The following is a 144,179-nucleotide window of genomic DNA, read 5'->3' on the forward strand; positions in this document are numbered from 1 at the left end:
ATAAGTTAAATTTGGAATCAATGATGTTAAGTTCCGTCAGCGATTCCTAATTTAACTTCTAAAGGACACAATAGGTTATTTAGGAAAAGGTTCGACACTTGTACAAAATTTTTGTATAGTGGATCTGGTACGCCCTTCCTAGGACTAACCAACAATTGGTATCAGAGCTAGGGTTTGCCTCTGTGTGTTTAGAATTCAAATAGGTTATGCACATGTTATACATAATTTAGGCAGGATAATAGTAGGATGTGCTAACTCTTTGGTTGCAGACTCCAACTATTATGGCTTATAGATGTTGTGTGTGATTGGATCCTTGGACATGTCAAGGGCAATATTTTGTGTGTGCATGTGTAACGACCACCCTTCTTACTACTACTACACTCTGAGGATGACCGTTACTTAACTACTAACTCTACTTAACCGGTATGATTAAAAATCACATGGAAACCCTACCGAAAAATTTCGGCAGAGTCTCCCTTGTACCGGTGAGCATAAACCAAGATACAAGCATAGTATACATCAGCCACAGGCGGCTGGAATATTTATCAAACACCCACGGAGTTAAATAAGTATCAAACACACAAATATCTACTTACTAAACTAAACTCATCCTACATGAAATCTAAACAGAATAATCTCAAATGACATGAACTTAAAATACAACTCAAATGTTTACAATAACTAAAATGCGGAAACTAAAATTAAAACTTCTTTCCCAGTCCCAAGGCTTCCATAGTCCTGGCATCACACATCCTTCGAACACCTCCTTGTCGCCTTCCTTTCTATATCTTTTTCTTTCCTTTATCTGCAGTAAGAGGAAGTGCAATCTATAAGAAAAATTTACTTAGTAAGTGCTATCTAACTCACAAAATCACGAATGTGCATGTATACGAAAAGAACTAGAAACTATATGCTCTAAAAAGAAATAAAGCATAAACATAACTGCTCATGTCAAACTAATAGCAAAGAAAAACTAAAGAATCTACTCATGTAATTCTAATAGATAATCATGCTGCTCATCTAATAGGTAAACATGAAAACTACTCATCCACTAGATAAACATGGTAGAATAAAGAACTAAACTTACTGATTTTTAGAACTATATGAACCTTATTTCATTTGTTCTAAACTTAATCTTTAATACTTTATGTTTATGTAAAACTCGTTTTACTTGTTCAAAAACTTATACTTATAATACTTCAAAATAATAATCAACTTCTTCGTGGGCCCAGGCATAGTACCATCTTATGTGCGTTCCCTAATAGGTTGGGGTAGCGAGCCACCAATCCTAAAAGAGCAGACCTCGGTCTACCAGGGCCAAAACCTCATAATTGTACACCTGGATTTGTTTAACGACAACCTCAGAAGTCAGGTACTAGCCTCTTCTTAAAAGTAAAATACTTATAATCTTAATTACTTCTTCTTTAAATGCCTTGGCATTTTAATAGGCACCTTGTGTGCCAAAAATCCCTAAAGTCTTGACTTTGGGATCTACTTAAGGCCTTGGCCTTTTCTTTCTTTTCTTTATCTTTCTTATACTTTTCTTTATCTTTCTTATACTTTTCTTAAACCCAAAATACTATTAGGGTATCTTTCGTATGAATCTATGAATGAAACTAACTATGTATCACATAATCATGCATAGAATACAAAAAAAAATCTACACATACAATACTTATCAAAAAAATCTGCACTAATGCTTAACAGAAATCTGCATACTAGCTTAATAAAAATATGCATACTAAAAATTTTGCATATTCAAGCTTATTTAAAATCTGCTCACTACACTAACTAACTTCTGCACTTGAAAGCCTAATAAAATTCTGCACTTGTAAACTTAATGAAATCTGCATTCTAAACTTCATAAAATCTGCACTACAATTAGTGGATCCCAATTAGAAAAGTCTACATCAGAAATCTATCCGAATTTCCAATACAAAGTCTGAAGAAAACAATTCACAGACTCGATTAATCATCTTCTTCCTCCCTTTGTGGTTCACGGCAGCGGAAACAACCAAAGCACAAATCCAAACACAAACCTCCAAAGAAAACTCACCGTCTACCAAATCCTTCTATAAAAATGATGTAAATCTTGTATAGGAATATGATGGACTTAAAGCTATGCATACCAGAAGCAATAAATTCATATTAAAATAAAACCTGGGTCATGCTTAAAGAATTCAAAAATCTGTATTGCTTCTACAGGTTGTTCATGTTATCCCAATAGCAAATAAATCTAGAAATCTGCTCGTGCACATTTAATAGCAAGGAAACTAGAAATAAAGGAATCAAATGCTTAAGGAAATCTAAGTTTCTGCACTACTACTGAAAGGAACTAAAACATGAATAATCATCTTGTTATGTGCCATGGCTGTAATGGAAAAACACGGAAAAGTACCTCTGTTTCAATCCACAGCAAAAATGGAAGAAAAGAAAACAGAAAAGTGCCTCTACTTTAATCTACGGCAAGGAAGGAAAACCACAATACCACCAACCTCCTGTTCAATGCTACGGTAGGGAAAACAAAGAGACCAAATTTGCTACTTATAGCCATTCCAACCTAAAACCTACTGAAGCTTAAAAACTATGTGAGACTTATGCAAAACCTGTACTTTCATTGAGTAATATAGAGATCTTCAAGCTTACTACAGCAGGGATGCAAGGGAAAAAGCAAACACCCGAAGCTACACTTCCTCCAGCAACCCTATTCTGCATAGCATAATCCGAATCCCAAAAAGGAAACTAGATTCTTAGCAAACCACAACTTTTCTACAGCATGTTTTGAAAACCCAAAAAAAACCGATATCTAAATCCTTGGACAAACCCAAAATTCCTCACGGCAGAAATGACAAATTCACCATCTTAACAGCTTAAATCCGAACATTCATCCTCTACTTCATGGAGTTCATATCAATATATAGGATGTACTTGCTCAACTATATAATCATCCTCTTTCTCGTTCTTTCTTTGAACCTCACGGCAACAAGCCCTAAACGAAAATCCACATAGGAAAATTCGAAAACAAGGAAGACACGAGAACCCGGAGCTACTCTACTGCAGGTGAGGAAGCACTTACTTCGATTCCTTGGACTCACATCGGAGAAGAAGCTTCTAGGGCTTCGGCAACACTCCAAATCCGGTGATTCCTCGCGTCTACACGCTCTCCTCGCCGAGGGGAGCTCGGATCTGTGAAGAACCCGCGGAGAAGGGTGCTCGCCGGCCACCGGAGTTGAGCCCTAGCTCGGCTGCGTGCGACGTTTTCCGCCTGCACAGATTTGTCGCGCGCGTGAGGGAGAAGAGGAAAGGGGAAAAGCTAGGTCACAGGGAAATAATCAAGCCCTAAGTTCTCCTCTTATAACCTTAATATTCTGTTAACTGCTTTAAATAAATTTCCTACCTTTTCTAAGTAGAACCGACGGCTGGAGCACTTGGTCAGTCGCGGCTTGGCTCATGGTTAGAGTCGCGGGTTCAAATCCCGGCTGCAATTAATTTTTCTCCCTATTATTTCTTGTTATTAACTTCTACTACTTAAAAAAAATTCTCCCTTTATTTGATTACGTAACAACTGCTAGCCCAGTTGGTTAGTTGGGTTTTTCTCGGGTCAGGGGTTGCTGGTACAAGCCTCAGCTTGGATATTTTTTGTCGAAACTGTTAGTTAGAGCCCTAGAGCCAATCATTTGATGATTGTATGGACTCATGTATATCATATTCTTGTATATATATTAAGGCATTTGGTTTTTGGTTATTATGCTTATTTGTATTAGTGTCAGATAAAATAAGTATAGTAACGTCCTTGAGTTGAAGGTTCTTACCTATATCAATCGATTGGTTGAATCGATAGTGAGATGATATAGGGAACACTACTCTAAATCATTCCTAGTCGAGTATTAACATTCAGGGATGATGTCAATACAATAAGACTAGCATGTAGGTCAGCTCAATGACTTGATCTCACAAGTCATGGATATAGAGATATCAAGCTGACACATGGGTATGCATTAGAGAATGTATACTGAATGACCCGCTATGAGAAAGTATCATGCATCGTTATATGAGTGTCATATACTTTCTCATGTGGCTATTAGTATGACTATTAGTCCTTTGACCTAAAGTCACCATGGATCCCTACATAAGGAGTTATGTATTTTGGTTTCGTCAAACGTCACCCGTAACTGGGTGGACTATAAAGGCGATTACTGGGTATGTAACAAATTATGCAGAGCGATGTGAGTGATGTAGATGGGATCTATCCCTCCCATATGACGGGAGCGACATCAAGATTCTTGATAGAGTTAGACCACGAAGTGCATGGCCATGCCCAAATGAGTCAACATTAGATGTTGAGCTCATTTGATCGAGTGAGTCTACTTGGAGTTCAAGATTTAGATTGATTAGAGGATGACACGGTCTATGCCTCACATTGATCAATCTAGATGTCTAGGATAGAAGGACAATGTCACATATTGTGAGGAGTCACAATTACTAGTCACAAGGTGATGTTGGATCTCAACATTCTTGTAACTTGGGTAGTAATGATGTGTTGCTAGATACCGCTCATTACTTATGCTCCTAAATGAGTTTAGGGGCATTGCCAACGTTACAAGAACCTATAGGGTCACACACTAAGGACAATTAGATGGAGATTTGGTTCATACGATGAACCAAGACGATTAGATTCATTTGATGAATCAAATTGGATTAAGAGTAATCCAAATTGGGCTAATTGAGTTAGACTCAAGTTGATTCATGTATTTAATGAGTCTAATTTAGATTATGACTCATTTGATCAATTTAATTTAATGAATTAGATTCATTATATTAAGTTGGCTTGAATCAAATGGTTAGATTAGATCAACCATGAGAGAGATTGAGTCAAGTTTGACTTGACTAGAGAGGAAGAGGAAGAGTCTAGTTTGACTTGACTCTTTGCCACATCATGAGTGAGGTGGCAAGATGTGGACCAATAGTGTTATTCCTCATCATCTTGCTTTGCCACCTCATGGAGGTTACAAGCGTCCATTGCATTTAATGTGGGTTGGCCACATTAAATGAGTGGAGGTTACTCATTTGCCATATCATTGTGAGGTGGCAAGATGTGGACCAATGGTAATGGTCCACATCTTCATGATGTGCCACATCATAGGAGTTACACAACACCTCTTAATGGCTTCACATTAATTGTGATTAATGTGGAATGGGAGTTACACTCCATGGAGTGGCCGGCCACACAAAAGTGGTGAATGAAATTTGATTTTCATTCAAGGCATTACTTCTTCTTCTTCTTCCTCAAGAGAGCTCTCTCCCTCTCCTCCTCTTGCCGTGACCAGACAAGGTGCTAGCACACCTTTTGTGTGTTTTCTCCATCTACGTGTTCGTGTGGATACTTCTAGAGGAGTATCTATTTTGATACTCTAGAGATCTGGCAATTCCTTGGACGAGCAGGAACGCGAAAGGGCACGCTTCGAAGGTATAACTCTCATCTAGTGTAGATCTAGAGTCTTTGAAACTCGTACTCGTATTTTCATTCAGTTTTTATTTGCACGGATCTACGGCTTTGGGTGATTCGGGGTTTCCGCGACGCGAAAAGCGGTTTTCACGGCCCGAAAATCCCAACAGTGGTATCAGAGCCACGTGCAAGGCTTGTACGAGTTTAATTTTTGGTTTTATGAAAACTAAACCTTCTGTGATTTTCTGTAAAAATTTAGTTTTTTTATGTTTTTATGGGTAATTTTTCCGTAGAAGCGAAGCACAAGTATCTCGGCACTTGTAGGCTTCGGCTACCGGGAAGTTTTTCCTTAAACGGCTTCGTTTTGCCCCAAATCCGTTTGGGACAGCGGGCTTGGGTGCCATTAGATCGTAAAGGAGCAACTCACGATGGTTAGATCGTGGGTAGGGGTACTGCCCCTAACCCCGCAAGGGGATTTGCTCCGCGATTGCACCCACAATCGCTAAAAACGAACCCGCCGGGAAGATTTTTTCGAAACGGCAATGTCTTGGCCCAAATCGTTTTGGGACAGCGGGTTTAGGCGCTATTGGATCGCAAAGGAACCCTCGCGATGGTTAGATCGCGGGTAGGGGTGCTGCCCCTGGCCCCGCAAGGGGATCCGTTCCGCGATTGCGCCCTAAACCGCTAAACGGGTCCGCCGGGAAATTTTACTCGTAAAAATTGTAAAAATTAATTTTAAAATTATAGAAAATTATGAAAATATATAATTTTGAATTATATATTAATTTTGTGATAGTCATGGCCCAAAAACCCAATATGATTGGATCGTGTTGTATGTTTTTATTTTTCCGCGACCTGCGCGTCGTGCCTTTCTCATATATTCTGGTTGTAAATTAGATTTAGACTCGAATGTAACTCGAGTTTCAAATTGTAATGTACAAATTGGAGCGGTGGAGGGTCCACACGAGACGGAGTTCCGAGGCGGGCACGAGCAACACAAGGTGGTCAAAGGGAGGAGCTTGGAGAAGCTGTTGACCCTAGGTTGACCATTCGATCTTCTCATTGGCTTGAGAAGATCGTAGTAGGGCTATGACTAAATCACAAATAGATTAATTAGTTAATTGCTTATGTATATGATGCATGTTTAATAAGTAATTAATTAATTAGTGCCTTACGATTAGATTAGATCTAAGTCGTGCACATGATGCACCCTTGCGATTAGATTAGATCTAAGTCATGCACAAGATGCATCCTTTTCGATTAGATTAGATCTCAATCGAACCAACTCTAAATGCCTAACCGTGCCGTGATACCTATCACTACCTCGATCACATGTATTGTTGAATCTGCTAAAGCAGAGCAATACATATTATCTTGGTAGGGTACGGAGGGACAATCTTGGTCCCGCCTATCAACGCATGGGTGAATACAAACTCAATTAGATTGAGTATTCCTAGTTACTCGGTTAGATCGAGTCAACTATAGGCATTCTTCCAATAGTTGGAATGGTAGGACAAAATCACGTTTATATTAACTCTTCGGCGTATTAGCCAAAGCTAACTCGAGTTTTAATATAAATATGGATCTTGATCCTATAAACAAGAGTTGCATAGAGATGTAATTGGTAATCGTTACCTACCGATCATACTAAGCCTTGGGCGTATTAGCCAAAGCTAACTCAAGTATTAGTATGATGTGGATCTTGTCCCACAAGAATTATAGTATTCAGTGGGAGCATCATTTAGTTAAAGGCCTAATTAAATGATTTTAAAAGAATATGATATTTATTTCTGCAAATTTTCTGTTGTAGATAACCATGACGTTGAATACGAACTCTTTCTCCCTGCGTTCTGTCCTTAAGAAGGACAAGCTCAATGGAGCAAATTTCCTGGACTGGTACAGGAACCTGAGAATTGTTCTCACTCAGGAACGTAAACTGTACGTTCTGGAGCAGCCCATTCCGGAGGCTCCTCTTGCCACTGCCACGCGAGCAGACCGAGATGCTTACAAGAAGCATCAAGATGACGCATTAGATGTGTCCTGTCTTATGCTCGCGACCATGAACTCTGAGCTTCAGAAGCAACATGAGTTGATGGGCGCTTACGATATGGTTGAACATCTTTGTCACCTATATCAAGGACAAGCAAGGAACTGCAAGAGGAACTCCAAAGAATACCTGGAAGATCTTAAGAAGAAGAGAAATAAGATTTCTACTTCAGGTATACATGTTATAGAAGTCAACCTCTCTATTTCTTCATCCTGGGTATTAGATATCGGATGTGCTTCGCACATTTGTACTAATGTACAAGCGCTGAGGAATAGCAGGGCATTGACGAAGGGTGAGATAGACCTACGAGTAGGCAATGGAGCACGAGTTGCTGCTATTGCTGTAGGAGCTTATCATCTATCTCTTCCCTCTGGGCTTGTACTATAATTAAATGATTGTTGTTATGTGCCTGCCTTGACTAAGAACATTATATCAGTTTCTTGTTTGGACAAGAAAGGATTCTCGTTTATAATAAAGAACAAATGTTGTTCTGTCTATTTAAACGATATGTTCTATTGTAGTGCACCTCTGATGAACGGACTCTATATTCTAGACCTTGAGAGCTCTATCTATAACGTTAATACCAAGAGGTTCAAATCGAACGATATGAACCACACCTATCTCTGGCACTGTCGCTTAGGTCATATAAATGACAAGCGCTTATCCCAGCTCCATAAGGATGGTTTGCTGGACTCATTTGATTTTGAATCATATGAGATATGCGAGTCATGCCTACGAGGCAAGATGACCAAGACTCCCTTTAGTGGGCACAGCGAGAGATCTGTTAGGACTCATACATAGTGATGTATGTGGCCCTTTCAATGTCATTGCTAGAGGCGGTTATAGATACTTCATCACATTTATTGATGACTTCGGTAGATATGGTTATGTGTACTTGATGACACATAAGTCCGAATCCTTTGAAAAGTTCAAAGAATTCAAGAATGAAGCATAAACCGACTTGGCAAGAGTATTAAAATACTTTGATCAGATCGAGGTGGTGAATACTTAAGCCATGAGTTTCGTGACTATTTAGCTGAGTGTGGGATTCTATCCCAACTCACTCCTCCTGGAACACCACAGTGGAATGGAGTATCCGAAAGGAGGAATCGTACCCTATTAGATATGGTACGATCTATGATGAGTCACACAGATCTTCCGACATACCTTTGGGGCTATGCTCTAGACACGGCAGCTTTCATTCTCAACCGAGTTCCATCCAAGGCCGTGATAAAGACACCATATAGGATATGGACTGGGAGAGATGCCCAAGTGTCTTTCATGAGGATTTGGGGCTGCGAGGCTTACGTACGACGTCAAGTCTCAGACAAATTAGGATCCAAATCCGACAAGTGCTATTTCATCGGATATCCCAAGGAAACTAAGGGATATTACTTCTACATTCCCAGTCAGCACAAGGTAGTTGTGGCAAAGACTGGGGTCTTTCTAGAAAGGGACTTTGTTTCTAGAAAGACTAGTAGGAGCGCGTTCGATCTTGAAGAAGTTCAAGATGCGAACAATAGCACTGATGCCTCGATGGAAATTAAACTGGAACCACAAAGTGTTGTGGATGATGTTGTTCCACAAGGAGTTGAGGAACAACAACCGGTTCAAGTAGACATACCTCTTCGCAAGTCTGATAGGGTACGTCGTCAGCCTGAGAGATACTCATTTCTCTTGTCTGACCATGATGACATTGTGCTCATAGAGGATGAGCCCACCACCTATCAAGAAGCTGTGATGAGACCAGATTCCGAGAAATGGCTAGAGGCCATGAGATCCGAAATGGAATTCATGTACACCAACCAAGTATGGACTTTGGTTGATCCACCTAAAGGGGTAAAACCCATTGGGTGTAAGTGGGTCTTTAAGAGAAAGACTGACATGGATGGACTTATCTATAAGGGTCGCTTGGTAGCTAAAGGTTTCAAGCAAATTCATGGTATTGACTATGATGAAACGTTTTCTCCAGTAGCGATGTTTAAGTCCATTCGGATCATGCTTGCTATTGCAGCCTACCATGATTATGAGATATGGCAGATGGATGTTAAAACCACGTTTCTGAATGGAAACCTACTCGAGGATGTGTACATGACACAACCTGAGGGTTTTGTAGATCCACAGCATACTAGCAGAGTATGCAAGCTGCATAGGTCCATTTATGGACTAAAGCAAGCTTCTCGGAGCTGGAATCTTCGATTCGATAATGCGATCAAACAGTTTGGTTTCATCAAGAACGAAGATGAGCCTTGTGTCTACAGGAAGGTTGTAGAAAACACAGTTGTCTTCCTCATATTGTATGTGGATGACATTCTACTCATTGGGAAGGACATCCCTATGCTTCAGTCTGTCAAGACCTGGCTAGGGAGTTGCTTCTCAATGAAGGACTTAGGTGAGGCATCCCGCATTCTAGGGATTCAGATCAATAGAGATAGATCTAAGAGATTGCTTGGCCTAAGTCAGAGTACATACATTGACAAGGTACTCCTTCGGTTTGCCATGCAGAACTCTAAGAAGGGATTTCTGCCGATGTCACATGGCATGAGTCTTTCGAAGACTCAAGGTCCCTCTTCTAGAGAGGAGAGAGACCGCATGGATCAGATCCCTTATGCCTCAGCCATAGGATCAATCATGAACGCCATGATATGTACTCGACCTGATGTCTCGTGTGCTTTGAGCATGACGAGCAGATACCAGTCAGATCCAGGTGAAAGTCACTGGATAGCGGTCAAGAATATTCTTAAGTACTTAAGAAGGACTAAAGAATATTTCTTGATATATGGAGGCAATGATGAGCTAACTGTAAAGGGTTACAGTGATGCCAGCTTCCAGACCGATCAGGATGATTACCGATCGCAGTCAGGGTTCGTGTTTTGCTTAAATGGTGGTGCTGTGAGCTGGAAGAGTTCGAAGCAAGACACAGTAGCTGATTCTACAACAAAGGCCGAGTATATTGCTGCATCAGAGGCAGCAAAGGAGGCAGTTTGGATCCGCAAGTTCATCACTGAACTTGGGGTGGTTCCTAGCATCGATGACCCAGTTGAGCTCTATTGTGACAACAATAGAGCTATAGCACAGGCGAAGGAACCTCGCTCACACTAGCGGACCAAGCACATACTACGGCGCTTCCATCTCATTCGAGAGATTATCGATAGAGGAGATGTGAAGATTTGCAGAGTACCTACAGAGGCTAACATCGCAGATCCCTTGACCAAAGCTTTGGCACAGAGGAAGCATGATGGTCACACTAGGTCATTAGGCCTTAGAGCCTATACTGATTGGCACTAGTGCTAGTGGGAGGTTGTTAGTTAGAGCCCTAGAGCCAATCATTTGATGATTGTATGGACTCATGTATATCATATTCTTGTATATATATTAAGGCATTTGGTTTTTGGTTATTATGCTTATTTGTATTAGTGCCAGATAAAATAAGTATAGTAACGTCCTTGAGTAGAAGGTTCTTACCTATATCAATCGATTGGTTGAATCGATAGTGAGATGATATAGGGAACACTACTCTAAATCATTCCTATTCGAGTATTAACATTCAGGGATGATGTTAATATAATAAGACTAGCATGTAGGTCAGCTCGATGACTTGATCTCACAAGTCATGGATATAGAGATATCAAGCTGACACATGGGTATGCATTAGAGAATGTATACTGAATGATCCGCCATGAGAAAGTATCATGCATCGTTATATAAGTGTCATATACTTTCTCATGTGGCTATTAGTATGACTATTAGTCCTTTGACCTGAAGTCACCATGGATCCCTACATAAGGAGTTATGTACTTTGGTTTCGTCAAACGTCACCCGCAATAGGGTGGACTATAAAGGCGATTACTGGGTATGTAACAAATTATGCAGAGGGATGTGAGTGATGTAGATGAGATCTATCCCTCCCATATGGCGGGAGCGACATCAATATTCTTCATAGAGTTAGACCACGAAGTGCATGGCCATGCCCAAATGAGTCAACATTAGATGTTGAGCTCATTTGATCGAGTGAGTCTACATAGAGTTCAAGATATAGATTGATTAGAGGATGACACGGTCTATGCCTCACATTGATCAATCTAGATGTCTAGGATAGAAGGACAATGCCACATATTGTGAGTCACAATTACTAGTCACAAGGTGATGTTGGATCTCAACATTCTTGTAACTTGGGTAGTAATGATGTGTTGCTAGATACCGCTCATTACTTATGCTCCTAAATGAGTTTAGGGGCATTGCCAACGTTACAAGAACCTACAGGGTCACACACTAAGGACAATTTGATGGAGATTTGGTTCATACGATGAACCAAGACGATTAGATTCATTTGATGAATCAAATTGGATTAAGAGTAATCCAAATTGGGCTAATTGAGTTAGACTCAAGTTGATTCATGTATTTAATGAGTCTAATTTAGATTATGACTCATTAGATCAATTTAATTTAATGAATTAGATTCATTATATTAAGTTGGCTTGAATCAAATGGTTAGATTAGATCAACCATGAGAGAGATTGAGTCAAGTTTGACTTGACTAGAGAGGAAGAGGAAGAGTCTAGTTTGACTTGACTCTTTGCCACATCATGAGTGAGGTGGCAAGATGTGGACCAATAGTGTTGTTCCACATCATCTTGCTTTGCCACCTCATGGAGGTTACAAGCCTCCATTGCATTTAATGTGGGTTGGCCACATTAAATGAGTGGAGGTTACTCATTTGCCACATCATTGTGAGGTGGCAAGATGTGGACCAATGGTAATGGTCCACATCTTCATGATGTGCCACATCATAGGAGTTACACAACACCTCTTAATGGCTTCACATTAATTGTGATTAATGTGGAATGGGAGTTACACTCCATGGAGTGGCCGGCCACACAAAAGTGGTGAATGAAATTTGATTTTCATTCAAGGCATTACTTTTTCTTCTTCTTCCTCAAGAGAGCTCTCTCCCTCTCCTCCTCTTGCCATGACCACACAAGGTGCTAGCACACCTTTTGTGTGTTTTCTCCATCTATGTGTTTGTGTGGATACTTCTAGAGGAGTATCTATTTTGATACTCTAGAGATCCGGCAATTCCTTGGACGAGCGGGAACGCGAAAGGGCACGCTTCGAAGGTATAACTCTCATCTAGTGTAGATCTAGAGTCTTTGAAACTCGTACTCGTATTTTCGTTCAGTTTTTCTTTGCACGGATCTACGACTTTGGGTGATTCGGGGTTTCCGCGATGCGAAAAGCGGTTTTCGCGGCCCGAAAATCCCAACAGAAACTTCTTTCGTTTAGTAAAAATACCAAACGACCTCCAAAAATTGCATAAAAATATTCTATAAATTCCTTAAAATCTCTAGAATTTTTCTAAAACATTTCTAGATTTTAATAAGGTCTTTTAGGACTCCAAATCAAGAAATTTGGGGTGTTACAGCATGATTGCATGTAACTAATACAGCAGGAGCTGTATTAGCCCTAGGATTTTAGAATTTTATTTTCGATCTAGATTACATGTACATTCCCTCGTGGAATATAGGATCGATATATGTAAAATTCTATTTTTATCGCGGATCAGATTCTTGCAAGGCATGGTACCTTTGGAGCACTAGAGGCGCAGCGGAAAAAGAAACAAGATGGATGCGACGACTCGACCCAATGGCGGTGGCTAAAAATGACAGCAGCTAGGGTTGGAGCACATGGAGGGCAGTAATAGAAAAAGGCCATAATAGTTGGAAAATAATTTCTATATTTATTGCTTTTATTTACTGTGATGTGTGTGTATGCATGTGATGTATGCTAGGATAGTTTAAAATTCCTCACTTTAAATAACTAAGTGGGAGTGGGATTTATTTTAATAAATTCCACGGTCTCCATTACTGATTTGTAAGTGATGTAAACAAACTTGCGCGTTGGCTCTGAGTCCCTTCCTCCATATCGGATGAGTTTGTTTGCGGATCACTAGATCAAACTTTCATTTTGGATGACTATAGGAAATTAGTTAAGAGCGCGTGATCTTCCCCATCGGAAGGGCACAATCTTATTAATAGACTTAGTATCAAATGTGTGGTATACACTTAGGCATGTCTAATAGTATCCTCCCCATCGGAGTCACTGCTATTATTTGTGTGACCGAAGAAAACCAACTATTAATTTATCATAAAGATAGGTTGACAAGATAATAAAATTAAAACCCCCTCTTACAAATGTTGAGATTTTGTATACGTCCACAGTATCGTGGCATTTAAAATGCATGGTGTATGAGGTAATTTTATTTGTCAGTCTGACAAGGAAATAAAATTAATGGAAAAAACCCCTCTAACAAATATTTGGTTTTGTATACGTCCACACTATCGTGGCATACAAAATTTACGGTGTTTGAGGTAATTTTATTTGTCATAAAGACTTATTGATAAGATAATTAATGGGTAAAACCCTCCTCTTACAAATGTTTGAATTTGTATATGTCCACACTATCGTGGCATGCAAAATTCACAGTGTTTGAGGTGTTGGTGAATTTAAATGATATTGTTTTAAGAAATCAATATTATTTCAAATTCAAAGTTTTTGACCAAATATTTGATAGACCAACTATTAATTTTATTTGTCATAAAATTAGGATGATGAGATAATAAAATTAATGGATAAAATCTCCTCTTTGATTTTGTATACGTCCACACTATCGTGGCATACAAAATTCATGGGGATTTTAAGGAGTTGGTCTTAACCAAATACTTTTGTGATTCTTAGGATTTAAAATATTTGTCAATCCCCTAGTTGTTATACTATAGAATAGACTTAGTAATCCCAATTGTATTGATTGGAATAAGACTTGGACATTAAGGTAGAGTGTCCTCTTAGAACTGAGAACAATAAGTGTGTTTTTCATTAGTTGTTACATGTTTAGTGGTGATTGTTGGAGGATCTTGCGGCCGGCTTAAAGGGGGGTTGGATAGACGGCGCCCCCAAATCCTTGCTTCCTATGATGTTAGCGCAGCGGAATACAAACAAACACAAATAGAAAGCTAAACACTAAATACAAGAATGGAAATGCAAACCGCTAACACGTTCGTTTACGTGGTTCGGAGATAACTTGCTCCTACTCCACGGCGTGTCCGTAAGGTGGACGATCCCTCAATCCGTCAGTGGATTAGTCCCCGGCAAACTCCGGCTAGCTCAACCTCCTTGTGGGTGGAGAAACCTCACCACAACACTCACCAACAACACTTGGACACAAGGGAACCTTGAGCACTTTGGTGACTACTAATTAGGCTTTAACCAAGTCTAATTTCGTCGCCTTGGCCGGCCATACCAAGCTCCTTCTTATAGAGCTTGGAACAAATCAGAACCTGATTTGCCCGTTACCAGTCAACTGGTCCTTGCACCAGTCGACTGATGCCAGCCCAACGGCTATCTCAACGGCTCTCTGCTACAGTGCATCAGTCGACTGGTCCATACACCAGTCGACTGCTACAGTACGCTACAGTAACTTCTACAGTGCGCTACAGTAGCTGCAACAATGCCGCTACAGTAAAACCCTAAAACTAGGATTTTACTCCGAGTACAATCTCTCATGCACTCGTACCCTCACGACTCACTTGACTCTTCTTTTGCAGCCTTGACCTCTTGCCTTCAAGCTTACTTCCTTTGGCTCTCGTCCCTCGGATGCATCCAAGCCCGCGGCTCGTCCCCAATGCCATCCTTCGCGTATGCCTCGAAGTCGCTTCCCTCGGCTCTTGTCCTTGCTGCCTTGTCCACGGTCCCTCGGATGCTCCATCCTTCACCGGACCCGAAGCCGTCAACCTAAGTCGCATGTGTCACCTGCAGTCCTGCACAACTCAAGTACACATATCAAATAACGAGGGTAAACCTAACTTAAACCCTTTGCCCAAACACCAAAACACATGGTCCCGCGGACCATTGGGATTGCTCCTACAGTGATATCTACCGATACCTGGTGTGTAGATACGGGAACTACTGATCATGTCTGCAATTCATTGTAGGGGCTCCAGGAAACCCGATAACTATATGAAGGGAAAATCACCGACCACATGAGCACTGCTACAAAACTAGTAGTTGTTGTAGTGGGAGAAGTTTATTCTCTTTAAGGAATAAAATATGCATTTTTAGAAATTGTCTTTACGTACTAAGTTTAGAAAGGACCTGATTTCATTTTCTAAACTATTAGAGAATAGATATTCTCTCTATTTAGATAACAAACTTGTTATCAAGAAAAATAGGGAAATTATCTGTTCTGGTACATTGGTTGACAATTTATAAATCCAATAACTCCCATGATGCAATAAATGGAAATTAATAATACATCTTCTAACTTTAAGAGAAAGTAACCTTCGGAAATGAACCAATTATATCTTTGGCATCTAAGGCTAGGTTATATTAACTTGAGTAGGTTTCATTGATAGCTGATGAACTTTTGGGTTCATTGGAAATGGAAATCTTTCCAACCTGCGATTCTTAATTGGAAGGGAAAATAACCAAGAAGCTTTTAAAGTCTAAGGGGTAAGGAGCCAAAGATATGTTGGAATTAGTTCATTCTGATTTATGTGGTCCTATGTCTATCCAGACAAGAGGTAGGTTCGATGATTTCGTCTATTTTATAGACAACTATTCGAGATATAGATACATTTAGTTGATGCGCCGCAAGACTAAGTGCTTTGATTAGTTCAAAGAGTACAAGGCTGATGCGGAGAAACGTCAAAGTAAAAGTATCAAGTCACTATGGTAAAATCATAGTGGCGAGTACCTCTTGGGATAATTTAGGAGTCACTTATCAGAAGTAGGGATTCAATCCCAACTAACTACACCTGGTACACCCCAACAGAATGGTGTAGTAGAAAGAAGGTGTGAGGCTCTTATGGAATAATTAGATCGATGATGAGTTATTCAGAAAATTACCAAATTCATTTTAAGGATATACTCTGGAAATGGAAGTAAACGTAGTACCTTCTAAGTCAGAACTCTCTACTCATATAGAATTGCAGAATAGGCGTAAGCCAAATCTGAAGCATATTCAGATTTGGGGAAAGCCAGCACATGTGCTGAAGAGAGAAACTGAGAAGTTGGACAGGAGTTCACTTGTTTATGGGTTATCCTAGAGGAACGAAGAGGAGGTTTATAGTCCTAAAAATAGAAGGTCATTGTTAGCACCAATGCCCAGTTTTTAGAAGAAGATTATGAACCACAAGCCCATAAGAAGATTTGTTCTTAAAGAAAGGACACGTCTAATCTAGCACCAATTGTACAAGATGTGATACCACAAGAAAACTGCAACATGTGTCATAAAAGATGCACAATTACAGACAATGCCTCGTCGTAGTGGGAGGGTTATTAGGCAACCTAAAAAGATTCATGTTTTGGGAAAGTCTTTGGACTTGATCTCTGGTAAACATGAACCTAATTCCCGGACATATGACAAAGTGCTCCAAGATAAAGATGCGGCATCTTTGCAAAGAGCATCTTGTGTGCAAGCTCAATCAGTCTATGGACTAAAGCAAAGCTTCAAGGTCTTGAACATCTGGTTTAATTAAGTAATCCAGACCAATGGATTTATTTGATAACCAGATGAGTCTTGTGTATATAAGAAGTGTGATGGAAACGTGGTGGTATTTCTTGTACTATACGTAGATAACATTTTTGATAGTTGGAAACAATATCAAAGTTTTATCGGAAGTAAGGGTATGGTTGTCCAAACAAATTTGATATAAAGGACTTAAGAGAATGTGCACATATTCATGGGATCTAGGGATCGCAAGAAAAGGATGTTGTGCCTATCTCAAGCTTCATATATAGACGTAATCCTTGCTCATTTTAGTATGCAAAACTCCAAGAAAGGTTCTTACCTTTTTAGGCATGAAGTAGCTTTATCTAAAGTGATGTCTCTGAAGACATCAAAGGTGATAGAGGACATGAAGGCAGTTCCTTATTCTCCAGCTGTAGGAAGCTTAATGTATGCAATGCTTTGTACGAGACTGGATATCTGATTTGCCCAGGGCATAGTTAGCAGATATAGAAGTAACTCAGGAACGGGACACTAGGCTGCAGTAAAGCATATATTAAAAGTACCTTAGTGGGACTAGAGATTATATACTAGTTTACAAGGTAGATAATTTGATCCCTGTGGGTTACATGGTTTTTGACTTCCAATCAGATAGGGACAATAGTAAGTCGACCTTGGGTTTTTGTGTTTACTTTAGGAAGTAAAGCCATAACTATGGAGGAGTGTTAAGCATATGTGTTTTTCGGACGCCACCATAGTGTTGGGATCGACGGTCGCGGCTAGAGAGGGGGGGTGTGAATAGCCGACCACAAATTCGCATTTCTTTCTACAAATCAAGTTAGCGCAGCGGAAAAATAACAACAGAAACGTAAATGGAGAAATCAAACCTCAAGCACAGCGATGTAACGAGGTTCGGAGATGAAACTCCTACTCCTCGGCGTGTCCGTAAGGTGGACGAAGCCTATCAATCCGTCGGTGGATGAGACCCCGGAAAATCAGCTAATATGAACTCCTTCTGGGTGGAGAAACCTCCCCACAATAACTCTTGCAACAGCAAGATAGAAGTACACAAAATACAAAGAAGCACAAGACAATATGAATGTAAAACAAACAAGCTTGCCTTCTCGTCTAGAGTCCGTTGATGAAGCAGCAGCTTCACGGATGCCAGCAGCAGGGAAGCTCACGCGAAGCTTCAAGACGTGTGAGCTCAGCAAAGCTCGCAGAAGGAACCAGGAAGAACTTGCAGAAGCAAGATGTAAGTCCTGTAGAGTCGCTCGTCTCTTTATATAGCTGAACCTGCAAACCTGTGAAGGCAGAAGAAGACACAGAAGACCAAGATCTAGCCGTTGTCACTCACAACGGCTAGGCCTGGACAGATCAGGCTCCAACCTGATTGGTCCACACTGTCCCTGATCGGTCTTGGGGACCGATCAGGCTAAGCTTGGACCGATCAGGCTATGTCCTGATCGGTACAGGAGGAGTCTGATCGGTCCCTGGACCGATCAGCCTTTCTCCTTCTTCTCTTCTGTTTGCTTCCTGATCGGTCTCCAGACCGATCAGATAATCCACAGAAGCATTCTGTTTGGTTACCGATCGATCACCAGACCAATCAGCCGAGCTACCGAGCTACCGAGCCCTCTCTGACCTTGCCCGGAGAACGAGCTGCCGAGCCCTCTCCGACTTCGTCCGGTCCAGAGAATGAGCTACCGAGCTACCGGGCTACGAGCTACCAAGCTACTGAGCCCTCTCTGACCTAGTCCGGAGAACGAGCTGCCGAGCCCTCTCCGACTTCGTCCGGTCCAGAGAACGAGCTACCGAGCCCTCTCCGACTTTGTCCGGTCCAGAGAACGAGCTACCGAGCCCTCTCTGACCACAATCCGGAGAACGAGCTACCAAGCCCTCTCCGACTTCCACATGCCAAGCTTCCATACTTGGACTTCTCCGTGCCAAGTCCCTGCTTGGACTTTTCCGTGCCAAGTCTCCATACTTGGACTTTTCCCGTGCCAAGCTCCCTGCTTGGACTTCTCGAAATAGATCAACTCAAGTCGGGTCAACCAGGTCAACCTTGACCTAGGGTTGCACCCACAACCTCCCAAGATTTCCAATATTCTTGTCAAACATCAAGATACAACTCTTCTATTCTCGTCAAACATCAGAATAGAACTTTTCTATTCTCGTCAAACATCAAAATACAACTCGAGTCAGGTCAACTCGAGTCAGGTCAACCAGGTCAACCTTGACCTAAGGTTGCACCAACAATCTCCCCCTTTTTGATGTTTGACAAAACCCATAATCAAATTAGGTTAAACCGATAACCTAACTTAGGTTTTCCAATGTTCTTCCTTGAACATTCTTTGGACATTCTCCCATTCTCCCCCTTTTTGACACACATCAAAAAGAGTGAATCAAGGTCAAGAGTTTCTTCCTAATGAAAGTCCCATACCTTTCATTGAAACTCTTAATTTCCCCCTTGATACTAAGGTCAACAATTAACTTAGTGATAATCCTATATCACTCAAGTCTTTAGGAGTAAAAACTCCCCCTAAAGGTCAACTCCCCCTTGACCAATAGGTAAAACTCCCCCTAAAGGTCAACTCCCCCTTGACCATTGCACCAACAATGTCTTGAAGAGTTTCAAACCTTTAGAAATCTAAACCACCAACTTCCATAGCTGAAATTTCAGTCAACAGTCGAAAAATCAGCATTTGGCACGCTCTGATCGGTCACCAGACCGATCCACACTCTCCTGGATCGGTCCTAGTGACCGATCCACACTTTCCTGGACCGATCAGAATCCTCTCTGATCGGTCCACAAGTCTAATATCAGAATTTCTGATTTTCCTCCCGAAATTCAGAAACTCCTAGAAAGTTCCAGAAAATTTCAAAAATTGTAAAACTTTGAGGATACATTCCTCATAACATATACTATCAAGAAAAAATAGTTTTCTATGAAAATAACTTCCATTTTCAAATCTTGATACAAAGTTCAAAAGATTTTGAAATAACTCAAAGTTAATCAATCTTTGTATCAACTTACTCAATGATGAATGCTATCACTAGAAAAGCTTCATCAAGGTTTTTCAAATCAACTTTGAAATGATTTTAAACCATTTAATTTAGGATCACAATCTTAGGGCTAAATGTACATGACTTGTACACAAACTTTCCCTATGATCCTCAATTTCAAATTAGGCTCATCTAGGTACAAGAACTATGCACCGTGATCATAACTCATGATCCTAATATCTCACACACATCTAAGGTGTATCAAATACATCCAAGTCAATTTTGATGTGAGATATGGGTTTAGGTCATCTTAGGCTAAGTTCTCATGCATTTTCTAAACAACAATTTGATCTCCATATCAAATTGTATTTTTGTCCTTAAATCAAATTAATTGATTTTAAATGCAAAAGATGATGACATGGCATATAATGATATCATAAGTAAAAGCATGTGTCAATGTCATGATGTCATGGCATAAAGTATGACACTTAAATAAAGCATGACATTTAACTAACCTAAGCATTATCATGACATTTCAAATAATAATAAATTAAACATGATGTCATGACATGGCATATGGAAAACAATATATGACAAATAACATATAAAGGTATAGAAAATACCTAATTCTAGCTTTAGTTGCCATTTTTGATAATTTTGATCATTTTGCGATAAATTCTATATTCCTAAGTGTAATAGATCTAAAATCATATACTAAAGATTTTTAGATCACTATGTGCCAATTAGATTGACTCTAGCAAACTCCTCAAATGTGATTGACACATCCTAATCACCTTAGGAATAACTTTTCATTTCATTTTCAAGGCTTGATTACACCTTGAAAATTCCTAACGTGCCACCTTTTGCCATGATTAGGGTAACTACCTATTCAAGTAAGGTTGGCACACCCTAAACCATCTAGCGTGATGAAATCACGCTCCTAGGAACCCAGAACCTATTTGAGCTCATTGGGTTCACTAAATATTCACTAGGGATGACTTCCCTAGCAACCCTCCTAATGACCCTCCTAGGCTTTAAAGCCTTGGTCATTTGGGACTCATCAAGATCAACTCTAGGGGTGACTCCCCTTGTGACCTTGGTGATGGTCTTTCTAGCCCTAGGTCTTGTTCCATAATCAAATGGAACATTATGATAAGTGGGCTTTGATTTTTGACCCTTAGACTCTTGAGTTGACTTCTCTAAATTCTTAAGGGTCTCTTCTAAAGTGTCAAGTCTTGACCTCAAGACTTGATTTTCCTTTTCTAATACCTCAAGTTTTAATTTGTCATTTTTCTTTGAGGTATACCTAGGCATATGTCTAGTTGTTTTGGGATTCCTACCTGGGTTTTCCTTAACCTTAGATGAGTTAATTCTAGGGTTGGTTTTTCTAGTATTGTCCTTATCTAGGCTAACATGTTTGGCACCTAAGCACGTGTATCGGTTACTATAGTTATGATGCTTATTATTATTGACAATAGCAATAAGGCTACTAGCATGCATCCTACTAGAATTGCAAGAATGTGCCTTAGAGATTACCTTAAGGTTTGCCTTAGCTCCCCCTATAGACGTGCTCGGTCTCTTGTCCTTGTGAGATTGCCACCCCCTCGGACATTGGCTCCTATAGTGTCCCCTTTGCTTGCATTGGAAGCACATCACGTGCTCCTTACCCTTGTGTATTGGGACTCCGACTTTCTTGACCTTTGGTGCCGGTGGAGTCTTCCTAATCCTCCTTGGACATTTACTCTTGTAATGCCCAAATTCCCTACACTCAAAGCACATTATATGTAATTTACAAGAAATTAAATTGCTTGAGTTACCTAGGGTTGAGGATGGTTGTATGCTTTCTTCTTCATCCCTTCCGGAAGTAGAGACTTCTTCTTCTTGCTCTAATCTTGAAGAAGAACTTTCCTCCTCTTCTTCCTTAGATGTTGAGTAGCCCTCAACTTCTAATTCCTTACCTCCATGAAGTGAGCTACTTGGCTCACTTGACTCCTCTTCATGACTTGAATTGGAGCTCTCCTCATGCATCTTAGCCAAGTTGTTCCACAACGCCTTGGCATCGTTGTATCCACCTATCTTATGCAAGACATCATTAGGTAATGAAAATTCAAAGATTTTCGTTACTGTTAGGATTGTTAGGATCGTTCGTACTCGGCTAGAGAGGGGGGGTGTGAATAGCCGACCCCAAATCGTCGTTTCTTTCTACAAAACGTGTTAGCGCAGCGGAAAATACAAAGAAACGAAAGAGAAGAAAACCAAACCTTAACACAAGGATGTAACGAGGTTCGGAGATTAGGGCTCCTACTCCTCGGCGTGTCCGTAAGGTGGACGAGTCCAGTCAATCTGTCAGTGGATGAGTCCCCGGAGAACCGGCTAATACAATATACTCCTTGTGGGTGGAGAAACCTCGCCACAAACGTTTGTAACAGCAAACAAAGAGTACAAGAACAGTAAGAAAAGCAATACAATATGAATACAATAGCACTCTACCAATTGCTTGCTTTCTTGTCGACTGGAGGTGAAGCAGCAACTTCACAACCCAAACGCAGCAGCTGGTCGACGACTGGAAGCTCACGCGAAGCTTCGGAGGCGAGCTCAATCAAAGCTCAGTTGAAGCAGAAGCTTCAGCAGCAGAAGAACAGAAGTTCTAGAAGAGAAGAAGAAGAAGTTGTCACGCCCCAGAGGAGTCCCTGTCCGAGAAAATTTCGGCAGCATCTCCCCTGTACGGTGGACAATCTGAAACTTTTCTACATCTCACAAATACCTCAGCCACAGGCGGCTGGAATAATAACAACAAAATAAAACATCACCACGCAGTTATATATATATTCAGCCTCTGGCTGTCACAACCACGCAATATATAACAGTAAACAAAATAATAATACTCTGACTCGAAATCCACCCTACTCCACTACACTCGTAAAGCTCAAAACCGACGAACTCACCTCTTCTGCCGTCCAGGCAGGCATATAGTAGAATAAAATCCAAATCATACCAAAGGTCCATCAAACGGAAGGATTCCATACAATATCCATATGAAAAATCCAAAACAAAACAAAGTCTGATAGAGAAAAGCTAAAAATAAAATACCAACTCAAAACCAGCAGAGGACTAGCACTACGTGCTGTGGGGACTAGCGACTGGAACGCCCTCCTGACAGCATCAACCTGAAAATAACAACAATGGAGGCGGGGTGAGTCCAACACTCAGCAGGTACAATTGATATGCAAAGTAAAGAAATAACACCTAACACTAATCATGCGTACAGTCTCCTGATATAAGAAAGATAAAAATATGCATCTGAAGTGAACAGGAGAGAAACTGTACTAACCAGGACCTGAGTATAAGGACAAACAGTCCGAGTGGTATAGGAATCCTGTATGCATGTCAAACATAGGTATCCAAACAATATGCAGCATATAAATGCAGCAAACACAATCACAAACAATAAATGCATCATGCATATGATGCCAATGTCATGGTCACCCCTGACACCAGTCAGCCAACTCACAACAAAAGTGGGACCAAGTGGGTAGGGCTGTGACAACCGTGCACTCAGCAACACTACTCCTGATGAGTGATCGAGTGGACGGGATGCTGTCGGAGTACATACGTACTCCTACCCCAAATCATAAATGGGGGAGCGCCATGCTCTCATCTCCCGGTACGCTATGACGGGGAGGAATCTCTAACGTGCTACATGCTGCGTCACACTACCCCTGAGCGGATCAACGGAGCACCGGAAGAGTCAAACTGACGTGCTACCACGCTGTATCTCGCTACCCATGAGCGTCACAACGGAGCACCGAGCAGTGATGAAACTGGCAATGTGCTCGACAATAATAGAGCAATCTATCGCACAGCATGTGATCATGCAAATGGTGCATGTCACTAAACATGGTAATATACTAATCCAACCTCTGGACATATAACAATGGGCACCATAGTGAATAAATCATATCAAGGTATATTGATCAAATAAGGTATCAAACCTAGGTCCTGACATGGTAAAACATGGTTATATCACTACCCATGAGCATGATAGATCGGTACAAGATCAATACGAAATGAAATCAAACAATCAATCAAACAGGTAACATGTGTTGGGCAGTGATTAACCGAAACAAATAGGAAACACAATTAATGCAACATATTATTTTCATTACTAAGCATATCAAAGACAATAAGTCAAAAGTACCCGCCTCCAATAAAGTGGTCAAATCCGGTAATCAAGATACTCGTCGAGATACCGTCCCGAATCAAAGTCCTGTGTCGAACATATAGATATATTTTATTTAGCTACAATTCAAATGAATTTAAATAGCTTAATAAAATCCACGAACTAAATCAGGGAAAACCCTAATTAACATAACCAATTGCCTACCCAAAATTAAATCTAACCATGGACTAAGGTTAATGGTCTTAACCCTAATCGTTCCATTAGATTCATTTAAAACCAACTCAATCTACAACAAGAATCCGCCATCAATGTATCATCCTATAACCAAATTAGGTATGTATCAATTCATACATAAAACATATTTTCACCTCAAATCACAGCTGGAGAAGATTCGCTGTTGCAGCACAGTAGACGAAGTTGCTGCCAATAATCCTATCCGGAGCGAGGTGGAACCGTTGCCTAGCAAGTCAGCCCTTTCAAATCAGCACCTAGACAAATCAAACGTCTAATTCACAGTGTGTACATGCTCAACCATGCAAGACCAAATCAAAGCTCACCTTGGGGGTCTGATCACCTTACTCATTGTCTGCACTTCACAGCAACCCGAGACTGCGATCCAGCGCTGGAAGGGCAGTGTAGCACAAAGGGAAACAGTGGCACAGAGAAGAAGAAGTCGGCGTCGGCACCACTTCAAGAAGTAGGCAGTGGCTAGGGCTGAGGAATGCAAAGCTGTGGCCACGGGAGAGAGATGGTGGCCGTGGGTTTCCGGCTAGGGCACGCGGCTGGACGAGGGCAGAGGGTGTCGGAGGAGAGGAAATCAGCGTCAGGGCACGCTACACTGTGGTGGTCGATGTTGGGGCACCAGAGGTGAGGCGCTGCTCCGTGCATCGCCGGCGACAGTGGCGTCGGGTCGGAGTGGCGGCGACGTTGCTAGGGATCGGGTCCGGCGCTCGCTGTGGTGGCGGGAGAGGATGCTAGGGCGCAGCCTCGGCAGGAGGAAGCTCGGCTAGGGCACGGAATGGCCGGCGGAGACTGCGGTAGTCGGCGGTCAGGCGGCGCCGGGTGGCTAGGGCACAGAATGAGTGAGGAAGAAGAGGAAGTGGGTGGCGGCGAGGAAGAAAGGCTCGGCTTCACCGAGAAGAGGAGAAGATAAAGAGAAGAACCGCCGTGGCCGGCGGTTAGGGCACCGAAGGAGAAGGCACGCGGCGGCGTCGGGGAGAAGAAGGAAGGGTGCGGGGACGGCTCGGGTTCGGCGACAAAAGCAAAGGAAAAAGAAATAAGAAAATAAAAGGAAAAGAATATATGTATAAAATCTTTTCCTCGCTTAAATCGAGTAGCCTAAACAGGCTTTTCCGGGCCCCGTTCTTGTCCCCGTTAACTCGTCCATACGAGCTCCGAAAAATTCCCGAAAAATTTCCAAAAATTCTGGAAAATTCCCTTATTCAAATTCGCCTATTTCCGGTATTTTACAGAAGTTGTGCAGAAGCAGCCCTCGACCCCTTTATACCTGCGAAGAAGATAGCGAAGAAACTAGCCGTTGCGTCGCAACGGCTAGAACCCTGATCGATCTGCAGACCGATCAGGGAAGAGATGGATCGTCACTGATCGGTCTGTGGACCGATCAGGCTCTGTCCTGATCGGTCCCCAGACCGATCCCAGCTCTCACAGAGAATCGCACTCGTCTCCTGATCGGTCGTGGAGACCGATCAGGCATACACCTGATCGGTCCCTGGACCGATCAGGAGCTTCTTTCTTCACTTCTGATCGTCGCCTGATCGGTCTGTGGACCGATCAGGAACTCCACAGTATGCTACTGAGTGGAATCTGATAGGTCACCAGACCGATCAGGAAACACTGAGTATCACTGGATCGGTCTGCAGACTAATCCAACTCCTAGGTTTAGAGTGTCCTCTCTAACCTAGTTCGGAGAACGAGCTACCGAGCCCTCTCCGACTCCATATGCCAAGCTTCACTCACTTGGACTTCTCAACACCAGATGTCCGATCACCCTTGATCTATCTGGATTTTTCCTTGCCTGGCTTCACTCACCAGGATTTCCACACTGCCTAACATCCCAGTTAGGACTTTCTCACTGCCTGGCTTCACTCACCAGGACTTTCCAACTGCCTAACATCCCAGTTAGGACTTTCCCACTGCCTGGCTTCACTCACCAGGACTTTCCACACTGCCTAACATCCCAGTTAGGACTTTCCCACTGCCTGGTTTCACTCACCAGGACTTTCCACCTGCCTAACATCCCAGTTAGGACTTTCCCACTGCCTGGTTTCACTCATCAGGACTTTCCACCTGTCTAACATCCCAGTTAGGACTTTCCCTCGTGCCAAGCTCCCTGCTTGGACTTCTCCGTGCCAAGTCTCCATACTTGGACTTTTCCAATGCCAAGTCTCCATACTTGGATTTTTCCCGTGCCAAGTCTCCACACTTGGACTTTTCCCGTGCCAAGTCTCCATACTTGGACTTTTCGCGTGCCAAGCTATCTGCTTGGACTTTCCTCGTGCCAAGTCTCCGTACTTGGACTTTTCCAGTGCCAAGTCTCCATACTTGGACTTTTCGCGTGCCAAGCTCCCTGCTTAGACTTTTCCAGTGCCAAGTCTCCATACTTGGACTTTTCAGGTCAACCAGGTCAACCTTGACCTAGGGTTGCACCAATAATCTCCCAACCATCTATTCTTGTCTCACATCAAGAATAGAACTCTTTCACGAGTGTCAAACATCAACATGCAACTCAACTAGGTCAACCTTGTCCTAAGGTTGCACCGACAATCTTCCCAAGTCAAACATCAAAATACAACTCGAGTCAAGTCACCTCGAGTCGGGTCAACCAGGTCAACCTTGACCTAAGGTTGCACCAACAATCTCCCCCTTTTTGATGTTTGACAAAACCCATAATCAAATTAGGTTAACCCGATAACCTAACTTAGGTTTTCCAACCATCTTCCAATGTCCAATGTTCTTTCCTTGAACATTCTCTGGACATTCTCCCCTTAGGCCAATGTCCAATGTTCTTTCCTTGAACATTCTCTTGACATTCTCCCCTTAGGTTAACCCGATAACCTAACTTGGGTTCTCCAATATTTCTCCCCCTTTTTGACACACATCAAAAAGAATTCCAATGTTCTTCCTCGAACATTCCTTGACATTCTTCCCCTAGCTTAGGTTAACCCGATAACCTAACTTGGGTTCTCCAATAATTCTCCAATGAACACTCTCCCCTTTTTGACACACATCAAAAAGAAAAAGGAGGGTATCAAGGTCAAGAGTTTCTTCCTAATGAAAGTCCCATACCTTTCATAGGAACTCTTAATTTCCCCCTTGATACTAAACTCAACAATCAACTTAGTGATAATCCCATATCACTAATCCTCAAAAGTCTTAAGGAGTAAAAACTCCCCCTAAAAGTCAACTCCCCTTGACAATTAGGTAAAAACTCCCCCTAAAGGTCAACTCCCCCTTGACCATTGCACCAACAATGTCTTGGAGAGTTCCAAACCTTTAGAAACCCGAAACTCAACTCCCACAGCTGAAATTTCATACCACAGTCGAAATTCAGCAAATTCAGCACGCCTGATCGGTCACCGGATCGATCAGAACCCCTCTGGATCGGTCCCCAGACCGATCCAGCCTTCCCTGGATCGGTCCAGTGACCGATCCAACCTTGGACAGACTCGAGTTCTGATTTCCTTTTCCCGAAATTCAGAAACTCACAGCAAATTCCAGAAAATTCCAAAAATCGTAAAATTTTGAGGATACATTCCTCATACCATATACTATCATGGAAAAATAGTTTTCTATGAAAATAGATTCCATTTTTCAATCTTGATACAAAGTTCAAAAGACTTTGAAATAGTTCAAAGTTAAGTCAACTTTGTATCACAATGTTCAATGATGAATGCAATCACTAAGATGACTTCATCAAGGTTTTCCAAATCAATTTCAAAATGATTTTAAACCTTTTAATTTAGGACCATAATCTTAGGGCTAAATGTACATGACTTGTACACAAGTTTTCCCTATGATCCTCCATTTCTTGAATTAGGGTCATCTAGGTACAAGGACTATGCACCTTGATCCTAACTCATGATCCTAATATCTCACACACATCTAAGGTGTATCAAACCACATTCAAGTCAATTTGATGTGAGATATGGATTAAGGTCAACTTAGGCTAAGTTCTCATGCATTTTCTAAACACCAATTTGATCTCAATATCAAATTATATGTTTGTCCTTAAATCAATTTCATTGATTATTAATGCAAGAGATGATGACATGGCATGAAATAATATCATAAATAAAAGCATGTGACAATGTCATGATGTCATGGCATAAAGTATGAAACTTAAACTAAAGCATGACATATAATTAACCTAAGCATGATCATGACATTTCAAATGATAATAAGTTAAACATGATGTCATGGCATGTGAGGGCAAACAATCATGGCAAGATTTAGCATAAATAAATATACCTAGATTACCTATCTAAGTATCCTTAACCACTTGGCTAACTTCAAATTTAATCCTAGATTGCCCCAAAATGCCAAAATCCTAATTTTGACACTTCTTGAACTCTAGATTAATTCATGCCACTTAAAGATCAAATTTATCCTCAAAACTTGGCATGTTTCATTTTTCCTCGAGAGTTCTCTAGATTTTTTTTCCAAATTGTGCCAATTGAGATTAAAAATGAAATTTCCAATCTTTTAGGCACATTTAACTCTTCAAAGGAGTAAATGATAATTCCATTTCATTTTCAAAAGTTCTCAAAACCTTGAAAATGCTCCTTAAGTGTCAATTTCCTCAAAGTTGGGTTAACTACCCTTCTAATCGGAGTTGACACTCTCTAACCCATCTATGGGGTAGAGAAGATGCTCCTAGGAACCCAATACCTATTAGAGCTCATTGGGTTCACTAAATATTCACTAGGGATAACTTCCCTAGCAACCCTCCTAATGACCCTCTTAGGCTTTAAAGCCTTGGTCATTTGGGTCTCATCAAGGTCAACTATAGGGGTGACTCCCCTTGTGACCTTGGTAATGGTCTTCCTAGCCCTAGGTTTTGTTCCATAATCGAATGAAACATTATGATAAGTGGGCTTGACCAATTGGGACTTAGGTTTGTGACCCAAACCTTTCTTGTCCTTGGACTTGGGTTTTTGACCCCTAGACCCTAGAGTCAAATCCTTAAGAGCCTTTTCTAGAGAGTCAAGTCTTGACCTCAAGACTTGATTTTCTTTCTCTAATACCTCAAGTTTTGATTTATCATTTTTCTTTGAGGTATTCCTAGGCATGTGTCTAGATGATTTGGGATTTCTATCTAGATTTTCCTTAGCCTTAGATGAGTTAATTCTAGGGTTAGCATTTCTAGAATTGTTCTTATCTAGGCTAATATGCTTGGCTCCTAAGCACATGTATCGATTTCTAGTGTTAACATGCTTATCATTATTGACAATGGCAATAAGACTACTAGCATGCATCCTACTAGAATTGCAAGAATGAGCTTTAAATGTTACCTTAGGGTTTGCCTTAGCTCCCCCTTTACATGTGTTTGGCCTCTTGTCCTTGTGAGGTTGCCTCCCCCTTAGACATTGACTCCTATAGTGTCCCTGTTGCTTGCATTGGAAGCACACCACGTGCTTCTTGCTCTTGCATGTCGGGACTCCGGCTTCCTTGACCTTTGGTGGCGGTGGTGTCTTTCTAACCCTCTTTGGACACTTACTCTTGTAGTGCCCAAACTTCCTACACTCAAAACACATTATGTGTAACTTGCTTGAAATCACAGTGTTTGAGTTACCTAGGGTTGTGGATGTAGATGAGCTTTCTTCTTCATCCCTTCCGGAGGTAGATGCCTCTTCTTGCTCCGATCTTGAACAAGAGCTCTCCTCCTCTTCTTCCTTGGATGTTGAGTAGCCCTCAACTCCCAATTCGCTTCCTCCATGATGTGAGCTACTTGGCTCACTAGGCTCCTTTTCATGGAATTTTGCCAAATTGTTCCACAATTCCTTGGAGTTGTTGTACCTATCTATCTTGCACAAAACATTATTAGGTAAAGCAAATTCAATAATTTTTGTTACCTCGTCATTGATTTCGGATTGTCGGATTTGCTCTTTCGTCCACTCCTTCTTCTTGATAGGTTTTCCTTCCTCATCCATCGGAGGGGAAAACCCTTCTTGTACACAAAACCAATTTAACATATTAGTCCTAAGAAAATACATCATCCTTACCTTCCAATATGTGAAGTTGTCGTGAGACTCGTAGAAGGGTTGAATCGTGACATCTTCTCCATAGAGATCCATCTCTAGCCCGTGCTCCCCCGGGTGTTGATCCGTCGAAGAGCGGCCTCGCTCTGATACCACTTGTTAGGATTGTTAGGACCGTTCGTACTCGGCTAGAGAGGGGGGGTGTGAATAGCCGACCCCAAATCGTCGTTTCTTTCTACAAAACGTGTTAGCGCAGCGGAAAATACAAAGAAACGAAAGAGAAGAAAACCAAACCTTAACACAAGGATGTAACGAGGTTCGGAGATTAGGGCTCCTACTCCTTGGCGTGTCCGTAAGGTGGACGAGTCCAGTCAATCCGTCGGTGGATGAGTCCCCGGAGAACCGGCTAATACAATATACTCCTTGTGGGTGGAGAAACCTCGCCACAAACGTTTAAAACAGCAAACAAAGAGTACAAGAACAGTAAGAAAAGCAATACAATATGAATACAATAGCACTCTACCAATTGCTTGCTTTCTTGTCGACTGGAGGTGAAGCAGCAACTTCACAACCCAAACGCAGTAGGTGACGATGGAAGCTCACGCGAAGCTTGAGGCGAGCTCAATCAAAGCTCAGTTGAAGCAGAAGCTATGAAAACAGTTCTAGAAGAAGAAGAAGAAGTTGTGCAGCAGCAGCCCTCGACCCCTTTATACTGCGAAGAAGCAACAGAAACTGGCCGCGCGGCTAGAACCCCGATCGATCAGGACCGATCGGGAAGAGATGGATCGTCATCGATCGATCCGTGGACCGATCAGCTCTGTCCTAATCGGTCCCTGACCGATCCCAGCTCTCCGGCTCTCACAGAATCGACTCGTCTCTGATCGGTCGTGGAGACCGATCAGATACACCTGATCGGTCCCTGGACCGATCAGAGCTTCCTCTGATCGTCGGTCTGTCGACCGATCAGGAACTCCACAATATGCTATCGAGTGGAATCTGATCGGTCACCGATCGATACACAAACGTATCGTTGGATCGATCTGCAGACCGATCCAACTCCTAGGTTTAAAGTGTCCTCTCTAACCTAGTTCGGAGAACGAGCTACCGAGCCCTCTCCAACTCCATATGCCAAGCTTCACTCACTTGGACTTCTCAACACCAGATGTCCGATCACCCTTGATCTATCTAGATTTTCCCTTGCCTGGCTTCACTCACCAGGATTTCCACACTGCCTAACATCCCAGTTAGGACTTTCTCACTGCCTGGCTTCACTCACCAGGACTTTCCAACTGCCTAACATCCCAGTTAGGAATTTCCCACTGCCTGGCTTCACTCACCAAGACTTTCCACACTGCCTAACATCCCAGTTAGGACTTTCCCACTGCCTGGTTTCACTCACCAGGACTTTCCACCTGCCTAACATCCCAGTTAGGACTTTCCCACTGCCTGGTTTCACTCATCAGGACTTTCCACCTGCCTAACATCCCAGTTAGGACTTTCCCACTGCCTGGTTTCACTCACCAGGACTTTCCACCTGCCTAACATCCCAGTTAGGACTTTCCCACTGCCTGGTTTCACTCATCAGGACTTTCCACCTGCCTAACATCCCAGTTAGGACTTTCCCTCGTGCCAAGCTCCCTGCTTGGACTTCTCCATGCCAAGTCTCCATACTTGGACTTTTCCAATGCCAAGTCTCCATACTTGGATTTTTCCCGTGCCAAGTCTCCACACTTGGACTTTTCCCGTGCCAAGTCTCCATACTTGGACTTTCCGCGTGCCAAGCTATCTGCTTGGACTTTCCTCGTGCCAAGTCTCCGTATTTGGACTTTTCCAGTGCCAAGTCTCCATACTTGGACTTTTCGCGTGCCAAGCTCCCTGCTTGGACTTTTCCAGTGCCAAGTCTCCATACTTGGACTTTTCAGGTCAACCAGGTCAACCTTGACCTAGGGTTGCACCAATAATCTCTCAACCATCTATTCTTGTCTCACATCAAGAATAGAACTCTTTCACGAGTGTCAAACATCAACATGCAACTCAACTAGGTCAACCTTGTCCTAAGGTTGCACCGACAATCTTCCCAAGTCAAACATCAAAATACAACTCGAGTCAAGTCACCTCGAGTCGGGTCAACCAGGTCAACCTTGACCTAAGGTTGCACCAACAGTTACCTCGTCGTTGATCATGGATCGGTGGATTTGTTCCTTTGTCCACTTCTTCTTCTCAAGAGGTTCTCATTCTTTATCCACCGGAGGAATAAAACCTACTTGTACACAATTCCAATTTACTAGGTTAGTCATAAGAAAATACTTAATTCTTACCTTCCAATACGCGAAGTCGTCGCGATCGTAGAAAGGTTGAATCGTGATGTCTTCTCCAAGTCGATCCATTCTCTAGCTTGTGCTCCCCCGGGTGTTAATCCGTCGAAGAGCAACCTTGCTCTGATACCACTTGTTGGGATCGACGGTCGCGGCTAGAGAGGGGGGGTGTGAATAGCCGACCACAAATTCGCGTTTCTTTCTACAAATCAAGTTAGCGCAGCGGAAAAGTAACAACAGAAACGTAAATGGAGAAATCAAACCTCAAGCACAGCGATGTAACGAGGTTCGGAGATGAAACTCCTACTCCTCGGCGTGTCTGTAAGGTGGACGAAGCCTATCAATCCGTCGGTGGATGAGACCCCGAAAAACCGACTAATATGAACTCCTTCTGGGTGGAGAAACCTCGCCACAATAACTCTTGCAACAGCAAGATAGAAGTACACAAAATACAAAGAAGCACAAGACAATATAAATGTAAAACAAACAAACTTGCCTTCTCGTCTGGAGTCCGTTGATGAAGCAGCAGCTTCACGGATGCCAGCAGCAGGGAAGCTCACGCGAAGCTTCAAGACGTATGAGCTCAGCAAAACTCGCAGAAGGAACCAGGAAGAACTTGCAGAAGCAAGATGTAAGTCCTGTAGAGTTGCTCGTCTCTTTATATAGCTGAACCTGCAAACCTGTGAAGGCAGAAGAAGACACAGAAGACCGAGATCTAGCCGTTTTCACTCACAACGGCTAGGCCTAGACCGATCAGGCTCCAACCTGATCGGTCCATACTGTCCCTGATTGGTCTTGGGGACCGATCAGGCTAAGCCTGGACCGATCAGGCTATGTCCTGATCGGTCCAAGAGGAGTCTGATCGGTCCCTGGACCGATCAGCCTTTCTCCTTCTTCTCTTCTGTTTGCTTCCTGATCGGTCTCCAGACCGATCAGATAATCCACAGAAGCATTCTGTTTGGTTACTGATCGGTCACCAGACCGATCAGCCGAGCTACCGAGCTACCGAGCCCTCTCTTACCTAGTCCGGAGAACGAGCTGCCAAGCCCTCTCCGACTTCGTCCGGTCCAGAGAATGAGCTACCGAGCTACGAGCTACCGAGCTACTGAGCCCTCTCTGACCTAGTCCGGAGAACGAGCTGCCGAGCCCTCTCCGACTTCGTCCGGTCCAGAGAACGAGCTACCGAGCCCTCTCCGACTTCGTTCGGCCCAGAGAACGAGCTACCGAACCCTCTCTGACCACAATCCGGAGAACGAGCTACCAAGCCCTCTCCGACTTCCACATGCCAAGCTTCCATACTTAGACTTCTCCGTGCCAAGTCCCTGCTTGGACTTTTCCGTGCCAAGTCTCCATACTTGGACTTTTCCCGTGCCAAGCTCCCTGCTTGGACTTCTCGAAATAGATCAACTCAATTGGGGTCAACCAGGTCAACCTTGACCAAGGGTTGCACCCACAACCTCCCAAGATTTCCAATATTCTTGTCAAACATCAAAATACAACTCTTCTATTCTCGTCAAACATCAGAATAGAACTTTTCTATTCTCGTCAAACATCAAAATACAACTCAAGTCAGGTCAACTCGAGTCAGGTCAACCAGGTCAACCTTGACCTAAGGTTGCACCAACACATAGAAGCTGAGTTTGTGGCAGCCTCTGAAGTAGCCACAGAAGTTATATGGCTCAGAAACTTCATGATGGACTTAGACATGATTTTTGGTTTGACCAAAATTATTACAATTTATTGTAATAATAGTGGTGCAGTAGCAAACTCGAAGAAACCATAAGTCCATAAGGCAAGTAAACACAATAGAGCGCAAGTACCACCCAATACGAGAAATTGTATAACGAGGAGAAGTTGTTGCCGCCTAGATTGCATCAAGTGATAACCTGGAAGAGCTTTTCACTAAGGCCCTTAAGGCAAGAGATTTTGATGGGCATGGTGAAGGTTTGGGAATCAGATGTATGGCAGCATAGTCTTTTAATATAAGTGAGAGATTGTTAGAGTGTATACTAAAAGCCTAGCTTTTGTATAAATATTTATTTAGAAATAAAAGAATCACATTGGTTAATATCTACATTTATTTGTTAAATGTAATTGTTCAATTAATTTATATAATAGATAACATGGTGTGTGGTGACACACACAGAAGATCATGTTGTCAGTTCTTTATAAATTATAAACAGTTGCTCGCGACTAAGATGGAAAGGAATAAACCATTGAAATAGTCGCAGTGTAATTAGGTATTAGTTTATCTTGACTGATAAATTACACTAGTACACTCTAAGTGTATTGAGTAGGACCAATTAAGGTAAGTTCTTTTTATACTGACTTAATAAAAGAACAAGTCCTTAGTTATTATGAAAGTGTGTGCTCTTAATCCTAATATAATAACAAGCACATATATTTAGTATTTATTTCTTTGACTTATCAAAGGGTGAGATTTAGCTCGATAAATCAACAAGCCCGATAAGTTGGGAAATGATATTACTTATAGTGTGTCTTATTGATTATAGAGGGAAACTGTGTCCTAGTTATCTAGGTTGAGAATGTCCCCAAGAGGAGCTCATAAGGATTGTCATGTTAAACCCTGTAGGTGGACTTAGTCCGACATGATAATGAGGTTGAGTGGTACCACTCTTGGACTAAGATATTAATTAAAGTGAATTGTCAGTAACTCAATTAATTAGTGGACATTTGAAATCTTAAACATAGGAAGACTAACACACTCATAATAAGAAGAAGCCCAAAATGTAATTTGGGATTGGTGTAGTAGTTCAATAATAATCTTTAGTGGTATGAATTATTATTGATGAAATAAAGTTGAGTGTTCGAGGTGAACACGGGAAGCTTAATTTCATCGGGAGACCAAAACCAATTCCTCCTCTCGGTCCCTATCGTAGCCTCTTGTATATAGAGATTTATACCCACCACATACCCACCTTCTTACCCACGTTTTGGTAGCCGGCCAAGCTAGCTTGGAACCCAAGCTAGGGCCGGCTAAGACCCAAAGAATGAGCCAAGATTAGTGGTCGGCCCTAGCTTGGAGTCCAAGCTAGGTGTGGCCGGCCACATATAATATAACAGGGATTTTATTTAAATCTTTTCTTATGTGGATAACATGGTTTTAAAAGAGAGTTTAAAATTTAAATCTTTTCTTTTATGGCATTCTACAAAAGATTAAGAAAAGATTTGAAATCTTTTCTTATTTGTAGATTGAAAGGTGGATTTTAATTTTAAGGAAACTTTCCTTTTTTATCCATGTTCATGATTTAAAAGAAAGTTTAAAATTTAAATCTTTCCTTTTATAACTTTCTACAAAGGATTAAGAAAAGATTTGAAATCTTTCCTTATTTGTAGATTAAAAGGTAGATTTTAATTTTAAGAAAACTTTCCTTTTTTAACCATGTTCATGATTTAAAAGAGAGTTTAAAAATTAAATATTTCTTTTATAAAGCTTCTACAAAAGATTATGAAAAGATTTGATATCTTTCCTTATTTGTAGATTGAAAGAGATTTTAATTTATAGAGATAAATTTTTTTTATCCACATGTTTAAAAGAAAGATTTTAATTTATAAAAATTCCTTTTTATAAACTACCATGAAGGGAAAAATTATTGGAGAAATTTTTTATAAAATTCTGGAAACAAATTTGGAAGTTTTAATTTTTGTGTGAATTAAAATTTCCTTGATTTGGAGATTAAAGTGGCCGACCATGTTGTTTAGAGAAAAAAAATTGATTTTATCAATTAATTATTTATTTTTCATGGTAAAGGAATTAAGGAAATTTTTATTAAAATTTCCTTTTTTGCCAAGACCAAGGATTATAAAAGAGGGGGTAGAGGTGCCTTCATGAGAACATCTCTATTCTATTTTCTCCTCTCTTTTCCTCCTTGGTGTGGCCAGCCCTAGGGTCTCTTCTCCTTCTCTTTTCTTCCTCCTTTGTGGCCGACGGCATCAACATAAGGGAAATCCATGGTGGCCGGTTCTAGCTAAGAGAAGATGGAGAGAAAGGAGGTTTTGTTTCTAGCATCCCTTGGAGCTTGGTGGTGGTGGTCGTACCTCTACTTCTCTTGGAGAATTATGGTGGCCGAATATAACTTGGAGAAGAAGGAGCTTGGTGGTTCTCATCTCGGTAGATCGTTGCCCACACAACGTCCGGGATAAGAAGAGGAATACGGTAGAAGATCAAGAGGTCGTTGCATACAAAGGAAGGTATAATTAGTAATTAATTTCCGCATCATACTAGTTGTATTTCTTTTGTATGAATTCCAAACACAAGAGGTATTAGATCTAGTTTTCGAATTTGTTTTCGAGTTTGTATTTTTTTTTTTACTTTGTCGAATTTGTGATTCGATTGTTCTTTTTGGTTAACCTAGAGTTATTTAAGGAAATTAAATATTAGCTTTCCTTAAAAGGCTTTGTCTAGGCGGTGGTGGTTGCTCCCATATCTAAGAAGGCCATGTGCCTCTCCAAGTAGTCCTGGAAGCCAATTTTGGAAATTAAAATTTAATGGAATTAATAACATAGGTGGATTTGGATCAATAGTGTTAAGTTCCGCTTGTGATCCAAATCTAAACCATCAAGAACATATAAGTTAAATTTGGAATCAATGATGTTAAGTTCCGTCAGCGATTCCTAATTTAACTTCTAAAGAACACAATAGGTTATTTAGGAAAAGGTTCGACACTTGTACAAAATTTTTGTATAGTGGAACTGGTACGCCCTTCCTAGGACTAACCAACAATAAGAAGCTGTGTAGCAGCCACAAAAAAGGAGTTCGATGAAATATAGAATAAAGATATACAAAAAAGAACCAACCTCAACAAAAAAGCAGAATAAATAGGATTGGTAAGTAATACAACTCCCATTCCCCCTAATAGAAGAACTGACCATAGATCGAACCTATCCCATTTTTACAGTACGATGGTTGGTTGTTCACTTACTAGCTGTACCTACTGTTTCTTTTTTGGGATCAATATCAGCAATGCAGTTCATCCAAGATAAACCTAATTCGAATTATAGAGCTATGACAGAATCAAATCTGAATGAACAAAATGTTGAATTGAATCGTACTAGTCTATACTGGGGTTTATTACTCATTTTTGTACTTGCTGTTTTATTTTCCAATTATTTCTTCAATTGAGAGAAAGAGAATAGTAGGAATTCTCTTATCCCATTCGAAAAGATACCATCTTCATAATTATCAATGGTTGTTTTTGTCTATATCATGACCATTTGAAAAAATATGGAGGAAAGTAGGGGAAATGGCCAATACTACTGGAAGGATTCCTCTTTGGTTGGTGGGTACTGTAACTGGTATTCCCATGATCGGTTTAATAGGTGTTTTCTTTTACAGTTCATATTCTGGGTTGGGTTCATCTCTCTAGTAATCGTATGAACCAAATTGTAGACATGAAAGAGTAAGAACTCAGCGGGACCTTACCACTCTAATCAGACAGACAAAGGAGGATAAGGTCCCACAGAGTTCTTACTCTTATAAGATATAGGAATATAAGAAGACTTTGATCTATTCCATAACATACAAATTTGGAAACATACAAATTCAAATTGGAAAGTTATATAGTCAACATAATAAAAATATTATATTTGTTTTGTAGAAAAAAATGACAAAATGGATCTTTTGCTCTGATGTTTTAAATATTACTCTATTCTTTTGTTTCTTAATAATGTTTTTGAAGAATTGAAGCCATTGATTGATTCATAGTCTCTATCCTTCCTCTAATTAATTCTTATGATACGAAGCAAGAAGAAAAGAGTAATCTCTGGATACTACAATATTCTATGGATTTATATGCATGAGATATCCTCAAATTCTTTCTTTCTAATTCTATAGTAAACTACTAATTCTATAGTAAACTACTAATGTAACTTACTCTATAATATAATTTGAAATTTAAATTTGTTTGAATAATTTCTCTAAGTTATAAGTTTAAGTTAATAGAAGTTCTATTTGTTCAATCAATTATTTCCCTATAATCTTTTCTCTCTTTTTGTTTATCCACAACTTCCTATCAATCTAAACAAAAGAGTTCCGGTTTGCCATCCTTCCCTTGTATTCTCTTCATTTGTATATCTATTACAAATAATAGGATACAAGTAATGAATTCCAGGCATCCCACAAAATGAAAAAAAGTATAAACGAAGCAACAAAAAGGGTTTGGAGATTCTTTGTTGATCCATATATATATATGGATCAACAAAAATTTGGCACCTTTTACCAACTTGATGTTAAGAAATCCCCACACCTAGAAATTCATTTCGTATAATTGAACCTTTTCAAACTGTTTCTTTTTAAGAACCAAAAAAAACTTGTGCCAAAATAACAAATGCAAAAAAGAATAAAAGACCTTGGACCTGTAATGGGTCTTGAAGCACTACTTCTGCATCTCCCTGACTAAAGTCTCCCACATTGGGATTGCTTGTTAATGGTTGATCAAGCTGGATGGATTCACCCTCTGAAACAAGAAGTTCTGGTCCTGGAGGTACAATATCAACTACGTGATGTCCATCCGATTGATCAACAACGGTTATTTCATAACCACCCTTTTCTTTACATACTATTCTACTTACTATGTAACGACCCGACCCCTCGACCCCTTGGGTGGCCCAACTGGCGACCCCTTATGTCGTCGACCGACAACCCTCGGCCGTACCGTTACTCACTAGGACTTCCCACCCCCGGCCAATGGATTTTTGCCGCGCTCACTTGGCTACTAGGATTCATAAACTCTAGTACTTAGCCTGGAGGTCTAGAGTTCGAATCCTGGGGAAGGCAAAATCCACTGGCTAGGGGTGGGAAGTCCTAGTGAGTAATGGCACGGCCGAGGGTCGTCGGTCGACGACATAAGGGGTCGCCAGTTGGGCCGCCCAAGGGACCGCCAAGGGGTCGCCAAATGGGCCGCCAGTTGGGCCGCCCAAGGGGCCGAGGGGCTGGGTCGTTACAATAAAAAGGTGTCTTTTTATTGTAATGACTCGGCCACTTGGCCCCTTGGGCGGCCCAACTGGTGGCCCATTTGGCGGTCCCTTGGGCGGCCCAACTGGTGGCCCCTTATGTCATCTACCGATGACCCTCGGCCGTGTCATTACTCACTAGGTCTTCCCACCCCTAGCCAGTGGATTTTGGCCTTCCCTAGGATTCGAACTCTAGACCTCCAGGATAAGTACTAGAGTTTATGAATCCTGGTAGCCAAGTGAGCGCCAATAAATTTGTCACGCCCCAGGTAGTCCCTGCCCGAATAAAAATTTCGACAACATCTCCCCTGTACGGGTGACAATCTGAAACTTTATGTATTGCCCTCAGGGCCATATATACCTCGGCCAACACGGCCAGAACAATTACAATAATAAAAATGTAACAACCAAGCATCCACGCAGCTTAATAGTGAACTAAAACAAAGATAAGTAAAACATCTCAAAACATCCTAATCAACTACACCCATAAAGCACAAAACCGATATCCTACTCCATTACACCCATAAAACACAAATCACAACGAACTTACCTCTTCTGCCATCCAGGCAGGCATGTAGCAAAAACACATCCAAATAAAACACATCAATAATAAAGCAAAACCATATAGTGTCCAGGTGTCAAAAGTAGAACAAGTCTAAAGGTACAAGAAGAAACCAAAAGGCAAACTATATCCTTGATATGCAGGGGATTGACAACTGGAACTCTCCGGATAGTCTCAACCTGAAATATAATAATAACCACGGGATGAGTCAACTCCTCAGCGGGTAATATCGACATGCATAGTAAGAAAATAACAACTAGCAGTAATCATACATACAGTCTCTTGATTTAAGAAATATAAAAATGCAACTGAATAAACAAGAGAAAAATTGTACTAACCAGGACCTGAGTTTAAATATAACAAGGTTGTCAAACTGAGAGTGTCATAAATCCTGTATGCATGTCAATCATATGCATCCATCCAAATGCAACAAATAAATGCAGCAAACACAAGCAATAAATGCATTATGCATATGATGCCAATGACATGTCCTGGTCACCCCTGACGCCAGTCATCCATCTCACACACGATGGTGAGACCGAGTGGGTAGGGCTGTGACAACCGTGCACTCTGCCATCACTGCTCATGATGAGTGACCGAGTGGAAGGGATGCTGTTGGAGTACACCTATCCTCCTACCTCAAATCATAAGTGGGGGAGCTCAATGCTCTCATCTCTCTGAGACAATCCAGAAGAGGGATCCCTGCCGGCTACCACGTTGCGTCACACTACTCATGAGCGGATCAACAGAGCCAAACAGAGCAAACTGTCTGTCGACTACCACGCTGCGTCTCCAAACCAGCAGAACCTAATAGAGCAAAACTGTCTCCCGGCTACCACACTGAGTCACCGAACTAGCGGAGCCTAACAGCAGAACTGTCACACACCTGCTTGACATACCACTAACCCATGAGTGGTGGTGTGTGCAGATCTATGTAACTGGCGATGTGCTCAACAATAATGGAGCCGACTATCACACAGCATACAATCATGCGAGATGGTGCATGACACTAAGCATAAAAAATATCCTGAATCCATCCATATATATAATGTGTACCCTAGAATAAATTGACCTAATCAATAGTCTAGGTACATAGGTCAGATAAGGTATCAAAACCTAGGTCCTGAACATAATAAAATATGATTGTGTCACTACCCCTATAAGTATGTATAATCAGGTAGGTACTAACATGAAGTGCATAACAAATAAACAAAACAAGCATGTAACAGATCGAGTAGTGACCAACCGAAGCAGATAAGAATCATAATCATTGCTATTTGTTAAAAATACTACTATGCATATCAAATGACATAAAGTCAAAGTACCCGCCTCCAATAGAATAGATCGTATCCGGTCCAAATCTGACTTCGAGATACTCGTCTCGCGTCAAAGTCCTGTGTCACCAACATAAATATATTTTATTTAGCTACAATTCTTATAAATAGCTAAATAAAACATCTAACCCTAAATTAGGGTAAAACCCTAATCATACCATTAGATTAATTCTAAACCTAATCCATTTACACATAAACAACTTAAACTAAAATAATCGAATCAAACAACACTCGTGTGCATATAAATCACCGTGATACCTCCAACAATGTATACCGAACTCGTGTGCATATATCATCGTAGGTAAAATCAACAATACCCCTCAAACAACACTCACATGACAAATATACACATATGCCAAGAGTATAATCAACATATACTTCCAATAAGGCATACTAAAACCCAGGTGCATTCACAAATCACACATAATCAACAAGATACCTCGGATACCACACCAAACACATATGTACATATCACAACACCGATGTAGTCGACAAGATACTTCCAACATGACATTCACACCCATGTGCACATACTACGACATAGATTTAAATCGATAAGATACCTCCAATATGTCAATCAGGCACGTACAGCTAACTAAATAGCTATAATCCACAAGGAACCTACAATAACCATATCTAGATGGGAATACCCACACTATCCAAAAATGAACTATCCATCATAGAACTCCTTCAACTCATAACAATCATATGTACACTTCATAGATATGCATAATCAGCATATTTAATCCAATCTACCACACAAACCCTATGCCACCTTCTAAGTTATCCTATTTGGTACATACAGTCAAAAATTAAAGTACTCATGAAATAGGATACACCGATCCTCAATCGACTGACCAAATCGTCAATAGTATATGGCTAATTCAATCCTTTCCCACGTCAGTACAAGTCATGTACCCAATATACTCAAGATATCCAACTAAACACGAATCACCCAAAGATCAGTATTTTTTATAAAATAGCGTAAGTCGATCCCCTACTGATCGGACCAACCAAAACAATGAATCAGTAATCAACTATCCAAATCTAACCAGTGTCCGCTAATCCTCGGCAATCACTATGGTATATCCATCCACGACTACCCAAGTCGGCAAACGCAGATCAGTCTTCTACTGACCGATCTAACAAAAGTAAACTAATTATCTGCTGATAAAATTAACTAAAATAACATGGTATTCTACGGCTAAGTCAACATGAATATGTAGATACTATCCGCTACATAACTAATAATAGCAGAGGCTGGTATGCGCCTCCATCTTCTACTAGTAGTAATAGAAGCTAAAACTACTAGTGGTATGATATGCAAAGTCTCCTGAGACCGTAATCCTTAATCTCTATCTGAGTCGACCATGATCAGTGGTTTACCTAATACATGACATATATGCTATAACATCTAACTAGGTACTAATAAGGAATGCTAATACATGTCATAAACTATAATAGTCATCAGTTCATATACTAATCAAAAATGTAGAATAACAATATACCACATACCTCCTATAGCTTGGAGATGTCCTGTTGCTGCCAGGTCCCAAAATCCAAAAAGTCACATCAAGAAGACTAAAACACGAAATCCGAAACACGAGAAATAAAACTCGTAAACCGAGCTCTGATACCAAATAAATTGGTATCAGATAAATCTCAAAAATCCAGAACACATAGCAAGTATCGTACTCCTGCTCTGATACCACTTAATTTGTCACGCCCCGAGGGAGTCTCAGTCCGAAGAAATTTCGGCAGCATCTCCGCTGTATGGGTGACAATCTGAGGCAAATCTACATACAAAATATACATCAGCTACAAGCGGCTGGAATATACACACAACCACGCAGTTTATATCATCAGCCCACTCGGCTGGAACAAAATAAACAACCATGCAGTTATATATATATTTAACAGCCTACTCAGCTGTACTAAAACAAAAAAAAAACACAGCGAAAAAGGACAACACATACAACTCAAAACTAAAATGCTAGCCGGCTAGGCTTACACAACACAACAATATAACATCTCCAGAAACAAAATCGGAATACAACACTAATTACACCAATTATAAATACTGAAGTAAAAAAATACACAAAAACGTAGACATGTCTTCGGATGTGATGTGGGGACCGGCAACCAGAATACTCCAAGCGTCTCCATAAACAATCTAGTACCTGAAAAGATAGTGTCCACGGGGTGAGTTCAACAACTCAGCAGATACCTAGTTGACATGTATAGTAAACTATAACAAATAGTAATAACTATGGAGTACAGTCTCCTAATCAAAAGAAGGTAATGCATAATAGAAAAGGGCTGAAGGGTACTGTACTCACCAGGGCCACCTATCAGAGTAATCAGGTCGTCAGACCGGAAGTGTCATAAATCCTGTATGCATGTCAAACATATGCATCCATCCAAATGCAGCATATAAGTGCAGCAAACACAAGTAGTAAATGCATAAATGCATATGATGTCAATGATGCGTCCTGGTCACCCCTGACGCCAGTCAGTCATCTCACACACAATGGTGAGACCGAGTGGGTAGGGCTGTGACAACCGTGCACTCTACCGTCACTATACCTGATGAGTGACTGAGTGGACGGGATGCTGTCGGAGTACTCCTGTCCTATGACCCCAAATCATAAATGGGGGAGCTCAATGCTCTCATCTCCCGGTACACGATGACGGGGAGGTATCTCTACCGGCTACCACGCTGAGTCACCTGACCAACGGAATCAAACAGAGTCCACCGTCTGCCGGCTACTACGCTGCTACACTAATTGCCAGCGGAGCCAAACAGAGCGGAACTGTCTGCCGGCTACCCAGCCGAGTCCTCAGACCAATGGAGCCAAACAGCAGAACCGCCACACACCTGTCTGATATACCACTAACCCATGAGTGGTGGTGTGTGCAGTACATGTAACTGGCGATGTGCTCAACCATAGTGGAGCCGACAATCGCGTAGCATGCAATCATGATGCATGACACTAAGCATGGAAATAAGCTGATCAGCATAACCATATCCATATACATAAAATGAGTATCATAATATCGATGGTCAAATACGAAGATCTAAAGTACACAGGTCAGATAGGATATCAAAAACCTAGGTCCTGAACATAACAAGCATGGTATGTCACTACTTCTCTGAGCATATGTATATATAATCATGTGGGTACTAGCATAAAATGCATATCAGGTGAGCAAAACAAGCATGTTACAGGTATCCAAAAGTGACATACCAAAACAATGACGAACATAATTATTACTAAAAGCTATGATCTACTAGACATATCAACAAGACATATCAAAAAGATAAGTCAAGGTACCCGCCTCAAATAGCAGGTTCAATCCAGTCAAGTCCAACGTCGAGATGCTCGTCTCGCGTCAAAGTCCTGTAGTACATGATATCCAGATTTAGCTAATTACATATAAATAAATTAGCTAAATCAAATCCTCATGAAGTTAACATAAATCCATATCCAATTATAAATCCTAATTGGATCATCTAACTCCTCAATCGACTTTAACTAATCCATACGAATCAGAACTTGCAATTAACATAATCCATCACAACAACTTAATCTAAACCAATTCATAAGAACTCACCCAAAATCCAGGATGGTCGCTGGTGGCTCAGGGTCAAAGGGTTTCCCTGCCCAAAACAGAATGACTGATGCTGTGATCGCCAATTAACAATGCTGGCCAACTAAAACAGGGTAAAAGGATGCTGCCCTCCACATCAAATGTTCCCTAACTCAACACATTACATTTAAATTCCAATTTTCTCATGATAATCATATCCAGTTAATGATACCATTCAAATCCATCAACAAACTACAAATCTGATCTCTAGCTTACCTTATTATGGTTGCTCCCTGTTAACACACGGCAAGGAAATGCAGCCGTTGGACAAGAATAGAAGCTTCTCAACAAAGACTTCTTCACTCTTCCTCTCCAATCTCATGCCCTTGATCCACAGCCAGGAAGAAAAACAAGCACAGCAGAGAAAACACAACAAAGAAGAAGATCAGAGGAGGAAATCACTGATCCACTGCAAAGTTCATGGCTGCTGGACCCGGGTGGCTGAAATGAATGGCTGTTGAATCCCAAAATCACCACAACACTTAATTCTCCTGGCTCAACTTGACCTAAACTACAACAAAAAAGGAATCCAAAATCTGATTAGAAGAACCAGCAAAGGAAAAACCAACCCGACACTTCCCTCCTAGTCCAGAACCGGATCCTCACCTCTATGTCCTGAGCCCCAATCGGCGCCGACGATCTAGGGCACACTGAGGGCGGCTGGATGGTTGCGTCAAGTAGTCGGCGTTGGCACAGAGGAAATCGGCGGCACTGCTCTAGGACACAGCCACAAGGGGAAAGGAAATAGTAGGGTCCTCGGCTGGCGTTGGCTCGAGTGTCGCCGGCACTGTCCCGTGCGGCGACATCGCTGTCGGGTGGAGGAGGCGCGGCCAAGACGATGGCTAGGGCACAGATGGCGTCGGGCAGAAGAGAGGGATCTGGCGGCTCTTGCTCAAACGCTGGCGAGGAGGAAGAGAGGGGAAGAAGAAGCTTGGCCGGCGTTCGATCGGAGAGAAAGAGGTAACCACCGGAACCAGGAGGTTAGGGCACGGGTGAATTCGGCGATGGAGAAGAATGGCACGCGGGGAAAATACAAAACACAGGGAAAAGAAATAAAGAAAAGGGAAATAGGAAAAGATTAAGAAAATAAAACTTTTCCTCATTCAGTGGGGTAACCTAATCCGGCCTTTTCGGGACCCACCTTTATCCCCGTAAACTCGTCCAAACGAGCTCCGAAAAATTCCCGAAAAACGTCCAAAAATTCCGAAAAATTCCCTTATTCATATTCACCTATTTCCGGTATTTTACAATGGCATGTCCTATCATAAATCATAAAGAGCATCATGCTATATCATATCATAAATCATCATGTCACCTAAATCATAAGAGCATAGCAAGCCATATCATAAATCATATAGAACATCATGCTATCTCATATCATAAATCATCATGTCACATAAATCATAAGAGCATAGCAAGTCATATCATAAATCATATCATGCAAGATATCTTTTAAAACATGTGGCATGTCATATGCAAGATGTCTTAAAACATATCATATAGTACTTGAACATAATATCATCATGAGGGCCCGGCTTGTACCACATACATACATAAATGTGCGCAATCCCTAGGACAGGGTAGCTAGCCCCGAACCTACTAGGGATCTAGGTCCATACTACGACCGTCGACCTAGGGGCGTACTAAGGAGCCCATCTCTTTACTAGACCCGTTCATAGTCCGTCGGCCTAGGGGCACTTATGGAGCCCACCCTTGGTACAAGCCATACAAAGTAAAATAGCATATCATGGTTCATGTCATAACATAGCATATCATATCTTATCATATCATGAAGAGTGCTCTTAGTCCCCAAGGGAAGCAACTCTTAGGCCTTTACTTATCATATCATAAAGAGTGCTCTTAGTCCCAACAAAAATGGAAGCAACTCTTAGGCCTTTGCTTATCATATCATAAAGCATGCATAATTGGGCACATAGCACAACATAAGAGACATTATTATGCATGGATCATAAGCATACATAAATGGCATTTTATTTGTCATATCATAAAAGCATGCATACTTGGGCACATAACACATCATAAGAGACATTATCATGCATGGTTCATAGGTATACCTAAATGAACACATCATCCATCATAGAAAAGACATAATCATACATGAAATCATTAAATAACATCTCTTAATTCATAACATAGCATGTGAGGCACATCTAGGCTCCTAAACCCATTATGGCCGAAAGTTCAAGAGTATGAACTTAAATTCTAAATAACATACAAGCATAAGAATCTCATGTTGACTTCATATCGTATCATAAGGAAGGTCATAAGCATGTTAATTCAAATTTTTAAGCCTTCCTAGGTCTCTAATTCTTTCATGGCCGAAACCTTCATGAAGAGGAACCAAACTCTAAGCAAACATACAAGCATACATATCTAGCTAAAATTCATATCATATCATAAGGTGATACATAAGCATGCTAGGTTAAATTTTTAGCCTCCTTGAACCCTAAAACTTGTTCATGGCCGAAACCTTCATGAGGAGGAAACCAAGCTCTAAGCAACATGCAAGCATAAATATCTAGCTAGGAATTCATATCATTTCATAAGGAGATACATGAGCATGCTAGGTTAAATTTTTAGCTTCCTTGAACCCTAAAACTTGTTTATGGCCGAAACCTTCATGAAGAGGAAACCAATCTCTACGCAACATGCAAGCATAAATATCTAGCTAGGAATTCATATCATATCATAAGGAGATACATGAGCATGCTAGGTTAAATTATTAGCTTCCTTGAACCCTAAAACTTGTTTATGGCCGAAACCTTCATGAAGAGGAAACCAAGCTCTAAGCAACATGCAAGCATAAATATCTAGCTAGGAATTCATATCATTTCATAAGGAGATACATGAGCATGCTAGGTTAAATTTTTAGCTTCCTTGAACCCTAAAACTTGTTCATGGCCGAAACCTTCATGAAGAGAAAAATAACCACTAAACAATATACAAACATGAATATCAAGCTAACTCCATATCATGTCATAAATGAAATCATGAGCATACTAGATTTAGTTTAAAGCTTCTTTAGACACTAACTTCTCCATGGCCTAGATTTAGTTTAAACCCTAAGGGACCATGTGTCTAGATTTCAAGCAACATCAAAACATGATAACCCTAAGTTTGCTTTATCTCATGTCTTAAAGAGAGTCATGAACATGTTAACCTAAGTTTTAAGCTCTCCTAGGTCTTTTATTCACATTATGGCCGAAACCCTATAGTGTAATACCACTAGGTTCCAACACATACAAGCATGCAAACACTTAAAATCTTTCATACCATTTCATAAAGAAGATCATGAGCATGATAACCTAAACTTTAATCTCTCCTAATCCATTTATTCATGTCTTGGCCGAACACTTTAGGAGCATGAGATTAACATACAAGCATAAGAATACCAAACAAATCTCCTATCATAGCATACATATCATGGGGACATAGTGATCATGGTTGGTTTAGGTCTTAAGCTTTCCTAGGTCTTTCATCTATACTTGGCCGAAAGTTCAAAATCATAGATCTAGGTTTTTAAGTAAGCATTCAACATAAGAACATTAACTAGTTTCCTATACTAGGGTGCTTATCATAAGAACATAAAGAACATGCTTATCTAGGTCTTGAACTTCCCTAACCTTTTTATTCTTGTCTTGGCCGAAAAACCATAGGAGCATGGAGTTAAGTTTCAAACATTTTAATCTTGTGGAAAACATAAGCAACTTGTACCACAGGTGAGGGGATACTTACATCCTTTCGCTTGTTGTTCCTAAAGAAAAGTGGTACCCTTGTGAGGAAGAAGAAGGAGCTTCTCTTTCTAGTCCTCCCTTTTGTTTTCTTTTTCTTGTAAGGAGTAAACCTTGAGACTCCTTCTTAGGAATTAGTTTTCTTAGAGAGAAAACCTTAGCTTGGATTTTAGGAATGAGGGAGAGAAAGATCTATGTCTCGGTGGAGAAGGGAGAAGGAGAAAGGAGGAGGAGGAAGAAGGAGGAAGAATGAACAATCTTTTCTTTCTCTATTCTTCTCTCAATCCTATTTATTCATCATGAGAATGAATTATGTCTGTTGGTTGCTACTCGGAAAATCTAATGGTTCCACTGTACAAAAATTTTGTACAAAGGTCTTGACCTTTTCCTTGCTACCATGTATTCTTTTAAATTAAACTTGGATCGCCTACGGAACTTAACACGTTTGATTCTAAGTTTAATTTATTTGTTCTTTTAGGTTTAGACTTGGATCTCCTGCGGAACTTAACACGTTCGATCCAAATCACCTAGGTTATTAATTCCATTAAATATTAATTTTCAAAATTGGCTTCCAGGACTGCTTGGCGAGGCACATGGCCTTCTTGGATATGGGAACAACCACCACCGCCTAGACAAAGCCTTTTAAGGAAATCTAATATTTAATTTCCTTAAATAACTTTAGGTCAACCAAAAAGAATAATCAAATCACAAGGAAAAGAAAAATAAAAGAACACAACATCGAAGACTAATTCGAAATACTAGAATCGCATGCCTCTTGTATTTGGTATTTTTACAAAGAAATAAAACTAGTATGATGCGGAGATTAAATACTAGTATACCTTTTCTTTTGCAAACAAAAATCTCTAGGTCTTCTGCCGTATTCCTCTTCTAATCCCAGACGTTGTGTGGGCAATGATCTTCCGTGACTAGAACCACCAAGGCACCTTCTTCTTCCTTCCTTCATGTTTCGGCCAAGCCTATCTTCTATAGGATGAAGAACTTTTTTCACCAACCAAGCTCCAAGGGATGTAAGCTTTCTCTCCTTCTTCCTCAAGCTAGATCCGACCACCTCCTCCAAGCTCCAAGAGATAAAGGATTTTGGCAACACAAGAGGAAGAGAGAAAAGGAGAAGGGCCGACCACACCAAGGAAGAAAAGAGGGAGAAAATAAAATAGAGATCTTCACCATGAAGCCTCCTCTACCCCCTCTTTTATAATCCTTGGTCTTGGCAAATAAGAAAATTTATATAAAAACTTCCTTAATTCTTTTGCCATGAAAAGGAAAATTTATTTAATTAAAAATAATTTTCTCTTCTCCAATTTATTTGGCTGGCCACTCTTCTCCCCAAAACAAGGAAAGTTTTAATTAATTAAAATTTCCTAATTTGTCTCCAGAAATTTATAAAAAAAAAATTTCTCCAATAATTTTTATCCCTTCATGATTGGTTAATAAAAAGGAAATAAATTAAAATCTTTCTTTTAAACACGTGGATAAAAAGAAAGTTATCTCTAAAAATTAAAATCTCTTTTAATCTACAAATAAGGAAAGATATCAAAACTTTTCTTAATCTTTTGTAGAAACTTATAAAAGAGAATATTTAATTTTTTAAACTCTCTTTTAAATCATGAACATGGTTAAAAAAGAAAGTTTTCTTAAAATTTAAAATCCACCTTTTAATCAACAAATAAGGAAAGATTTCAAATTTTAAACTCTCTTTTAAGCATGTAGATGATTTACAAATAAAGAAAGTTTTTACCAAAAATTAAAACCATCCTTTTAATCTACAAATAAGGAAAGAGATTAATCTCTTCTCTTAATCTTTTGTAGAAAGCTATAAAAGGAAATTTTTAATTTTTAAACTCTCTTTTTAAAACCTTGATATCCACATAAGAAATAATTTAAAATTAAAATTCCTTTTTAATATTCTAGTGGTCAGCCACCTAAGCTTGGGACCCAAGCTTTGGCCGGCCACCAACTTGGCTCATCCACTTGGTCTTGGCCGGCCCTAGCTTGGGTTCCAAGCTAGCTTGGCCGGCCCCATTGGATGGGTAAGAAGGTGGGTATGTGGTGGGTATAAATCTCTATATACAAGAGGCTACGTAGGGACCGAGAGGAGGAATTGGTTTTGGTCTTCCAATGAAATTAAGCATCCTGTGTTCGCCCCGAACACACAACTTAATTTCATCAATAATAATGCATTCCACTAAAGAACTATTATTGAACTACCGCACCAATCCCAAATTACATTTTGGGCTCCTTCTTATTATGAGTGTGTTAGTCTCCCTGTGTTTAAGATAACAAATGTCCACTAATTAAGTAAGTTACTGACAACTCACTTAATTAATATCTAGCTCCAAGAGTAGTACCACTCAACTTCATCGTCATGTCAAACTAAGTCCACCTGCAGGGTTTTAACATGACAATCCTTATGAGATCCTCTTGGGGACATTCTCAACCTAGATTACTAGGACACAGTTTCCTTCTATAATCAACAACACACACTATAAGTGATATCATTTCTCAACTTATCGGGCTTATTAATTTATCGAACTAAATCTCACCCATTTATAAATTAAAGAAATAAATATCAAATATATGTGCTTGTTATTATATTAGGATTAAGAGCACACACTTTCATAATAACTGAGGTCTTTGTTCCTTTATAATGTCAGTATAAAAAGAAACGACCTCTAATGGTCCTACTCAATACACTCTAAGTGTACTAGTGTAATTATATAGTTAAGATAAACTAATACCTAATTACACTACGACCTTCCAATGGTTTGTTCCTTTCCATCTTGGTCATGAGCTACTGTTTATAATTTATAAGGTACTGATAACATGATCCTCTGTGTGTGACACCACACACCATGTTATCTACAATATAAATTAATTGAACAACTACATTTATCATAAATGTAAACACTTGACCAATGTGATTCTTATTTCTAGATAAATATTTATACCAAAAGCATAGAATTTTAGTATACATCCTAACAATCTCCCACTTATACTAAAAGACTAAGCTGCTATATCTGCTGCCATACATCTGATTCCCAACCCTTCAACATGCCCATCAAAAGCTCTTGCCTTAAGGGCCTTAGTGAAAAGATCTATAGGTCATCATCTGATGCAATCTAGGTAGCAACAACTTCTCCTCGTTTATACGATTTCTCGTATTGGGTAGTACTTGCGCTCTATTGTGTTTACTTGCCTTATAGACTCATGATTTCTTCGAGTTTGCTACTGCACCACTATTATTACAATAAATTGTAATAATCTTTGGACAAACCAGAAATCATATCTAAGTCTATCTTGAGGTTATTGAGTCATTCAGCTTTTATGACTACCTTAGAGGTTTGCCATATACTCAGCTTCTATGGTGGAGTCCAGAAAAATACCTATGCTTATCACTCTTCCATAGTTATGACTTTACCTCCTAAAGTAAACACAAAACCCCGAGGTTGACTTACTATTGTCCCTATCCAACTGGAAGTCAAAATCTGTGCAACCCACAGGGACCAAATTAACTGCCTTGTAAGCTAGCATATAATCTCTAGTGCCTCTAAGGTACTTCAATATATGCTTTACTGCAGTCCAATGTCCTTGTTCAGGGTTACTTTGATATCTGCTAACTATGCCCTTGGTAAAATAGATTTCTAATCTCGTGCATAGCATACATTAGGCTTCCGACAATCGAAGCATAAAGAACTGCCTTCATTTCCTCTATCTCCTTTGATGTCTACGGAGACATTTATTTAGATAAAGTTACTCCATGCTAAAAAAGTAAGAAACCTTTCTTGGAGTTTTGCATGCCTAAAACGAGCAAGGATTTTTTCGATATATGAAGCTTGGGATAAGTAAAATATTCTTTTCTTGCGATCCCTTATTACTTTGATCCCAAGAATATATACATTCTCCCAAGTCCTTCATATCGAATTGTTTGAACAACCATACCCTTACTTCTAACAACATTTTGATATTGTTTCCAACTACCAAAAAATGTTATCTACGTATAGTACAAGAAATACCACCACGTTTCTATCACACTTTTTGTATACACAAGACTTATCCGGTTACTAAATAATTCCATAGGTCTGGATTATTTTGATAAACCAGATGTTCCAAGACCTTGAAGCTTTGCCTCAGTCCATAGACTAATTGAGCTTGCACACAAGATGCTCTTTGCCCTTTGCAATGAACTCTTCTGGTTACTTTATATGGATGCTTTCTTCAAGACTTCCATTACGGAATGCTGTCTTGACATCCACTTGCCAAATAGATTAAAGAATCCAGATAGACTTAAGCATAGCTACTAGTGAAAAATTTTCCTTTTTCATCAAGCCTTGCTGTAACGCCCGAAAATTCTCAAACTTGCATTATAAATATTCTATGATTTTTCTGGAATTTTTAGATATTTTTCCGGAATTTTCCGAGTAGCTGAAGTAGCAAAAATAATTAGAAAAATAAAAAGGCTTCAGCGGGAATCGAACCCGGGACCTCTCGGGTCCGCTAAACCTTTAGTTAGCCTTAGTAACCGGTGAACCCAGCAGGGCCGTGCTGAAAGAGAAGGGAAACATTTATATTTATATTAGAGTTGGGTTCAATAATCCACTTAATATAAATTAAGAACTTAAGTTGGGTTTGGTTTAATTTGGTTCGGCAGCCCTCTCCTCACAAAACCTCACGCCACTTTCTTTCTCCAAACCCTCACGCCGAAACCCCTCTCTTCTCTTCCTCCTTCTCTCGGCGCCACACCAAGAAGACCTAGGGTTCTGTCCCTAGGGCCCCAAGGACACTTTCCGGCGACGATTTCAGCACAAGGACGTTCCCCTCCGCGAGTAGAGCACGTGGACGCGAGCGAATCGTCGAGAAGTCGTCTCCACCGGAATTTCTAGCGATTAGATTTGTAAGAAATTTAGCGTAAGAGGTAAGAAACCCCTCACCTGCAGTATAATAGCTCCGTTTGTTATTTTCGCATTAGTTTAGCGATATGCAGATTTTTATCGGCACATAGCGTGAAATTGACCCTCCTCGCAGGTTTAGGGATTTAGTGAGCACTCCTAGATGGGCCGGACACGTAATCCCTCTTCAGTGGGGGTTTCTAGACGTTGTCGGGTGCCTAGAAGTGGTCTCCCTAATAGAGAGGAGAGTTGGGGCACACTAAGTGTTCGATAAAATAGCTAGTTAAGTAAAAATGCAAATTAGGCATTTTAATAGCTCAGTTAAATGCATTAGTAGCATTTAAATCAGTATATTAGTTTAGTTTCAGCTTACATGGGACTACGGTCCAATGGGTGGGCTCCCACAGTCGCCTCTAGGTTTAGATAACCTAGCTCTAGGTTCAGATAACCTAGAAACAGCAAAATAAGCAATTAGTAGCTATATTCAGTATTTTATTTTCAGTGGCACTGTACTGGATTAGATATCCATTGGGCTGGGCTCCCATAGTCGGTCCCTAGGTTTAGATAACCTAGTAGCTCTACTAAATTCGGGACTTGCAACCCCGGGTCTAGTTAGAGATGCGCGCATAGCAAGTACAGTTGTCGGGCCCAAACAGCAGCATGATTATTATTTTCACTTATTATGATATTAGCTTTCAAACTCTTAATCTAATTCAGTGATTATAGTTTAAGATCAGTTTTAGCTTAGTTCAGTTTCAGTTTAGTATCATGCTCCAGCTTAGTTTTTCCCTGTGAATATGCATGATAACTTTATGTGCAGTTGTTATACATGTTTATATGTTCAGCTTTAGATATGCTACGATTGTATGCTTATATGTCATGCCATGCTTAGTTTATTCAGCATGTGTTTTAAACAGCATGATTTAAAATCATATTTGCATCGTTGCATGTTTTTGTGAGGTAGATGGTTTCTTACTAAGCTTTTTAGCTTACAGATACTACTTTTCTTATACTGTAGATAAAGGTAAAGGAAAAGTGGACCAGTAGCGGAGGCTGGAGGTCAATGCAGATCAAGATGTGTGTGGAAGGAACTGGAATAAAAGATCCTCAGGGATTTAGCAAGCTTAAATAGTAGAAGTCTTAGAAATTCTTCTTTTATGCAATTTTGGACCTTAGAGTGTTTAAATCATGGTAGATTTGTTTAGTTTGTTAGCAATCATGTTAGAATGCTGGCTAATAGCTGTTAGAATATATTTCCATTGTTTTTAGAATGTTTTGTAATTGGTTTAGAATTGTTATAGGCGATTTTGGCACGAACAAGTGCTGAAATCAGAGTTCCCAGGCGAAATCAGAACCCTGATCGGTCTCCAGACCGATCAGGGCCTGGCTGTGCCACTGGATCGGTCAGCCGACCGATCCAGACAGATACAGTATGCTACTGTATCCTCCTGGATCGGTCAGCCGACTGATCCAGTGGCGAACAGAGACATGGGTGGTGTTCCTAGATCGGTCGGTAGACCGATCCAGCTGCGCCCATCGCAGCGACGCACGGCCACACCTGGATCGGTCTGCCAACCGATCCAGTTGGGAACAGAAACTTCCCCAGCTTCGATCGATCTGTAGATCGATCGGCAGGCCGGTAGGTAGTTAAGGGAAGTTAGTTTCTAGTCCCTAGCTCAGTTGGGATGTTCAGTTTCCCCTCCTTAGCATATGTACACCAGCAAAGAAGGTCTTTAGACCTTTCTTATCAGTTGTATCCGTCATTAGTAGAGTAAAATTTTAATTAGCCCAGCTTTCCGTACAGTATAGCATAGCATAACTGTAGCGATCGACCTTACAGCCTAGTACCCAGAAGGTGGGTCGTTACACTTGCTGTGAAAATTTCCACCTTCCTGTCTATCCATCTTTTCCTATTGTAGACCTATTTTTACCCAATGGCTTTTACACCATCTGGTGGTTCTATAAGCTTCCAAATTTTATTAGAATTCATATATTCTAATTCTGTATTCATTGCTCTTTGCCAAGATGCTGCATCTTTATCTTGGAGTGCTTCATCATATGTTCGGGATCAGACTCATGTTCATTTGGGATCAAGTCCAAAAACTCTCCCAAAATATGAATCTTTTAGGTTTGCTTGACAACCCTCCCACTACGATGAGCCACTGTCTGTGTATCATTTATGATACGTGTTTCAGTTTCTTGTGATATTTCATCTTGTACAGTTGGTACTAGATTAGACATGTCCTTTATAATTTCTTTAAGAACAAATTTACTTATGGGCTTGTGGTTTATTACATAGTCCTTTTCTAAAAATCGATCATTGATTCTAACAATGACCTTCTGATTTTTAAGACTATAAACCTACTTTCGTTTCTTTAGGATAACTCACAAACAAGTGAACTCCTGCCCAACTTATCAGTGTCTCTCATGTGCTAGACCACCCAAATCCGAATATGCTTCAGACTAGACTTACGCCTATTCTGCAATTCTATGGGAGTAGAGAGTTCTGACTTTATAAGGTATTATGTTCACTTCTGTTTCTAGTGTATATCCTTAAAACGAATTTGGTAATTAATTAATCATCAATCTACTTATTTCCATAAGAGTCCTATACCTTCTTTATACTACACCATTCTGTTGGGGTGTACTCGGTACAGTTAGTTGGGATTGAGTCCCGATTTCTGATAAGTGACTCCTAAATTATCCCAAGAGATACTTGCCACTACGATCTTACCATAGTGACTTGATACTTTTACTTTAACATTTCTCCTCATCAGCCTTGTACTCTTTGAACTAATCAAAGCACTTAGTCTTGCGGCACATCAAGTAAATGTATTTGTATCTTGAATAGTTGTCTATAAAATAGACGAAATATTCGATACTAACTATTGTCATAGGATCACACGAATCAGAATGAACCTATTCCAATGTATCTTTGGCTCCATACCCCTTATACTTAAAAGCTTCTCGGTTATTTTTCCTTCCATGTAAGACTCGCAGGTTGGAAAGATTTCCACTACCAATGAACCCAAAAGTTCATCAGCTACCAATGAATCCTACTCAAGTTAATAAAACCTAGCCTTAGATGCCAAAGATATAATTGGTTCATTTCCGAAGGTTGCTTTCTCTTAAAGTTAGAAGATGTGTTACTAATTTCTATTTGTTGCATCGTGGGAGTTATTGGATTTATAAATTGCCAACGAACGTACCAGAACAGATAATTCCCTCTTTTTCTTAATAACAACTTTGTTATTAAAAGAGGCAGAATATCAAGTTCTTTGAATAGTTTAGAAACAAAAAACTAGTTCTTTCTAAACTTGGTACGTAAAGACAATTACTTAAAATCCATATTTTATTCTTATCAAAGGATAAACATCTCCCACTGCAACAGCTGTCATTTTTATAGCAGTGCCCATGTGAACGGTGTTTTTATTTTCATTTAGTTGTCGGGTTTCCTAGAACCCTGCAATGAATTGCGGACATGATTAATGGCATCTGTATCTACACTCCAGGTTCTGGTAGATAACACCACTAAACATGTTTCAACTAATGAATTAAATACACCTATATTGTTCTTAGTTCTAAGAAGACAGACTACCTTAATATCCAAGTCCTATTTCCAATCATTACAATTGGGACTACTAAGTCTTTTCTATAGTATAACAACTAGGGAATTGACAAACATTTTAAATCCTAACAATCACAAAAATATTTGGTCAAGATCAATTCCTTAAAATCTCCATGAATTTTGTATGCCACGATAGTGTAGACGTATACAAAATCAAAGAAGAAATTTTATCCATTAATTTTATTATCTCGTCAACTTTACTTTATGACGAATAAAATTAATAGTTGATCTTTCTTTGATCAAATATTTGGTCAAAACTTTTGAATTTAAAATAACATTGATTCCTCAAACAATATTATTTAAATTCACCAACACCTCAAACACCGTGAATTTTGCATGCCACGATAGTGTGGACGTATACAAAATTAAACATTTGTAAGAGGAGGGGTTTACCCATTAATTATCTTGTCAATAAATCTTTATGACAAATAAAATTACCTCAAACACCGTGAATTTTGTATGCCACGATAGTGTGGACGTATACAAAATCAAACATTTGTAAGAGGGGTTTTTAATTTTATTATCTTGTCAACCTATTTATTTGACAAATTAATAGTTGGTTTTCTTCGGTCACACAAATAATAGCAGTGACTCCGATGGGGAGGATACTATTAGACGTGCCTAAGTGTATACCATTACTTGACACTAAGTCCATTAATAAGATTGTGCCCCTTCCGATGGGGAAGATCACACGCTCTTAATTAACTTCCTATAGTCATCCAAAATGGAAGTTTAATCTAGTGATCCGCAAACAAGCTCATTCGATATGGAGGAAGGCACTCAGAGCCAACGCGCAAGCTTGTTGCATCACTTATAAACCAGTAATGGAGACCGTGGAATTTATTTAAAAATAAATCCCTCTCCCACTTAGTTATTTAAAGTGAGGAATTTTGACTATGCTAGCCTACTTAACATGCATACTAACAAGCACACAGAGCACAGCATAAAAAGCAATAAATAGAAAAACTAATTTTCAACTATTATGGCTTTTATCTATAGCTGTCCTCCATATGTCGGCAACCCTAGCTGCTGCCATCTTTGGCCACCGCCACCGGGTCTAGTTGTCGCATCCATCTTGCTCTTTGTTCTGCTGCGCCTCTGATCCTCAAAATGTTCCATGCCTTGCAAGATTTGATCCGCGACATAAATAGAATTTTACATTTTTCGATCCTATATTCCTCGATGGAATGTACATGTATCTAGATCAAAAAATAAAATCCTAATAAAACTAAATACAGCTCCTGCTGTATTTTATAATACAATCATGCCACACAATAATATGCCCTTGACATGTCCAAGGGTCCAATCACACACACAATATCTATAAGCCATAATAGTTGGATCCTGTATCCACAAAATTAGCACATCCTACTATTATCCTGCCTAAATTAAGTATGACATGTGCATAATTAAACTAATACCAAATACACAGAGGCAAAACCCTAACTTTGATACCAATTGTTGGTTGCTACTCGGAAAACCTAATGGTTCCACTGTACAAAAATTTTGTACAAAGATCTGAACCTTTTCCTAGCTACCATGTGTTCTTTTAAATTAAACTCGGATCGCCTGCGGAACTTAACACGTTTGATCCTAAGTTTAATTTATTTGTTCTTTTAGGTTTAGACTTGGATCTCCTGCGGAACTTAACACGTTCGATCCAAATCACATAGGTTATTAATTCCATTAAATATTAATTTCCAAAATTGACTTCCAGGACTGCATGGCGAGGCACATGGCCTTCTTGGAAATGGGAACAACCACCACCGCCTAGACAAAGCCTTTTAAGGAAAGCTAATATTTAATTTCCTTAAATAACTTTAGGTTAACCAAAAGGAACAATCAAATCACAAGGAAAAGAAAAATAAAAGAACACAACATCGAAAACTAATTCGAAATACTAGAATCGCATGCCTCTTGTATTTGGTATTTTTACAAAGAAATAAAATTAGTATGATGTGGAAATTAAATACTAGTATACCTTTTCTTTTGCAAACAAAAACCTCTAGGTCTTCTACCATATACCTCTACTAATCCCGGACGTTGTGTGGGCAATGATCTTCCGTGACGAGAACCACCAAGGCACCTTCTTCTTCCTTCCTTCAAGTTTCGGCCAAGCCTTTCTTCTATAGGATGAAGAACTTTTTTCACCAACCAAGCTCCAAGGGATGCAAGCTTTCTCTCCTTCTTCCTCAAGCTAGATCCAGCCACCTCCTCCAAGCTCCAAGAGATAAAGGATTTTAGCCACACAAGAGGAAGAGAGAAAAGGAGAAGGGCCGGCCACACCAAGGAAGAAAAGAGGGAGAAAATAAAATAGAGATCTTCACCATGAAGCCTCCTCTACCCCCTCTTTTATAATCCTTGGTCTTGGCAAATAAGGAAATTTAAATAAAAACTTCCTTAATTCTTTTGCCATGAAAAGGAAAATTTATTTAATTAAAAATAATTTTCTCTTCTCCAATTTATTTGGCTATCCACTCTTCTCCCCAAAACAAGGAAAGTTTTAATTAATTAAAACTTCCTAATTTGTCTCCAGAAATTTATAAAAAAAAATTCTCCAATAATTTTTATCCCTTCATGATTGGTTAATAAAAAGGAAATAAATTAAAATCTTTCTTTTAAACATGTGGATAAAAAGAAAGTTATCTCTAAAAAATAAAATCTCTTTTAATCTACAAATAAAGAAAGATATCAAATCTTTTCTTAATCTTTTATATAAACTTATAAAAGAGAATATTTAATTTTTTAAACTCTCTTTTAAATCATGAACATGGTTAAAAAAGAAAGTTTTCTTAAAATTTAAAATCCATCTTTTAATCAACAAATAAGGAAAGATTTCAAATTTTAAACTCTCTTTTAAACATGTAGATGATTTACAAATAAAGAAAGTTTTTACCAAAAATTAAAACTATCATTTTAATCTACAAATAAGGAAAGAAATTAATCTCTTCTCTTAATCTTTTGTAGAAAGCTATAAAAGGAAATTTTTAATTTTTTAACTCTCTTTTTAAAACCTTGATATCCACAAAAGAAATAATTTAAAATTAAAATTCCTTTTTAATATTCTAGTGGCCAACCACCTAAGCTTGGGACCCAAGCTTTGGCCGACCACCAACTTGGCTCATCCACTTGGTCTTGGTCGGCCCTAGCTTGGGTTCCAAGCTAGCTTGGCCGGCCCCATTGGATGGGTAAGAAGGTGGGTATGTGGTGGGTATAAATCTCTATATACAAAAGGCTACGATAGGGACCGAGAGGAGGAATTGGTTTTGGTCTCCTGATGAAATTAAGCATCCCGTGTTCGCCCCGAACACACAACTTAATTTCATCAATAATAATTCATTCCACTAAAGAACTATTATTGAACTACCGCACCAATCCCAAATTACATTTTGGGCTCCTTCTTATTATGAGTGTGTTAGTCTCTCTGTGTTTAAGATAACAAATGCCCACTAATTAAGTAAGTTAATGACAACTCACTTAATTAATATCTAGCTCCAAGTGTAGTACCACTCAACTTCATCATCATGTCGGACTAAGTCCACCTGCAGAGTTTAACATGACAATCCTTATGTGCTCCTCTTGGGGATATTCTCAACCTAGATTACTAGGACACAGTTTCCTTCTATAATCAACAACACACACTATAAGTGATATCATTTTCTAACTTATCGGGCTTATTGATTTATCGAACTAAATCTCACCCATTGATAAATTAAAGAAATAAATATCAAATATATGTGCTTGTTATTATATTAGGATTAAGAGCACACACTTCCATAATAACTGAGGTCTTTGTTCCTTTATAAAGTCAGTATAAAAAGAAACGACCTCTAATGGTTCTACTCAATACAGTCTAAGTATACTAGTGTAATTATATAGTTAAGATAAACTAATACCTAATTACACTACGACCTTCCAATGGTTTGTTCCTTTCCATCTTGGTCGTGAGCTACTGTTTATAATTTATAAGTTACTGATAACATGATCCTCTGTGTGTGACACCACACACCATGTTATCTACAATATAAATTAATTGAACAACTACATTTATCATAAATGTAGACACTTGACCAATGTGATTCTTATTTCTAGATAAATATTTATACCAAAAGTATAGAATTTTAGTATACATCCTAACAATGTCTTCATTCATCCCCTTAACCCCTCTATCTCTACCCTCTCTTAATTCCCACGAAAACAGAGGAAAAGAAAAGAAGACAACTTGGCTTTTGCTTGCTTCTTTCCTTAACCAAGAGGAAGAGGAGGTAGGCTACTTGGTTTTCTCTTGTTCCTTTACTTAACTATCTTCTTACTCTTAACTACAATTTCCATTCTTTTCTATTCATCTATCATTCATTATCCTAGTGGTTACCATACACTAATTTAACTCTATCATTTGTGGGAGGTTCAAGGTTCAAACCTTAACCTCACTTCCTTTTTATTTCATTTTGGTTTCTATTTCCATTTCTCTAGCTTATTTTTTTCTTTTATTCTAAAGGAAAAATACTTATAGGTATAGCTTATCTTTTCGTGGGTGTTACAGTACCCCATACCTTATAGAAAGTTCATCCTCGAACTTAAAATAGCTCCGGATACTTCCGTTTCATATCATCCTCTCGTTCCCAAGTGGCTTCTTCGAACCGTTGATTTTTCCACAGGGCCTTTACTAGGGACACTTCTTTGTTCCTTAGCCTTTTGACATCTCGATCCAATATCTGAACCGGTCGGCTCTCGTAGGTTAGGTCCTCTTGCACTTGTACTATCCATGATTCGATCATTGGTCTGTACTCGGAATATGTTTCTTTAGCATCAAAACGTGGAACACGTTGTGAATGGCTGACATTTCCTGAGCAAGTACGAAGCTTCTATCGAGTGCCGTTAAAGAAAAGTGATTTTCCGACCTGAAGCTGAAACAATATTTGAGTTCATTGGAGAACCCAGAGAAAATTGGTGCTACGGGGCTGAAGATGTGGCCGGACAACTCTCGTCCCTGACTATAGCACCGACGCTATTCGATGACGTATTGGAGAAGCAAACTCGTGACCTAAGCATCCAGCGGATAAAGCAAGAAGTATTAGAGGGAAAGAATAATGGATTCTGCATCGCTGACAGCGGAATATTATACCTCAAGGATCGTTTATGTGTTCCCAACGACCCAGAATTACGAAGGAAGATACTAGAAGAAGCTCACTCAACGCCCTATGCAATGCATCCGGGATCCACCAAAATGTACCAAGATTTGAAAAGGAAATTCTGGTGGTTCGGTATGAAAAGAGATGTGGCTTAGCACGTCAGTACCTGCCTGACTTGTCAGAGGGTTAAAGCAGAACACCAGAGGCCTGGAGGATTACTACAGCCTGTCCAAATTCCAGAATGGAAATGGTAAGATATCTCTATGGACTTTATTTCAGGATTACCCAAGACAACAAACGACTATGATGCTATATGGGTAATCGTGGATAGATTAACCAAATTCACCCTTTTACTAGCAATCAGGATGACTTATTCAATTGAGCAACTGGCTCAATTATATGTCAAGGAAATTATTAGACTACATGGGATTCCTAAGACTATCATTTCAGACAGAGATGGTCGCTTTGTTTCACACTTTTGGGAATGTGTTCAGAAGGCTCTTGGCACAAAACTACTATTCAGTACTGCTTTCCACCCTCAGACCGACGGACAAACATAAAGGGTGAACCAAGTACTAGAAGACATGCTACGGGCTTGCGCTTTAGACTTCAAGGGAAGCTGGTGCCAATACTTATGCTTAGCGGAATTCGCTTATAACAATAGTTACCAGGCTACTATTGGAATGGCGCCCTATGAGGCTCTGTATGGGAGAAAATGTAGATCCCCTATATGCTAGTACGAAGGCGGTGAAAAGAAAGAGATGGGATTCCAAATAGAGTTCATCGATAACACCACCCGTGCTATACAGAACATCCGCCAAAGAATAGAAACTGCTCAGAGTCGACAAAAGAATTACGCGGATAAGCGACGCGCCTTTTTATTGTAACGACCCGACCCATTTGGTGGCCCATTTGGCGACCCTCGGGTCATCGACTGTCGACCGTCGGCTGTGTCGTTACTCACTAGGACTTTCCACCCCTGGCAGTGGATTTTTGCCTCCCCCAGGATTCGAACTCTAAACCTCCAGGCTTAAGTATTAGAGTTTATGAATCTTGGTAACCAAGTGAGATGATCTCACTTGGTTACCAGGATTTATAAACTCTAATACTTATGCCTGGAGGTTTAGAGTTCGAATCCTGGGGGAGGCAAAAATCCACTGCCAGGGGTGGAAAGTCCTAGTGAGTAACGGCACGGCCGACGGCCGACGGTCGACGGTAGATGACCCGAGGGTCGCCAAATGGGCCGCCAAATTGGTCGGGTCGTTACACATCGGTGGCGAGGCAGCACCTAGTGATCAGCAACCAGTGCCGTGGCGTGAGGTCGGTAGAGGGGCAGCCGTCTGCCTTCACTAGGGCAGAGGAAAGTGTTGGATCGAGAAGCGCTAGAGAGGGGGTGAATAACGCTCGTGGCTTTCACTCATTTCATAATCGTAAAACAATCGAGAAGTAGCAGCTAAAAAAGAACAATACACAAAAGACACCAAGATATTTACTTGGTTCGGAGCCTAGGGCGACTCCTACTCCAAGGCCCGCGATCTTTGATCGCTTTCGATGGGCAACAACTATAATCTCAAATATTCAATACAATATGAAATTACAATAAAAAGTACTTAGAAAAATTATACTGGCAACACTAAAGTAGAAATCTTCATAGCTTCGGGTCGTCGGGGACTTGCCGTAGTTTCGTCGAGTCGTTTCTTGAGCAGCACACGAAGGAATATAGCTTTTGACTTGATTATACAACCTGCTGCTCGAAGCCTCCTTTTAAAGCCTATTGGAGGCGCCTCCAAGACCATCCAAGGCGCCTCCAGGCCTCCGAGTCACCCGCATGGATCACTGCTGAACTCGTCGCACCTTATCAGCTTGAATGTGCCTTCAAGCCACTCCAAGGCGCCTCCAAGCCTTGGTCCAAGGTGCCTCCAGTACTGCTTCATGGCCAGCTCACATTCTGCACATGAGGCACCTCCAAGCTCCATGGAGGCGCCTTGGACACTGTTCATCAGAGGCTTGCCTTGCTCATTTGTCCCTGCAAAGCATGTTAGTTCACTAAACACACACATACCCTGCAAGACAAAGTTAGCACACATAAAATATGACGAATTAAGTGATTGACAGTCATCGGACTGTCCAGGCCTGGCTTCGGATTTTCGACCGGAAACCCTAAGTCGACCCGACGCCTACTGTTTTCTCTACGGGGAACGTGTCCTCACCTACTCCCCTCAAGAGAGATTACCTAGTGTCAGTCCGATCCTCCAGACCGACTGGACTTTCCGCCTAGGGTTACCACCCCCTAGGACTTAGGGTTACCGCCCCCTAGGATTTTTCTCCACCTGGGGTTACCACCCCCTAGGACCTAAGGTTACCCCCCCCCCCCCCCTTAGGATTTTCCTCCACCTAGGATTACCACCCCCTAGGACCTAAGGTTTCCGCCCCTTAGGGTTTTCCTTCACCTAGGGGTTACCACCCCCTAGGACCTAAGGTTGCCACCCCTTAGGGTTTTTCTCCACCTAGGGATACCACCCCTAGGACCTAAGGTTACCCCCCTTAGGATTTTTCCTTCACCTAGGGTTACCACCCCCTGGGACCTAGGGTTTTCACCTTGCCTAGCCACAGCTAGGACATTTGCTAAGTATCACTTAGGACTTTCCTACAAGCTCCATGAACCTTGTTAGATAACACTATGGCTTAACTTTGAACCCTTTGTCATAATCAAAACTCAGGTTCGATCATCTGGTGCTCACTGCACCAACAGAAAGGAGAGTCGAATTGATCGACACTGCTCGGGGCTTTGGCCGACAGTAAGAAGAGAGGAGATGGGTCAGCGGCGGTGCTAGGGCATGGTGCTAGGGCACAAGATGTACCTCTGGCATTGGGCGGCTGCCGGAGTTGGCTGTGGTGGTCGGTGGCGCTGAAAAAGGGCAGACCGCGGCTAAGGAGCTGCAAGAAGAAGAAGAAGCCAGGATAAGGCGGAGAGGAGTCGTGAGGAAGGTGAGGAGGCTCGGGAAGAAGATTTGGGTTTGGCGTTTTGTACCCTCGGGGAGAAGGAACGTCCTGCAGGCACCGGTTATGAGCGGTTAGGGCATGGACGTGAGAAGAGGCTCGGCGCGAGGCAACAGCGTCGGGGAGAAAGAAAAAAGAAAATATAAAGGAAAAGAAAAATAAATTTTTCCTCATTTAAATGGGGTACCTTAAATAGGCCTTTCTGGGGCTCAAATTTATCCCTATAAACTCGTCCATACGGTCTCCGAAAAATTTTCAAAAAATTTCTAAAAATTTTGGAAAATTTCCTTATCATTATTCACCATTTTTTCGATATTTTACATTCTCCCCCACTAATAAAAATTTGGTCCCAAAATTTTGTTATCTACCATCAGCAAGTACTAACAACAAATAAAGAGTATAAATGTTGAACGGTAAATTAAATCACTTATCTCAAGTGAAAAGATTGGGGTATCGAGCTCGGTTAATATCCTTGAGCTCCCAGGTAGCCTCCTTGTCTGAATGATGCTACCATCTGATTTTAACCACTGGATAATTTTGTTCCGCAACTGACGCTCTTTCCGGTCCAGAATCCATACCGAAAACTCCTCATAAGTGACGTCAGGCTGAACAGGAACTGAGATATCAATCAGCTCATGTGTCGGGTCGGGTACGTATCTCCTCAGTATAGATACATGGAATACGTCGTGAATGCCTGCTTGGGACGGTGGTAGTGCCAGCCGATAAGCTACTACTCAAATCCTCTCCAGGATCTGGAAAGGGCCAATGTATCACGGAGCTAGCTTACCTCTGAGGCTAAATCTCTTCACTCCTTTCGTGGGTGAAACTCGTAGAAAAACATGGTCGCCAATAGAGAACTCCAGAGGTCTCCGTCTCCGATCTGCATAACTCTTCTGGCAGTCCTGCGTCTCTGACATCCTCCGTCTGATAGTACGGACTAACTCTGCCTCATGCTGAGCTCTATGAGGTCCCAACAACTGGGCCTCCCTAACCTCATCCCAAAGGGTGGGTGTCCGACAAGGCCTACCATACAACACTTCAAACGGTGCCATCTGGATAGTCAAATGAAAGCTGTTATTGTAGGCGAACTCTACCAATGGCAAATGGTCCTCCCAACTACCTCCAAAATCCAATACACATGACCTAAGCAAGTCCTCTAGAGTTTGAATGGTCCACTCTGACTGTCCATCTGTCTGCAGATGGAAAGCTGTACTAAAACGGAGCTGAGTGCCCAAGGCCTGTTGCAGACTCTGCCAGAAACGAGACATGAACCGGGGGTCTCTATCTGAAATAATAGTCAAAGGGACACCATGTAATCTGATGATCTCCCAGCAATACAAATCTGCCAATCGATCCAGGGAATCAGTCTTCCGGATCGCTAAGAAGTACGCAGATTTGATTAATCGATCAATGATTATCCAAATCACGTCATGACCTTCTCGTGCCTCGGTAAACCCACCACAAAGTCCATGTTAATATGTTCCCATTTCCACTCAGGAATAGGAATCCGCTAAAGTAAGTCGGCAGGTCTCTGGTGCTCGACTTTCACCTGCTGACAGACAAGACATCTTACTACAAATTCTGCGATGTCTTTCTTCATACCATTCCACCAGTAGGAACGTTTTAAATCTTGATACATGTGGGTCCTGCCTGGGTGGATCGCAAATCGAGAGCGATAAGCCTCCTGAAGTAGCTACTGTAAGACAGGGTGAGACAGAGGTACGCATAATCTGCTTGTAGGTCGTTCACTTGGCTACCAGGATTCATAAACTCTAGTACTTAGCTTGGAGGTCTAGAGTTCGAATCCTGGGGAAGGCAAAAATCCACTAGCTAGGGGTGGAAAGACCTAGTGAGTAACGGCACGGCCGAGGGTCGTTGGTCAATGACATGAGAAGTCGCCAAATGGGTCGGTAGAGGGGCCGAGGGGCCGGGTCGTTACAATAAAAAGGCATCTTTTTATTGTAACGACCCGGCCCCTCAGCCCCACTGGCGCCCCAACTGGCGACCCCTTAAGTCATTTTGCCTTCCCCAGGATTCAAACTCTAGACCTCAAGGCTATGTACTAGAGTTTATAAATCTTGGTAGCCAAGTGAGGCTAGGATTCATAAACTCTAGTACTTAGCCTGGAGGTCTAGAGTTCGAATCATGGGGAAGGCAAAAATCCACTGGCCAGGGGTGGAAAGACCTTGTGAGTAATGGCACATGCCCGAGGATCGTCGGTCGATGTCATAAGGAGTCACCAGTTGGGCCGCCAGTGGGGCCACCCAAGGGACCGCCAAGGGCTGCTCACTTGGCTACCAGGATTCATAAACTCTAGTACTTAGCCTGGAGGTCTAAAGTTCAAAACCTGGGGAAGGCAAAAATCCACTGGCCAGGGGTGGAAAAATCTTGTGAGTAACGGCACACGCCCGAAGGTCGTCGGTCGGGCCGCTAAAGGGGTCGAGGGGCTGGGTCATTACATACTACACCTGCTGATGTAGTATTATAGACTGTATTGTTACTTTTGCTACCATCAAGATAAATCTGACCCCTTCCTCTGTTCCCACCTATATGTATGGGATATTTTAAGAAGTGAACATCTTTCTTCGTAGCAGGGTCGGGGGAAAGAATGGGAAAGATGATTTCACTATATTTTTGACCAGGAACATGATCTATCACAATAATATTTCTTTTATTAGGACAATAACACTGAAAAGACAAATTTCCAATCTTTTCTTTCAATTCAGGAGAAATATGATCAGGGGGGGCTAATTCAAATCCATCGAGTAAAATGAGAACAACCCCTACATTCAAACCTCCCTTTTTACCATTAGCAAGAACTTGTTTCAGTTGCTTATCATAAGGAATTCATACAACTGCTTCAAATACAGTATCAGGGAGCACAGCTTGCGGAACTTCAATATCCACGGGTTTATTAGCTAAATGACAATTAGCACATACAATTCGTCCTGTTGCTTCTCGTGGGGTTTCATAACCCTACTGCGCAAAAACGGGATATGCATTTGAAATGGATGACCGAGTTATTACATATATCATGATCGATACAGAAATGGATCGAGTCATCCCTTCCTTTACCCAAAAAAAGCATTTTTACTTTGCATGTCCAATCATTAATTTCGGAGTTTCTACAATAAATTAGATAGGTAACAAGTATAGTTACCTATACACGAGTTTGGCATTGTACTAGAATAATTGTACTGGAATATACGATGAATACCTTGAGCAGATGAAAATATAAGGAATTAAGTAAAATTTTTAATTAAATGCTTAATTTTTATTTATTTATAAAGGAAGAAGGATTCTAATTTTATTGATATGATGAGATCAAATGAGTTCTTTATTCATTCATTGAATGAAAAATTACTACAAGCAAAGGAGATACATGATTTAAATAATGAAAAATCCAATATTTAACAATTGCATCTAGAATAACTGGAAAAATGGAAACAAGACCAGATATAATCTAATTGTTATGATCCAATCCAAAATCGTTGTAAACCAAACCTATCATTAGTTCCCAACCACAGGTCGAGTGAAATCCGACCCATAAATCAGTAACTAAAAGAATTGAAAAAGCTTTTATTGTGTCACTTAAGTTATAGAGGAATTCCTGAACCCAAGAATTTAGAATAATGAGTTCTTCATTACTCAGAATAAAATAACCACTTAGAATAGTGAAACAGATTATATTTGTCGAGAAATGTAAAATGATATGGAGATCATATTCATGGCATGCTTTGACCAATTGTATTGTTTCCTTGTGTATTCCTATATGAAGTTTTTGTATATGTGTTTCCGGGTACTCTTTTATCATTTCATCGAATTGGAATAGTTCTTCTAATTATTTGAATCTTTTTAGAACATTTTTCTCTTGAATATGATTTTAAAAAGTTTTGGATTGTCTGCTATTCCACAAATAAGTAACCCAAGGTTCCAGACATTTATTAAAAGAGAAAGAGACTCACCAGGGCAAAAATACCATAGATGCAAGATAGGAAAGGGAGGCCAATGCTTTCTTTTTTTTTTCATTTTGATATGTGAATTGAATTTTCTTTTTTTAATGAACCTGCTTCATTCGTCGACTTTATCTGATATTTCTCTGAAGCATAAGTTGTATAACAAAGTAGTGACCTCTAGATCTATCCCTTTCCCTTTTTATTTGTAATATATTTAAGATATCTCAATTGGGCAAATTTAAACCAATTTCATTTTCATTTGTTCCTTTCGATGAATACTCCAAAACCCACTTTAAGTAATGAATCAAATTTCGAGACCAAAAAACTTACATTAATTCTTTCGAAACGAAACCTTTTACTGTATAATCAGAAAAAAGGTATCAATTAAAAATCATGGGCCTAAAATGATGATTTATGTATTACGAAATACATGTTCGGATAGGTTTGATTAATTTATAGATATAAATTTATTATTAGATTAGTTAGTTAGATTAGACTTCTAGTATAAAAGAATCAGGAAACTTGCCTTTTATTAAAAAGGGGAATTAGCAAGTTCTTTTCCCCACCTTGAGAAGATATTTATTCTTTACTTTAGTCCAAGTTCATTTTAAAGTACTTCCATTGGTATGCGCAAAAAATAGGCTAATTTAGCAGCTTTTTGTTCAATTTCTCGTGGAGTCAAATTCTCATCAGTACGAGTCAAGGGAATGGCTCCTTGGCCCCTGATTTCCATATAAAGGGCACGACGAGTATAAAGACCCTCTTTAACCTCTATTCTGATTGATTAGATATCTCTCATAAGGAACCGAAGGAAGATGCGACAATTTATTCCAGGAAATCCCCAACGAAAAATACACACTCTTCCTTCTTTTCTATCGAATCGGTCATAACCGCTACCTACATTGCACGAAATAGTGCACCACAAATAGGAGCTAATGAACAGACCCGCGATCCCATAGAAAGACATCACAACCCCTTGAGGTGAAAAAATGATTTGCTGAGATGGAAATACAGAGATCAAATTCCTACCAAGATAACTGGAAGTTCCAACCACTAAGAATCCTAGTGAACCTAAAAAAAGGATACAGGCCCAGTAAAAATTACTCGTTTTTCGAGATTCCGTTATAAGTTCTATCCATATATGTTCTGATCACCAATTCATACTATACTGCATTTAGTTGCATTCGATTGGAATTGAGCGAATAACCCAAATAAATTTGACTTTACCTTTCTTGACCCCCAAGTAACTTTCACCAACTAGCACTATTGTTATGTGAAACATCAGGAGTAATTAGTTAGATACATTGACTTTCCATTTTTTTATATTCGCTAATTCATTTTGAACCAGCTATATCCACATATACATGCATTTATATAGATATTATATATCCACATAAAAGTTCTTTCACTTGTGTGTTTGGCAAAAGCCACATATCATACCATATTACACGAAATAAATATCCATATTATCATACAGTGTTGAAATCACTTGATAAGATTCATTACCATTGGGTCTAGACAATCTTATTTTTTTTGGACATGAAGAAATAAAGAAACCATTGCAATTGTCGAAAATACTAGGCCCACTAAAGGTACAAAAATGGAGGGTAAGTTGAAATCTGTCATAGAATAGATGCCTCGTTTACTATTTCTATCTATTAAAAAGATATCGTCTTATGCTTATTTAGGATATATCTATCATAAGTAATATCAAGTTATTATTATATTGTAAATTATATTATTTATAAGTGATAAATAATATCAACTATAATTCTATTAATTGTATGATTAGATAGAAACTATAATATTTATAATATATATATATATAATAAGTAATATAATAATGAATATTATAATATAAGTTAAAATAATAATTAATATTATTTTAATATATTAAATTAAATAAATAATTATAAATAAAAAACAAAAAAAAATATAATTATCCGAAACCTCTGTCTATCTACAAGAACTTATGTCAACAATGAAAACAATATATATATTGTTTCTTTTAATTATGATTACGATGAATTAAATATTTATTTTTGTTCGCTACAAATAAAATAAGCGAATTTAATGCTATACTTTAATTTTTGGAACTGTGATTCAAAGGAAAGAAACCGTGGAGTTGAAATAACTCACTCAGAACACCTTTAAAAAGATTACGTGGTACTATTAGGTCGAATAAACCTTTTTCGAATAAATACTCAGATGTTTGTGAACCCTCGGGTACTGTCGTATTCAATGTTTGTTCAATTACTCTTTTACCCGCAAATGCAATGGTTACATTAGGTTCAGCAATAATGATATCTCCTAACATAGCAAAACTGGTTGTTACTCCACCGGTTATAGGATCTGTAAGAATTGCTACATAGAATAACTTTTTTTCTAATTGATAATTATATAAAGCAGAATAAATTTTAGCCATTTGCATCAAGCTCAAACTTCCTTCTTGCATGCGTGCTCCTCCAAAAGCACACACAATAATGATAGGTAAAGATCGATTAGTAGCATATTCGATCAAACAAGTAATTTTCTCGCCTACTACGTATCCCATACTACCCCCCATAAACTGAAAATCCATAACGCCAATAGCTACGGGAATACCATTTAGTTGACCTATGCCTATTTGAACAGCTTCAATTAAACCTGTCTTTCTTTGATAAGAATCGATACGATCTATATAAGAATCAGAATCCAGTTCTTCTTCTGAAAAATCGATATGATCTCTATCAGAATTCGGTTCTTCATCATATTCAACGGGTGAATCAAATTCAATCGGGTCTATAGATACCATATCTTCATCCATGAGATCCCAAGTTCCGGGATCAATCGAAAGTTCAATTCTATCTGAACTACTCATTTTCAAATGATATCCACAAAATTCACAAATATATATTTTTTCACCAAAAAATTGTTTATAATGTGATTCATAACAATTTTCACATTGAACCCATAAATGTCTGAATTTATGGAAAGGATTATCATTATGATTGTATTCCACTCTAATATCCAAATCATCGATATTTTGACTAGTTCTTATACTAGAACGATCACTCTCACTACTATTTTTATTTTCAGTACAAATGAAATTATAAATGTAACTTTCACTGTAATTGTTGGTACTACTCTAAATAGAACTATTAATACTGACTTCAAAACGAAGATAACTATCAATGCTACTAATAATGTTCTTTTTCCAACTGGATTCAGTATCATTACATGTATGATTCTTTTTCTAAGACTTAGACCCCCTATTCAAATAATTAGAAACAATAATTCCTAGTTCACTCTTAAAGGAACTATTATTGTCAACCTCAAAAATATGATTTTCAATATCAAAAAATATAGAGTAACGATCACCATTACTATCCCTAACAAAAAAATGTCATCAGAGATCAAACTCCAAATATTCCTGATATCAAATAAATAATCAACATTATTGAAACTATAATTACTAATACGATTCCAACTAGGAACCTTTTTCTCCATATCGTTTAGAATAGGTTGTTCACTTCTATCTGTATGTCCAATACTATCAACACTATCTATTGATTTACTCGACCCACATCTATGTTCTACCTTCTCGTTGGCAATTAAAAAATTGCACCTTCCTTTGAACATAGAAATACCTCCTATTTAATCTATTTAATGGAAATATAAAAAATTTGATGAATAATCATTTGACCTTAACTATCAGAATTAAGCATACAAATCTAAGTATTAGAATTGTTAACTAATGAGGAGTAAGTGTTGAAAGAAAAAATTATCTTTTGTGGAAATTCGAAGTATTACTTCAATATATTAATAGAATCTTTTTCTCAACTTTTGTCTTTAATAAAAAGACACAGCTTTTTCCCATATAAAGTATAAAATATCATGAAATCCAAACCAAAGAATTGTGAAAAGTTTCTATTTCTATAAATAAATAATTTGTTCTTATTTCTCAGTCTCATTTATCATATAATATAATAAAAAATAATTAAGTTTCTATTTCAACATGCAACGAAAAAGGCAATATATAGGATGATGGGTGAAAGGAGTCTTTCCCTTGGTTTGATCTATGGACCAAAATGAGGAGATATAAAAAAGTCCACCACTCCCGATGTAACGACCTGACCCTCTTGGCTCATTTGGCGACCCATTTGGCGACCCTCGGGTCGTCGACCGTCGGCCCTTATGTTGTCGGCCCATTTGGCGACCTCTCATGTCGTCGACTGACGACCCTTGGCCGTGTCGTTACTCACTAGGACTTTCCACCCCTGGCAGTGGATTTTTGCCTCCCCCAGGATCGAACTCTAAACCTCCAGGCTTAAGTATTAGAGTTTATGAATCCTGGTAACCAAGTGAGATCATGTAACGACCCGGCCCTTTTGGCCTCTTAGGCGTCCCTTGTGGCGGCCCAACTGACGGCCCTTATGTCGTCGGCCCATTTGGCGACCTCTCATGTTGTCGACCAACGACCCTTTGGCCGTGTCGTTACTCACTAGGACTTTCCACCCCTGGCAGTGGATTTTTGCCTCCCCCAGGATTCGAACTCTAAACCTCCAGGCTTAAGTATTAGAGTTTATGAATCCTGGTAACCAAGTGAGACAAACCCCTGGGTGGAATTTCCCACAAGTAGCCTTTAAGCTCTCACTAACTTCTCTGTGTTGCTGGTGCTGGTACTGTATCTGTCTGGATTGGTCGGCTGACCGATCCAGTGGCACTGCCCAGGCCCTGATCGGTCTGAAGACCGATCAGAGTTCTGATTTCGCCCGGGAACTCTGATTTCAGCACTTTGGCGTGCCAAAACCTCACACAACAATTCTAACAAGGCTAGGAAACACTCTAACAATGGCAACTAACATTCTCACATCATAAGAGAAGGGTTCTAAGCATAATAGAGTGCATAGCTATCTAATTCATAGTGATTAACAACTAGAGTGCAAATAACAAAATACTGTAAAGTTCTTATGCTTAAGTAAAACTTGCTAAAATCCCTTAGAATCTTTTATTCAAGTTCCTACCACACACATCTTGATCTGCATTGACCTCCAGCCTCCGCTACTGGTCCACTTTTCCTTTACCTTTATCTGCAGTATAAGAAAAGTAGTATCTATAAGCTAAAAAGCTTAGTAAGAAACCATCTACCTCACAAAAACATGCAACGATGCAAATATGATTTTAAATCATGCTGTTTAAAACATATGCTGGATATACTGAATAAACTAAGCATGGCATGGCATATAAGCATACAATCATGGCATATCTAGAGCTGAACATAAAGTCATCATGCATATTCACAGGGAAAAAACTAAGCTGATACTAAGAACTGAGCTACGCTAATACTGAGCTACTGCTAGAACTGTACTGAATTCACGAACTAATTTGTGAAAGGTTGAAAACTATATACATATAGTAAGTGAAAATACTAAACATGCTGCTGAGGGGCCCGACAACTGTACGTGCTATGCGCGCATCTCTAACTAGACCCGGGGTTGCAAGTCTCGAATTTAGTAGAGCTACTAGGTTATCTAAACCTAGGGACCGACTATGGGAGCCCAGCCCAATGGATATCTAATCCAGTACAGTGCCAACTGAAAAGTAAAATACTGAGTATAGCTAAACTGTTCTAAATTGCTGTTTCTAGGTTATCTGAACCTAGAGCTAGGTTGTCTGAACCTAGAGGCGACGGTGGGAGCCCACCCATTGGACCGTAGTCCCATATAAGCTAGAATAAACTGATTTACTAATTTAGATGCTTCTAATGCATTCAACTGTGCTAATAAAAATGCCTAAGTTGAATTCTTTTCTAAGCTGGTTATTTAATCGAACACCTAGTGCGCTTTAACTCCCCTCTCTATTAGGGAGACTACCTTTAGGCACCCAACAGCATCTAAACCTCCAACTGAAGGAGAAAAGACGTGTCCGGCCCATCTAAAGGTACTCACTAAATCCTTAAACCTGCGAGGAGGGTTAAATACACCCTATGTGTCGAAAACATACGCATATAACTAAACTAATGCACAGAAAATCAAACGGTAGCTATTATACTGCAGGTGAGGGGTTTCTTACCTCCTGTTCGTAATTTCTTACGATTCTATTCCCTAGAATTCCGGTGGAGATGACCTTCTCGACAATCCGCTCACGTCTTCACGTTCCTCTCGCGGAGAAGAACCTCTTTCGTGTTGGAGTCATCGCCGGAAGATGATCCGAGAGTCCTTGGGTCTTGGGCGCCGAGAGAGGAGGAGGAAGAGGTGTGGGCGGCGGTGAGGTTTTGGAAGAGGGATAGGTCACGGTGAAAAATAATCTCCTCACTTAATTAATTTTCCTATTTATATTAAAGACTTAATTCGCCCAACTCCAATATAAATTTTATTGGTTCCCTTTCCTTTCAGCACGGCCCTACTGGGTTCAACTGGTTCCCAACATTATCCCTAAGCCATAGGTCTCGGGTTCGATTCCCGCCTAAGCTATTTTGCGATTCTAATTATTTTTGCTGCTTCCGCTACTCGGAAAATTCCGGAAAAATATCTAAAAATTCCAGAAAAATCATAGAATATTTCTAAAAAATAATTTGAGAATTTTCGGGCGTTACAATTTCCCCAAGGGTGTCCTAAAGTTCCTCCTCCAAATTGTAGTACGAAATCATCCCCAAAGATTTCGGTCAGCGCAGACATATGCCAAACATGAATAACCCCCGAAGCCACTGGTATAACACCTGGCATAGAAACCCAATCTTGAGTGAAGAAAATACCACAACTTCGATCTTTTTCAATAAAATGATCATGTAATAAATCAACAAAACCTAAAGTCATTTCGCGTTCCCCTTCCAGTTTACCTACTACTGTACTAGCGTGAATATGGTCTCCACCAGACATACGTAATGCTTTATCTAGTACACGGAAATGCATACCATGATTTTTTCTGTCTATTAATAACTGCATGCATTGTGTGATGGATGTGAAGAAGTAGGCCATTGTCGCGGCAATAATGAGCCAAGCTAGTATTTGCAGTGAATTCACCAGTTAAGTAATCATGCATTACGATAGGAGCTCCTAATTCTTTGGCAAATATGGCCCTTTTCATCATTTCTTCACATGTACCTGCAGTATCATTCAAGTAATGCCCTTTCATTTCACCTGTTTCAGCTTGCGCTTTATAAATTGCTTCAGCACAAAATAGGAAACGGTCTCTCCAATGCATAAATGGTTGTGAGCTCACATTTTCATCATCTTTGGTAAAATCAAGCCCACCATGTAGACACTCATAAACTGCTCTACCGTAGTTTTTTGCAGATAATCCCAATTTTGGTTTAATAGTACATCCCAATAGGGGACGATCATACTTGTTCAACTTATCTCTTTCAACCTGAATGTTGTGAGGCAGGCCTTGGAAAGTTTTGGAATATGAAGTGGGAATTCGCAGATCCTCCAAACGTAGAGCTCATAAGGCTTTGAAACCAAACACAATACCCACAATGGAAGTAAACATGTTAGTAACAGAACCTTCTTCAAAAAGGTCTAAAGGATAAGCTACATAAGCAATATATTGATTATCCTCCCCAATAACAGCCTCGATGTGATAGCATCGCCCTTTGTAATGATCAAGACTGGTAAGTCCATCAGTCCACACAGTTGTCCATGTACCAGTAGAAGATTCGACAGCTACAGCAACCCCTGCTTCTTCGGGTGGAACTTCAGGTTGAGGAGTTACTCGGAATGCTGCCAAGATATCAGTATCTTTGACTTCATAGTTAGGAGTATAATAAGTCAATTTGTAATCTTTAACACCAGCTTTAAATCAAACACTTGCTTTAGTCTCTGTTTATGGTGACATAAGTCCCTCCCTACAACTCATGAATTAAGAATTCTCACAAAGACAAGGTCTACTCGATTTGGATTATGCGTGAATGAAACCTTTGACAAAAATCTTTCAAAAAAAATAATATTCAACTAATATTATCAACAAATTTCAATGTTATGTTAAAATGAAATGGTTCATTATTATATCATGTATTTGATTCATCAAATACATCATTATTGTATACTCTTTGATATATATGGCGCAACCTAATGTTTGTTTTGCAAATTTACAATTAAATTTATCTCCTTATTCTTTTGAATCTAATCTAAATACTAAGAAAAATTCCCTCTTGACAGTGATATATGTTGTATATGTAAATCCTAGATGTGAAAATAGGCATAATTCATCCAAAAAAAGGGTATAAAGAATAGATAGGTAGAAATCAAATATCTAAAAATAAAATAAAAAGAACAATAGCCAACGAGATCGAAATACTGAATCATAAATGTAGTTTGGGTTCAAATTCTATATATATTGGAATCCAATATGGATGGTCTTTTCTATAATGATAGAGAAATTAAAGAGATTTACTCGTGATTTCATGTACTTGATATTTCTTTTGAAAAAGAAGAGGGATTGGCTGAACTTTAAAATTTACTCTTTACTCATTCAATGAGTATACGATTGAATCGTATTCAGTTGGGTGACACCAACTAAATCGAGTGCTAACTCCCATTTATTTCTTATTGTAACCATTTAACGAGCATAAGTTTGTCAAATGTTCCTTTGTTCAGATACATACCAGCCGATCATTAAGCATATCGTATATTGAGAATGCCCCTTCTTCTTCTGTTGAATATATCTCGGCCGGTCATGCATTAAGAATATATCTTGGTCGGTCATGCATTAAGAATACCTTATGTTGAATATATCTCGGTCGGTCATGCATTAAGAATATATCTCGATCGATCATACATTAAGAATATATCTCGATTATGTTGGTGCAGTTAGCACTAACGATCTAACTCAAGTTATGATGAATGACAAAGTAGGTTAAGTTAGTTTCGTTGTGATCTAAACACTTTGACCAAGTGTGCAAGAGAAGTCCAAACTAGTCGATGGGTTGACCAGATGTCTGGCACAAAGTCCAGCTAGGTCAATGGGTCGACCTGATAGCTGGCATGAAGCCCAAACTGGTCGACGGGCTGACCGGATGTCTGGCACGAAGTCCAGCTAGGTCGACGGGCTGACCTGATAGCTGGCACGAAGTCCAGACAGGTCGAAGGGCTGACCGGACCTCTGGTAGGAGAGTTAAGGTAAGTCACTGAAGGGGAGTGACTGTGAGGATGCGTTCCCGGGAAGGGAACTTAGGCGTCGATCTAACTTAGAACCATTTCGGAACTCTAAGTTGAGATCCTGACTAGATTTCAGTCTCGGCGAGACGGAATCTAATTACTTCCTTTATTATTATTATAACTGTACTATGCTAACACTTTGTTTTGCAGGGTAGTTTTGCATTTTACCTCGAACGAACGTTTTCTTGCAACTCTCTAGAAAACAGAGGTCCAGGCGCCCGAAAGGGATCCGAGTGCCCTGAGGTCCGAGAGCCCGGAGTGCAAACTTTATCCCAAAATGATGTCGCAACGTGGAGCGCTCTAGTTTATTGGGCTATGTCACAGTCCAGGTGCCCGAAAGGGATCCGAGCACCCGGAGCATCCTATATAAGGAGGATGCACCCTAGAGTGAAGAATCATCTCACGACTACGTCTTCTGATGTTTGTGATCCTACGCTGTGCTCCTGCGACGAAGCTTCTCCGACAACACACTGATTTCTTTTTTCTTATTAGTTGTCGGTACTTCTTTTATTTTAGCATCTTTGTACTTCAAATTTTGTAATCATCTTTTCGAACTGCTAGTGGATTGCCCAATGAAAGCACTCGACGAATGCGGACCTTGGAGTAGGAGTCGACCAAGGCTCTGAACCAAGTAAAACGGTTCATGTTAGCATTGTATTTCTCGTTTTCTACTTTTCGCTGCTTACTCTACGATAACTTTTTCCAATCGATATTCACCCCCCTATCGATTTTCATGATCCAATAAGTGGTATCAGAGTAGGTACCGCTCTGATTTGGTGCAACCACCAATCAGACAGGGGGTGAATTTTTTTAATTTTTTTCTTTTCGGCTTTTAGTTTTATGTTATAAATCCAAACTAGTAGCGTTACCTTTTTGGAATTTTTTTTGTAGTAATTAAGTTGAATTGGTGCAACACCAATTCAGTTTTTCTTTAATTTTATTCCGCACTACTAATCCAAGACCAAGTCTTGGGATTCTTCGTTTCTTAATTTATTTGTGTGTAAGATAAAAGTGTCTCAAGTCGAAGGCTTCAGCATAGTATGTCCCCCCTATTCAATGGGGACAACTTCTTCTACTAGAAGAAGTGAATGGAGGTCTACTTGAAGAACAACTTCGACCAGTGGTTTAGCGTCACCAGAGGATACAAGGTGCCGGTCGACAACTCTGGAAATCCACTAGACCTGGAACAGTGGACTCCGGATATGAGAAAGAAATCCTTGACGGACTACAAATCTCTTAACACGCTGCAATGCGGGCTGACAAAGGAAGAGCTGAATCAAGTGGGACCGCACCAAAATGCAAAAGAATTATAGGACAAGTTGAACGAACTACACGAAGGAATGAGTGACGCCAAGGTAACAAAGTGTGCCTTTTGTTAAATAAATTTTTAATATCAAAATGCAGGAAGGAGAAACAATGAGTCAACTTCATGCGAAGATCAAAGACATCCTCAACGGACTCCACGCGATAGGCCACCAAATGGAAAATAAGGACTTAATCAGGTACACATTAAATGCATTTCTGCGAAATTCATTCTGGGCATCTATCATGGATGCCTACAAAATTTTGAAAAAAATATATAAATTGAAATTAGATGAGTTATTCTGTGAACTAGAATTACACGAGCAGACTAACGCCAGAACCAAGAAAGGTATTACCTTGTTTGCAGGCTCCTCCAAGGAAAGGACAAAGACTAAGTCTGAACCTGAAGTTGAATCAGATCAGGATTCTGAAGATGAAGAGTACCTGGTGAACCTGGTAAGCAAGATGTTCACCAGGAGGAAGAAGAGCTTCAGCAAAAAGGACCTGCAGAAGATCAACTCCCCGACAAAATCAAGGAACGTGACTTGCTTCGGGGCAATAAAAAGGGCCACTATAAGAACGAGTGTCCAAGATTGAAGAGCGACAAGTCGAAGACATCCAAGAAGAAGGCTTATAAAGCTACCTGGGATGACTCATCCTCAGAAGAATCGAAGGACGATGATCAGAAGCATCAAAACCACCTCACGTTGATGGCTCGCAAAGAAGAATCGGAGGATGAATCGGAAGACGGGTCTGAACCAGAATCGAGCCATAAGTCCGTACTCGTTTCCGAAGGTCCCCCAAGAGGTATACTGTAGTCTAAATAATATTTTTTTTAAATCATTGCATGCTTAGATAAGAAATTAACTTCAATTGAAAACCAAAATAAATTGCTCCTTGAGGAAAATCAAAACCTCAAGGAACGAACCACAAATTCTAATCCAACTCAAGACCTAACACTTGAGGTGGAAAATTTAATACTAAAAATAGGAAATAATAAATTGAAAAGTCTTTTATAAAAATTTACAACAAGATCTAAGAATTTAGATCTTATTTTAAATAGTCAAAAGGCAGTCTACAATAAAACCGGAATTGGCTACGAGTCAAGTTCAAATAAAACGTTTAAATCACTAATAACCCAATATAAACAACAAAATAAAGCTTGGGTTCCGAAAGAGTACTTAACCACGCAAGTAGGAATTAACCAATATTACATACCCAAAGATAAAATATACTATGTAAAATCTGATAAAACAAATCAAAAACTAAAACACAAACCTAGACCAACAAAATCAAAATAGAAAAAATTTAGAACCCATCAAAAATCAGATTATCATCAAGTTAACTATAATTATAAAAGTAACAAACATAAACCTAGAACTAAAACTTAAAAATACATGCCAATAATTAAGGGGGAGGCTCCACAATAGTTGGCAGCTCCAAAAATAATCTACCCGACAGGGTAACCAAAACCAACCTACCCGATAGGGTTATTAGGATTAGAGTAAAAAGGGACAAAATTTAACTTGACCTACAGTACTGATGAAGTTTTAGATGATAGTAGGTTAGGGAAGCTTAGTCTATGCATGTTTAGGAAGATATGGCTTCGACCTGGTGCATTTGACTAAGTGGAACTAACTGAAGCTACCCCTTATAGATCCTAACCAGTTAGACCAAGATTTTATACTAAGTTCAGTGGATAGGACTATTTGGAAAATTTCAAAGGCATGGTTACTCTAATGATGCCCAAGTGACTCACCATAGCCCAGAAGTTTATCCAAGGAATGTCTATTTGTTGAGCCCAAAGCTAAACCTGAATCTAACACAAAGTTAAACCAAACCCTGAAACTAAAACTAATTCATCTCCCAAAATTATAAGATTTCCTGATTGAAAATTTAGATCAGGTAAGATGACTAAGGACTGAAATTTAAAATTAAAATAAAATAAATTAAATTAAAAATTAAATTAAATTAAATTAAAACTAAAGTAAATTAAATTAAAAATAAAATTAAAATTAAAATTAAAAATAAATTAAATTAAATTAAATTAAAATTAATTTAATTTAATTTAATTTAATTTAAATTTTTTAACTTAAAATTTATTTAAATTTATTTTAAAAATCTCTTTTTAACTTAAAATTTATTTTTAAAAAATCTCTTTTTAACTTAAATTTTATTTTAAAAATCTTTTAAACTTAAAATTTATTTTAAAAATATCTTTTTAACTTAAAATTTATTTTAAATCTTTTTAACTTAAAATTTATTTTTTTAAAAAAAATCTCTTTTTAACTTAATTTTTTTTAAAAAAAATCTTTTTAACTTAAAATTTATTTTAAAAATCTCTTTTTAACTTAAAATTTATTTTTTTAAAAAAATTTAACTTAAAAAAAAATTATGTTAAATTCCTCTTAACTTTAAAATTTCTACTTAAACATTATTTTTAACTAAGCGACTAAAGAATCATGTTAAGTAAAGTTAGAATTGAACTCAAACTAACCCTACCTCCTACCTATTGTTGGAAACCATGTGGATCTTGGACAGCGGTTGCTCCAAACATATGACTGGAGATCACACCAAGTTCACTCAACTTACCTACAAAAGGTTAGGAACAGTTGTCTTTGGGAACAACGACAAACTCAAGGTAATTGACATAGGTAATATTGAACTTAAAATTGAATTTATTATTACAAATGTATTACTTGTTGGAAACTTCAAGTATAATCTTCTTAGTATTAGTCAATTGTGTGACACTAGATATAAGGTTAGGTTTCTATCTTCAGAATGCTTAATCAAGCATTTAGATAACCCTACGATAAGTCTAAAAGGGTATAGAAAAGATAATATCTATGCAAATAACTTAACCACTTCTTTAATTAAGTGTTATCTAACACAAAAAGATGAAACTTGGTTATGGCATAGGGGAATGTCACACACAAATTTTAGAAATATAAGCAAATTAAAAGGACTAGTTAGAGGATTACCAAAATTACCTAACTTAGATTCAACAATATGTAATGTTTATCAACAAGGAAAATAAATAAAATCTACTCACAAACCAACTAATCAATCTCAAACCAACTCAATACTAGAACTTCTACATTTAGACTTATTTGACTCCCATGGGGTCAAATCAATAAATGGAAGCTTGCATTATCTAGTAATAATAGACAACTATTCTAGGTTCACTTAGGTAAAATTTTTAAAAAATAAAGATGAAACTTTTGAAGTCTTAACAAACTTTTATAAGCAAGTTGAAAATGAAAAATACCTTAAAATTAAAAGAATTAGAAGTGGCAATGGAGGTGGATTTAAAAATCATAACTTTAATAAATTTTATCTTGAAAATGGATATCATCATGAATATTCGTGCCCTAAAACACCTCAATAAAATAGAATTGTGGAAAGAAAAAATAGGACACTACTTGAAGCCTCTAGGACAATGCTAAATGAGTATAATCTACCTAAATACTTTTGGGCAGAGGTTGTTAGTACAGCCTGTCATGTGCAAAATAGAATAACACTAAATAAAACACATAACAAATCCTTCTTCAAAATATATTATAATAAACAACCCAATATAAAATACTTTAAAGTATTTGGGTGTCCAACCTTCATACTAAACACAAGAGAATATTTAAGAAAATTCACTTCTAAAATAGAAAATGGAATCTTTGTAGGATACTCACTAAATAGTAGGGGTTACAGAATATACAATAAGGTTACACTAAGAATTGAAGAAACCACAAATGTAAAATTTAATGAATCCAAACAAAACTTAGAACAAACCCAAATTCAGCTAATTGAGTTTATTCAAGGCTACAATAATCAAGAAAGAACCAATGAATATTTAAATCACGAGGAAGAAGAAGAACCTCAAGAGAATCAATCTCCTAGAACCATAAGAGTCAACCCAAATCATCCAATTAACCAAATAATTGATGATCCAGACTTAAGGGTTTATACTAGGTCATCCTTTAGAAACCTAAGTCAAATTTCTCTGATTTTAAAAATTGAACCCAAAACCATAGCTGAATCTTTACTTAATCCAGACTGGGTCATAGCTATGCAAGAGGAACTAGCTCAATTTGAGAGAAATAAAGTTTGGGATTTAGTGCCACCACCCAAAAATAAAAAGATAATAGAAACAAAGTGGGTGTTTAGAAATAAGTTAAGTGAAACTGGAGAAATTACTAGAAACAAAGCTAGGCTAATTGCTAAAGGGTTTCAAGTAGAAGGGCTCGACTATGATGAAACTTTTGCCCCAGTAGCTAGATTAGAGTCCATTAGAATGTTACTCAGCTATGCAGCCCATAAAGGGTTCAGGTTGTATCAAATGGATGTCAAATCCATCTTTCTAAATGGACCAATAAAAGAAGAAGTCTATGTAAGACAACCACCTGATTTTGAAAGTCTAGAATACCCTGACTATGTTTTTAAGCTAAAGAAAGCCTTATATGGACTTAAGCAAGCACCTAGGGCATGGTATGAACAGTTAATCTCTTTCCTAACATCAAAAGGGTTTTATCAAGGTCAAATCGACCCAACCCTATTTGTTAAAATAATAAAAGAGGATATTTTTATAGCCCAAATCTATGTAGATGACATAATCTTTGGTTTGACCAACTCAGAATTCCTAGAAGAATTTACAAATCTAATGGAACAAGAATTTGAAATGAGTCTAGTAGGGAAATTAACTTACTTTTTAGGATTACAAATCAAACAAACAAATGAAGGAAACTATATTTATCAACAAAAAGACACCAAAGAATTACTTAAAAAATTCGAGATGGAAAATACTAAAGAAATAAAAACACCTATGGAAGTTAACACAATCCTAGATGATGACCCCAATGGAAAACCAGTTGACTTAAAATACTATAGGAGTGTCATAGGTAGTCTACTGTACTTAACTGCAAGTCGACTCAATATCTTATTTGCAGTTAGTATGTGTGCTAGATACCAAACTTGTGCTAAAGAATCTCATTTGACTCAAGTCAAAAGAATCTTTAGATACCTTAAAGGAACATCAAATATAGGAATTTGGTATCCTAGAACTAACAATTTTGAGTTAATAGGCTATTCTAACTCAGATTACGTTGGGTGTAAACTAGACCATAAAAGCACAAGTGGTGGATGTCAATTACTAGGTTCATCACTTGTCAGTTGGTTTAGTAGAAAGCAACATTGTGTTGCTCTATCTACAACTAAGTCAGAGTATATAGCGATAGGAGAGTGTGTCGCACAACTATTATGGATGATGCACACCTTGAAAGATTTTAATTTAAACCTTACAAATATAAAAGTATTAATTGACAATATTAGCTCAATTAACTTAACAAAAAATCTTGTGCATCATTCAAGAACCAAACACATTGAAATTAGACACCACTTTATCAGGGATCATGTCACTAAAGGAGATATTGAACTCAATTACATTGAGTCCAAGTCTAATTTAGCTGACATATTTACCAAACCCCTCCCTGAAAGTGAGTTTAGCAATCTACGTCGAAAATTAGGAATGTGTTTAATAGACTAGGATTCTTAAATTACAAAAATTGGTTTCAAAAATAGTGTTTTTAATTTCTAGGATAAAAATTTTCAAAACTTCCCATTTTTAGAATTTTAAAAATCAATTATAGCCTTAGACTAGATCAACCCCTTAGAAAGCATGTTCCTATAGGGCTAGAATTTGAGCATCTCACCAACACACTAGGGTTAACTTGTTTGTAATTGTTGAACATAGAAAGGGGTGAAATGCATAGGCATATTGCCTGGACTTAAGATGCTTAATTCAATGGATCGATATAAGTCTAGGTGTTAAATACAAAACACATATCAATCAGGGTAAGTTATTCAGTTTAGTCAAACACTAACTGATTACAATTGACTTAACCTAACTAACCAAGTGAAAGCTACTGTTCTCTGACAGTTAGTAAGTAACTAATTGGTTAGACAGTTTTTGTTATGTCAGGTTCAGGGGGAAGATTAACTATTTTCATACTTATTGTGAAATTAGTTTTTGAAAAATATCTCTTTAAAAATATAAACTAGCTAAGCTTTTCAATATTGGATCTTACTTAGTTTTAAAAATTGGTTATAAAAATTAGATTTTACAAACTTAGTTTTAAAAAATAAATTTTACTTAGTTTTGAAAATTGGTTTTGAAAATTAGATTTTACAAACTTAGTTTTGAAAAAGAGATTTTACTTAGTCTTGAGAATTGGATTTGGAAATTAGATTTTACAAACTTAATTTTGAAAATTAATTTTATCCACTGAGTCAAAATTTGAATTTGTAAAGATGGTATATTTGAAAATTAGCTTTTATAAAACTTATTTTTGGAAATTATGTTTTAAATTTGCAAAGCTTATTTTGAAAATTAATTTATTTTGCAAAGTTTATCTTTAAAAATTACTCTAAAATTTACAAAGTTATCTTTCTAAAATTATCTTTCTAAGTTATCTTTCTAAGTAAATCTAAAAGTTAAAGTTTAAAGTAAAATGTTCTATGTTTTCTACTTTAGACTCCCCCGAGTCAATCTGACCTTAATTCAAATTCTGTATTACATTTTTATCTACTTCCCTAATCGCGTATTTTTCTATGTTATTTTTGATGAATGTCAAAGGGGGAGGATTAGGTGGTTTAAGTTAGTTAAAACAAAACAAAGAAATACCAAACAAGACTAACTTAAAAACCTTATAATTGCTTGTTTTACTTGCATATTTTTCACTAACTTAACACAGGTTGTCATTGCATCAAAAAGGGAGAGATTGTTGGTGTGGTTAGCACTATCGGTCTAACTCAAGTTTTGATGAAAGACAAAGTAGGTTAAGTTAGTTTCATTGTGATCTAAACACTTTGACCAAGTGTACAGGAGAAGTCCAGACCAGTCGACGGGGCTGACCTGATGTCTGGCACGAAGTCCAGCTAGGTCAATGGGTCGATCTGATAGCTGGACAAAGCCCTGACTGGTCGACTGTCTGACAGGATGTCTAACATGAAGTCCAGCTAGGTTGACTGGCTGACCTGATAGCTGGCATGAAGTCCAGATGGGTCAAAGGGCTGACCGGACGTCTAGCATGTGAGTTAAGGTAAGTCACTTGAGGGGAGTGACTATGAGGACACGTTCCCGGGAAGAGAACTTAGGCGCCGATCCAACTTAGAATCATTTTGGAACTCTAAGTTGAGATCCTGACTAGATTCTGGTCTCAGTGAGATGGAATCTAATTACTTCTTTTATTATTATTATAACTGTACTATGATAACACTTTGTTTTGCAGGGTAGTTTTGCATTTTACCTCGGACTAATGTTTTCTTATAGGTCGTTGGAAAATAGAGGTCCAGGCACCCCGAAGGGCTCCGAGCGTCCGGAGTGTGAACTTTATCCCAAAACGACGTCGCAACATGGAGCGCTTTGGTTGGCTGGGCTACGTCACAATCCAGGCGCCCGGAAGGGATCCGAGCGCCTGGAGCATCCTATATAAGGAGGATGCACCCTGGAGCGAAGAATCATCTCACAACTACGTCTTCTGACACTTGCGATCCTATGTTGTGCTCCTGCGACAAAGCTTCTCCGATAATGCACTAATTTCTTTTTCCTTATTAGTTGTCGGTACTTCTTTTATTTTAGCATCTCTGTACTTCAAACTTTGTAATCATCTTTTCAAACTGCTAATGGATTACCCAACGAAAGCACTCGACGAGTGCAGGCCTTGGAGTAGGAGTCGACCAAGGCTCCGAACCAAGTAAAATGGTTCGTGTTAGCATTGTATTTCTCGTTTTCTACTTTTCCGCTACTTAATCTACGACAACTTTTTTCGATCGATAAGCACCCCCCCCTTTATCGATTTTCATGATCCAATAGGTTGATCATATTAAGAATATATCCCATCCAGTCATGCATTAAGAATACCTTACATTGAATATATCTTGGCTGGTCATGCATTGAGAATATCTTATGTCGAATATATCTCGGTCAGTCATACATTAAGAATATATCTCAACTAATCATACATTAAAAATATATCTCGTCCAGTCATGCATTAAGAATACCTTATGTTGAATATATCTCGGCCGGTCATGCGTTAAGAATACCTTATGTTGAATATATCTTGGCTAGTCATACATTGGCCAGTCAAGCGTACACAGAGAATATCTCTCTTGGTTGACCTTCGCTCGGTCGATAATATGTTAAGAACCCTATATGGCACTAAGTGCTTTTATGCTCGCTCGGTCTAGATTTCCCGGTCAAGCATACATAGAGAATATCTCTCTTGGTCGACCTTCGCTTGGTCATATATTACAGCCTCACTAAGGCTAAACACCTCTAGGTCTGGCCTGTTGGATCGAGAAGCGCTAGAGGAGGGTGAATAGTGCTCGTGGCTATTTCGTTCGATTTTTGGAAAACTATCGGAGTAATTAAAATGCAGCGGAAATGAAATAGAGAAAACACAGACACGAAGAATTTACTTCGTTCGGAGCCTAAGGCGACTCCTACTCGAAGGCCCGCGATCCTTAATCGCTTTCGGTGGGCAACAACTATAAGTTCGAAATAATTACAAACTGAAGTACAATAATTGACAATAATTAATTATACCGACGACAATTAAGAAATGAAGATTCAGAGCTCCTGGTCATCGGGCACGAGTAGCAGCACTCCGAAACGTCGTTTGGAGCAGCACGTAGCACGGGAATCACTTGGAAATTGATGTTCTGAAGTGTTGGTCGAAAACCCCCTTATAAAGGGTGTTCAAGGCGCCTTGAAGGCTGTTCAAGGTGCCTCCATGCTGCCGAGTCCTCCGCGTGGATCAAGCTTGAATTGGTTGAACTTCATCTATTTAAGGCGCCTTATACCCTACTCAAGGCACCTTCCAAGGCGCCTTATACTCCCTTCAAGGCGCCTCCATTGATGCTTCGCAGCCAGGTCAGCTTTTGCACCCGAGGCGCCTCCAAGCTCCATGGAGGCGCCTCGGACACTGTTCATCCGAGGAAAAGCTTCGTTATTTTGTACCTGCAAGACATGTTAGTCCCAAGCAATATCCTGCAACACAAAGTTAGTACAAAACAACAGTATGAATAATAAGGAATGTTATGACAGTCTCTGGACTGTCCGGGTCTGACTTCGGATTTCCAACCGGAAACCCTAGGTCGACCCGACGCCTACTGTTCCCTCTACGGGGAACGCGTCCTCACCTACTCCATTCAGGAGATTTACCTATTGCCAGTCGATCCTCCAGATCGGCTGGACTTTTGCTCAACACTCGACGCTTCCAGACTTTCTGCTGGACATCCACTTCCCGGCTAGTCCAGTCTTTCACCTAGTTCGCGACACCAGGACTTTACACCTAGGGTTACCACCCCCTAGGACTTTTGCCTGAAGTCATCGACCTGCCAAGACTTTCCGCATAGGGTTACCACCCCCTATGACCTAGGGTTACCACCCCCTAGGGTCTCCCCTTTGCCTAACTGTAGCTAGGACTTTTCCTGAAATACTCAAACAGACTTGTTAGATTACAAAACACCTTAACTTTGAATCCTTTACCATTGTCAAAACACGAGTTCGATTGTCGGATGCTTCCCGCACCAATAATCTCCCCCTTTTTTATTATGACAACTCGAATTCAAAGTCAAGTAAACAGATTTCACAAACGAATAGATTAACACAATAGTTTAACACATTTAACACTCGCTTAGCAATTTCTGCTAAATTAAATTCTATGAATTTAAAGTATAGACTCCCCCTTAACTGTTGCTCCCCCTTTAATATTCATTAAGTATTTTGTATTTTCTACTATATAGCCTCCCCCTTTAATATTCATTAAGTATTTTGAATTTTTGAATTTGCTATTCTCCCCCTTTGCCATATATCAAAAAATAAGCAAAAATATACATCTGATTAAACAAGATTTTGAAAGCACTTAATAGTTTATAACTCTCATTTCTGTTTAATTTTTGAAAACAATGAGTTAAATTTTGTAAAATTGTGCTTTACTTAGGAATTTAAAAAGTTAGAACTCAAAGTGAGCTAAGTTTTAAAATTTTGAAAGTAAAGATTGGTACTTAATTTTAAACAATACTTATAAAATTTTATGGCTAGGAGGGAGCAAAGTAGCTAAAAAATTTAGTTTAGGAAGTCAGTTGGTCCTTAAGTCTAAGCATGAGTCAAGTATAATAGATTGACTTTAAGAGGTATCAGAGCCCAAAGATCAAAACATGCTTAACTAGAAAACTGAGTATCCTTTACCAACTGTCTAACCTTTAGCTACTAGCTTAATTGCCTATAGGGCAACAGCTTTCACATGGTTAGTCAAGTTAAGTCAATTTGGTCCAGTTAGATTTGACTAGAGCTGGAAGACTTGACTTGATTAATGTATATTGTGTGTTTAACGCACAGACTCATATTGATGCACTGATATAAGTATTCTTGAGTCCAGGCTGTACCCTATGCATCTCACACCGTTCTATGTCTTTCAAACACAATCAAATTATACCTAGGTGCTTGTGAGATGCTCTGGCTTAAGTCTAGGGGAACATGATTTCTAGGGGAAAGACTAGGCTAATTCCATTTTTTGAAAAATTTAAAAAAATTGGAATTTTTGAAATTTATTTTTCCTAGAATTTGAAAAACAATAATTAAAACAAAATGAGACAACTACTCTACCCAACACATTCCTATTTGCCTTCTAAGTGCACTGAACTCAAGTTCAGGTAAGGGTTTTGTAAAGATGTCAGGTAGGTTTGATTTGGACTCAACATGGTTGAGTGCAATTTCACCTTTAGCTACGTGATCCCTTACAAAGTGGTGTTTTACCTCTATGTGTTTAGTCCTAGAATGGTGAATAGGATTTTTGGTCAGATTAATTGAGCTGATATTATCAATAAAGATTTTTGTATTTTTATATTCTAGTTGATAGTCTTTTAATGTATGCATCATCCATAACAATTGAGATGTACATTCTCCTAGAGCTATGTATTCAGCTTCTATAGTGGATAGAGCAACACAATGTTGTTTTCTGCTTGACCAACTTACTAGTCACTAACCTAGAATCTGGCAGCTACCACTTGTACTTTTTCTATCTAATTTACACCCGGCATAGTCTGAATCAAAATAGCCATAGAGGTCAAAGGTGCAAGTTCTTGGGTACCATAGTCCTACATTCAGAGTTCCTTTAATATACCTAAGTATTCTTTTAACATATGTTAGGTGTGACTTTTTTGCACAGGATTGGTATCTTGCGCACATACCTACTGCAAACAATATGTCGGGTCGGCTTGCAGTTAGGTAAAGTAAGCTACCTATGGCACTCCTATAGTATTTTGGATCTACTGGTTTTCCTTCAGGGTCAGAGTCAATGTTGATGTTTGTTGCCATTGGAGTATTTATAATTTTTGAATTTTCCATGCAGAATTTTTTAATTAACTCCTTAGCATATTTAGTTTGATAAATGTAAATTCCATCTTTGGTTTGTTTTATTTGTAAGCCTAAGAAAAAGTTAAGTTCCCCAACCATACTCATTTCGAATTCATTTTCCATTAATTTAATAAATTCTTTTAAAAACTTAGAGTTACTTGAGCCAAAAATTATGTCGTCGACATAGATTTGGGTTATAAAGATGTCTTTTTCTATAGTTTTTACAAATAAGGTCGGATCTATTTGTCCTTGGTTAAAGCCTTTGGATATTAAGTAATTAGATAATCTTTCATACCATGCCCTAGGGGCTTGTTTTAGTCCATATAACGCCTTTTTTAATTTGAATACATGGTTTGGGTAGTCTAAGTCTTCGAATCCTGGAGGTTGGCTTACGTAGACCTCTTCCTTGATAAACCCATTAAAAAAGGCTGACTTAACGTCCATTTGGTACAACTTAAACCCTCTATTTGCTGCATAGGCTAATAACATCCTAATGGATTCGAGTCTAGCTACCGGAGCATAGGTTTCATCATAGTCTAAGCCTTCAACTTGACTAAACCCTTTGGCTACTAGTATAGCTTTGTTTCTTATTATACCACCCTGATCATCCAACTTGTTCCTAAAAACCCATTTGGTGTCTATTATTGATTTATCTATGGGTTTAGGTACAAGGTCCCAGACTTGGTTTCTCTCGAATTGTGCTAATTCTTCCTGCATTGCAATGATCCAATCTGGGTCAGGTAGGACTTCTTCTATAGTCTTAGGTTCAATTTTGGAAATAAGAGCAATCTGACTTAAGTTTCTATAGGATGATCTAGTTCTGATTCCTAGGTTTGGGTCACCCAAAATTTGGTCAGGTGGGTGAGAGGTACTTATTCTAGTTGGTCTTATCTGTGGGTCAGAGACTGGTTCTTCTGACTCATAAAGGTTAGGTTGGATTTCATCATCTTCTATAGCTCTTGGGGTGGTGTCAATATTTTCATTTATATTGGATAGGTTGTTTTCTTCATCAAATATTACATTAGTTGTTTCTTCAACTTTCAAGGTATTTTGATTATATACTCTAAAGGCCCTACTGGTAGAGGAGTATCCTAAAAATATCCCTTGGTTAGACTTGGATGTAAATTTTCCTAAGTAATCTTTAGTATTTAAAATGTGAACTTTACACCCAAATACTTTTAGATAGTTTAAATTGGGAATTTTATGGTAGTAAAGTTCATAAGGTGTTTTATTGTGAAGTTTGTTAATTAAAATTCTGTTTTGAATATAATTTACAGTATTTCTTGCTTCAGCCCAAAAGTGATGATTTAAATTATATTCGTTTAGCATAGTCCTGGCGGCTTCTTGTAGTGTTCTATTTTTACGTTCCACTAGACCATTTTGTTGGGGGGTTCTAGGACATGAAAATTCATGTTGGTATCCATTTATTTTACAAAATTGAGTAAACCTATGATTTTCAAATTCCCCCTGTGATCACTTCTTATTCTTTTGATTTTAGTATCTTTTTCATTTTCCGTTAATTTGCAAAAATTACTAAATATTTCATAGGTTTCATCTTTTGTTTTTAGGAATTTTACCCATGTGTACCTAGAGTAGTCATCAATTATTACTAAACAATATTGGTTCTTGCTTAGTGATTTGGCTCCATGTGAATCAAATAGGTCAAGGTGAAGGAGCTCAAGAATGGTGTTAGTTCTTTCTAGGTTGGTTGAATTGGTTTGTTTTCCTTTTTGACACGCATCACAGATTGAGTTTTCAATAAATTTTAATTTGGGCAAGCCTCTAACTAGACCATTTTGACTCATTTTTGAAATGAGTCTAGTGTGCGTGTGACCCAGTCTTCTATGCCACAGTTGGATTTCCTCTTGTTGTGTCAAGAGACACTTTATTGAGGATATTGATAAGTCAATTGTGTAGATGTTATTCTTCCTAAGTCCCTTAAGTCTAATTTCAAGGTTTTCGATGTTTTTAACTAGACATCCAGATTTATCAAAATTGACTAGATATCCGCTGTCACACAATTGACTTATAATTAGTAAATTAAAGTTAAAATTTTCAACCAATAAAATATTTCGAATAATGAAATCGGAACTAAGTTCAATATTACCTTTTCCGATTACTTTAAGTTTACCGTCGTTGTCGAATGCAAATGATCCTAAATTCTTGTACTTGAGTTTGGTAAACTTCAACTTATCTCCATTCATATGTCTGGAGCATCCACTATCCAACATCCATTGATCCAATTCCTACACATGAAGTAGTTTGAATTGGTTTTTAATGAATTTAAAGATAGCTTAATTGAAGTAGATTCCTTAGATTTTCTATCTCACTCAATTGTATTTGAAGCAAACAATTAATCCTATGGTTATTTTTAATTAACGTTTGGAAAAGATTTCATAGTTAAATAATTTTAAAGTTAATTAAATTTTGAAAAGATTTTAAAGTTTAATTAAAGTTAATTAATTTTGAAAAGATTTTAATTAATTAAATTTGAAATAAGTTTAATTTAAATTAATTTTGAAATTGAGTTTTAAAAATAATTTTGAAAATAGTTTTAGAAATAATTTTGAAATTGAGTTTTAAAAATAATTTTGAAATTGAGTTTTAAAAATAATTTTGAAATTTAAGTTTTAAAAATAATTTTGAATTTTAAGTTTTAAAATAGTTTTGAGTTTTAAAATAATTTTGAAATTTGAGTTTTAAGTTTTAAAATAATTTTGAAACTGAGTTTTTAAAATAATAATTTTGAAATTGAGTTTTAAAATAATTTTGAAATTGAGTTTTAAAATAATAATTTTGAAATTAAGTTTTAAAATAATTTTGAAAATGAGTTTTAAAATAATTTTGAAACTAAGTTTTAAAATAATTTTGAAATTGAGTTTTAAAATAATTTTGAAACTGAGTTTTAAAATAATTTTGAAACTGAATTTTTTAAAATAATTTTAGTTTTGTTAATTAGAGATTATTTAATTGTTAATTAACTTGATTTAACTTCAAGTCAATTTTCATAATTTTATTTCTTAGTCATCTCACCCGATCTAAATTGTCAATCAGAGAATTCTATAATTGTTGTGAGATGAATTATTGTTGAATTTAAGGGTCTGGTTTAACTTTGTGTTAGATTCAGGTTTAGCTTTGGGTTCAACAAGTAAGCATTCTTTGGATAAACTTCTGGGCTATGGTGAGTCACAAGGAACTCATTAAAGTAACCATGCCTTCGAGGTTTCCCAAATAGTCCTAACCATTGAACTTAATACTAATCCTTTGTCTAACTAGTTAGGATCCATTTAAGGGTAGCTTCGGTCAGTTCCACTTGGCCAAATGCACCAGGTCGAAGCCATATCTTCCTAGACATGTGATGCCCAAGCTTTCCTAACATACTATCATCCAAAAACTTCACCAGTACTGTGGGTCAAGTTAAACCTAGCCCATTTTTAATCTAACATTAATTATCCTGTCAGGTAATCTACTCTTGTTTTACCCATTTCGGGTAGATTAGGTTCAGTTACCCTGTCGGGTAGTTCAGTTGGAGGTGCCAGCTAGTCTGGATCCTCCATCTATATTTGATTTTGAATTTTAAATTTTGAATTTAATTTTGAATTTTTAATTTGATTTTGAATTTTTAATTTTGAATTTTGAATTTATAATTTAATTTCGAATTTTTAATTTGATTTTGAATTTTTAATTTTGAAATTATATTTTAATTTCAAATTTTTAATTTAATTTTGAATTTATATTTTAATTTCGAATTTTTAATTTGATTTTGAATTTTTAATTTTGAAATTATATTTTAATTTCAAATTTTTAATTTAATTTCGAATTTTTAATTTGATTTTGAATTTTGAATTTTAATTTTTAATTTGATTTTGAATTTTGAATTTTGAATTTATATTTTAATTTCAAATTTTTAATTTGATTTTGAATTTTGAAGTTTAAATTTTTAAGATCGTTTTTCTTTTAGCTCCCCCTAGATCATAGCCTCGATATGGTCTATCGAGGTAGTGTATTTGATCCTTCGGTACCCAGTATTGGCCAAGTCCAACTTGGTTGATCAATTTGGACTTGGGAACCCATGTTTGGACTGATTTACTACTTTGTTTGTTTATTAAGGATAAATAGGATCTATATTTACTTTTATATCCCAGCCCAGTTCTATTGTAGACGGCTCTTTGTGTCCCAAGAATTAGGTCCAGATTCTTGGAGCCCAGAGAAAACCGTTCTAAGGTATTTTTTAAATCATTTACCTTATTTTTCAAACTAGAATTTTCTTCCTCAAGTTTTTGAACTTGAGTTGAATTTCCAGTCTGAACTTGATCAGGTAAGGATTTAGTGTTAGTCACTTCTTTAAGGACAACTACTTCCTTTAGAACTGATTTAATCCTAAGGTTTGACTTAGCTAACTTGCGTAATAAATAATTGACTAAGTTGTTAAGCCTCAGAATACTTACAGTGGAGTCTGGCCCTTCGGAAACGGATGCGGATCCTTGGCTTTGCTCGGAGTCGGCCTCTGACTCGCTCTCGCTCTCGACGATCTTGTCCCGGGCCATCAGTGCGAGTAAACTCGTCTGATCGAGTTCGTCGTTGTCGTCCTCCGAAGAAGATTCGTCCCACGTTGCCTTCAGGGCTTTCTTTCTTCTTTGTTTTTTGGCTTCCTTTTGGTTGGGGCAGTTGGCTTTGATGTGCCCCTTCTGGTTACATCCGTAGCAGGTGACTTCAAACTTTACCTTCGAGTTCGGTTAGGCCTCCTTGGATTGAACTGCCTTCTTCAGATCTTTCTTGTTGAAGCCCTTCTTCTTCTTGTAGAGCTTCTTCACGAGATTCACTAGTTCGCTAGTCAGTTTGTCTTCTGAGTCTTCTGAGTCGGGTTCGTCTTCTGATTCCGGTTCAATTTTTCGCCGTACTCTTGGTTCCCGTGTTCAACTAGTACCTGCAACCAAAGCAATACCCTTCTCGGTCGGCTGTGCATTAGTTTGTTCATGAAGTTCAAATTCACTAAACAATTCATCTAATTTTAAGGAAGACAAATCCTTGGAGACTTTGTAGGCATCTACCATTGATGCCCACAATGTGCTCCTAGGAAATGAATTAAGAGCATACCTTATGATATCCCTATTTTCTACCTTCTGGCCGATTCCGTGAAGGGAGTTAAGGATATCTTGGATTCTTGCGTGTAGTGAACTCGCCGTCTCACCTTCCAGCATTTTTAAATTGTATAGTTTATTAAGTAACAAATCACGCTTACTTACCTTAGTTTCTGAGGTGCTCTCGTGAAGTTCGATCAGTTTCTCCCACAGCTCCTTTGCGGAAGAGAACGGACCGACTCTGTTGAGCTCTTCCTTGGTAAGACCGCATTGGAGGGTGCAGGTGGCTTTGGCATCGGCTTCTACCTTTTTGATAAGGGCTGGTTCCCACTTTTCGCAAGATGTAGGCTTGCCGTCTTCATCCGTTGGTAATCATAGTCCCGTCTTGACTATCATCCAGGTGTCGAACTGGGTTTTAAGATATATCTCCATTCGCCCCTTTCAATACCCGAAGTCTTCTCCGGAGAATAGTGGGGGATGAACAGTGCTATATCCTTCTTGTTGGGCCATTTAGATCTGAAAAAAAAAACAAAAAAGAAGATCCATTCCAAGACTGAGTCTTGGATTAGTAGTGCGGGAAGAAGAAAAAAAAACGAGCTCAAGTGGTATTGACCAACTTTGAGCAACACTGATTTTGAAAAGAATTAGAATTTTAGCAACTAAGCTAATTTCTAATTGACTCCGAAAGAAAGACAGAAAAATACCACGAAAAAAAATGTTTTGAATGGTGGTTGCACCAATTCAAAACAACCCCGCTCTGATACCAATTGTTGGATCGAGAAGCGCTAGATGGGGGGTGAATAGCGTTCGTGGCTATTTCGTTCGATTTTCAGAAAACTATCGAAGTAATTAAAACGCAGCGGAAATGAAATAGAGAAAACACAGACACGAAGAATTTACTTCGTTCGGAGCCTAAGGCGACTCCTACTCGAAGGCCCGCGATCCATGATCGCTTTCGGTGGGCAACAACTATAAGTTCGAAATAATTATAAACTGAAGTACAATAATTGACAATAATTAATTATACCGACGACAATTAAGAAATGAAGATTCGGAGATCCTGGTCGTCGGGCACGAGTAGCAGCACTTCAAAACGTCGTTTGGAGCAGCACGTAGCACGAGAATCACTTGGAAATTGATGTTCTGAAGTGCTGGTCGAAAACCCCCTTATCAAGGGTGTTCAAGGCGCCTTGAAGGCTGTTCAAGGCGCCTCCATGCTGCCGAGTCCTCCACGTGGATCAAGCTTGAACTGGTCGAACTTCATCTGTTTAAGGCGCCTTATACCCTACTCAAGGCGCCTTCCAAGGCGCCTTATACTCCCTTCAAGGTGCCTCCATTGATGCTTCACAGCCAGGTCAGCTTTTGCACCCGAGGCGCCTCCAAGCTCCATGGAGGCGCCTCAGACACTGTTCATCCGAGGAAAAGCTTCGTTATTTTGTACCTGCAAGACATGTTAGTCCCAAACAATATCCTGCAACACAAAGTTAGCACAAAATAATAGTATGAATAATAAGGAATGTTATGACAGTCTCCGGACTGTCCGAGCCTGACTTCGGATTTCCAACCGGAAACCCTAGGTCGACCCGACGCCTACTGTTCCCACTACGGGGAACGCATCCTCACCTACTCCACTCAGGAGATTTACCTGTTGTCAATCGATCCTCTAGATCGACTGGACTTTTGCTCAGCACTCGACGCTTCCGGACTTTCTGCTGGACATCCGCTTCCCGACTAGTCCAGTCTTTCACCTGGTTCGCGACACCAGGACTTTACACCTAGGGTTACCACCCCCTAGGACTTTTGCCTGAAGTCATCGACCTGCCAAGACTTTCCGCATAGGGTTACCACCCCCTATGACCTAGGGTTACCACCCCCTAGGGTTTTCCCTTTGCCTAACCGCAGCTAGGACTTTTCCTGAAATACTCAAACAGACTTGTTAGATTACAAAACACCTTAACTTTGAATTATTTTCCATTATCAAAACACGAGTTCGATCGTCGGATGCTTCCCGCACCAACATGGCCGACTTTTCCCATTCGATCCTATGCAAGGAAACCAAATTTAGGCATCAACTCATCCTCTCGACATTAGCTTCCACTTCACCTAAAAAGCTCACTCATCATAACCTGTATCACTCAATATTCGTTGAGAAAGTCAAAACACAGAAGCTTACTAATCTAGTGTTGTTAAGGTGAGGTGGTAATTCATTATTCCAATAAAAACCTTAAGACTATAATGGTTAGTTCAGACCAAAACTTGTATCCCCAAAGATAAGCATGCCAATGATGTTAGATTTGGCCAATCCAATGAGCTCTTTCTCATAGGCAGGGAGCTTCTTGTGTTGTTGGGCCAAAGGACAGCTGAAAAAGGAGATGGGACATTCTTCTTGCTGTAGAATTGCATTGATACACATATTTAAGGCATCACAATCCACCACAAATGGCTTCGAGAAATCGGACAAGGCAAGTACTGGTGTAGAAGTGAGGTCATTTTTTTATCTTTTGGGAAGTCAATTATGTTGCCCCATTTCATTCAAAAGAGTTCCTTCGCAAGAGGTTGGTTAGAGGGGATGCAATAATTCATAACCATAGAGGAATTTATGATAGTACCCTGTGAGCTCTAGAAAATCAAGAAGGGCACGAAGAGTAATGGGTTGCTGGCAATGGAGAACTGCTTCAATTTTTCCATTATCTATGGCTACCCCTGAATGAGAAATAATGTGACCAAGATAAGTGATTTTCATCTAAACAAATAAACATTTAGAATTTTTTAGGAAGATGTATTGATGTCGTAATATCTCAAAGATTAACTCAAAATGATGAAGATGTTCCTCCCAAGAAGCACTGTAAATAAGTTTATCATAAAGAAAACAAACACAAATTTTCTCAAAAAAAAGGCTAAAGATATTCATGAGAGCCTGAAAAGTTGAGGAGACGTTTGTGAGCCCAAAAGGCATTACTACGAACTCAAAATACCCATGATGGGTGCAAAAAGTCATCATAGGGATGCTGGTCCGTTCCTTTTGGATTTTGTGATATCTAGATCTGAGGTCCAACTTAGTAAAATAAAGAGATCTATGTAACTCGTCAAGAAATTCATCAATCACAAGGATAGGAAACTTATCCTTGATCATGTTCTTATTGAGAGCCCTATAATCCACACAAAAATGCCATATGTCATCTGCTTTTTTCACCAATAAAACAGTGAAGAAAAAGGAGATATGCTTTGTCTAATTAGGCCCTTAGCAATCATGTCACTGCATTGACGCTCGATTTCATCTTTTTACGCATGGGGTATCTATAAGGGTGCACCACGATGGGGTTGGTGCCTTGTTCAAGTAAAATTTTGTGGCAACATCTGCGGAAAGGTGGGTGGAAGCTAGGTGATGTGGTCAAACCGCAAGTACATGATTTTGTCGTCAAGTAGTAAAATATTAATCCATAAGGACTGTTGATTAAGCACTAGCTGAGTTCACAAAGCAAGTTATCTAGACGATCAAGGTTGTGTGTGGTCACAAGAATAATAGAGAGAGAGAGAGAGAGAGCACTACAACAAAAACATTAAAAGACAACGGTTAAAAACCGTTGTCGTAGGCCCTTTAAAACCGTTGTAATTAGCAGTGTTGTTAAATGTGCGGTAAAAGACAACGGTTTAAAACCATTATCTTTGACCACATTAGACAACAGTCATGCAATGGATTTAAAGTGTTGTCTTTTAATACCAAATACAACAGTTCTACAATAGTATAAAACCGTTGTAATTGCCAGTTTTACAATAATTTGATCGCAGATATGCTTTTGACAACAAATACACTATTGTCTTTCTACAAAATTTAGTTTAAAACCATTGTCTTTGAATACTTTTCACAACGATTAAAAAATGGTTGTCTATGTTGATTAGAAAATGCATCGCAAATAGATAAAACAATTTTTCTCACACAAACTGGTACAACATATATACATTGACAAAAATCATTTTCAACATATATACATTCAGTTGTCTTTTATACATCTTGTCTCAACCAAAAACTGGTACAACATATATGTACATTCACTTAAGTTTATAAACTTCTACAATTACTACAAGCTATCCAAACATGACCACAAGTAGTATTCAATCATGACAATCATAAAAGATGAGATCACAAAATTAAGTATATCAGACCACAACCATGCAAATTATGTAAAATACCAAAAAAAAAAAAAGGCGAATAATGATAAGGGAATTTTCTGGAATTTTTAGAAAATTTTCAGGAATTTTTCGGAGCTCGTAAGGACGAGTTTACGGGGATAAAAATGGGGTCCAAGGAAAACCTATTTAGGTTACCCAATTTAAACGAGGAAAAGTTTCATTTTTCCTTTTTGTTTTCTTTTTCTTTATTTTCTTTTTCTCCTCCTCTCCCGTCGCCGTGCCTCAAACCCCTCGCGCCTTCTCTTCTCCTCCCGATCTCCTGCCCTAACCGCTCATCTCCTCCAAACCGTCACGACGCCTCGCCTTTGCCCGCGTACAAGACCTCTCGGAGTATGGAAACCTCGAGCCTATTTCTCCTCTTCTCTTCTCCTTCTTCCTCCCCGAAGCCTGCCCAAGCGCCGGTGAGCGCGAGCCACTGCCGGTCGAACCGTCGCTTGTGCCTTAGCACCCTCTGCCGATCTCCCTTCTTTTCTGACGACACCACACGAGCGCTAGCCACCTTGCTTCTCACGCGCACCACCACTGTCCCGGCACCACTTCCTATTCCGCTGCCCTAGCCCTAGTTTCCACTGCCGCCAGTTGTCGGCCGAAGTTCATCTCCTCCTCCCCACTCTGTCCGGCGCCATGCCCTAGTTATGCTAGGTTGACTGTGGTCGGCCTACCAAATGGTGGCTTGCGTCATCTTGGATCAGAGAGGAAAATCTATTGGGAGACAAAGATTTAGCTTCCTTGATCCATCGACAACAAATCTGTGGCAACAGTGGCTTCATCGTTGCTCCAACAACAACTTCCAGTGGCTGCATTTCCTGGCCGTGTGTCAACAGGGAGCAATCATAATAAGGTAAGCTAGATATCAGTTGTAGTTTATTGATGGTTTTGAATGGTATCATTAACTGGTTATGATTATCAAGAGGAAATTGGAATTTAAATATAATGTTGAGTTAGGGAACATTTGATGTGGAGGACAACAACATTAATTTGCTCCGGCTATTGGTTTCCGACGCTTTCCGACAGCGGGCACATCCGGCGGTGACTCAACAGCTCGGGCATTCAGATTTGGGCTTCTTGACTCTACCATCCACTTTGGAGGTCCTTGTTTCGGCCGTGAGTAGAGAGTAGACAGCCCTACAGTGGTGGTTGGTGTTGAGGTAAGAAGTATGATATCAGATTTGTAGTGATGCGAGTTTAATTTGTAGTTAGAGGTTGTGATTGTTTGTCTACCAGTCTTTGTAGCTTGGCCAACATTGTTCACTAGCGATCCACAACACTAGTCATTCTGTTTTGGGCAGGGAACCCCTTCGACCGTGAGCCATCACCGATCCTCCTGGATTTGGGTGAGTTCTTATGATTGGTTTAGATTAAGTTGTTGTGATGGACTATGCTTATTGCAAGTCCAAATTTGAATGGATTGGTTAAGAAACGATTGAGGAGTTAGATGATTCAATTAGGGTTTATAATTGGATCTGGATTTATGTTAGCTTCTCGAGGATTTGATTTAGCTAATTTATTTATATGTAATTAGCTAAATCTGGCTACCAAGTATTATAGGACTTTGACACAAGATGCGACGTCAGATTTGGACTGGATTGGACCTTCCTATTTGAGGTGGGTACTTTGGCTTTATGTCATTTGATATGCATAGTAATGTTTTTAACAAATAGCAACGATTGTGTTTCTTATTTGCTTCGATTGATCACTACCCGATCTGTTACATGCTTGTTTGTTTATTTGTTATGCACATTATGTTAGTACTTATCTGATTATACATGCTTATAGGAGTAGTGACACAATCATGTTATATATTATGTTCAAGACCTAGGGTTTTTGATACCTTATCTGATCTGTATACCTTTGATTTGATTCATTGTCCTATGGTACACATTTTATATTTATATGTGGATATTGTTATGTTGTTCAGGATATTACCATGTTTAGTGTCATGCATCATCTCGTATGATTGCATGCTGTGCGATAGTCTGCTCCATTATTGTCGAGCACATCGCCAGTCACATATATCTGTACACACCACCACTCATGGGTTAGTGGTATATCAGACAGGTGTGTGGCAGTTCTGCTGTTTGGCTCCGTTGATCTGGTGACTCAATGTGGTAGCTGGCAGACAGTTCTACTCTGTTTGGCTCCGCTGGTTTAGTGTAGCAGCGTGGTAGCCGACAGGCGGTTGGACTTTGTTTGGCTCCGTTGGTCCACTCATGGGTAGTGTGACGCAGCGTGGTAGCCGACAGAGATTCCTCCCCGTCATCGTGTACTGGAAGATGAGCGCATTGAGCTCCCCTATTTATGATTTGGGGTAGGAGGATAAGTGTACTCCGACAGCATCTCATCCACTCGGTCACTCATCAGGAACAGTGATGGCAGAGTACACGGTTGTCACAGCCCTACCCACTCGGTCTCACCATTGTGTGTGAGATGGCTGACTGGCATCAGGGGTGACAATGACATTGGCATCATATGCATGATGCATTTATTGCTTGTGTTTGCTACATTTACTTGCTGCATTTATATGGATGCATATGATTGACATGCATATAGGATTTATGATACTCTCGGTCTGACGACCCTGTTGTACTTATACCCTGGTCCTGGTTAGTATAGTTTTCTCCTGCTTATTTCAGTTGCATTTACCCTTCTTGTATCAGGAGACTGTACGCATGATTAGTGCTGGTTGTTATTTTCTTTATTATGCATATCAGTTGTTACCCGCTGAGTTGTTGAACTCACCCCATGGACACTATCTTTTTCAGGTACCAGGTTGTTTATGGAGTCTCTTGGAGTATCCTACCTGCCGGTCCCCACGTCACATCAGAAGTGGTGTCTCCGTTTTTGTTTATTTGTATTTTGATATATGAATTTGTGTATTTAGCTTTGTATTTCGGCTTTGTTTCGGGAGTGTTGTTTTGTTGTGTGGTGTAAGCCTAGCCGGCTAGCAGTCGTCGTTTATAGTTGTGTGTGTTGTCTATTGGATTTCTGCTGTGTTTGGTTTTGTGGTATCAGCCGAGTAGGCTGCATATAAACTGTGTGGTTGTGTGTATGTTCCAACCGCCTGTGGCTGATGTATATTGTGTCTGTAGAAATGTTTCAGATTGTCACCCGTACAGAGGAGGTGCTGCCGAAATTTCTTTGGACAGGGACTTCCCTGGGGCGTGACAATTTAGTGGTATCAGAGCAGGTATACGATACTTATTGTGTGTTCTGGATTTTCAAGATTTATCTGATACCAATTTATTGGTATCAGAGCACGATTTACGAGTCTTATATCCCGTGTTTCGGATTTCATGTTTTAGTTTTCTCGATGTGACTTTTCGGGTTTTGGGACCTAGCAGCAATAGGATATCTCCAAGCTATAGGAGGTATGTTGGTATATTGTTATCATATACTTCTATTAGTGTGTAACGCCCCGCCCCTTCCTGCTTAAGCTGACGGGGGTTACTTATCTTTTCTTCTTAAAACAGCGGAAGTCTTATCTATAGTATAATTTTTTTTTCTTTAAAACTTTTTCTTTACTTTTCAAATCATCATCACTAGCTACTTATCATATGAGTCACATAACATGCTTAACATAATTTAAACCATAATACTAAAGAGCATGATGAAATGTCATGGAGTCATAAAAGAACAACATGAAACATAATTTTTTATTAACTAGAAGCAGGTCTTTCTCTTTAGCCGAGTCACTACTACACACGTCCTTCTTGCCCCCTCCTGCTGCTCCCTTAGTACATCCATTCTTTGCCCTTATCTGTGGTACAAGGAAAGTAAGCTGTGAGCACTCAAGGCTCAGTAAGATCCTTTCCTACTCACAAAAACCGTATAGCATAACTAAAACTTCAAGATAGAAGCATCGTAACATAACATAATCATAAGGTTCTTTCTAGCATAACATAATCATGATCATAGCATATCATAACATAATCATAAAGTTCATCCTAACATAACATAACATAATCATAAATATTATAGCATATCATGATAAAATCATAAAGTTCATCCTAACATAGCATAACATAATCATAAACATTATGGCATATCATGATAAAACATAAAGTGCATCCTAGCATAACATAACCATGATCATAGCATATCATAACATAATCATAAAGTTCATCCTAACATAAAATAATCATAAGCATCATAGCATATCATGATATAATCATAAAGTGCATCCTAGCATAACATAATCATGATCATAGCATATCATAACATAATCATAAAGTTCATCCTAACATAACATAACATAATCATAAGCATCATGGTATATCGTAACATAATCATAAAGGGTTATGCGAGATGACTTTCAAAAACATGATTCATGCAATAATATATATATCATGTCCTTTGAAAACTTATTATATATATACTTAAACATAATCATAACATGATTAGGTCCCCGGCTTGTACCACATACATAAATACGCGCGTCCTATGTAGGTCCAAGGTAGCAAGTCTTGAACCCTACAAGGCATACATACTAGGCCCGTTTCTTAGTCCATCGACCTAGGGGCACTTAGGAGTTCATCCCTAACGAGGCCCGTTTCTTAGTCCATCGACCCCGGGGTGCTTATGGAGCCCACCCTTGGTACAAGCCATATAAAGTAAAGTAGCATGTCATACATATCATGGTTCTTATTATTTCATGCACATCATATTTCTTATCATATCATACCATATAAAATTTGGGCACACAGCTCATCATAATGGTATGTACAATTTGGGCACACAGCACATCATAAATACATGCATAATTTGGGCACACAGCTCATCATAAATAGCATGCATAATTTGGGCACACAGCTCATCATAAATATCATGCATAAATTGGGCACACAGCTCATCATAAATATCATGCATAAATTGGGCACACAGCTCATCATAAATAGCATGCATAACTTGGGCACATAGCACAGCATAAAGGTTACCATCATACATAGATCATAAGTGCACATAATTAAACATAGAAACATAGCAAGTTCTTACCACATCATAAAATATTGCATGTGAGATACATGGAAAATCATATTTGGATTTCTAACCCTAATGTCATATCATGGCCGAAACATATAGTTGTGTCTTAGGTTAGAAATCAACATACAAGCATGTGAACCCTAAACCAATATCATATCATATACCCTAAGGAAACATCATGAGCATGTTTAGGTTAGGTTCTAGGTTTCCTAAGCTTATAAACTTATCATAGCCGAATCTTATCAAGCATTCCATGGGTTAAAATCAACATTCAAGCATGTGAACCCTAAACCAATTTCATAGCAAATATTACAAGAAACATCATGAGCATAATTAGGTTAAGTTCTAAGTTCCCTAGGCCCTTAAACTTGTTGTGGCCGAAACCTTCAAGGCTTGGAACTAGGTTTCAAGTGTCCTAAAAACATAGAAAACCCTAAACCAATTTCATAGCAATTATTACAAGGAACAACATGAGCATAATTAGGTTAGGTTCCAAGTTTCCAAGGCCCTTAAACTTATTGTGGACGAAACCTTCAAGGCTTGGAACTAGGTTTCAAGTGTCATAAAACATGGAAAACCCTAAACCAATTTCATAGCAATTATTACAAGGAACAACATGAGCATAATTAGGTTAGGTTCCAAGTTTCCTAGGCCCTTAAACTTATTGTGGCCGAAACCTTCAAGGCTTGGAACTAGGTTTCAAGTGTCATAAAAACATGGAAACCCTAAACCAATATCATAGCAATTATTACAAGGAACAATATGAGCATAATTAGATTAGGTTCCAAGTTTCCTAGGCCCTTAAACTTATTGTGGCCGAAACCTTCAAGGCTTGAATCTAGGGTTCAAGTGTCATAAAAGCATGAGAACCCTAAACAAATTTCATAGCAATTATTACAAGAAACAACATGAGCCTAATTAGGTTAGATTCTAAGTTTCCTAGGCCCTTAAACATGATTGTGGCCGAAGGTTCATGGAGCATGAAAACAAGTTCTAACCTCACTACAACATGAGCATGTCATATAAATTTCATAACTTGTCTTAAGGAGGATTATGGCATGATTAGTTTAGGTTTAACAATTTTTCTAGGCCCCTAATCCTATCATGGCCGAATACTTAGGAGCATGTAACAAAATTTATTCATCATATAGGCATAATCATATCATGTTAACCACTTTCTCATCATGAAGTACTTATCATAAAACATAAAGAAGCATGCTTGGTTTGAGTCTTAACTTCTCTATCTCCTTTATTCATGTTTGGCCGAGAGTCCAAGAGTATGACTCTAAGTTCCAAATCAAACATTCTAGCATATGAACATTAGATAAATCCCTACCTTAAGATACATGTTACAAGAAACATATTTGAGCATGTTAAAATTTAGGTCTTTATATTTTCTAGGTCTTTCCTTTTGGTCTTGTCTTGGCCGAAATTCTTCATGAAGTTATCTTAAGTTTTTATGTAACCAAATCTCATAGAAAACACAAAAACTATTGTACCACAGGTGAGGGAAACTTACATCCTTTCGCTTGTGGTTTTTCTTAAGGAAAAAGATATCCTAAGTGTCAAGGAAGGAGAAAGTTTCTTCTTCTTGTACCTCCTTTTGCTTCTTTTGCTTGGAAGGGATAGAACTTGAAGGCTTCTTCTCTAAATTTAGTTTTCTTGTGGAGGAACTTAGCTTAGCTTTTGGAATGAGGGTAGGGAAGGCTCTTGGTTTCGGTGAAGAATGAGGAAGGAGAAAGAAGGAGGAAGAAAAGAAATTTAATCTCTTGTTTTTCTTCTCCCAATCTATTTATTCCTTTGCCAATGAAACATGTCTTCATTCATTCCCTCAACTCCTCTTTTCCCCCACTCCTTTAATTCCCTCGAAAAATAGAGAGAGGGAGGGAAGTAGGCAATTTACTTTTTGCTTGCTTCTTCTCTTAACCAAGAGGAAGAGAAGGTAAGCCACTTGGTTTTCTCTTGCTCTTTTGTTTAGTTTTCTTTTATTTCCTTCTCACCTTTAACTAAATTTTTCATTCCTTTCTATCCAAATATTATTCATTATCCTAGTGGTTATCATACATCAACTTATCTCCATTATTTGTGGGAGGTTCAAGGTTCAATCCTTGACCTCACATCTTCTTATTCTATTTTTGGTTTCTATTTCCCTTTTCTTTTATTCTTTTTATTTCTATGCTCTAAAGAAAATAATACCCATATAATTATCTTATAATTTCGTGGGTGTTACATAGTGTATGCATTTTTTACTATGATAGTTATGACATATATTAGCACGTTGTATTTGGTATCTGTCTGATGTTGTAGCCCATATTATATGTGATGGGTTATCCACTGATGATGATCGACCCTATTAGAGATCAAGGATTACAGTCTCTGGTGATTTTTCATATCATACACCAGTAGTTTTAGCTTCTATTACTACTAGTTGGTTAGAAGATTGAGGCACATACCAGCCTCTGCTATTATTAGCTAGGTAGTGGATAGTATCTATATCTTCATGTTGACCTAGCCAGTAGTATGTCATTTTATCTTAGTTAATTTTATCAGTAAATATTGATTTACTCTTGTTAGATCGATCAGTAGAAGACTGATTTACGTTTGTCAACTTGGGTAGTCGTAGATCGATATACCTTTGTGATTGTGGAGGATTAACGTACATTTGTTAGATTAAGATAGTCGATCACCGATTCATCGTTTTGGTTGGTCCGATCAGCAGGGGATCGACTTAGTCTATTTTATAAAAATGTTGATCTTTGGGTGATTCGTGGTTAGTTGGATATCTTGAGTATATTGGGTACATGACTTGTACTGACGGGGAGAAGACTGAGTTAGCGGTATACCATTATCAGTTTGGTCAGTCTATAGAGGATCGATGTATCCTATTCCATGTGGACTTTCATTTTTGACTGTATGTACCTAGTTGGATAACATAGAAGGTAGCATGGGGAATGCTAGGTTGATTGGATTAAATATGCTGATTCTGCATATTTATGTGATGTATACATATGATTATTATGTGTTGTAGTAGTGTTATGATGGACAGTCTAATTTCATGTAGTGGGTGTATACTTTTCCAGTTATGATTGTTGTGGGTTTCTAGTAGATTATACCCGAGTGGTCTGATTTCTTTATTGGAGGTATTTTGTCGATTAAATCTATGTTGTGAAATGTGCACATGTGTTTGAGTGTTTTATTGGAGGTATCTTATCGATTTAATCTGAGTTATGATATGTGCAGATGTGTTCGGTGTAATATTCGAGGTATCTTGTTCATTATATTTGTTCTGTGTGTACACTCGTGTCGATTATGATTTGTTGGAAGTATTACGTTGATTATACTCTTGGCATAGGTGTATATATGTCATGTGAGTGTTGTTTGAGGTGTATTATCAATTATACCTATCTTGATATATGCACACGGGTTCGGTATGCATTGTTGGAGGTATCACAATGATTTATACCTATGTTGTGAGTATGTTTGGCGTGTACTAATTGGAGGATTATGTCGATCATACATATGTTGTGTGTGCACGTGTGCCGGGTATATAGTTGGTAGCATCATGATGATTCTACCTATGTTGAATATAGAATATTGAGTGTCTACATTATGTTATTGGTTGTATTACCCTGTCAACTAGCTCCTATTAGTGGGCGACCGACCCACTACGATGTTGATAGAGTTGATGATGGATTTGATTTGCTTACTGGATTGTTATACCCTTGGCTGCCCACAGTGATATGTGGTTGAGTGATCTCATGCAGTCTTTAGTTGGATAGTTTGATGTCTTGATCACATATTATGGATCGTTTGTGGTGGAGCGTTGCTCCCACATATTGTGGATTGCCTGTAGCGGAGCATTGCTCCCATATTTATTGCAGATACATATTACGGTTTATTTGTAGTAGTGTTACTCCCACATATTGACGATTTCTTGTGGTAGAGCATTGCTCCCACATATGTGGTATTTTTTTGTGATGGAGCGTTGCTCTCACACTGAGGATCTATTCTTTGGTGATTTATATTATTGGTGATTAGATTTCAGATGTATTATCGAGGATCTTATGATTGGGAATGTCTGCAATACAGATATTATGAGTTCTTGGCCTTACCATATAGGCTTACACTGCCTTAGATGTTTTCAGGGAATCGATAATTCTGGTATTTCTAGAATGTTTGAATCAGTTTCCATTGGCTTTGTTGACAATGTTGTGATCTATTTCGGATTCGAGGTGAGTCACGTACACCATCTTCGCATAGTTCTAGAAATGTTTCGACGGAAACGTGTATATGTGAAGATCAGTAGTGTGTATTTTGGTTGTCTTCTGTGAGATGTTTGAGACACACGGTCACCAGTAGGAGTATACCGTGGTTCCACAAGAGATAGAGGTTGTTACCGTTGGAAGTAGACGGAGTCTATAGAGGAGGCTCGTAACTTCCTTTGTTTGGCTTGATATTTCCGGAGATACGTTGAGGGTTTCTCTCAGATTACACGCCTGACTAGGAAGAGCATGAAGTTCACTTGGAATGAGGATTGCGAGACCAGCTTCCAGGAGATGAAGCGGAGACTAGTGTTGACTCCGATTTTGGTTTTACCTTTTGGAGAGGATGGATTCGTGCTCTATACCGACGCATCTCTATAGGGTTTGGGTGTTGTTTTGATGCAGCACGGCAGGGTAGTCTCCTACTTCTCGGCAGTTGAAGGAGCATGAGGAGAATTACCTAGTACATGACTTGTGGCTGACCGCCATTATTTTTTCCTTGAAGATTTGGCAGCATTATCTGTACGGTGTTACATTTGAGATTCTCACTGACCATAAGAGTCTCAAATATCTGTTCACTAAGAAAGACACTTAATCTCCGACAGAAGAGATGGATGGAGTTCCTGAAGGATTATGACTGTATGATTAGCTATCACCCGGGGAAAACTAATATGGTTGCCGACACACTCAGTTGGAAGTCCAGAGGGACTTTGGTTTGTCATCGAGTTTTAGTCACAGACTTGATTCAGGGTTTCTCTGGGTTAGACCTTGAGGAGCAGGGACAGACAGAGCAGGGTATTCTTGTTACCATGGTTGCTCAGTCGTCGATCAGGACGAGGATTCGAGAGGCCCAGGCTGGTGATCAGCATTTGCAGTTCATTGGCAGTCAGATAGTTTTCGGGCAGTAGACCGAGTTCACACGAGATGAGGAGGGTGTTATATACTTCCGAGGTAGATTATGCGTACCTCAGTCTCATCCGGTCTTGCAGGAGCTACTTTAGGAAGCTCATCGCTCTCGATTTGCAATCCATCCAGGTGGGACCCGCATGTATCGAGATTTTAGGTGTTCCTACTGGTGGAACGACATGAAGAAAGACATCATAGAATTTGTAGCAAGATGTCTTTTCTGTCAGCAGGTGAAGGCTGAGTACCAGAGACCAGCCTGGTTACTTCAGCAGATTCCTATTCCTGAGTGGAAATGGGAACATATTACCATGGACTTTGTGGTGGGTTTGCCTAGAATACGACGAGGTCATGACGCGATTTGGATAATCATTGATCGATTAACTAAATCCGCACACTTATTAGCGATTCGGAAGACTGATTCGTGGATCGATTAACAGATCTGTATTGCCGGGAGATCATCAGACTACATGGTGTTCCTTTGAGTATCATTTCGGATAGAGACCTCATTTCATGTCTCGATTTTGGCAGAGTTTGCAGCAGGCCTTGGGCACCTAGCTCAGATTCAGTACAGCTTTCCATCCGCAGACAGATGGACAGTCGGAGCTGACTATTCAGACTTTAGAGGACTTGCTGAAATCATGTGTATTGGATTTTCAGAGGTAGTTTGGAGGACCATTTGCCATTGGTAGAGTTCTCCTACAACAACAGCTTTCATTCGGCTATCCAGATGGCACCGTTTGAAGCGTTGTAAGGTAGGCATTGTCGGACACCCACCCTCTGAGATGAGGTTGGGGAGGCCCAGTTGTTGGGACCTCATAGAGCTCTGCATGAGGCAGAGTTTGTCTGTACTATCAGACGGAGGATGTCAGAGACGCAGGATCGTCAGAAGAGTTATGCTGACTAGAGTCGGAGACCCTTAGAGTTCTCTATTGGCGACCATGTGTTTCTACGAGTTTTACCCACGAAAGGGGTGAAGAGATTTGGCCTCAGAGGTAAGCTAGCTTCGCGATACATTGGCCCTTTCCCGATCCTGGAGAGGATTGGAGCAGTAGCTTATCGTTTGACACTACCACCGTCCCTGGCAGGTGTTCACGACGTATTCCACGTATCTATGCTGAGGAGATACGTACCCGACCCGACACATGTGCTGACAGATATCCCAGTTCCCCCTTCAACCTGACGCTACCTACGAGCAGATTCCGATACGGATTCTAGATCGAAAAGAGCATCAATTGGTGAACAAGACTATTCGATTGCTTAAAGTTGGATGGTAGCATCATTCGAATGAAGAGGCTACTTGGGAGCTTGAGGATACTATCCAAGCTCGATACCCCCATCTTTTCACTTGAGATATGTGATTTATTTACCATTCAGCATTTATACTCTTTACCTGTTGTTAGTATTTGTTGATGGTAGATAATGAAATTTGGGGATCAAATTTTTATTAGTGGGGGAGAATGTAAAATACCAAAAAAAATGGCAAATAATGATAAGGGAATTTTCTGAAATTTTTAAAAAAATTTCGAGAATTTTTCAGAGCTCGTATGGACGAGTTTACGGGGATAAAAACGGGGCCGGAGGAAAACCTGTTTAGGTTACCCAATTTAAACGAGGAAAAGTTTCATTTTTTCCTTTTTGTTTTCTTTTTCTTTATTTTATTTTTCTCCTCCTCTCCCATCACCATGCCTCAAACCCCTCGCGCCTTCTCTTCTCCCGATCTCCTGCCCTAACCGCTCATCTCCTCCAAATCGTCGCGACGCCTCGCCTTTGCCCGCGTACAAGACCTCTCGGAGTATGGAAACCTCGAGCCGATTTCTCCTCTTCTCTTCTCCTTCTTCCTCCCCGGAGCCTTCCCAAGCGCCGGTGAGCGTGAGCCACTGCCGGTCGAACCGTCGCCTGTGCCCTAGCACCCTCCGCCGATCTCCCTTCTTTTCCGACGACGCCACACGAGCGCCGGCCACCTTGCTTGTCACGCGCGCCACCACCGTCCTGGCGCCACTTCCTCTTCCTCTGCCCTAGCCCTAGTTTCCACTGCCGCCAGTTGCCGGCCGAAGTTCATCTCCTCCTCTCCACTCTATCCGGCGCCATGCCCTAGTTCTTCTAGGTTGGCTACTACCGCCAGTTGTCGGCCGAAGTTCATCTCCTCCTCTCCACTCTATCCGGCGCTAGTTCTGCTAGGTTGGCTATGGTCGGCCTACCAAATGGTGGCTTGCGTCATCTTGGATCAGAGAGGAAAATCTGTTGGGAGACAAAGATTTAGCTTCCTTAATCCATCGTCAACAAATCTGTGGTAGCAGTGGCTTCATCGTTGCTCCAACAACAACTTCCAGCGGCTGCATTTCCTGGCCGTGTGTCAATAGGGAGCAATCATAATACGGTAAGCTAGAGATTAGTTGCAGTTTATTGATGGTTTTGAATGGTATCATTAACTGGTTATGATTATCAAGAGGAAATTGGAATTTAAATATAATGTATTGAGTTAGGGAACATTTGATGTGGAGGACAACAACATTAAAAATGCTCCGGCTATTGGTTTCCGACACTTTCCGACAACAAGCACATCCGGCAGTGACTCAACAGCTCGGGCATTCAGATTTCGGCTTCTTGACTCTACCATCCACTTTGGAGGTCCTTGTTTCGACCGTGAGTAGAGAGTTGACAGCCCTACAGTGGTGGTTGGTGTTGAGGTAAGAAGTATGATATCAAATTTGTAGTGATGCGAGTTTAATTTGTAGTTAGAGGTTGTGATTGTTTGTCTACCAGTCTTTGTAGCTTGGCCAACATTGTTCACTAGCGATCCACAGCACCAGACATTCTGTTTTGGGCAGGGAACCCCTTCGACCATGAGCCATCAGTGATCCTCTTGGATTTGGGTGAGTTCTTATGATTGGTTTAGATTAAGTTGTTGTGATGGACTATCTTATTGCAAGTCCAAATTTGAATGGATTGGTTAAGATAGATTGAGGAGTTAGATGATCCGATTAGGGTTTATAATTGGATCTGGATTTATGTTAGCTTCTCGAGGATTTGATTTAACTAATTTATTTATATGTAATTAGCTAAATCTAGATACCAGGTATTATAGGACTTTAACACGAGACGAGCATCTCGACGTCGGATTTAGAATGGATTGGACCTTCCTATTGGAGGCGGGTACTTTGACTTTATGTCATTTGATATGCATAGTAATGTTTTTAACAAATAGCAACGATTGTGTTTCTTATTTGCTTCGGTTGATCACTACCTGATCTGTTACATGCTTGTTTTTTTATTTGTTATACATATCATATTAGTACTTATCTGATTATACGTGCTTATAGGGGTAGTGACACAATCATGTTATATATTATGTTCAGGACCTAGGGTTTTTTGATACCTTATCTGATCTGTCTACCTTTGATTTGATTTATTGTCCTATGGTACACATTTTATATTTATATATGGATATTGTTATGCTGTTCAGGATATTGTCATGTTTAGTGTCATGCATCATCTCGCATGATTGTATGCTGTGCGATAGTCTGCTCCATTATTGTCGAGCACATCCCCAGTTACATATATCTGTACACACCACAACTCATGGGTTAGTGGTATATCAGACAGGTGTGTGGCAGTTTTGCTTGTCAGGGTTCCGCTGGTCCACTCATGGGTAGCGATGACTGCAGCATGGTAGCGGGCAAGGATCCCTCCTCTTGACTATGACACCGGGAGATGAGAGCTTAGGCTCCTCCACTATGTTTGGGTAGGAGGATATGTGTACTTTGACAGCATCCCGTCTACTCGGTCACTCAGGAGTAGTGATGACAGAGTGCATAGTTGTCATAGCCGTACCCACTCGGTCTCACCATCCCGTCCACTCGATCACTCATCGAGAACAATAATGGCGAGTCGCGATTATTCTGACCTACCCTCGGTCTCACCATTGTGTGTGAGATGGTGGTAGCGTCGAGGTGACCGTGATATTGGCATCATATCATGATCGTTTATTGCTGTGTTTGCTACATTTACTTGTTGTATTTATATGGATCGTATAATTGACATGCATCTGAGTTTATGACACTCTCGATCAGCGACTTATACCCTGGTCCTAGTTAGTATAGTTTTCTCCTGCTTATTTCAGTTGCATTACCCTTCTTGTATCAGGAGACTGTACGCATGATTAGTGCTTGTTGTTATTTTCTTTATTATGCATATCAGTTGTTACCTGCTGAGTTGTTGAACTCACCCCCGTGGACACTATCTTTTTCAGGTACCAGATTATTTATGGAGTCATTTGGAGTATCCTACCTGCCGGTCCCCACGTCACATCAGAAGTTCTGTCTCCGTTTTTATTTATTTGTATTTTGATATATGAATTTGTGTATTTAGCTTTGTATTCCGGCTTTGTTCCTGGGGTGTTATTTTGTTGTGTGGTGTAAGCCTAGCCGGCTAGCAGTCTTCGTTTATAGTTGTGTGTGTTGTCTATTGGATTTCCGCTGTGTTTGGTTTTGTGGTATCAGCCGAGTAGGCTGCATATAAACTGCGTGGTTGTGTGTATGTTCCAGCCGCCTGTGGCTGATGTATATTGTGTCTGTAGAAATGTTTTAGATTGTCACCCATACAAGGGAGGTGCTGCCGAAATTTCTTCGAACAGGGACTTCCCCGGGGCGTGACAAATTAACTTGTCTTTTTTCTGAATAGATCAAGTTAGGATGTGCAACAATCTTCACGTACTGGTCCTTTTTCTGCATACAGAATTTCATAGACTTAGCTTGTAAACCCAGCTTTCTCCCTTTTCTGAAAATAAAATATTGTTAAAGCCATAGGAAAAAGTAGAAACATGCATGTATAAACTGATAATCATTGCAAACTGATAATTGAAACGGATAATCTAATAAACCACTACAAAATAAAGTGACAATTGAAACAAACAATCCCCAAAAGTAGAAAACTTATCAACATGTATAAACAATTATAAACTTCTTGTAGCTTTGCATCTTTTGCACAGTAGAAATCAAATTGTGAAGTACATAAATCTGGACCTTCTGAAATGTTGAAGTAAAAGAATGGCCAAATAAGCACGAGAAATGTTGTCGCTTCACATTTTCATGAGTAGTCAAGCAAGTGAGCACGAAAAAAGTTGATGAATATATAAACTTGACATTATATCTTAAACCATGTATTATGTGAATGCAACTAGAATAGCTAACAACAGCAACAGAAAGAAGGAATCATAAAGGAAGTCATGTACCTTATGTCTCAACATTACAGCAGCAACACTCTAGTAAGATCTCAAAGCTTGAGGATGTGCAGTTTGCATAAAAACCACAAAGCAGTATACGAAACTAGTTTCAACATTATTTCTATAAAAAAATCAAGAATAAACTAATCCATTAAACCATCTAGATTATTAATCACTTTATGCAATTCAGAATATGATTTTCTAAACTGATAATCACTACCACCTAAACTTACAATCACTACAAACTTAATTAACTGATAATCTGACAAGTTTGTTAGTCCTATAGAAATGTGTTTACCAGCAAATGATATATATGTTTGAACATCTCAAAATCTTAAGATGTTAGAAATCACTTCATGCATTCTAGAATAAGAATAATAATAAAATAGAGATGTTCTACCTGGATGCGCTACACACTAAAGTTTTAATAATCATGATGTTTCCAGGGGCATATATGTTAGGATTAGATTATGTAATTTGCATTATATGCAAATATTTTCCGAATAGATCAAGTCATTGTATGATTTTACATACCTAGTCATAAATATAGTCTTGTATGCATTCTGCCCACTCGGAATGCACTTCAACTTGTAGGATTTCATTGGAATCCTCTTTCTAGCTTGCTGATTCTTTCATGCCAACTTTTTCTAATATCGTTGATCATTAGTTCCATAATAAATCTAGTCTTCCCCATACCAGCTCTATCAAAAAGTCCAATCTTTCTACCCCTTTGATAAGACACTAGGAGATCAACAACCTATTGATATCTGAAGAAATACACTATTATATGTATGAAAAAACTTGTTCTAAAAAAATAATAAACACACATATGTTTTTACAACAGTTAGCTGAATAAGTACATCATACAAAAAGTATTAGTTGTGTGATGAATTACTTGAATGCTTGCATGGCTGCACAAGTAGAAGTCAAATTCAATAGGATTGCCTATCTTAGAATCGACAACAATCCCTGGAATTTCAGGGATAGAAAGCTCCATTGAGAAAACAAGGTTTGAAAAAATATACAAAATAGAATTGTCTTGAAAATGATGCATCCATGTTATCAACTAAACTAACTAGGCAATATGTTTCCACTCTTATCAACAAATTGGTAGTCACCGTGATTGTTAGCAAACAGTATAGTGTGATGACATTTTTGGAGCACCACAAAAGTCACTGGAGGTTGATAGTTTGGTTCTAGAGAGGCACAGGCTTGAAACACAAATGGAATGTTGAGTACAAAAACACTGAAACAAGAATCGTAGTACAAATTCTTAGAAAATTTACTTTTCTGATTGCATCTAGTTCATATAGTAGAACTTGATAGAATTGACCCTCGCTCACTCCATCCCTAAATGTACAACTTGCTATATTAATCTAAACAATCAAGTATTTTTTAAGTTTTTCAAAGATTCATACTTGTAGAATATAATCCGTTGAGGCTTTTGTCTAGTAGCCTTTTTGAAAGAAAAAAGTAGCTCCCTGGATATTACATGGCAGATGTTCTACTTAGGTAGGTAAATTGGAAAAAAAAACCAACATTCTATTTAAAACTGGTTTTAGATTGTATTTCATACTTTGTCATGCCACCAGTAAGAATTCCTTACTGAGGATCTTGCCAGACCTTAAACATATCTTGAATTAATTCTTGACGGGCCTAAGCACAGACCAATCCAGCATATTTTCTAAACTCGAGTCAGTCTTAAGACCAACAACCTGACAAACCAAATATAATCAAAATAGTAAGGATACATCAAGGCAACTATACATAGAGCAAGAAATGAAGATTGACAAAATTACTTACAACTGCTATAGAAGAGCTAGAATCTTCCCCAGGATGAGGATGTGTTATGTCAGTACCAAATATTATAGTTGGTTGGTCGCTAACAAGAGGAATTTGAATCTCACATAAGCACTTGTGATTTTGAGTGGCATGAAGTTCATGTGATGTGCTACTACCATCCAATATTTTGACACCATTAGCAGTTTGGGGGAACTTGGGTTAGAGAAACACATTTCTTAAGTTTTCTATAGAAGGCAAAATTGAGACCATCTACAATCAAAACGACAAATTGAGGGTGATCAAACTTCATAAAAACTCCCATAATTGAAGAAGAGTGGATTCAACTACAATTCACTAAAAGTGACATAAAATTACCATGAAACAGAAACACATATAAAGATGATATTTGCTGAAGACTAACAAAACCCTCCATTAAACAAAAAAAAAAAAAATCTTCACCACTAAAATGTCATTTTAGTCTTTTAAATGCCAACGTCCAATTACAACACACACAAGTACAATCAACAATGCTACAGAAAGCAGTAACTAGCAGTTGTTACACTAATGCCATAGGATAAGCTACTTAATTACACTAAGAATTAAAGCATTTTATGGAGACCCATAAGAAAAGAAATTAAACTAATAAATGAATAATGAGAGAACCATTACCACTCCAGTAGCTTTTGCCAAGTGATTCCACGTCCAAGTTGAGAGATATTAAGCACGGTAGAGCAGAGAAAAGACAATTAAGCTGCAACATGTGTTAGATGCACATGTAAAAAATAGAATCTTTATATATAAAATATAATCTATCTTGGATTTTTATAGTAGACAAGAATATTGTACATCATTAATCTTTATTAAGGCGGAAGGAATTCCTTCGTTTAACAGCCACATTCTCTCAAGGAACAAAGTTTAACAATTCTCATGTGCACTCATAGCGAATAATGTAACAAATTGTCCTTTAGAGAAAGGATATAAATGGTCTGGAAAGGATTTCAACACCAGGTACAAACAGGTAAATACCAGTCCCATTTATGGCTAAAAAACAGTAAGGTCCTTGTTCCAACTGATATGGTACCAGTCTTTACCTGACTACTAAATATTAGTATGTACTCCAGTAACTGATAGCCGAAGCAGACTAAACAGTGAAAAGGCACACCATATTAGAAAGGCAAGACTAGTCTAGGGAGATGAGATCAGGCCAGGGTTAAAAGGAAGGGGCAAAGTCAACTTAGTTGACCAACACAGCATTTGTCAGGTGGAAGGCAAGACTTGACTGGTAAATTTTAGTCTGGGCTATTATATTGCATCATATAATTATATTGATTCAGGCTAATGAGTCCGCTTCACTTGTCTGCCCAACAAATTAACATAAAGCTCAAGAAAATAGTCATGACAGCTAAAATTCAAAACCGTGCTTATTCACTAGTATGCTCAAGAGAAATAGCATCAAATTGTTGTCACCTTTTTTCTCCAAGACTCTGAAGTATGAAATAAACTAATTACTTGCGAATAAACTCTAATATCATCTTATGGTTGTTGAAATACAAATCACGATTGTTATGGAATAGAATGCCAAAGTAGAGCAAAGAAAATGATAGAGAAGGATCCACCATAAACGATTGTTTAATGAAAGTTCAATATAAGTATGAAACCCAGATATAAATGAGAATAATAGTTAACAACATACCCCATTGAGAAGCTCCGGCCATTTGCAGAAAGAATGTTGACATACTTGGAGGCCATAAGGAACCCCAGAAAGCACATGGTAAACACTTTTGCTATTGGTAGGACAACAAATTTCATCGAAGCAAAGATGGATTCACCACTTCCAGACTGATTATTGATTATAATCTCCAAAAGAGAACGCTCCATGTTGATAGTGTTCAACTTCTGACGACGCCTACATAATCTCCAAGCAAAATTTTACAGGTTCTCTCCTCTGAGGTAAAATATTTGAACAAAATTTAAGGAGAGAAAGACAAATTCGAAATACAAGGTTAACAAATACTTACGACGCATACACTCACAGAAACGCAAGCGCACACAAACTGGGTAGCCCAACACTAATCAAATGAGAAAAAATCTCACAAATTCTCTCATATCAACTCGAGAAGATACAAGATGCAACCGACAACAAGATCAACAAAATTCCAAAAAAGGGTAATGCGTAAGGAAACCAACATAGTTACGCTAATATCAGAAGAAAATTCCCAACTTTAATGTTTATATAAAAATCCTCTTTTGCACACGAAACCAATGTGCAATCGCAAAATACAATTTCTCAGACAAAAGTCTAGATAAACATTTTTTTTAAAAAAAAATAAAAATAAAACGTCTAGACCTAACTCTTTACTTATTAACATCCAATAATACAGTTGGCGAAAGCCGCGACCACCTTATTGAATTTGGATTCGTTTATCCAAATTCAATAGTTTTGGAGATCATAGAAATAGATAACTATAAATAGACAAGGAAAAAAAAAACACGGACATGAAATAGAGATGACGTTGAAGGGTTGTTAGAGGACTTTCAACAAGTCCTCGGCGCCGCTGAAGGTAAAGGCACATCCATCCTCCAAGTTGAGCACTTTGACAACCCCATCTTCTGCCAGCAACGCATAGCGCCGGGATCGGATGCCTAGGCCCATGGGCTTGTCTGGCAGATCCAACTCCACCTCGAGTGCCCGGGTGAACTCCCTGTTTCCGTCGGAGAGTAGCAAAACCTCATCCCTAATGTTGAGATCCTTCTTCCAGGCATGCATCATGAAAGCGTTGTTGATCGAGATGCAGGCAATGGTGTCCACACCTTTGGCATGCAGCTCCCCAGCCTTTTCCACAAATCCAGGGAGGTGCTTTTGCGAGCACGTTGGGGTAAAGGCCCCCGGGATGGCGTAGAAGATGGCTTTCTTGGCATTGGTGAGATCAGAGATGGTGACGGTCTGGAGCTTCCCATCGGAGCCGAAGTAGGTGAGGATGGAGTCAGGAAGATTGTCTCCGATGGAGATGGCGGTTGCGACGGCGGGGGTGGAGGCGGAAGAGGTGAAGAGGCAGGGGAAGAGGGAGGACCTACGAGTTTGCAGTCGGAGGTGTAGAGTGGTAGGGGAAACGAAGCGGTGGAAGCGGGCGGCAAAAGGAAGGAGGCAGGACAAAGAAGGGGCGATGGGTTTAGGTCTTGGAGAGGAAAGGAGAAGGGGCGGCGGGTTTAGGGCTTGCCGCTACAGTTTGTGGATTAGCTGAAGGGAGGTCAAGCGACCTATTTTAGGTGGTTTACCAGTGTGAAGAAATCGTAGGTTGGATAGAGAAGATAAAGGCGCAGAATACGGTGGCAAAAAATTTTGAGGAGAGGGAAAGAAAAAATGTCGCGGCAAAAAATGGCGAAGGGGAAAAAGCGGCGAAAGAAAAAAATAATGATATTCAACAACACTTAATAGATAACGGTTTTTAAAAACCATTGTCGTAATGACAAAAAAACGCACATAGACAATAGTTTTAAAAAACTATTGTCGTAGCATTTAAAAACCGTTGTTGTAGCCTCAAAAAAACATAAATAGATAACGGTTTTTAAAAACCATTATCGTAAGCCAAAAATATTGCTAAAAGACAATGATTTTTGTTAAAACCATTGTTAAAAGGAAAAAAAATAATGATTTGGTATAAAACCGTTGTCGTTTGAGTATTGTTGAATGAGGTTTTTCTTGTAGTGGAGAGAGAGAGAGAGTGTGTGTGTGTGTGTGCTTTGAGAGAGCAAGAGAGAGGTTTGAGGGTTGAGAGCAGAGAAGGTCAAGGAAAGACAAGCAATCGAAGAGAAAAGTTGGATTAAGGGATGATTCTAGGATTTCAATTTCACCACAATGATTGTAAGCATCTAATCTATGTTTAATTTTCTATCCTCAATGGTTATTTATATAGGTGACTATCCTATGGTATCCAATATGAACTTTTAAGGCTACACTGGCGTATCTATTCCAATTTGTTGTCTACTTTTAGAATGACAAAGCTGAGGATTGCTTTCTTAAGGAGATCCCTGTCACATGATCCCACAACCCCCAAGTTTCCTTCTCCTACTATGGTGATGAATTGGAACTGATCCATTAAAATCTATGATAGATTATTGCTCTTCATGGCATACTAATCTAATTTCGTAGGTGACTCTCCACGTCTCAAGTTTCTATGGTTTAGAGAATTGAGCTCTTCTTTCGGTTCATCCCCGCACCTTATGGGATACAAATCTTATGCTTTTGGCATCAAGATCGAGTGTACATAGTAAGCCAGGACCATAAAAACACATGTCATTGAATAAGTGTTACACGCCCCGGGGAAGTCTCTGTCCGAAGAAATTTCGGCAGCATCTCCCCTGTACGGGTGACAATCTGAAACATTTCTACAGGCATAATATACATCAGCCACATACGGCTGGAACATATACACAACCACGCAGTTTATATCATCAGCCCACTCGGCTGGAACAAAATATACAACAACTACGCAGTTATATATATGTTTTACAGCCCACTCGGCTGTACAAAAACCAAAACACAACGAAAATCGATAGAACACCAAACACAAGACTGCTAGCCAGCTAGACTTACACCACACTACAACACACCACTCCGGAAACAAAACCGAAACACAAGCTAGATACACAAATACCAAAATACAAATGGACAACAGGGAAGACAGGTCTTCTGATGTGGCATGGGGACCAGCAGGCAGGATACTTCAAGCGACTCCATAAACAACCTGGTACCTGAAAAAGATAGTGTCCACGGGGGTAAGTTCAATAACTCAGCGAATACCAATAGACATGCTTAGTAAGATATATCTAACAGCAACAAACATGGAATATAGCTTCCTAATCATATATAGGAAAAATGCAAAACTGAAAGGTAACTGAGGAAGCTGTACTCACCAGGAACTCCTATCCAGAACAAAAGGGTCGTCAAATCGAGAGTGTCATAAATTCTGTATGCAAGTCAAACATATGCATCCAACCAAATTTAACAAATAAATGCAGTAAGCACAAGCAATAAATGCATCAATGCGTATGATGCCAGTGACATGTCCTGCTCACCCTTGACGCCAGTCAGCCATCTCACACACGATAGTGAGACCGAGTGGGTAGGGCTGTGACAACCGTGCACTCTGCCATCACTGCTCCTGATGAGTGACCGAGTGGACGGGATGCTGTCGGAGTACACCTATCCTCCTACCCCAAATCATAAATGGGGGAGCTCAATGCTCTCATCGCCCGGTACACGGTGACGAGGAGGAATCTCTGCCGGCTACCACGCTGCGTCACACTACCCATGAGCGAACTAACAGAGCCAAACAAACTCCAACTGTCTGCCGGCTACCACGCTGCTACACTAAACCAGCGGAGCCAAACAGAGCAGAACTGTCTGTCGGCTACCATGCTGAGTCACCAGACCAATGGAGCCAACAGCAGAACTGCCACACACCCTGCCTGATGTACCACTAACCCATGAGTGGTGGTGTGTACAGATCCATGTAACTAGCGATATGCTCACAATAATGGAATCGACTATCGCACAACATGCAATCATGATGCATGACACTAAGCATGGCAATATCCTGATCAGCATAGCAATATCCATATATATATAAAATGGGTACCACAGTATCGATGGTCAGATCCGAGGATCTAAGGTACACAAGTCAGATATGGTATAAAAACCTAGGTATCAAATAATCTAGATACACATGCTAGAAAATAAAATCCAGAACCTAGTCCTAACCTCAGTAAAGCATGGTATGTCACTTACTCTAGGAACTAAGGTACTCATGGCAATAATCACGAGACGTAAACATGGATACATAACAAACGCTCAACAGAACATCCTATGAGTATCAAATAGTGACATACCAAAGGCAAACATGATCATTGCTTGTAGCTATAAAATACTATGCATATCCAATTGACAATGTCATAAAAGATAAGTCAAGAGGTACCCGCCTCAAAAATGGAGATCGTATCCGAAAGATCCCACGTCGAGACACTCGTCTCGAATCCAAGTCCTGCAAATCATATATTATACAATTTAGCTAACAGATAATCAACAAGTGGCTAGACCTAAAGATCTAAGCCCTCAGGAAAAATAACCCTATTCAAACCGATCATTATTATCCTCAATAAATGATTAGCTTCCACAACTCTTACCCATAAATCCTTAATTACAATCTATTCAATTCTGCCAACAAGGAACTGTACGAATCCAACCCATGACTATTAATCACAATTATTAATCTAATGTTTCCGATACAACCATGTATTCCTCTAAATCAACCAATCACTAGTGAACCAAACCTCAACAGGAAATAAAATCAAATCTCATCTCGTATCAACTAATTAATCAAATTCCAAATTGATACCAATCCAAATCAAAATAAGTATGACTTAATCAACTCAAATTCTCATTCCAGACCCATATCTCCTCATCAACTAGTTAATCAATCCAACACAAAAATGAATCAAATTCAAAACTTACCCAAATTGGGATAAACCACCACTGATCCAAGGCCGGAGTTACCATGATCAAACAACCTCTAAGAATCAGTCCCGATCCATATATTCCCCTTGTATGAACTCCAACGGCTGTTGTCCACCAAATCAATATCCCTAAATTAGCAACAATCTTAGACGAATTACAGCTAGAGCACGGTAACAACAAGGATAGGACCACAGTGAAGAACCAACTAGAGCACTGACCTTTGCCCCCTGGTTGAAACCCAACTCGTGTAGAGGTGGCACCTCGGATCGGGATGACCAGCACTCGTCGGCAGTGGACCGAGAGCTACGGTAGAGGGAAATTCTAGCCGAGACAAAGGAGGGAAATCCAAGGAAAAAGGGGAAAGCTCCGGCGTCCAATGGCTAGTGATCAACGGCCGGCTGGCTAACTAGGGCATGAGCACAAAGGAGGCGGCTGGTGGCAAACATCTAAGGCATGGTTCCGGATTGGAAGGGGAGCAATGGATCCACGCTAGGGCACAACTTGGAGGAGGTCGGCGGCACTATGGGTGTCGACACCGTCGGGTGGAGATGGCACGGCCGAGAAGAGGACTGAACTGCCGACGCTAGGGAACGTTGCTAGCCACCCTCAACGTCGGCGATCCACGTCGACGATCAGTTGGGGAAGAAGAAGACAATCGCGAGGAGGAAAATCTGTCGGTGGTCGTGCGGGGAGGAGCTCGCGTGCGGCACCGGTTAGGAGTAGTTAGGGCATGGAGTAGATGAAGAGGAGGGGAAGGAGATGAGGAATTGGGAGAAGTAAGGGATCGGTGCCAATGAGGGCTAAGGCACGCGACATCAGGTGAGAGGAGAAGAAAAAGAAAAAGAAAACAAAAAATCAAACTTTTCCTCGAATAAATAGGGTAGCCTAAACAGGCTTTTCCCAGGACCCAGTTTTATCCCCGTAAACTCGTCCATACGAGCTACGAAGAATTCCCGAAAAATTTCTAAAAATCTCGAAAATTTTCCTTATGATTATTTGCCCTTTTTTGGTATTTTACATTCTCCCCCACTAATAAAAAATTTAGTCCCCAAATTTTGTTATCTACCATCAGCAACTACTAATAACGGGTAAAGAGTATAAATGCTGAACGGTAAATTAAATCACATACCTCAAGTGAAAAGATGGGGATATCGAGCTTGGATCGTATCCACGAGATCCCAAGTAGCCTCCTCATCTGAATGATGCTGCCATCCAACTTCAACCAGTCAGATAGTCTTGTTCCGCAACTGACGCTCCTTCCAGTCCAGAATCTGTACCGGAACCTCGTCATAGGTAACGTCAGGCTGAACGAAAACTGAGATATCCGTCAGCACATATGTCGGGTCGGGTATATACCTCCTCAGCATAGACACAAAGAATACGTCATAAACGCCTACCAGGGACGGTGGTAGTATCAGACGGTAAGCTACCGCTCTAATCCTCTCCAAGATCATGAAAGGTCCAATGTATCGCGAAGCTAGCTTACCTCTGAGGCCAAATCTCTTCACCCCTTTCGTGGGTAAAACTCGCAGAAATACGTGGTCGCCAATGGAGAACTCTAAGGGTCTCCGACTCCGATCAGCATAACCCTTCTGGCGATCCCACACCTCAAACATCCTCCGCCTGATAGTATGGACCAACTCTGCCTCAGGCTGAGCTCTATGAGGTCCCAACAACTGGGCCTCCCCAACCTCATCCTAGAGGGTGGGTGTCCAACAAGGCATACCATACAACGCTTCAAACGGTGCCATCTGGATAGCTGAATGAAAGCTATTATTGTAGGCAAACTCTACCAATGGCAAATGGTCCTCCCAATTGCCTCTAAAATCAAATACACAAGACCTCAGCAAGTCCTCATGGTCTGAATGGTCTGCTCTAACTGTCCATCTGTCTACGGATGGTAAGCTGGAGCTAAGTGTCCAAGGCCTACTGCAGACTCTGCCAGAAACGAGACATGAAACGGGGGTCTCTATCCGAAATAATAGTCAAAGGGACACCATGTACTCTGATGATCTCCCGACAATACAGATCTGTCAATCGATCCAGGGAATCAGTTCTCCGGATCATTAAGAAGTGTGCGGATTTGGTTAATCGATCAACGATTACCCAAATCGCGTCATGGCATCGTCGTGTCCTAGACAAACCCACCACAAAGTCCATGGTAATATGTTCTGATTTCCACCCAGGAATAGGAATCCTCTGTAGAAATCCGACAGGTCTCTAGTGCTCAGCCTTCACCTGCTGACAGATAAGACATCTAGCTACGAATTCCGCTATGTCTTTCTTCATGCCGTTCTACTAATAAGAACGCCTCAAATCTCGGTACATACGGGTACCATCGGAGTGGATCGCAAATCAAGAGCGATGAGCCTCCTGAAGTAGCTCCGACAATATCGGGTGAGACATCTACCTCATAAGTATATAATGCCTGCCTCATCTCGGGGAAACTCAATATGCTGCCCGGAAGCTATCCGGCTACCAATGGAATGCAAATGTTGATCACTGGCCTGGGCCTCTCGAATCCTCGTCCTGATCGACGACTGAGCAACCATGGTAACAAGAATACCCTGCTCTGTAGGTCCCTGCTCCTCAATGTCTAACTCAGAGAAACCCTGAACCAAGTCTATAACTGAAACTTGGTGGCAAACCAAAGTCCCTTTGGACTTCTAGCTGAGTGCATCAACAACCACATTAGCTTTCCCCCGAGTGGTAGCTAATGGTACCATCAAAATCCTTCAGGAACTCCATCCATCTCCTCTATCGGAGATCAAGCTCCTTCTGAGTGAACAGACATTTGAGATTCTTTTGGTCAGTGAGAATCTCAAATGTAATACCGTACAGATAATGCCGCCAAATCTTCAGAGCAAATATAATAGCGGCCAACTCTAGATCATGAACTGGGTAGTTCTTCTCATGCTCCTTCAACTGTCGAGAAGCATAGGAGACTACTCTATCGTGCTGCATCAAAACAGCGCCCAAACCCTGTAGAGAATGCGTCGGTATAGAGCATGAATTCGTCCTCTCCAAAAGGCAAAACCAAAATCGAAGCCGACACTAGTCTCCGCTTCAGCTCCTAGAAGCTGGTCTCGTAGTCCTCGAACCACGTGAACTTCACACCTTTACTGGTCAGGCGTGTCAGTGGCATAGCAACGCATGGGAAAACCCCCAACGAGGCTCCGGTAATAACTAGCTCGACAAAGAGAGTTGCGAATCTCATCTTGAGACTCCTTCTACTCCCAACGGTACCAACCTCTATCTCCTGTGGAACCACGGTATACTCCTACTGGTGACCGTGTATCTCAAACATCTCACAGAAGACAACCAAAAATACACACTACTGATCTTCACATATAAACATTTTCGTCGAACATCTCTAGAACTATGCAAAGATGGTGTACGTGACTCACCTCGGATCCGAAATAGATCACAACATCGTCAACAAGACAATGGAAACCAATCCAAACATCCTAGGAATACCAAAAATCATCGAGTCCCTGAAAACATCTAAGGCTCCGCAAGTCCTAATGGTAAAATCAAGACACATAATGTCCATATCACAACATTCCTAACCATAAGATTCCTGACAACAAGTCAGAAATCTGATCACCAACGATATAAATCACCAAGAATAGATCCTCCAGTGTGAGAGTAACACTCCATCACAGAAAATACCACATATGTGGGAGCAGCGCTCTACCACAAGAAATCCTCAATATGTGGGAGCAATGCTCCACCACAACCAAATCCGTAATATGTGGGAGCAACGCTCCACCACGAATAATCCATAATATGTGGGAGCAACGCTCCACCACAACAATCCAAAATATGTAATATGTGGGAGCTACGCTCCACCACAAAAAATACATAAGTATCCAAGGCACCTAACTATCCAACTAGAGACTACACGAGATCACTCAACCATATATCACTGTGGGCAGCCAAAGGTATAACAACCTAGTAAGCAAATCAAATTCATCGTCAACTCTATCAACATCCTAGTGGGTCATCTACCAATAGGAGCATTAGTTGACAGGTAATACAACAAATGATATAATGTAGGCACTCCACATCCTACATTCAACATAGGTAGAATCATCATGATGCTACCAACCATACACTTGGCACACGTGCACACACAACATATGTATGATCGACATAATTCTCCGATTAGTACACACCAAACATATTCACAACATAGGTATAAATCATCGTGATACCTCCAATAATGCATACCAAACCCGTGTGCATATATCAAAATAGGTATAATCGACAATACACCTCAAACAACACTCACATGACATATATACACCTATGCCAAGAGTATAATCAACGTAATACTTCCAACAAATCATAATCGACACGAGTGTACACACAGAACAAATATAATGAACAAGATACCTCGAATATTACACCGAACACATCTACACATATCACAACTCAGATTAAATCGATAAGATATCTCCAATAAAATACTCAAACACATGTGCACATTTCACAACATAGATTTAATCGACAAAATACCTCCAATAAAGCAATCAGACCACTCGGGTATAATCTACTAGAAACCCACAACAATCATAACTGGAAAAGTATACTCCCACTACATGCAATTAGACCGTCCATCATAACACTCCTACAACACATAATAATCATATGTACTCACCACATAGATATGCAGAATCAACATATTTAATCCAATCAACCTGGCATTTCCCATGCTACCTTCTATGCTATCCAACTAGGTACATACAGTCAAAAATGAAAGTCCACATGGAATAGGATTCATCGATTCTCTATAGACTGACCAAACCAATAATGGTATACTGCTAATTCAGTCTTCTCCCCGTCAGTATAAGTCATGTACCCAATATACTCAAGATATCCAACTAAGCACGAATCATCCAAAGATCAGCATTTTTATAAAATAGAGTAAGTCGATCCCTTGCTGATCGGACCAACCAAAATAATGAATCGGTGATCGACTATCTAAATCTAATAAATGTACGTTAATCCTCCGCAACCACAAAGGTATATCAATCTACGACTACCCAAGTCGACAAACGTAAATCAATCTTCTACTGACCGATCTAACAAGAGTAAATCAATATTTACTGATAAAATTAACTAAGATAAAATGGTATACTACTAGCTAGGTCAACATGAAGATATAGATACTATCCACTACCTAGCTAATAATAGCAGAGGCTGGTATTTGCCTCAATCTGCTAACCAACTAGTAGTAACAGAAGCTAAAAACCACTGGTGTATGATATGAAAAATCACCAGAAACTATAATCCTTGATCTCTAATAGGTCGATCATCATCAGTGGCTAACCCATCATATGTAATATGGCTACAACATCAAACAGATACCAGATACAAAGTGCTATTACATGTCATAACTATTATAGTCAACAATGCATATACCAACAAAAAGGTAGGATGACAATATACCAACATACCTCCTATAACTTGGAGATGTCCTGCCACTGCCAGGTCCCAAAAACTTGAAAAGTTACATCGAGAAGACTAAAACACGAAATCCAAAACATGAGAAATAAGACTCGTAAACCGTACTCTGATGCCAATAAATTGGTATCAGATAAATCTCGAAAATCCAAAACACATAGCAAGTATTGTATACCTGCTCTGATACCACTAAATTGTCACGTCCCATAGAAGTCTCTGTCCGAAGAAATTTCGGCAGCATCTCCCCTGTACGGGTGATAATCTAAAATATTTCTACAGGCACAATATACATTAGCCACATATGGCTGGAACATATACACAATCACGCAGTTTATATCATCAGCCCACTCGGCTGGAACAAAATATACAACAACCACGCAGTTATATATATATTTTACAGCCCACTCGGCTGTACTAAAACCAAAACACAACGAAAACCGATAGAACACCAAACACAAGACTGCTAGCCGACTAGGCTTACACCACACTACAACACACCACTCCGGAAACAAAACCGAAACACAAGCTAGATACACAAATACCAAAATACAAATGGACAACAGTGAAGATATGTCTTCTGATGTGGCATGGGGACCAGCAGGCAGGATACTCCAAGCGACTCCATAAACAACCTGGTACATGAAAAAGATAGTGTCCAAGGGGGTAAGTTCAACAACTCAGCGAGTACCAATAGACATGCCTAGTAAGATATATCTAACGGCAACAAACATGGAATACAACTTCCTAATCATATATAGGAAAAATGTACAACTGAAAGGTAACAGAGGAAGTGTACTCACCAGGAACTCCTATCCAGAACAAAAGGGTTGTCAAACTGAGAGTGTCATAAATCCTGTATGCATGTCAAACATATGCATCTAATCAAATGCAGCAAATAAATGCAGCAAGCACAAGCAATAAATGCATCAATGCGTATGATGCCAATGACATGTCCTGGTCACCCGTGACGCCAGTCAGCCATCTCACACACGATGGTGAGACCGAGTGGGTAGGGCTGTGACAACCGTGCACTCTGCCGTCACTGCTCCTGATGAGTGACCGAGTGGATGGGATGCTGTCGGAGTACACCTATCCTCCTACCCCAATCATAAATGGGGGAGCTCAATGCTTTCATCTCCCGGTACATGGTGACGGGGAGGAATCTCTGCCGGCTACCACGCTGCGTCACACTACCCATGAGCGGATCAACGGGGCCAAACAAAGTCCAACTGCCTGCCGGCTACCACGCTTCTACATTAAATCAGCGGAGCCAAGCAGAGCAGAACTGTCTGCCGGCTACCACGCTGTAACACCCGCCCCTTCTGCTGATAGGGCGGGGTTACTTTACTTAACTATTTGCGGAAACATTCATGCGTATTAAAAATTTCTTTTGAAAGTAAAACAGTAGAAATATCCCGAAGTCATGCGGAACAATAACATAATAAACTTAGTTCATATCAACATAAAACAAATAACATAAGCAGGTCTCTTATTTCGTCTTAGCTGAGCCACCACCACACACATCTCCTTGCCTCTCCTACAGCTCTCCTAGTTCATCCATTCCTTGCCTTTATCTACGGTACAAGGAAAGTAAGCTATAAGCACACAGGTTTAGTAAGATCCTTTCCTACTCACAAAAACCATATATCACAACATAAACACATAAGCATATAACCATGAAAATATGATCATCTAACTTCACATTGTGAACACATAACATCATAACATATCATCTCATAAAGAACATCATGCTATATCATATCATAAATCATCATGTCATAGAAAGCATAAGGGCATAGCATATCATATCAAAAATCATATTATGTAAGATGTCTTTTAAAACATGTGTCATATCATATGCAAGATGTCTTAAAACATATCATATAGCACTTGAACATAATATCATCATGAGGGCCCGGCTTGTACCACATACATACATAAATGCGCGTAATCCCTAGGACAGGGTAGCTAGCCCCGAACCTACTAGGGATCTAGGTCCGTACTACAACCGTCGGCCTAGGGGCATACTAAGGAGCCCATCCCTTTACTAGACCCGTTCATAGTCCGTCGGCCTAGGGGTGCTTATGGAGCCCACCCTTGGTACAAGCCATACAAAGTAAAATAGCATATCATGGTTCATGTCATAACATAGCATATCATATCTTATCATATCATGAAGAGTGCAATTAGTCCCCAAGGGGAAGCAACTCTTAGGCCTTCATTTATCATATCATAAAGAGTGCTCTTAATCCCAACAAAAAGGGAAGCAACTCTTAAGCCTTTGCTTATCATATCATAAAGCATGCATATTTGGGCACATAGCACATCATAAGAGACATTATCATGCATGGATCATAAGCATACATAACTGAGCATATCATTTGTCATATCATAAAGCATGCATACTTGAGCACATAACACATCATAAGAGACATTATCATGCATGGTTCATAGGTATACATAATTGCACACATCACCTATCATAGAAAAAACATAATCATGCATGGAATCATTAAATAACATCTCTTAATTCATAACATAGCATGTGAGGCACATCTAGGCTCCTAAACCCATTATGGCCGAAAGTTCAAGAGTAGGAACTTAAACTCTAAACAACATACAAGCATAAGAATCTCATGTTAACTTCATATCATATCATAAGGAAAGTCATAAGCATGTTAACCCAATTTTTAAAGCTTTCCTAGGTCTTGATCCTTATCATGGTCGAAAGTTTATGAAGAAGGAAAATAAGCTCCAAACAACATACAAGAATGAATATCAAGCTAACTTCATATCATATCATAAGGGGATCCATGAGCATGCTAGATTAGATTTTAAGTTTACTTGAACCCTAATTTTGTTCATGGCCGAAACTTCAAAGAAGAAAATCAAGCTCTAATCAACATGCAAACATAAATATCTAGATAAACTCATATCATATCATAAGAGGATTCGTGAGCATGCTAGGTTAAATTTTTAGCTTCCTTGAACCTTAAAATGTATCATGGCCGAAAGTCTCATGAAGAGGGCAATCAAACTTTAAACAACATACAAACATAAGTATCTAGCTAAATTCATATCATATCATAAGGAGATTCATGAGCATGCTAGATTAAATTTTAAGCTTCCTTGAACCCTAGAAATGGTCATGGCCGAAAGTTTCATGAAGAGGGAAAACAAGTTTTAAACAACATACAAGCATGAATATCAAGCTAAGTTCATATCGTATCATAAGGAGATTCTTGAGCATGCTAGATTAAATTTTAAGTTTCTTTGAACCCTATATTTGTTCATGGCCGAAACTTCATGAAGAGGAAAATAAATTTCAAACAACATACAAGCATGAATATCTAGCTAGGTTCATATCATATCATAAGGAGATTCATAAGCATGCTAGATTAAATTTTAAGCTTCCTTGAACGCTAAATTTGTTCATGGCCGAAACTTCATGAAGGGGAAAATAAATTCCAAACAACATACAAGCATGAATATCTAGCTAAGTTCATATCATATCATAAGGAGATTCATGAGCATGCTAGATTAAATTTTGAGCTTCCTTGAACCCTAAATTTGTTCATGGCCAAAACTTCATGAAGGGGAAAATAAATTCCAAACAACATACAAGCATGAATATCTAGCTAGGTTCATATCTTATCATAAGGGAATCCATGAGCATGCTAGATTTAATTTTAAGCTTCTTTGAACCCTATATTTGTTCATGGCCGAAAATTCAAAGAAGGAATCCTAGGTTTCTTTTTTTTTCTTTCTTAAGCATTCTAACTTTATGGAAAAATCCGTAAGCAACTTGTACCACAGGTGAGGGAATACTTACATCCTTTTGCTTGTTGTTCCTAAAGAAAATGGTACCCTTGTGAGGAGGAAGAAGGAGCTTCTCTTCCTAGTTCTCCCTTTTTGTTTTCTCTTCCTTGCAAGGAGTAAACCTTGAGACTCCCTCTTAGAAATTGGTTTTCTTAGAGAGAAAATCTTGGCTTGGATTTTAGAATTGAGGGAAAAGAGAGCTCTATGTCTCGGTGGAGAAGGAAAGAGGAGGAAGATGGAGGAGGAAGAAGAAGGGGGAAGAATCAACAAATTTTCTTTCCCTTTTCTTTACTCTTTCCTATTTATTCCTCATGTAAATGAAACATGTCCTCATTCATCCCCTTAACTCCTCTATCTCCTCACTCTCTTAATTCCCACGAAATTAGAGGAAAAGAAGAAAGGAAGGCAACTTGGCTTTTGCTTGCTTCTTTTCTTAACCAAGAGGAAGAGGAGGTAAGCTACTTGATTTTCTCTTGTTCCTTTACTTAACTATCTTCTCACCTTTAACTACAATTTCCATTCTTTTCTATTCATCTATTATTCATTACTCTAGTGGTAACCATACACTAATTAACTCTATCATTTGTGGGAGGTTCAAGGTTCAAACCTTAACCTCACTTTCTTTTTATTTTATTTTGGTTTCTATTTCCATTTCTCGTTTTCTTTTATTCTAAAAGAAAAATGCTCATAGGTATAATTTATCATTTCGTGGGTGTTACAGTAGCCCATACCTCATAGAAAGTTCATCCACGAACTTAAAATAGCGACATCAGGTGGCACAGGTCTTCCTGCTGAGTGCATCGGCCACTTTGTTCGCTTTTCCGGGATGATAAAAGATCTCGCAGTCATAGTCCTTAACTAATTCGAGCCATCTGCGTTGTCTCATATTCAGATCTTTCTGGGTGAAGAAATATTTCAAACTCTGGTGGTCGGTATAAATCCTACACCGGACTCCATATAAATAATCTCTCCATGTTTTGAGAGCAAAGACCACGGCTGCTAGTTCTAGGTCATGAGTGGGGTAGTTCTTTTCATGCTCTTTGAGTTGTCTAGAGGCGTATGCAATGACCTTGCCGTCTTGCATGAGTACAGCTCCAAGTCCTAATTTGGAAGCGTCGCTGTACATATCGAAGCCTTTGTTACTCTCCGGAAGAGTAAGGATTGGCGCACTGGTCAGTCTTCTTTTTAATTCCATGAAACTCTTCTCGCATTCATCCGTCCATTCATACTTTTTGTTCTTCTTGGTGAGAACTGTCATAGGGGCTGCAATTTTAGAGAAGTCCTTCACAAACTTCCGGTAGTAGCCTGCTAGCCCGAGAAAACTTCTGTACTCAATTTTAGAGAAGTCCTTCACAAACTTTTGTACTCTATAGACTGACCAAGCTGACAATGGTATACAGTTAATTCAGTCTTTTCCACGTGAGTACGAGTCATGTACTCAAATGTACTCTAGATACCTAACTAAGCACAAATAATCAAAAGATTCGAACCTCTAAAAATAGAGTATGACTGTCCTCTACTGATCAACCAACAAAACTAAATCAGTCATCTACTAACTAATCAAGAATACCTTAATCCTCCACAAGCAACTAAGGTATATTAATATACGACTACCCAAATCAACAAGTGTAAATCATACTCCTACTGACCTATCTAACAAGAGTAAACCAATATTTACTGATGAAATTAACTAAGATAGCATGGTATACTACTGGCTAGGTCAACATAAATAGATAGATACTATCCACTACACAGCTAATAATAGCAGAGACAGGTATGTGCCTCCATCTCCTACTAGTAGTACTAGAAGCTAAAAACTACTGGTGTATGATATGAAAAATCACCAGAAACTGTAACCCTTAATCTCTATTACGGTCGATCATCATCAGTGGCTAACCCATCACATGTAATATGACTACAACATCAGACAGATACCAGATACAAAGTGCCATTACATGTCATAACTATCATAGTCAATAATGCATACACCAACAAAATAGTAGGATAACAGTATACCAACATACCTCCTATAGCTTGGAGATGTCCTGCTGCTGCCAGGTCCCAAAACCCGTAAAGTCACATCGAGAAGACCAAAACACGAAATCCAAAACACGGAATATAAAACTCGTACCGTGCTCTGATACCAAATAAATTAGTATAAGATAAATCTCAAAAATCCAGAACACATAGCAAGTATCGTAAACCTCGCTCTGATACCACTAAATTGTCATGCCCTGGGGGAGTCCCTGTCCGAAGAAATTTCGGCAGCACCTCCCCTGTACGGGTGACAATCTGAAACATTTATACAAAGCCCTCAGGGCCACATATACCTTGGCCAACACGGCCGGAACAATAACAGTAATAAAAATATAACACAAAGCCATCCACGCAGTTTATATCATCAGCCCCCTCGACTGGAACAAAAATCCAAAACACAGCAGAAAAATGATAGAAAACCAAAATATATGACATGCTAGCCGGCTACGTTTACACCACACCACAAAACACCACTCCGAAAACAAAATCGAAACACAAGCTAGATACACAAATACCAAAGTACAAATGGACAACAGCGAAGACAGATCTTCTGAGGTGACATGGGACCAGCAGACAAGATACTCCAAACGACATCATAACCAACCTAGTACATGAAAAAAAAAAGTATCCACGGGGGTGAGTTCAACAACTCAACGAATACCAATAGACATGCCTAGTAAGATATATCTAACAGCAATAAACATGGAATACAACTTCCTAATCATATATAGGAAATATGTAAAACTGAAAGGTAACTGAGGAAGATGTACTCACCAGGAACTCCTATCCAGAACAAAAGGGTCGTCAAACCAGATACACAATATGCCTCCTGTATGCATGTCAAACAAATGCATCCACCAAAATGCAGCATATAAGTGCAGCAAACACAAGCAAATAAATGCAATAAATGCATATGATGTCAATGACATGGTCACCCCTGACGCCAGTCAGTCATCTCACACACAAAGGTGAGACTGAGTGGGTAGGGCTGTGACAACCGTGCACTCTGACGTCACTGCTCCTGATGAGTGACCGAATCGACGGGATGCTGTCGGAGTACACACATACTCCTACCCCAAATCATAAATGGGGGAGCGCAATGCTCTCATCTCCCGGTACACCATGACGGGGAGGGATCCCTGACGTGCTACTACGCTGCGTCACACTACCCATGAGCGGACCAACGGAGCACCGAACAGAGCAAAACTGACGTGCACGCTACCCATGAGCGGACCAACGGAGCACCGAACAGTGATGAAACTGGCGATATGCTATACAATAATGGAGCAGCCTATCACGCAACATGCAATCATGCGAATGGTGCATGAAACTAAGCATGACAATATCCTGAACCAAATCCACATCTATATATAAAAATGTGTACCCTAGTACAAGTAAGTCAAATTCACAGATCTAGGGTATACAGGTCCTCTATGGTATAACAACCTAGGTCCTAAACATATCCACCTACATAAAATATGTACCAACCATATACATGGATCAAAGCAGAAGGTCTAGGTACACAGATCAGGTATGATATAAAAATATAGATACACATGCCAGATAATAAAAATCCAGAATTTAGTCCTAAACTTAGTAAAGCATGGTATGTCACTTACTCTAGGAATTAAGGTACTCATGGCAATAATCATGAAACGTAAACATGGATATATAACAAACGTCCAACAGAACATGCTACAGGTAACAAACAGTGACATACCAAAGGCAAACATGATCATTGCTTGTAGCTATAAAATACTATGCATATCAAATTGACAATATCATAAAAGATAAGTCAAGAGGTACCCGCCTCCAATCGGAAGGTCCAATCAAGTCCAAATTCGACGTCGAGATGCTCGTCTCGTGTCAAAGTCCTGTGTCACCAATATATATATGCATCTTTATTTAGCTACCTTCAAATAAATTTAAAATAGCCAAATAAAATCCTCCAAACCAATTTTGGTAAAAACCCTTATCACATAACCATTATCCCACCTAAACAAAGTCTAACGATACAATGGGTTAGTTACCAAATCCTCAATCCACCACTAGATCAAGAATCCAAACTTAATTCCATTTACACATGATTAATCATCAACATAATCAATCACCTAATTCAAACACATAAGCAATTATGTATGTACCAATTCCCACCTAAATTAAATCCAACTCTGAAACCTTAGCTGATGATCCACAACCGGAGCAAAGTAATGTTGCTGTCCTCCACATCAAATGTTCCCTAACCAACACATTATATTTAAATTCTAATTTCCTTATAATAATCATAACCAGTTAATGATACCATTCTCCATCTATTATCTACAACAAAGAACAAATTATTTACACTTTACCTCAATTCACAGCCCTCCACAACCAATGATCGTAGTTGCTGGAATCCAAGAAAAAAAACCCACCGAACAACCCCTTCCAGTCGAAATCCTTCACTGAACAGAATAGGAGGAGATCAAGAATCCGGCGACAGTGCTAGGGCACGGGTGATGTCGGCTGCCGGCGCTAGGGTTAAGGAGAAGGGGCAGCATCGCGGGCCTAGTGAGGAGGAAATTAGCCGGTTGTGAACCCAACCTAGGGTTCAAGAAATCAGCCGAATTTGGCGGCGGTGGCGAGGCCAGTAGACACGAGAAGCAGCGATAGGGAAGAGGAAATGGATAGTAGTGCTCGAATTCCCCTCGTCCTCTGGTTTTGCTCGCGGAGAAGAGTGGCGCCGTCGAGTGGAGAAGGTGAAACGGCTTCAACGAAATGGAGAGAGGGCGGCGTAGGTTTGGAGGAGATAAGGAGAAACTGACAGTGAGGCGCGGAGAAGGCACGGGTCGGGGAAAAATAAAGAGGAAACGACGAAAATGAGGAAAGAAAGAAAAAGGAAATAAAATAAAAAAATAAACATTTCCTCATTTAATTGGGTAGCCTAAACAGGCTTTTTCTCGGGCCCCGTAGTTTATCCTCGTAAACTCGTCCATAAAATCCCCGAAAAATTCCAGAAAAATTTTTAAAAATTTCGAAAAATTTCCCTTATCATTATTCGCCATTTTCCGATATTTTACACATCTGCATAGAGCCATCCTTCTTTTTCACAAACAGTACTGGAGCTCCCCATGGAGAGTGACTCGGGCGAATAAGTCCCTTGTCAAGTAACTCTAGTAGTTGTCCCTGAAGTTCCTTCAACTCAGCTGGCGCCATATGATAAGGTGCTTTAGAGATCGGTTTAGTACCAGGAATAATTTTGATCTCAAATTCTATGTCTCTATCGCGGGCTAACCCTGGTAGTTCATCGGGAAACACTTCCGGATAGTTGCACACCACTCTGACACTTTCTAGTTTCTGGTCCTCAGCATGACTTGTATCGATCACTTGTGCTAGAAACTCAGTACATCCCTTGTTTAACATCTTTTGTGCTTTTATAGAGGATAAGAATTTCCCAATTTCTTTCCTTGATTCTCCAACAAATTCGAACATTAGCTCTGCTTCAGGTCGGAAGACCACTTTTCTTTGACAGCACTCGATTGAAGCGCCGTACTTGCTCAGGAAATCCATGCCTAATATACTGTCATAATCTTGCATGTTAAGCACTATCAGATCATAGTAGAGTTCTCTGTCTGCGATTCTGATGGGTGCGGCTCGCAATATATGAGTAGATGACATTACTTCTCCCGAAGGCAGGGTTGTTAAGAATTTGCCATTTAAGGCTTGTGGTGGTATCTCTAACTTCTCCATGAAGGGTGTAGAGACGAACGAATGCGTCTCCCCAGTATCAAATAACACATTAGCATATTGACTGAAAATAGGCAGCTGACCTGTGACAACGGTAGAGGCACTTGCCACATCATCTTTGGTAAGAGAGAAAACCCTGGCGTTCGTCGTAGCTGGCGGGGCTTCCAATCCCCCTTGGCTAATCGGAGTTCCTTCAATGGCAGCTTGCATCAGGTGTAGCTGTGAGGGCGCACTCCTGTTCTGGTTATACTACTGGGATGGTGTCTGGGACTGGATAGGGCAGTCTCTGGCCATATGTCCTTCCCGTCCGCAACTGTAACACTTTCTCGTACCCTTGTGGCATACTCCGGAATGCTGCTTCCCATAAATGGTACACTGAGGGTACATAGGTTGCTTATTTGCTGGTCCTCCTTTAGTGTTGTTCCATTGCTTCCTTTTCCCATTAGAGTTTCCTTTCTAGCTCGCTTTGGTACTCTGAGGTTTTTGTCCTTCCGTCTGTGCCTGATTCTTATTCTCGTTCATCGCCTTCTGATAATGTTTGGTGATCAGGGCACTGCTGACCAGTTCTTCCATAGTCTGCGGTCTATTAATTCCGCCGGCCACATTCAATGCTATCTCGGGTCGGAGCATTTTTAGCATCAGTCTAACCCTTTCTCTTTCCGTGCTGACTAACTCTGGGCAGAGGCGTGCAAGACGGTTGAAGCGCTTCACTGCTTCGTTCACTGATAAGTCACCTTGCCGGAACTCGGTGAACTCGTCGTAATGTCGGTTCGTTACTTGCATATGGAAGAATTCCTCAAAGAACTTTGTCTCGAAGTCCGTCCAGTTCATCAGATTAATTTGTCTCTTTGCCTTAACTCTTTCCCAGCACATTCTTGCGTCTCCGGAAAAACAGAATGACACGCATTTGATCTTTTCCAATACAGGCCAGTCCAGCAATTCCACAATACTTTCCACCATCTTGAACCAGGCTTGGGCGTCCCATGGCTCACAAGTACCCGAGAAGTTCTCCGGCTTCAGCCTTAGCCACTGTATAAAGTAGGTCTCCTGTCAGACCACTGGGACAGGGGCTACCGGTGGTACTGGTGCAGCTATTGGTATGACGGGCACTACATTCTGATTTGCTGGTGGGGTGGCAGGGTTTCCTTGCTGATTCATCAGAGTAGTGATTACCTGTTGTTGTTCCGTGATCTGATCCTGGAGATCTATGACTACTTGGGTCAGATCTGGTGGGGTCACTGTCTCATCGGCCCTGTTACCGCGTCTTCTAGCCATATCTATTTTTATAAATAACAATAAGGCTAGCATAAGTCTAGAGTCATCCTACTTATATTCGTGCATATTAAATATCGTTGATCATGCATAAAGGAAATCCATATCAGTCATACCTAGTTTCATGGATACTAAAACATTTCCTATTATGCATAAATAAAATAGAGTAAGTACAGAAAGTCTTACTTGGAGCGGCAGGATGGAGGCTTGATGTGTGTGTGGCGGGAAGGCACTCTGATACCAACCAGTAACACCCGCCCCTCCTGCTGGTAGGGCGGGGTTACTTTACTTAACTATTTACGGAAACATTCATGCATATTAAAAATTTCTTTTGAAAGTAAAACAGTAGAAATATCCCGAAGTCATGCGGAACAATAACATAATAAACTTAGTTCATATCAACATAAAACAAATAACATAAGCAGGTCTCTTATTTCGTCTTAGCCGAGCCACCACCACACATCTTCTTGCCTCTCCTGCAGCTCCCCTAGTTCATCCATTCCTTGCCTTTATCTACGGTACAAGGAAAGTAAGCTATAAGCACACAGGCTTAGTAAAATCCTTTCCTACTCACAAAAACCATATATCACAGCATAAACACATAAGCATATAACCATGAAAATATGATCATCTAACTTCATATTGTGAACACATAACATCATAACATATCATCTCATAAAGAACATCATGCTATATCATATCATAAATCATCATGTCATAGAAAGCATAAGGGCATAGCATATCATATCAAAAATCATATTAAGCAAGATGTCTTTTAAAACATGTGTCATATCATATGCAAGATGTCTTAAAACATATCATATAGTACTTGAACATAATATCATCATGAGGATCCGGCTTGTACCACATACATACATAAATACGTGCAATCCCTAGGACAGGGTAGCTAGCCCCGAACCTACTAGGGATCTAGGTCCGTACTACGACCGTCGACCTAGGGGCGTACTAAGGAGCCCATCCCTTTACTAGACCCATTCATAGTCCGTCGGCCTAGGGGCGCTTATGGAGCCCACCCTTGGTATAAGCCATACAAAATAAAATAGCATATCATGGTTCATGTCATAACACAGCATATCATATCTTATCATATCATGAAGAGTGCTCTTAGTCCCCAAAGGAAAGCAACTCTTAGGCCTTCATTTATCATATCATAAAGAGTGCTCTTAATCCCAACAAAAAGGAAGCAACTCTTAAGCCTTTGCTTATCATATCATAAATCATGCATACTTGGGCACATAGCACATCATAAGAGACATTATCATGCATGGATCATAAGCATACATAACTAAGCATATCATTTGTCATATCATAAAGCATGCATATTTGAGCACATAACACATCATAAGAGACATTATCATGCATGGTTCATAGGTATACATAATTGCACACATCACCTATCATAGAAAAAACATAATCATGCATGGAATCATTAAATACCATCTCTTAATTCATAACATAGCATGTGACGCACATCTAGGCTCCTAAACCCATTATGGCCGAAAGTTCAAGAGTAGGAACTTAAACTCTAAACAACATACAAGCATAAGAATCTCATGTTAACTTCATATCATATCATAAGGAAAGTCATAAGCATGTTAACCCAATTTTTAAAGCTTTCCTAGGTCTTGATCCTTATCATGGCCGAAAGTTTATGAAGAAGGAAAATAAGCTCCAAACAACATACAAGCATTAATATCAAGCTAACTTCATATCGTATCATAAGGGGATCCATGAGCAAGCTAGATTAGATTTTAAGTTTACTTGAACCCTAATTTTGTTCATGGCCAAAACTTCAAAGAAGAAAATCAAGCTCTAATCAACATGCAAACATAAATATCTAGATAAACTCATATCATATCATAAGAGGATTCGTGAGCATGCTAGGTTAAATTTTTAGCTTCCTTGAACCCTAAAATGGATCATGGCCGAAAGTCTCATGAAGAGGGAAATCAAACTTTAAACAACATACAAACATAAGTATCTAGCTAAATTCATATCATATCATAAGGAGATTCATGAGCATGCTAGATTAAATTTTAAGCTTCCTTGAACCCTAGAAATGGTCATGGCCGAAAGTTTCATGAAGAGGGAAAACAAGTTTTAAACAACATACAAGCATGAATATCAAGCTAAGTTCATATCGTATCATAAGGAGATTCTTGAGCATGCTAGATTAAATTTTATGTTTCTTTGAACCCTATATTTGTTCATGACCGAAACTTCACGAAGAGGAAAATAAATTCCAAACAACATACAAGCATGAATATCTAGCTAGGTGTCACGCTCCGCAAGTGTACGGAAATGTCGCAAGTAATATAAAAGATTATCGTATCCACAGGGACTGGAATAAGCACTAGAAATGTCTCAATGCGAATTAGCTAAACAACTATTCAATCGTTTCAAATGCAAAGTAAAGGTAACCAATCTAATATTAAAGATCAACAAACAAGAGTTTAGTGTTTTGGGTTATGATAAAGGGAGATTCTAGGAGTTTCGGTTTCTTTGTAAGATTTCTTGAATGTAAATGGTTCACCAATTCTTATTCCTCAATCGCCAAACACTTGTAGAAAGTTGCTGGTTCTCTCTTGCAATAGATAACCGGCTTAGGACTGAGAAATGTATCTAAATTTTATCAATTAGACGTGAACCTACGTTGTCCTTACACAGAAGCGCACCTATTACTATGCCTTCCTCGGATATCAACATAGAAGCCCATAACTTATTAATCTATCTAGATACAAGAAACTAATCACAAGATCCATCCTACTCTCTTGAATATTCCTATTTCCTCTTCAAGATTATCTCTCAAACGTCCTTACACGGGCTTGCACCTGTCACGTGGATCCCTCGGATGATCGAATGAGAGTTTATCTTTACAAAGTCCACAAGAAATCCAAAAAATCAATCAAGAATGAGACTTAAGCACAAATCACCATTAATCATTCAAGATCTAATCGATACAAGCAAGACAATGTCATTGAAACAAGAAAATGGCAAATCCATAAGAGATTACATCAATCCATCATACAAATACTCCCTTAATCCTAGAATACAAGATCTACTCCATGAATCGAGGAAGAATACCTGAAGAAATAAAGATTACAAGCATTTCTTAAATCCCCAATCCAAGAAACCAAGAAAAGGGGGAAAGAGAAAACTTATCTACGAAGAAGCCTCGTCTTCGGATCCAATCCTCGCTCTGGAGTCGAAATCGTCAAGAACCCCCTTAGAATCACCCAGAAATCCTCACAAGAATGGGAGGAAACCACCAAATCTTGCCTTCTCTCAAAGGGGGAGAGATCCCCTTTCAATTCATGAAGGAAGGTTTAAATAGAGGAGGAAATCGGGCGCCACACGGCCCGACGACACGGCCGTGTGAGATTCACACGGCCATGTCCAGTTCCTTCTCGGCCAAAGCTGCCCGTGTGGTGCACACGGCCA

The 144,179-nt window shown here is 39.4% G+C and overlaps 1 long non-coding RNA gene and 3 pseudogenes across 1 annotated transcript; 1 reads left to right on the forward strand and 3 right to left on the reverse strand.

Moving 5' to 3' along the window:
- Positions 1-38,980: 38,980 nt before the first annotated feature.
- LOC122000271 lies at positions 38,981-68,750 on the reverse strand (annotated as a pseudogene).
- A 2,936-nt stretch (positions 68,751-71,686) lies between these two features.
- Positions 71,687-73,226, reverse strand: LOC122000272 (annotated as a pseudogene).
- A 55-nt stretch (positions 73,227-73,281) lies between these two features.
- Positions 73,282-77,444, reverse strand: LOC121999531 (annotated as a pseudogene).
- Positions 77,445-112,568: 35,124 nt separating this feature from the next.
- LOC122000273 lies at positions 112,569-115,400 on the forward strand. Its single transcript, XR_006117055.1, has 4 exons — positions 112,569-113,254; positions 113,361-113,564; positions 113,641-113,750; positions 115,127-115,400. It is a non-coding gene; the product is annotated as an uncharacterized LOC122000273 (long non-coding RNA).
- The last annotated feature ends 28,779 nt before the right edge of the window (positions 115,401-144,179 follow it).

This window comes from Zingiber officinale, chromosome 7A, assembly GCF_018446385.1.
Source record: "Zingiber officinale cultivar Zhangliang chromosome 7A, Zo_v1.1, whole genome shotgun sequence".
Lineage (NCBI taxonomy): Eukaryota > Viridiplantae > Streptophyta > Magnoliopsida > Zingiberales > Zingiberaceae > Zingiber > Zingiber officinale.